The sequence below is a fragment of the Rhinoraja longicauda genome, chromosome 6 (genome assembly GCF_053455715.1).
Source record: "Rhinoraja longicauda isolate Sanriku21f chromosome 6, sRhiLon1.1, whole genome shotgun sequence".
Lineage (NCBI taxonomy): Eukaryota > Metazoa > Chordata > Chondrichthyes > Rajiformes > Arhynchobatidae > Rhinoraja > Rhinoraja longicauda.
Genome location: NC_135958.1, coordinates 42,191,442 through 42,335,620, shown reverse-complemented (window position 1 = coordinate 42,335,620; position 144,179 = coordinate 42,191,442). Strand labels below are relative to the sequence as shown.

General features: G+C 46.5%; 1 protein-coding gene across 1 annotated transcript; it reads right to left on the bottom strand.

Annotated features, from left to right (window-relative positions):
- Positions 1-69,410: 69,410 nt before the first annotated feature.
- On the bottom strand, positions 69,411-143,770 carry slc7a5 (solute carrier family 7 member 5). Its single transcript, XM_078400880.1, has 10 exons — positions 142,717-143,770; positions 129,393-129,518; positions 100,668-100,773; positions 99,080-99,124; positions 91,545-91,668; positions 89,872-89,975; positions 88,215-88,311; positions 82,599-82,748; positions 79,925-80,102; positions 69,411-77,512 (listed from the first exon to the last, which is right to left on the bottom strand). The coding sequence occupies exons 1-10, from the start codon at positions 143,282-143,284 to the stop codon at positions 77,454-77,456; spliced, it is 1,557 nt and encodes a 518-aa protein (XP_078257006.1). The 5' UTR covers positions 143,285-143,770; the 3' UTR covers positions 69,411-77,453.
- Between the last annotated feature and the right edge of the window lie 409 nt (positions 143,771-144,179).

Below are 144,179 nucleotides of genomic sequence, written 5' to 3'. Positions count from 1 at the left end.
TTCAACTGCAATACTAACACTTCTGATTTTACCTTCTCCTTCTCAAATTGCAGATTAAAACTTATCATATTATGGTCACTACCTTCTAATGGTTCCTTTACTTTGAGTTCCCTTATCAAATCCGTTTCTTTGCACAACACTAAATCCAGAATTGCCTTCTGTCTGGTAGGCTCAACAAGTACAAGCTGCTCTAAGAATGGAGGCACTCCACAAACTCCCTTTCTTGGGGTCCAATACCAACCTGATTTTCCCAGTCTACCTGCATGTTGAAATCTCCCATAACCACCGTAGCATTACCTTTGCGACATGCCAATTTTAACTCCTGATGCAACTGACACCTTATATCCAGGCTACTGTTTGGGGGCCTGTAGATAACTCGCATTAGAGTCTTTGCCCTTACAATTTGTCAGTCCTATCCACAATGACTCTACATCTTCTGATTCTATGTCAACCCTCGCAAAGGACTGAATTTCATTCCTTGCCAACAGTGCTACCCCACCCCCTCTGCCCACCTGTCTGTCTTTTCGATAGGACGTATAACCCTGAATATTCAGTTCCCAGCTCCGAAACTCTTGCAGCCATGTCTCTGTAATTCCCACATCATTCCTACCAATCTCTAACTAAGCCCAAGCTCATCCACTCTGTCCCTAGTGTGTGTTGGACAGTGTTAATTGCAGGAATCGCTGGTCAGTGCAGACTCGGTGGGCGGAAGGGCCTGTTTCCGCGCTGTATCTCTAAACTAAACTAAGTGGGTGCTAATTGTAAAAGCCCAGCTCTTCTGTTCCTGTTTTCAATTACTCTGAAAATTACCTTCTGACCTTTAAATATTCTGACCTTCTACTTTCAGTTTCAAAATCTATAAAACTGCTATTTACCGTACATGTTCTGTTTGTATTTGACATCCGAAAACAGATGATCTCACATTTGTCTATATTAAATTCCATCTGTCGCTGCTCCTCCCAACTCCAACTATGTTCCTCAATGTACTTTCACAACCTTCTTCATTTATCTACTACGACACCACTATTTGTGCTGTCAGCAAATGTATTAATCAGTCTCGGCACTTTCAGCACCAATCTAGCAATGTACCACTGGGTTAGGGTTGCCAACTGTCCCGTATTAGCCGGGACATCCCGTATTTTGGGCTAAATTAGGTTGTCCCATATGGGACCGCCCTTGGCCCGTATTAGTAGGTTTGCCAACTTCCTCACTCCCAAATAAGGGACGTCACCGCCCCGCGCCCCACGTGACCTCACCCAGCCAGCGGCCACGTGCTCCCGCTCCACCAATGGTGGCCGCTTGGGCCGGGAGGCGGGTTGCGTGGCAACCACTGGTGGAGTGGGAGCACGTGGCCACTGGCTGGGTCAGGTCACGTGGGGCGCGGGGCGGTGACGTCTCCTTGTCCCATATTTGGGAGTGAGGAAGTTGGCTACCCTACACTGGGTAGAAACTTCTAGTCAGCAAAACCACTCCTTGATGGCTACCTTCTGCCTCCTATGACCCAGACAATTTTGGATCCTGATTGCCATTACACCTTGGAGCCCATTGGATTATACCTTATGGCCCAACCCAGCATACGTGACTATATGATAAGCTTTGCTAAAGCCCATCTAAACCACGTCCACCACCTTGCCTATCGCAGCCTGGTTTGGGAACAACCCAATCCAAGACCACAAGAAATTGCAGCGAATTGTGAATGCAGCCCAGACCATCAAGTCAAGTCAAGGCAAGTCAAGTTTATTTGTCACATACACGTACACGATGTGCAGTAAAATGAAAGTGGCAATGCCTGCGGATTGTGCACAAAAAAGAATTACAGTTACAGCATATAAATAAAGTTAATATAGTGTAGACAAAATGTAGTCCCTGGAGTTATAAAAGTTGACAGTCCTGATGGCCTGTGGGAAGAAACTCTGTCTCATCCTCTCCGTTTTCACAGCGTGACAGCGGAGGCGTTTGCCTGACTGTAGCAGCTGGAACAGTCCGTTACTGGGGTGGCAGGGGTCCCTCATAATCTTGCTTGCTCTGGATCTGCACCTCCTGATGTATAGGTCCTGCAGGGGGGCGAGTGTAGTTCCCATGGTGCGTTCTGCCGAATGCACTACCCTCTGCAGGGCCATCCTGTCCTGGGCAGAGCTGTTCCCAAACCAGATTGTAATGTTGCCGGACAGGATGCTCTCTACAGCCCCAGAGTAGAAGCAATGAAGGATCCTCAGAGACACTCTGAATTTCCTCAGCTGTCTAAGGTGGTAAAGGCGCTGCTTTGCCTTACCCACCAGTGCGGCAATGTGCGTTGCCCATGTCAGATCCTCTGTGATGTGGACTCCCAAGTATTTAAAACTGCTCACCCTATCCACAGTAGACCCATTTATCTCCAGTGGCGTGTACGTCCTTGGATGTACCAACCAACCTCCCTTCCATTGACTCCATGTATACCTCATGCTGCCTCGGCAAGGCCAGCAGCATAATGAAGGATGAGATGCACCCTGGCCACTCCCGCTTCTCCCATCAGGCAAGATGTACCAGAGGTGTGAAACCACACACCTCCAGATTCAGGGACAGTTTCATCCCAGCTGTTATCAGGCAACTGAACCATCCTCTCACAACTAGAGGGCAGTCCTCAACTACTATCTGCCTCATTGGTGACCCTCGGACTACCTTTCATTGGACATTACTGCCTTTACCTTGCACTAAACTTTATTCCCTTATCATGTATCTATACACTGTAAATAGCTCAATTGTAATCATGTTTTGTCTTTCCTCTGACTGGTTAGCATACAACTAAAACTTTTCACTCTACTCCACTACATGTGACAATAAATTAAACTAAACCTCATTAATTTTCTCTCAGATCTGTGGGATGGGATTTTACATGCATAAACCATGTTGACTGCTCCAAATCAGTCCATGTCTTTGCAAGTGAACATAAATCCTGTGCCTTAGATTTTTTTCCAATCATTTCCCTAACTCTATTATAAGGCTCACCAATTTATTTTCTACATTATCCCTACTGCCTTTTTGAATAATCAAACAACATTACCTATCCTCCTTTCCTCTGGTACCTTACCCACGGCTAACAAAGATGTACGAATCTCCATTAGAGACCCAGCAATCTTCTCCCTTGCTTCCCATTGCATGCTGGGCTATATCCACTCAGGTCCTGGGAGTTTATCTGCCTTAATTTAGTTTGGTTTAGTTTAGAGATACAGCGTGAAACAGGCCCTTCGGCCCATCCGGTCCGCACCGACCAGTGATCCCCGCATATTAACACGATCCTACATCTTTTTTACATTTACCAAACCAATTAACCTACAAAGCTGTACATCTTTGGAGTGTGGAAGGAAACCAAAGATCTCGGAGAAAATCCACGCTGGTCACGGGGAGAACGTACAAACTCCGTACAGACAGCACCCCTAGTCGGGATTGAACTCGGGTCTCCGGTGCTGCATTTGCTGTAAAGCAGCAACTCTATCGCTGTGCCACCATACCACCCTATAATGTGTGCCAATATTTCAAAAACTTCCTCTTTCCCGATACAGATATGTTGAAGAATATCAGCGAACCACTTCAATTCCACATCCTTGGTGAATGCTGAAGAGAAATATTAATTTAAGATCCCACTCATATCCCTAGCTCCTCTTATAGTTTTCCCATTTGGTCCTGAAATCAACCTCTTTCCCTGACTAACCTCTTCTAATATGAAAAGTTTTGGGACTTTCCTTAATCCTACTTGCCAATGCCATTTAGACACAAAAAGCTGGAGTAACTCAGCAGGTCAGACAGCATTCTGGAGAAAATAAATAGTCGACGTTTTGGGTCGAGACCCTTCTTCCTCTGTGCCAATGCTATTTCATGTTCTAGAACAGCACAAGAATGAGCCCTTTGTCCCACACAGTTTGTACCCACAGACACTTCTGCCAGTTGCCCATCCTCATTCTCTAGGATAAGGTTGAGTACAGTCTCTTCCCTTGTAGAACTCTTTACATAATGCTTTAAAAGCCCTTGAATGCGTGTTGCAAATTCCATTCCATCCCATCCCTTTCAGTCGTGGGCCTCCTCCATTATCAGTGCGACGCCCAGGGCAAATTGAAGGAACAACACTTCATATTTCGCTTGGGCTGCTTACACCCCAGCTGTATGAATATTGACTTCTCTAACTTCAAGTAACATTTGCTTTCCTTCTCTGTCCATTCTTTCCGCCTTTCCCAGTTCTCCAACTAGTCTGACTGTCCTCGTTTATATTTTGTCTCTGTTTGCTTTGTTGTTACCCTCTCCTCACTGACAATGATCTATTCTACATTTCCACTACTATTCCCCATCCCCTTTGTTTCCTTTTCACACCTTGCATTTCCTTCTCTGTATCTCCCTTTCCCTTGATTCAGTCTGAAGAGGGGCCTCAACCCGAAATGTCACCCATTCCTTCTACCCAGAGATGCTGCCTGTCCCTCTGAACTACTCCAGCATTTTGTGTCTACCTTCCATCTAAACTACTCTCTGCTTATGTATGTTGTAAGTACCAACATAGACTGTTACCTGGGGCTGCTCCTCCTGTTTGCACATGTTTGCACCCGCTCCTAGAACCCTTAACCCTGGCACCAAAATGCACTTATATTTCTTCCCCATGATCCCCAATGTCATAAGGAATGTAATATAGGTATTGATTTTTATAGTTACGTGGGGTCTAATTTGAAGAGAAAATTAGTCTAAAATTAACTAAAAAAAACAGTTCAATCAGCTATGTTTTCTTCTTCCTCAATTTTAATATTTATTCCGATTTCTCTATTTTTTTCCATATTTTGCAACGTGACTTTTTTTCAGTTTCCCCTCGTTCTGCTCAAATGAGAATAGCTGATGAAGAAATTCATATAATGCGTAGCTGTTATGTAATGTTCCTTCACAAACAAGTTGTAGAATTGAATTTACAAACATGTGAATGCATAAATGAGGAGCACAGGTTGGCCACTCGTCCCCTCAGGCCTGCTGTAAAATTGAGTCAAATGTTAGTAATGTAATGGGTGAACTAATTTTAACCTTAACTCTGCATTGCAGTCGACCTGTCTAATCTTTGTTAATCAACCTTTGCTTTTAAAAAATAATCAAAGGCTCTGCTTGCTCCTCCCTTCGAGGAAGAGACTTTTAAAGGTTTATGATCCTGTTTTAAATTTAGTTTATCTTAGTTTAAGTATATAGGGTGGAAACATGCCTTTCGGCCAACCGAGTGCACCGACCAGCGATCCCCGCACCTGTACGTCTTTGGAGTGTAGGAGGAAACCGAAGATCTTGGAGAAAACCCACGCAGGTCACAGGGGGAACGTACAAACTCCGTACAGATAGCACCTGTAGTCAGGATCAAACCCGGATCTCGGCCTTGCAGGCTCCTTACAGTTTTCGCCTGGAAGGCAAAAACTTTTCTGCTGCGCTACCGTACCATCCATGGGCAAACCCATTTAAAAAAATCACATCCAGCTTTGGATTCGCCAACATTCTCCTTATAAAAAGAATATATACAGTGCATTCAGAAAGTATTCAGACCCCTTCACTTTTTTCACATTTTGCTATGTTACAGCCTTATTTAAAAATGGATTAAATTCATTTTTTATGTCATCAATCTACACACAATACCCCATAATAAAAAAAGCAAAAACAGGTGTTTAGAAATTTTTGCAAAGTAATTAGAAAGAAATAACTGAAATTTCACATTTACATAAGTATTCAGACCCTTTACTATGACACTCAAAATTGAGCTTATGTTCATCCTGTTTCCATTGATTATCCTTGAGATGTTTCTACAACTTGATTGGAGTCCACTAATGGTAAATTAAATTGATTGGACATGATTTGGAAAGGCACACACCTGTCTATATAAGGTCCCACAGTTGACAGTGCATGTCAGAGCAAAAACCAAGCCATGAAGACGAAGAAATTGTCCGTAGACAGGATTGTGTCGAGACACAGATCTGGGGAAGGGTATAAAACAATTTCTGCCGCATTGCAGGTCCCGAAGAGCACAGTGGCCTCTGACATTCTTAAATGGAAGAACTTTGGAACCAGCAGGACTCTTCATAGAGCTGGCCGCCCGGCCAAACTGAGCAATCGGGGGAGAAGTGCCTTGGCCAAGGAGGTGACCAAGAACCCGATGGTCACTCTGACAGAGCTCCAGAGTTCCTCTATGAAGATGGGAGAACTTTCCAGAAGGACAACTATATCTGCAGCACTCCACCAATCAGGCCTTTATGGTAGAATGGCCAGACGAAGCCACTCCTCAGTAAAAGGCACATGACAGCCCGCTTGGAATTTGCCCAAAAGCACCTAAAGGACTCTCAGACCATGAGAAACAAGATTCTCTGGTCTGATGAAACCAAGATTGAACTCTTTGGCCTGAATGCCAAGCGGCACCGCTCATCACCTGGTCAATACCATACCTACGGTGAAGCATGGTGGTGGCAGCATCATGCTGTGGGGATGTTTTTCAGCAGCAGGAACTGGGAGACTAGTCAAGATCGAGGGAAAAATGAAGAGAGCAAAGTAGAGGGATCCTTGATGAAAACCTGCTCCAGAGCGTTCTGGACCTCAGAATAGGGCGGAGGTTCACCTTCCAACAGGACAATGACCCTAAGCACACAGCCAGGACAACGCAGGAGTGGCTTCATGACAAGTTTGTGAATGTCCTTGAGTGGCCCAGCCAGAGCCCGGACTTGAACCCGATCGAATATCTCTGGAGGGACCTGAAAGTAGCTGTGCATCGACGCTCCCCATTCAACCTGACAGAGCTTGAGAGGATCTGCAGAGAAGAATGGGAGAAATGACCCAAATACAGGTGTGCCAAGCTTGTAGCGTCATACCCAAGAAGACTTGAGGCTGTAATCGCTGCCAAAGGTGCCTCAACAAAGTACTGAGTAAAGGGTCTGAATACTTATGTAAATGTGATATTTCAGTTATTTCTTTTTAATTAATTGCTAAAATTTCTAAACACCTGTTTTCACTTTTTTACTATGGGGTATTGTGTATAGATTGATGATAAAAATAAAAAAAACATATTAAAATAAGGCTGTAACGTAGCAAAATGTGGAAAAAGTGAAGGGGTCTGAATACTTTCTGAATGCACTGTAGTTCACACAGATACCTCTTTCCTGTCTTTGGTCCCAAATCTGCTCATAACAGCAAAACGTAGAACTCTTTTCAATAGCTTAATACTAAAGTAAATGACTATGAATAATATATTGCCAGAAACTATAGAAGCACCTGTGGTAATAGCATTGGAATAGGCCCAAAATTAAGCAGCCTGGAGGCCATAACCTCAGATTTTAAGGACATTCCTTTAGGAAGATGAGGAGGAATTTCTTTAGTCAGAGGGTGGTGAGTCTGTGGAATTCTTTGCCACAGAAGGCTGTGGAGGCCGAGTCAATGGATATTTTTAAGGCAGAGTTAGATAGATTGTTGATTAGTACGGGTATCAGAGGTTATGGGGAAAAGGCAGGAGAATGGGGTTAGGAGGGAGATCAGCTATGATTGAATGGCGGAGTAGACGATGGGCCGAATGGCCTAATTCTGCTCCTATCAGTTCGCCTACCACCAGAACAGGAGTACGGAGGATGCCATCTCCACGGCGCTTCACTCCGCCCTCTCCCACCTTGACAACAGAGACACCTACGTGAGAATGCTGTTTATCGATTTCAGCTCAGCATTCAACACCATCATCCCTTCCAAACTGATTGCCAAACTCAACGACCTGAGCATCAACCCCTCCCTCTGCAATTGGATATTGGACTTTCTAACCAACAGACCCCAGTCTGTTAGATTAGACAACGACACCTCCTCAACCATCACCCTGAACACCGGCGTTCCACAGGGCTGTGTGCTGAGCCCTCTCCTCCACTCCCTTTTCACCTACAACTGCACACCTGTACATGGTTCTAACACCATTATTAAGTTTGCAGATGATACAACGGTGATTGGCCTCATCAGCGACAACGATGAGTCGGCCTATAGGGAGGAGGTCCAGCTACTTAACACCAAGAAGACCAAGGAGCTCATTGTGGACTACAGAAGGACTAGGGATGGTACGCACACCCCCATCCATATTAACGGGACGGAGGTGGAGCGTGTTTCCAGTTTCAGGTTCTTGGGTGTCAACATTTCTGATGACCTCTCTTGGACCCACAATATCTCAACACTGATCAAGAAGGCTCACCAGCGTCTCTTCTTCCTGAGGAGACTAAAGAAGGTCCATCTGTCTCCTCAGATTCTGGTGAACTTCTACCGCTGCACTATCGAGAGCATCCTTACTAACTGTATCACAGTATGGTATGGCAACTGCTCTGTCTCCGACCGGAAAGCCCTGCAGAGGGTGGTGAAAACTGTCCAACGCATCACCGGTTCCTCACTCCCCTCCATTGAGTCTATCCATGGTAGGCGATGTCTGCGAAGGGCGCGCTGCATCGTCAAGGACAGCTCTCACCCCAACCACAGATTGTTTACCCTCCTCCCATCTGGGAGGCGCTACAGGTCTCTCCGTTCCCGGACCTGCAGGTTCAGGAACAGCTTCTTTCCTGCGGTCGTTACCTTACTTAACTCTGCGCTTCGGTGATTGCTGCCACCCCCAACCCCCCCTCTGGCACTCCTCCCATCAGTGACTGATCTCGCTCACCGGAATTTCCACTACCGCTACTGAATTACTGTATATATTATATGTTTTACTATTCCATCGCATGCACTCTGGTTAAGATGCTAACTGCATTTCGTTGTCTCTGTACTTGTACACTGCACAATGACAATAAAGTTTGTATTGTATTGTATTGTATCACATGACCTTATGAATAAGGACCATCCTGTGACCAAATGGAGACCACAGGCAGTTGGAAATGACATCTTGTTTCATAAAATGATGCAGGGCAGGACAGGCAACTGCTTGGAAAATTAGGATCAGATGCGGATTTCCACTACTTTTATAGATTACTAGTTAAAGCTGAAATAAAACAAGGTTCTTGGTACTGTAATTAGTATTGTTTAGTTAAGAGCAGTAACTAGGTATCTACCATTTAATTATTTTCTTAATTATTTAATTATTAAGGATTACTCATTAGGAGTAAGTTAAAGGTATTGGCAAGGGAGTTCAAGTATGTTTTATGGCATGCAACATGGGAGGTCACGGTGGCGCAGCGGTATAGTTGCCGCCTTACAGCGAATGCAGCGCTGGAGACCCGGGTTCGACCCTGACTACGGGTGGTGTCTGTACGGAGTTTGTACGTTCTCCCCATGACCTGCATGGGTTTTCTCCGAGATCTTCGGTTTCCTCCCACACTCTAAAGACGTACAGGTTTGTAGGTTAATTGGCTTGGTAAATGTAAAAATTGTCCCTAGTGGGTGTAGGATAGTGTTAATGTGCGGGGATCGCTGGGCGGCACGGACTCGGTGGGCCGAAGGGCCTGTTTCCGCGCTGTATTTCTAAACTAAACTAAACTAAACTAAAAAAACGTAGGAATTCTCAAACGAGTTTGACCAGTTTGAGGACTGTGATTAAGAGCTCAAATGGCAGCTGGAGGCACCTTGGACCTTGGTGCAAGTGTAACATTGAGAGTTATGTGGACAGCACATGTTTACAGCTGACTATTCTGCAGCACAACGAAATGCTGTTAGAAAGGAAACAAGCAACCACAAGGAAAAGGACGACAGTGAAACTGGTCGATTAATCCAACTGGCTTCATCGTCCTCATGATTAATTTTACTGTGTGAATGCCTCATTGTCACCTTTCCCTCAGCCATCAATGAACCATTCTACATTTCCCTGATCAGCATCTGCTTTGATCTGTCGTTTTCACAACTTACCCTTCCATATCTTGAGTTTCCATGACTCTCAGTCCAAAGAAGGGTCTCGACCCGAAACGTTACTAATGCGTTCTTTTCCCGAGATGCTGCCTTCCCGCTGAGTTACTCCAGCTTTTTGAGTATCTTAGATGTAAATGTAGATGAATTGGTGAATAAGACAGCCGGAAGCTTTGTCCCTGCGTGGAAATGTCCAACATCAGAAAGTATAACTGTGGGGTAAGAGGGGGAAGGTTAATGGAAATGTATCTGGCAAGTTTTAGTTTACACAGGGTGGTGGGGGCTTGGGCCAGGGATGCTGGTGGAGGCTGAAACCACAGTGGTGTTTGAGAGGCTTTTAGATAGGCACATGGAAGTGCCGCGAATAGAGGGAAATGGATCATATGCAGGCTGATGAGATCAATTCAGCTTGGCATCATGTTCGGCACAAACATTATACAGAGATACAGCGCGGAAACAGGCCCTTCGGCCTACCGAATCCGCACCAACCAGCAATCCCCACACATTCCTCTACCTGTTCCCCCTTGGTCAATTAATCCGCCGTCATGGTCTCAACTTCCACTGCTTCGCCGATGATATCCAGCTCCTCATCTCCACCAAGTCAATCTCCCCCACCACACACTCTACACTGACAAACTGCATCACTGAAATAAAATCTTGGCTTCAATCAAATTTCCTCAAACTCAATTGCAACAAATCTGAAATCATCATCATTGGTCCAAAAACGCTCACCAAATCTACCCAAAACTTCATCCTCAACATTGATGGTCTCCCAGTATCCACCTCACCTCACATCCGGAATCTTGGAATCATCTTTGATCAAGCCCTCTCCTTCGACAAACACATCAAACACATCACAAAGACAGCCTTCTTCCACCTCAAAAACATTGCCCGTCTCCGTCCATCCCTCTCCTTCACAGCTGCAGAAACCCTCATCCACGCCTTCATCACCTCCCGTCTGGACTACTGCAATAGCCTCCTCTATGGCGCACCCTCAAAAATCATCAGTAAACTTCAATACATTCAAAACTCTGCTGCCCGTCTACTCACCCACACCCCGATCCGTGACCATATCACCCCCGTCCTTTATAAACTCCACTGGCTCCCCATCCCCCAGAGAATCCAGTACAAAATCCTCCTCATAACCTACAAAGCCCTCCATAACCTGGCCCCATCCTACCTGACTGACCTCCTCCACAGGCACACTCCCACCTGCACCCTCCGCTCTGCTACTGCCAATCTCCTATCCCCCCACATCCGGACCAAACTCAGATCCTGGGGGGACAGGGCTTTCTCCATCGCTGCTCCCACCCTATGGAACTCACTACCCCAAAACGTTAGAGACTCCTCCACACTCACCACATTCAAAACATCGCTGAAGTCTCACCTGTTCAGTACTGCCTTCAACCACTGAAGGTCACCTCACTTTCTGTCTCCTTTCTCTGTTCGTTTATTTATTTACTTATTTATCTATTTATTAATTTCCCTATGTTCTCTAAATCTCTGTAAAGCGTCTTTGAGTATATGAAAAGCGCTATATAAATAAAATACATTATTATTATTATTATTATTATTATTAACACTAGGGACAATTTATATTGATACCAAACCATTTAACCTACAAACCTGTACGTCTTTGGAGTGTGGGAAAAAACCGAAGATATTGAAGAAAGCCCACGCGGTCACGGGGAGAACGTGCAAACTCCGTACAGACAAGCACCCGTAGTCGGGATTGAACCCGGGTCCCTGGCGCTATAAGTGCTGTAAGGCAGCAAATCCACCGCTGCGCCACCATGCTGCCCTTGTGGGCCAAAGTGCCCGTTCCTGTGCAGTACTGTTCTTTGTTCTATGTTCTAAGGGAGAATAACTGAATTAACATTATAGACGGATAAATTTGCAGCAGAACTGGCCATTTCTATATGAACAAGAAAACAGTCTTGGACCACAAGCTCCCTCTGTACATCAATGCTGTTAAGGGTCATGCCATTAATTGTATATTTTCCCTTGCATTTCATCTCCCAAAGTGCAACACCTCACACTTGCTCAGGTTAAACTCCATCTGCCATTCCTCCACCCATTCCTGTAGCTGATCTATATCCTGCTGTATAACTTTGACTTCCTTCCTCATAGTCCATGCCCCATCTTCGTGTCATCTGTAAAATTACTAACCAACCAGTCATTATTTAGGTCCCAGTCATTTATATATATATCACAAACAGCAGAGGTCCCAGCACAGATCCCTGTGGAACTCCACAGGTCACAGCCCTCTAGCAACAATATTGTCCTTCCACCACAACCCTCTGTCATCTATCAGCAAGCCAGTTCTAAATCCATACGATCAAGTTAATGTTAATCCTGTGCATCTTAATCTTCTGGATCAACCTACCATGGGGGACTTCATCAAATGCCTTACTAAAATTCATGTAGAATTATCCATCACCATACCCTCATCGATCACCATCGTCACCTCCTCAAAAAACCCCATCAAGTTGGTAGGACATGACCTTGGCGTACACAAAGCCATGCTGACTTTCCCTCATTTACCCATTCTCTTCCAAATGGGAGTAAATCCTATCCCGAAGAATCTACTCCAGTTATTTTTCCATCACTGCCTTGAGGCACATTGTCCTATAATTCCCTGGATTCTCTCCACTTCCCTTCTTAAATAAAGGAATAGTTTATTATTAAACATAATTCATCATAATAATATAAATTAATACAGATATCAATTTATTTTATACTTCTGCTGATACTACATTCACCACAGACAGTGTCAGATATTTTGATGAGTGTAGCACACAATACATGCAATCCCTTCAAAACTTTGGAACCATTCACTGCCGTCAGTCTATAATGGATTTAGACAAAGAATGCCAGCTTAATGGTTTAGTCAAAATGGCAGAACTGCTGGTTCTACAGCCCCATGTGAAGTCTATTTGTTAAAACTGTGATTCCAACAGTTAGTTGAACTCAATTGTAATTCAGAAAAAGCACGAGGGCCCATCAGTTCTCAATCAGTTGCTGAATGAAGTCTTTGTTAGTAAGAATGCTTCAGGAAGAAGTGAAGGCAGCTTTGCTGCCAACTTCTGCTTTCCAATTACACAACAACATTCCATGCAATGCAGATAACCCTGCCCCTCTGATGGGGGAATTGTAAATGAGAGAAGCTTGTCAAATATTCTCACCTTTACTATAAATGGGTACGCTTTCAGCTTTCTGCCCAATATAAAAGAGCTGTTGGCGGGCCACATTTTGTTGTTGTCGTTGTTTTTAAAAAGCATGGTAAAACTGGATTCCAATGACCTTAGAAAATAAACACTTTAAATATTCGTGAGCTTATGCAAATAGATTGATAAGGATAGTTAAAGCTGTGCACATAAAGTTCCAATGTAACAGGGAACATGATTCATTTCTTGAAAGGATATTACTGTACTTCTGATATCTGATTTAATAAAACTCAGACCATCAGTCCCAATTAATGCAGGCATTATATTTTATTGTTGAATATACCAGCAGCATACACTTTGGAAATTAAAGATGAACATGTTTCAAAACAAAAGAAGCCTAAGTATATAAAACTTTCTTCTGTTCTAAATGATAGTCACGGACTCTGTAAGTATGTTAAAATGGTAGTTGGCAGCTTCCACCCACTTTCTGGCACAGTTCTGCCCATCGGCCTGTTAGCACCACTGATTCCCATGCTTGGAAATGCACCCACCTCAGACAGATTGGGGATTGGGGCTTCTCTAAAATGTGATGATTTTTTTATTAATAACATAATTTAGACCCTGTCTCTATCTTAGATCACACAAGTTGTGCATTGCATCTGAGGTGTTGGTGGAAACCATCAACAAGAATCATGGTGGCCAGTTGAATTTTAATTTGTTTTCAATGAGTGCTCTTTGGAATCTCATTAGGAAACCTTTGTCCAGCGCTAGACTTGGCTTCCTTTCCCCAACAACAGTCATCCTGGAAACTCTCTTTGACAACCTTGTGTGGGAGACAGTTATCTTGAGCTACTTGACTAGCCTATTAAATTGGCATTCTATGTCTCAATCCATTATGCATTAAAGGCCGTGAATAGTTCCAAAGTTTTGAGATGGTGACCCCCCAGCTTTGAACATTTCAGTCAAGTGAAACATCATTTGTAAATCTATCCCAAAAAATCTCATACAAACTTTGTATGTTTTGATATACACCGATCAGCCAAAACATTATGACCACTGACAGATAACATTAGTGATCTTGTTACAATGGCACCTGTCAAGGGGTGGGATATATTAGGCAGCAAGTGAACAGTCAGTTCTTGAAGTTGATGTGTTGGATGCAGGAGAAATGGGCAGGAGTAAATACCTGAGCGACTTTGACAAGGGCCAAATTGTTATGGCCAGACGACTGGGTCAGAGCATCTCTGAAACGGCAAGGCTTGTGGGGTGCCCCCGGTCAGCAGTGGTGAGTACCTACCGACAGTGGTCCGAGGAGGGACAAACCACAAACCAGCGACAGACAGGGTGTTGGGTGCCCAAGGCTCATCGATGCACGAGGGCAACGAAGTCTATCCCATCTGGTGCGAACCAACTGTGGGAAGACGACAAGCCAGTGGAGGGAGTGTGATGCTCTGGACAATGTTCTGCTGGGAAACCCTGGGTCCGGCCATTCATGTGGACGTCAATGTGACCCGTGTCACCTACCTAAACATCGTTGCAGACCAGGTACACCACTTCATGGTAATGGTATTCCCTGATGGCAGTGGCCTCTTTCAGCAGGATAATGCGCCCTGCCACACTGCACACATTGTTCAGGAATGGTTTGAGGAACACGATGAAGTGTTCACGGTGTTGCCCTGGCCTCCAAATTCTCCAGATCTCAATCCGATTGAGCATCTGTGGGATGTGCTGGATCGACAAGTCCGATCCACGGCGGCTCCACCTCGCAACTTACAGGACTTGCAGGATCTGCTGCTAATGATTTGGTGCCGGATACCACAGGACACCTTCAGGGGTCTTGTAGAGTCCATGCCTCGGCGGGTCGGCGCTGTTTTGGTGGCACACGGAGGACCAACAGCATATTCGGCAGGTGGTCATAATGTTTTGGCTGATCGGTGTAATCATGCCTCATCCAACCTGCTCCTCATACAACAAACCTGATGTCCCAGGACTTGGTCCCGTAAAACTATGATCCCTCAATTACAAGCAAGTCCATCCTTAGATTGGGAGACCAGACCTGTAAACAGTCTTCAAAATACAGCTCTGTATAATTGGAATAAATTAGGGAGTTATGCTACAAGGTTGAAAAGCACGACCTCAAAGACAAGAATCAGGATTACACCCAATGCCACATGCTAGAGAGGGTAGGAATACAACAATATGACAGGTGACTGCACCACATAAAGAGTTGGTGCAGGGTGTAGGGATTCAGATTTTTGGACCATTAGGAACTCCTCTTGGCCACGTGATATGAGGAAGAAGGCAATCTCCACACAGTATGTACCATAAGTCTGGATCAAAACCAGGTTAGTAGAACCGTGAGGCACTGGCTCTACTATTTTCACAGCAGTAATACCCTAATGTCTAGATGGTCACACTTATCTAGATTGTACTTCATCCTCTTCCATATTGTTGATGAAGATAGATAGCACCCCACCAGCAAAACCAACAGTGTTCTGAGTCAAGCTGAAAGTAACTTGCTCATTCCTGTTTTCTGCTCATGAACTGATTTGTTTTTAGATTTAGAGATACAGCGCGGAAACAGGCCCTTCGACCCACCGAGTCCGCACCGCCCAGCGATCCCCGCACATTAACACTATCCTACACACACTAGGGACAATTTTTACATTTACCCAGTCAATTAACCTACATACCTGTACGTCTTTGGAGTGTGGGAGGAAACCGAAGATCTCGGAGAAAACCCACGCAGGTCACGGGGAGAACGTACAAACCCCGTACAGACGGCGCCCGTAGTCAGGATCGAACCTGAGTCTCCGGCGCTGCATTCGCTGTAAGGCAGCAACTCTACCGCTGCACCACCGTGCCGCCCGGTGGGATCCTCTGCCCAAGGCAATAAATTAGCCCCAATATTGTGTAGGAAAGTAACTGCAGATGCTGGTACAAATCGAAGGTATCACAAAATGCTGGAGTAACTCAGCAGGTCAGGCAGCATCTAGGATTCCCTCTCTCCTAGATGCTGCCTGACCTGCTGAGTTACTCCAGCATTTTGTGATAGCCCCAATATTGTATGCATTATTTTGGTTAAAAACCTTCTATGTGACACAAAATTATGGAATACAAATGGCATAATATCTGTTTTACTTCTTTTCTTACAAATGTAAGAATGTGAGAAGTCGGTAGATTTTTTTTGTGCTTATATATGTATGCATTAAAAAACAATTGAGAGATTTAATATGATTTTAAGTGGATAACCTACATTTTCATCTAACATTGGCCAGATGGTCTTGGTCCACAGGGCATCTAATTAATATTAGTTTCCACCAACAACCATAAATGTATCATACATCTTTCAATTTCCTGATGTTCCAGCCAGGATATTACTATTGCAACAAATTTCCTTTATCAGATTTCTAATAGATAATAGACAATAGACAATAAGTGCAGGAGGAGGCCATTCGGCCCTTCGAGCCAGCACCACCATTCAATGTGATCATGGCTGATCATTCTCAATCCGTATCCCGTTCCTGCCTTCTCCCCATACCCCCTGACTCCGCTATCCTTAAGAGCTCTATCTAGCTCTCTCTTGAATGGATTCAGAGAATTGGCCTCCACTGCCTTCTGAGGCAGTGAATTCCACAGATTTACAACTCTCTGACTGAAAAAGGTTTTCCTCATCTCCGCTCTAAATGTTCGAACCCCTTATTCTTAAACTGTGGCCCCTTGTTCTGGACTCCCCCAACATTGGGAACATGTTTCCTGCCTCTAACGTGTCCAACCCCTTAATAATCTTATATGTTTTGATAAGATCCCCTCTCATCCTAAATTCCAGTGTATACAAGCCTAGCCGCTCCAGTCCTTCAACATATGACAATCCCGCCATTCCGGGAATTAACCTAGTAAACCTATGCTGCATGCCCGTAATAGCAAGAATATCCTTCCTCAAATTTGGATTGTTTACACCCCAGCGGTATCAACATTGACTTCTCTAACTTCAGGTACTCCCTGCTTCCCCTCTCTATCCCCTCCCCCTTCCCAGATCTCCCACTAGTCTTCCTGTCTCCAACTACATCCTATCTTTGTCCCGCCCCTTCCCCTGACATCAGTTTGAAGAAGGGTCTCTACCTGAAACGTCACCCATGCCTTCTCTCCAGAGATGCTGCCTGACCCGCTGAGTTACTCCAGCATCTTGTGTCTACCTTTGAGGTAAATGAGTTGTGCTGTCATAGACTACATACTAATTACCAAAGATATTATTGGCAGTTTTAAAGCAAATTAAGGTGGATAAATCCCCAGGGCATAACCAAGCAAAACTGTGGAAGCCCTTGTGGAGATATTTGCTTCATCCTGACACACAAAAGAAGCTTTGGAAGACTGGAAGGTAGCTAAAGGTGTATGGTTATGTCAGAAGGGTAGCAAAGATGAGCCAGGGAACTACAGGCTGGTGAACCTAACATCAGTGGTGGCTGATCTGGGGGACTGGACCTCTCATATTTGGAGGGATTTAGACCTGGGGTGGGCAAATTAGGTTGGCATCTTGTTTGGCATGGACGTGTTTGGCCAAAGGGTCTATTTCCGAACTGCATGACTCTATGACCATTACACTCTACAAGGGGAGGCTGGGCAGCCAGAAGTCTTTATGCACATTGGCACTAATAACATAGGCAGGAAAACGGATGAGATCCTGCAGAGTGAGTAGAAGGGGTTACATAAAAGGTTACAAAGCACAACCTTCAGGGCAACAATATCCATCGTGACCCGAAATGTTGACTTACACCTTTGGCCAGTTAATTCTCGGGTACTTTTGCTGACATTAGTCACATTAGGCCATCTACAGTATGAAGGAATCCAAAGCAAATGACTTGCATCATATCTCAAGCAATAAATCTAGGGTGGTGCAGCGGTAGAGTTGCTGCCTTACAGCACTTGCAGCGCCGAAGATCCGGGTTCCATCCCGACTACGTGTGCTGTCTGTACGGAGTTTGTACGTTCTCCCATTGACCTGCGTGGGCTTTCTCCAAGATCTTTGGTTTCCTCCCACACTCCAAAGAAATATAGGTTTGTTGGTTAATTGGCTTGGTAAATGTAAAAATTGTTCCTTGTGGGTGTAGGATAGTGTTAATGTGCAGGGATCGCTGGTCGGCGCGGACCCGGTGGGCCGAAAGGGCCTTTTTCCGCGCTGCATCTCTAAACTAAAATTCTAGCTGTATATACTATAGGCAATTGGAGATGGCTGAGCGGTTTTAGTGAGTAGAAGAATTCCTAAAATGCGCAAGGATTAAAGATTTTTCCTGTTATATTTTGTGTACTCTACTCAACCATACTACAATCTATAAGAATTAAAATGTGTCACATTCTGTAAACTCAATCGGTTTGGAAAGATGCAGCTACTGGATTAAGAGATGACCAAATTTGAAGAGATGTCAGGATCCATTGACAAGTTCTCTCAGGTTAGTGTTGGACAGGACATGGTCTGGGCCTGACACACAGATGTAATCACAAAAAATAAATTACGGGTGTTGTCTGTACGGAGTTTGTACGTTCTCCCTGTGAATGCATGGGTATTCTCAGAGAACTTCAGTTTCCTCCCACACTCCAAAGACGTACAGATTTGTAGGTTAATTGGCTAGGTGTAAATATTAAAAAATTGTCCCTATTGTAGAATAGTGTTAATGTGCGGGGATCGCTGGTCGGTGCGGACTTGGAAGGGCGAAGGGGCCTGTTTCCGCACTGCATCTCTAAACAAAATTAAACTAAACTAAGTTTAAAGAGATACAGTATGTCACTGAATACTCTAATAATTTTTTGCAGATGCACTACAGAATTCATCCTGATTGTTATATCATGTCCTGGTTTGATAATTCCATTGCACAGGAATGCAGGAGGTGCAGAGTGATGGACTCAGTCCGGTCTATCACAGGCACAGCCCTCCCTTTCACTGAAAGCATCTGCATGATGTGCCATCTCAAGAGGCGGCGTCTGTCATAAAGAATCCTTATCATCCAGGCTATGCCCTTTTCCCACTGCGAACCTTGGGAAGGGGGTACAATACAATACAATACAATACAATACAATACAATACAATACAATATATCTTTATTGTCATTGTACAGGGGTACAACGAGATTGGGAATGCCCCTCCAATAAGATGCAATTAATTAGCTAGTCAGTATTAATTTAAACAACAACCCAACGAAACAAATTGTAACAGTTTTAAGACAGAATAAAGTGCAAGACATGTGAGGCATCGTGTGTTGTAGATGCCCTCCAAGGCTGGTAGCTGTGTTCCGATGGTCCTCTGAGCTCTATTTCCTTTCTGCCTCCGTGCAGCTGAGGTACCACACAGGGATGCCATGTGTTAGGATGGTCTCTATAGTGCAGCGGTAGAAGGTCGTCAGCAGCTGTTGGGGTAGACCAGACTTCTTCAGTGTTCTTAGGTAGAACAGTCGTTGCTGTGTCATCTTGACCAGCGCAGCAGTGTTATTGGACCATGTTAGGTGCTCCGAAATGTAAGTGCCCAGAAACTTGAAGCTGGACAGTCTCTCCACACTGTCCCCGTTGATAAAGATCGGGGCGTATTCCCCGTTATGTGACCTACGGAAGTTGATGATCAGCTCCTTGGTCTTGGTGGTATTTAGGGACAGGTTGTTATCAGAGCACCAGTCCGCCAGGTTCTGCACCTCCACTCTGTATTTTGTTTCATCACCGTTGGTGATCAGCCCGATCACCGTTGTGTCGTCTGCAAACTTGACAATGGTGTTGGTGTCAAATGCAGGAACACAGTCGTGTGTGAAGAGGGAATAGAGCATGGGGCTCAGAACACAGCCCTGTGGTGTGCCGGTACTCAGGGTGATAGTGGAGGACAGGTGCGGGCCCATTCTCACTGCCTGCGGTCGCTCCAGCAGGAAGTCCAGGATCCCGTCACATAATGACGAGCTGAGGCCTAGCTGGTGGAGTTTGGTGATGAGCTTGGTGGGGATGACCGTGTTGAAGGCAGAGCTATAGTCAATGAATAGCATCCTCACGTACGTGCCCTGTCTCTCCAGGTGAGTCAGGACAGTGTGAAGAGCCAGAGAGATGGCGTCCACTGTGGATCTGTTTGCCCTGTATGCAAATTGATGTGGGTCCAGTGAGTCAGGAATGCTGGATTTGATATGTGAGAGGACCAGCCTTTCAAAGCACTTCTACAGAAGCCCGAGTCCCGACACCACCTGATTCAGAAAGAATAATGTCCTACAACTACGCGCAGCACAGTGGTGTAACCGTAGAGCTAACACCGCTGCGCTGGTCAAGAAGGCACAGCGACGACTGTTCTACTTGAGAACACTGAAAAAGTCTGGTCTGCCCCAACAGCTGCTGACGACCTTCTACCGCTGCACCATAGAGATCATCCTAACACATGGCATCCCTGTGTGGTATCTCAGCTGCACGGAGGCAGAGAGGAAAGCTCTTCAGCGGGTAGTCCATAGAGTTCAGAAGACTATCGGAACACAGCTACCAGCCTTGGAGGGCATCTACAACACACGATGCCTCAGAAAAGCCACCAGCATCCACAAAGAATCCTCACACCCCTGCAATAGTCTGTTCGAAATTCTACCATCGGGCAGACGCTACAAGGCCTTCTACGCCTGCACCTCCAGACTCAGGAACAGCTTCACCCCCAGGGCCATAGCTGCTATTGTGGAGATCTGTCCTTTTTCTTTGCTTCAGCCACTAGACTCCGCATGGGCTTTGCAGCATTGTGTGCTAGGTTAAAGTCTGTGCCGTCTCTGATTATTGTCATCCAACTGACTGCGAACGCGAAGTCGAACTCGACATTATGAACCGGTCCTGCACAGTGGTCAAAACGCAGTGGTAAGTTGCGAAATTGGCCCTAGTATGTGTAGGTTAGTGCACAAGGTGATTGCAGGTCGGCGTGACCTCGGTGGGTCACAGGGCCTCAATCTGAGCTGGATCTCAAAAATCTATAAACTATTAGGTTTTTGAACCAACCAGCACAATACTAATCCAATCTCAAAGTGGAGCACTATGATCCACTTCTTGCTCTGTCACCGACTTGTTATCTAAATATCTTTTTTCTTTTTCACTCTCTTATAGAATTTGTGTAATTGATGTATAAGTTACATTTCTCTGTGTTGTCTGTCTCTGTGCCTGCAATGCTGCTGCCAGCAAATTTATCACCATACTTATACATATGGCAATAAACTAGATTTGTTATTAATAGTCCTGCCAATGATTTCCCACTCGATCCATATTATGGTTTTAATTCTTAGACTCATAGAAAAGTAGAGTCATGTAGCATGGAAACAGGCCCTTTGGCCCGACTTGCCCACACCGACCAACATATCCCATCTATACTAGCCTGTGTTTGGCCCATACCCCTATAAACCTGTCCTATCCATGCACCTGTCCAAAGGTTTCTGAACCGTTGCGATAGTACCTGCCTCAACTACCTCCTCCGGCAGCTCATTACATATACCTGTACCAACCATGCTCTGTACCTACCATTCCCCCCCCCCTCACATTAAACCTATGTCCTCTGGTTCTTGATTCCCCTACTCTAGGCAACAGACTCTGTGCGTCTACCTGATCTATTCCTCTCATGATTTTCTTTTATACAGATAAATTCTGCATTCGCAATATCAAAAAATATTCCCAAGATAATTTTCACAGTTCCGTTTTCTTTTTAAATTATATAATCCAATATGGTAGTGGCAAGATCTCAAGGCATGTGTTTTTTAAAAGGGTGTTTAAAGAAGGAGTTTCATTGGGGAATGACTGTTACCTACATGTCAATTCCTCTCTACCTCCATCCTACCCCAACTCCTGTACATTAAGTCTGTCTCAGTGCCATCTCATTCTCAGATTTGTGATCTAAAGCCACATCCTTTATGCCTTAATCTGACTCCAAGATAGTGTGTAGAGCCCCTGCGTCCTCCTAGAACAGAGCCTCAACTTGTTCCCTTCCACTATCACTCTCCTTCATCGAGTTGAATTTGTTCTCACATTGAGTACCTTCTTCAGCCTCACTAACTTTCTCTGGATCAAAGGTATAGGAACTGGCATTAGCCCAACCTATGCCTGCCTTTTCATGGCATGCAAAGGACAGTCCCTGTTTTGGTTGTATTCAGACCTCTGTCCTCAACTCCTTTTCCAGTACATGAAACACTGCTAGTTCTTGCTCTCACACAGAACTCAAAAATGTCATTACTTTGATTGCCAGTTTCCATCCTCTTCCACGCAGTTCATCTCTGAATTGTTCATCATCATCAGGACTTCTTTGTCTCCATCTAAGGGAAAGCCAGCTTCAAGTTCCTGGGCACTCACATTTCGGAGGACCTAACATGGTCCAATAATACTGCTGCGCTGGTCAAGAAGGCGCAGCAACGTCTTTTCTACCTAAGAACACTGAAGAAGTCTGGTCTACCCCAACAGCTGCTGACGACCTTCTACCGCTGCACCATAGAGAGCATTCTAACACATGGCATCCCTGTGTGGTACCTCAGCTGCACGGAGGCAGAGAGGAAAGCTCTTCAGCGGGTAGTCCATAAAGCTCAGAGGACCATCGGAACACAGCTACCAGCCTTGGAGGGCATCTACAACACACAATGCCTCAGAAAAGCCACCAGCATCCACAAAGACTCTTCACACCCCTGCAACAGTCTGTTCGAACTTCTACCATCGGGCAGATGATACAAGGCCTTCTTGGCCCGCACCTCCAGACTCAGGAACAGCTTCATCCCCAGGGCCATAGCTGCTATGAACCGGTCCAGCTGAGCTGGATGGTCACATCACACAGTGAACCGGCACAGATCTACTTGCACTTTATTCTGTTTTAAAACTGTTACAATTTGTTTCATTGGGTTGTTTAAATTAATACTGACTAGCTAATTAATTTATTGCATCGTATGGGAGGCACATTCCCAATCTCGTTGTACCCCTGTACAATGACAATAAAGATATATTGTATTGTATTGTATTGTTTGCAGCTAAAATCTATTACAAGTCCATGAACGTCCAAAGCTATCTTGACTAACTATCCACTTTGTTTCATATTGCCAGCTGTCGTTCTATCTGCTCTGATGATAAGACTTTCCTCACGGGTGCCTCTGTGATGTCTTGCTCCTATCCTTGACAGTGGCTGTTCCATTAACTGACAAAGCTCTTGGATATGTCTCATTTATCTCACCACTTCTTCTAGTCAGAGCAACAATAGAAACTCCCAGTCCTCATCTCCCACCCTAACCACCTGCACATTCAATCCAACACATCCATTGCAATTTCCAATTTCAGAGCACTTCCACAACCAGACACATCTTCCACCACAATCCTTTCAGTATTCCAAAGTTCAGTGCATGGTGGTGCAGCGGTAGAGTTGCTGCCTTACTGCGCCAGAGACCCGGGTTCCATCCTGACAACAGGAGTTTGGACGTTCTCTATCTAATTGTTTTATCTAAAATATTTAACTTTGTTCTCGAGTTGTAAAGTGAATGTAATTGATAGAAATAGTTATTACATTAAGCTCTAGGAATAGGGCTGAAATGATTGACAAAATCAGAATTAAATGATCGGCAAGGACCTAAGTACTGAGTAAGAATGTGATGAAGAGAATTAAACTGTAATAGTAACCAATCAGTTGACAGGAGACTAACTATTTGGTTTAATTCACCTCAAAGACAGTGATTATTAATTAATTAAATGACAAATCAGTAAAAATATTTAGAGATACTTTGATTATTACTGTTGGAAGAGAGAGCAAATGTTCTGTGCTGATTCGGTAACATAAGTACTGTACAATATAAAACAATCCCTTAGTTATAAATGCTTCCTTTCCAAAGCCAATAAAATGTGCAGTTCAACTACAAGTATTTTTGTGTCTGAGTTAAAGCCAGACAAGACCTAGACATGGTCAATCAAAAATGAACCAAGAGTGTGGGAAAACAGTCCACTGTTAGGCGTGCCTACAATTTGGATTGAACTAATAACAAAAGAAGAAAAAAAACTGAAGAGCAGACAGTTTCACCAGTCTTCCTCAATATTCTTGTTAGAATGGGTAGGAGAAAAACTGGCAGTGTACATTGGGAACTCTGAGCAAATACACAGATATCTGGCAGCACCACTTGGCAAAAACCACTACTTGGAAACGTTTACAAGGCCATGTACAATGACTAAGCTGTTCAAGTATCAAATGGCAGGGTTTAAAATTCTAAATTTGTTAGAATATCTGAAATGTTCAGCATAATTACTAATAATTTAGAGTAGAGTATATTTTTGGCATTCGCAGTGATTTGGCTTACTCTAATCAAGCAATGAGCAGCAAACGTCAAATTTATTGAGATTTTAAGAGATTTTCAACCAATATTATGTGAAAGTAGTGCACATGTCTTAGGACATAGTACAGCACAAAAACAGGCCCTTTGGCCCACAATATCTGTGTTGAGCATGATGCCTGCACATAATCCATATCCTCTCACTATCTGCATATCCATATACCTATCCAAAAGCCTCTTAAATGCCACTATTGTATCTGCCTCGACCACCAATCCTGGCAGCACCTTCCAGCACTCACCACCCAAAAGTTGCCCTGCAGATCTCCTTTACACTTTGCCCCACATCGTAAACCTATCCCCTTTATTATCTGATTTTTTTTTCCCATCCCATGATTGTTGATTGGGATTGTCTTCTCAGTTAATGCACCATTTAATTGCGCCACAGAACATTTCGGGATTCAATTCTTCAAAATTAGTTCAAGAGTATGAACAGTCACACAGTTCACTTTGAATTAGCTACGGTCTGTGTGTTTCTTTTCTGGATTAAATAGGGTGAAGGAATTGAATTGATAGCTCATTTCACAAGTTCAGTGCGTCTTTAGAGATACAGCATGGAAAAAGGCCCTCCCCAGTCCGCGTTGATCAACAATCACCTCGTAGACTAGTTCTATCCTCGTTCTGGGGACAATTTACAGAAGTCAATTAACCTACAAACCCTCACGTCCCTGAAAGGTTGGAGAAACCCAGAGCACAGGGAAGAAACCCACGCGGACACAGAGCGAACTTGCAATCTCCATGCAGGGAGCAGTAGTCAGGATCGATCCCGGATCTTTGGCGCTGTAATGCAGCAACTACCGGAGCACCACCGGGTCCTGAAGCAGCTTCCATTCAATACATTTCAAGTGAATAAACCATAGTGTCCTTCTGAAAATTGATGATATTAGAAAGGATTGTAGTATGGCGAGTCTGGAGGCTTGTTCTTTGTTAAAGAAGTTTATTGCGGCAACAATATTCGATTACAAAGTATAACAAACGAAATTACAGACAACCATTAAATCAAACTGTTCGCTTCGAAGTTCTCTTCCCACTGACTTAGCTGGCCAATCCGAGGGTTCGACTCTCAGGACCAATCCCTATGGTCGCTACATGACTCCCCCCAGAACCCGAGGTACGGAATCTAGCAGGGAGCCGGATTTCGCGACCAGAACGAGTAAGGAGAGGGGCTGCAGGAACCACAGGAGCAGGGGGTCCCGGATCAGGTGGAATTGCAGGAGGACGGCCCCGCCGAGGCGGCTGACCAACCAAGTGTGCAGGTTTAAGCCTGGACACAGAGACGAGCTCACTCCTGCCCCCAACATCTAAGGTGAAGGTGACCGTCCCTTTACGCAACACTCGGAACGGTCCTTCATAGACCCTCTGCAACGGGGAACGATGGGCATCTCTACGCAGAAACACAAATTCACAGTCCTTCAAGGCAGGCGGTTCATGCACCATGGGAGACCCGTGACGTGAAGTAGGAACCGGAGCCAGGGAACCCAATCGCGCCCGGAGGGATGCTAAAACCGACGGAACCGAGGGCTGCTGACCAGAGGACTCCGGAAGGAAGTCCCCGGGCACTCTGAGTGGCGAGCCACATACCAGTTCCACGGACGAAGTTCCGAGGTCCTGCTTAGGAGCAGTCCGGATGCCCAAAAGGACCCAGGGGAGCTGGTCTACCCAGTCAGGGCCATCCAGCCGCGCACTGAGGGCCGCCTTAAGTTGCCGGTGAAACCTTTCCACGAGCCCATTAGCCTGTGGGTGGCACGCCGTGGTCTGCTGCAACCGGGAACCGTACAGCTCTGCTAGTGTAGCCCAAAGGGTAGAGGTTAACTGGGAACCCCGGTCGGTGGTAATGACGGATGGAACACCGAAATGGGCCACCCAATGGAGGGCCAGGACCCGGGCACAAGAGGCGGCGGAGGTGTCGGACAACGGGAAAGACTCCGGCCAACGGGTAAATCAGTCAACCACCGTGAGTAGGTGAGTGTAGCCCCTGGAGGAAAGCAAGGGCCCAACTAAATCAACGTGAATATGGAAAAAACGGACCGCAGGGACCGCAAACTCCTGCACCGGAGGTTGGACATGCCGGTGAACTTTAGCGGTCTGGCAGGGAACACAGGATCGGGCCCAAGCGGCTACTTGCTTCTGCAGGCCATGCCACACAAACCGAGCGGCCACTAAGGCAGAGGTGGAGCGAATGGACGGGTGCGCCAGCCCATGAATGGCATCAAACACCCGGCGGTGAAGGGCGGCCGGCACCACCGGCCTGGGGCGGGGAAGGGAAACATCACACCAGACTTTTGTACCCGCAGGCCCACAGGCCACTTGGGCCAACTTCAACCCCAAAGTGGTGGACTGGTATGCTGAGGCAGTGTCTGCCAGGTGCTGTGCCTCTGCAAGCTCCTGGAAATCCACCTCGCATTCCACCGCTGAAATTGGGGAAATGGCTGGCCTGGACAGGGCGTCAGCAACGGCATTAAGCTTACCCTCGACGTGGCGAACATTGGTGGTAAACTCTGAGATGGCAGTCAGGTGCCGCTGCTGGCGGGCCGACCATGGGTCGGACACTTTCGAAAAAGCAAAGGTTAACGGTTTGTGGTCAGTAAAGGCCACAAATGGGCGGCCTTCTAGAAAATACCTAAAGTGGCGGACAGCTAAATAGAGAGCCAGAAGCTCTCGGTCAAAGGCGCTATACTTCAGCTCAGCCGGATTAAGCTGTCAGCTGAAAAACGCCAAGGGCTGCCAACTGCCATCAACATGCTGTTCCAAAACCCCTCCCACCGCCACGTCCGACGCATCGACCGTCAGGGTCGTGGGGGCGGTGGTGCTTGGGTGGACGAGCATGGTGGCGTCTGCCAGAGCCACTTTAGCTGCCTCAAAGGCCGTCTCAGCGGCCGCGGACCACTCCAACTCGACAGGTTTGCCTGCGAGACACTGGAAGAGCGGACGCATGACCCGTGCCGCTGCCGGCATGAACCTATGGTAGAAATTCACCATCCCCACGAACTCCTGCAAACCCCTTTACTGTGGTGGGTCGCGGGAAGGCACGAACAGCCTCCACTTTATCAGGCAACGGAGTGGCGCCGGTTGAGGTGATCCGGTGTCCTAAGAAATCAATAGAGAGGAGGCCAAATTGACACTTGGAGGGGTGGATGATGAGCCCATGGTCTTGAAGCCGCCGGAACACAGTCCGCAAATGGACCAGGTGTTCCTGCTCCGAGCGACTGGCGACCAGGATATCATCCAAATAAATGAAGACAAAAGACAAATCCCAACCAACATGGTCCATAAGCGGCTGGAAGGTCTGTGCCGCGTTTTTCAAACTGAAAGGCATACGCAACCATTCGAACAACCCGAACGGAGTGATCGTGGCAGTCTTTGGTATGTCTCCCGGATGCACAGGAATCTGGTGGTAGCCCTGCACCAAATCAATTTTGGAGAATACTATGGCACCTTCCAGCCCAGACGAGAAATCCTGGATGTGCGGTATGGGGTAGCGGTCTGTCGTGGTGACGGCGTTAAGGCGCTGGTAATCTCCACATGGTCTCCATCCCCCAGATGCTTTGGAGACCATATGCAACGGAGAGGCCCACGGGCTGTCGGACTGACGGACAATGCCCATTTGTTCCATCTTCTGAAATTCTTCACGTGCTACCCTGAGTTTGTCCGGCGGCAACCTCCGGGCCCGAGCGAAAACGGGGGGGCCCTCGGTGGGAATGTGATGGACAACGCCGTGCCTTGCAGAAGGGGCGTCGAAACGCTGAACGAGCAGCTAGATGATCGGCTAGATCACGTCGGGGTCACCAATATGGCGAGTCTGGAGGCTTGTTCTTTGTTAAAGAAGTTTATTGCGGCAGCAATATTCGATTACAAAGTATAACAAACAAAATTACAGACAACCATTAAATCAAACTGTTCGCTTCGAAGTTCTCTTCCCACTGACTGGTTTTGGGCGCCAAAACCACCACCTGACCTAGCTGGCCAATCCGAGGGTTCGACTCTCAGGACCAATCCCTATGGTCGCTACAGTACCAAGAATTATAGATCTCTAGCTGCCTGTGCTGTTTTTTTGTCCTTCCTAAACATAGGCATCTCTGATTCAATGGAGGTATAAAATACCCAGCAGGTCCGGCATCAAAGAACATAGAACAGTACAGTACAGGAACAGGCCCTTTGGCCTACAATGACTGTGCTGAACATGATACCAAGTTAAGCTCTCATCCAATTTATTTATTTATTTATTCCTCTGGTGATTTTGTACACCTCTATAATATCACCTCTCAGCTTCCTGCAATGTAAGGAATAAAGTCCTAGCCTGCCCAACCTCTCCCTATGGCTCATGCACTCAAGTCCTGCCAATATCCCAGTGAATCTCTCTACACTATTTCCAACTTTCCTCTCGCAGGGTGCCTACCACTGAACACAATGTTCCAAGTGCGCCCTCACCAATATCTTGTTCCAACTTCTACACTCAATTCCCTGACTGAGTGAATGATTGAAGAAGGGTCTCAACCCAAAACGTCACCCATTCCTTCTCTCCAGAGATGCTGCCTGTCCCTCTGAGCAGCTGGGCCTGTTCCTGTACTGTACTGTTCCATGTTCTTTGATGCCTGACCTGCTGAGTATTTTATACCTCCATTGAATCTGAGATGCTCTATCTTTTGGTATAAACCAGCATCTGCAGTTCATTTTCATTACAGTATCGAACTAGTCTGAATGGATTTCCTTGCTGTACCTTTCAATCACTCAAGATAGACAAAAAATCCTGGAGTAACTCAGCGGGAAATAATGTAGAGAAGATTCACTGGGATATTGGCAGGACTTGAGTGCTTGAGCCACAGGGCGAGGCTGGGCAGGGTAGGACTTTATTCCTTAAAGTGCAATAGACAATAGACAATAGGTGCAGGAGGAGGCCATTCGGCCCTTCGAGCCAGCACCACCATTCAATGTGATCATGGCTGATCATTCTCAATCAGTACCCCGTTCCTGCCTTCTCCCCATACCCCCTGACTCTGTTATCCTTAAGAGCTCTATCCAGCTCTCTCTTGAATGCATTCAGAGAATTGGCCTCCACTGCCTTCTGAGGCAGAGAATTCCACAGATTCACAACTCTCTGACTGAAAAAGTTTTTCCTCATCTCAGTTCTAAATGGCCTACCCCTTATTCTTAAACTGTGGCCCCTTGTTCTGGACTCCCCCAACATTGGGAACATGTTTCCTGTCTCTAACGTGTCCAACCCCTTAATAATCTTATAAGTTTCGATAAGATCTCCTCTCATCCTTCTAAATTCCAGTGTGTACAAGCCTAGTCGCTCCAGTCTTTCAACATATGATAGTCCCGCCATTCCGGGAATTAACCTAGTAAACCTACGTTGCTCGCCCTCAATAGCAAGAATATCCTTCCTCAAATTTGGAGACCAAAACTGCACACAGTACTCCAGGTGCGGTCTCACTAGGGCCCTGTACAACTGTAGAAGGACCTCTTTGCTCCTATACTCAACTCCTCTTGTTATGAAGGCCAACATTCCATTGGCTTTCTTCACTGCCTGCTGTACCTGCATGCTTCCTTGCAGTAACTGATGCACTAGGACACCCAGATCTCATTGTACGTCCCCTGTTCCTAACTTGACACCATTCAGATAATACTCTGCCTTCCTATTCTTACCACCAAAGTGGATAACCTCACACTTATCCACATTAAACTGCATCTGCCATGCATCCGCCCACTCACACAACCTGTCCGAGTCACCCTGCAACCTCATAGCATCTTCCTCACAGTTCACACTACCACCCAGCTTTGTATCATCTGCAAATTTGCAGGAAGCTGAGAGGTGATATTATAGTCAAGTCAAGTCAAGTCAATTTTATTTGTATAGCACATTTAAAAACATCCCACGTTGACCAAAGTGCTGTACATCTGATTGGGTACTAAGGAAAAAATGAAACATACAGTAGCACGCAAACATAACAGCACATACAAAACAGTTCACAGCGCCTCCTCAATGGGCCTCAAACGCTAGGGAGTAGAAATAGGTTTTGAGCCTGGACTTAAAGGAGTCGATGGAGGGGGCAGTTCTGATGGGGAGAGGGATGCTGTTCCACAGTCTAGGAGCTGCAACCGCAAAAGCGCGGTCACCCCTGAGCTTAAACCTAGACCGCGGGATAGTGAGTAGCCCCAAGTCGGCCGACCTGAGGGACCTGGAGTTAGAGAGGAAGTTAGAAGATTTTTGATGTAGGGGGGGGAATGTCCATTTAGGGCTTTATTTGTGAATAGGAGGAGCTTGAAGTTGATTCTGTACCATACAGGGAGCCAGTGGAGAGAGGCCAGAATTGGCGTGATGTGGTCCCTTTTACGGGTACCCGTCAGGAGTCTCGCTGCGGCGTTTTGGACCAGTTGCAGGCGGGACAGGGAAGATTGGCTGATCCCAGTGTATAGGGAGTTGCAGTAGTCTAGGCGGGAGGAAATGAAAGCGTGAATGATTTTTTCAGTGTCGTCGAATTGGAGGAAAGGTTTGATTTTAGCTATGGTACGAAGTTGGAAGAAGCTGGCTTTTACCACAGTGTTGACTTGCTTGTCAAATTTTAATGCAGAGTCAAATATCACGCCTGCATATCAAGAATGCATTCAGAGAATTGGCCTCCACTGCCTTCTGAGGCAGAGAATTCCACAGATTCACAACTCTCTGACTGAAAAAGTTTTTCCTCATCTCAGTTCTAAATGGCCTACCCCTTATTCTTAAACGGTGGCCCCTTGTTCTGGACTCCCCCAACATTGGGAACATGTTTCCTGCCTCTAACGTGTCCAACCCCTTAATAATCTTATACGTTTCGATAAGATCTCCTCCCATCCTTCTAAATTCCAGTGTATACAGTGATGGGAGGGGATTGGAGGGTTATGGACTGAGAGCAGGCAGATGAGACTAGGTCAGAGAAAGTGGTCGGCGTGGACTGGTAGGGCCGAACGGGCCTGTTTCTGTGCTGTAATTGTTATATGGTTATACAAGCCTAGTCGCTCCAGTCTTTCAACATATGATAGTCCCGCCATTCCGGGAATTAACGTAGTAAACCTACGCTGCACGCCCTCAATAACAAGAATATCCTTCCTCAAATTTGGAGACCAAAACTGCACACAGTACTCCAGGTGTAGTCTCACTAGGGCCCTGTACAACTGCAGAAGGACCTCTTTGCTCCTATACTCAACTCCTCTTGTTATGCAGGCCAACATTCCATTGGCTTTCTTCACTGCCTGCTGTACCTGCATGCTTCCTTTCAGTGACTGATGCACTAGGACACCCAGATCTCGTTTTACGTCCCCTGTTCCTAACTTGACACCATTCAGATAATACTCTGCCTTCCTATTCTTTCCACCAAAGTGGATAACCTCACACTTATCCACATTAAACTGCATCTGCCATGCATCCGCCCACTCACACAACCTGCCCAAGTCACCCTGCAACCTCATAGCATCTTCCTCACAGTTCACACTACCACCCAGCTAGTTACTGCCTGCCATTCTGAAAGGGACCCATTTATTCCCACTCTTTGTTTCTTGTCTGTCAACACAATTTTCTATCCATGTCAGTACTCTACCTCCAATACCATGTGCTCTAATTTTGCCCACTAATCTCCTATGTGAAATCATCATCATTGGTCCAAAAATGCTCACCAAATCCACCCAAAACTTCATCCTCAACATTGATGGTCTCCCAGTATCCACCTCACCTCACATCCGGAATCTTGGAATCATCCTTGATCAAACCCTCTCCTTCGACAAACACATCAAACACATCACAAAAACAGCCTTCTTCCACCTCAAAAACATTGCCCGTCTCCGTCCATCCCTCTCCTCCACAGCTGCAGAAACCCTCATCCACGCCTTCATCACCTCCCGTCTGGACTACTGCAACAGCCTCCTCTATGGCGCACCCTCAAAAATCATCAATAAACTTCAATACATTCAAAACTCCGCTGCCCGTCTACTCACACACACCTCGATCCGTGACCATATCACCCCCGTCCTTTATAAACTCCACTGGCTCCCCATCCCCCAGAGAATCCAGTACAAAATCCTCCTCATAACCTACAAAGCCCTCCATAACCTGGCCCCATCCTACCTGACCGACCTCCTCCACAGGCACACTCCCACCTGCACCCTCCGCTCTGCCGCTGCCAATCTCCTATCCCCCCACATCCGGACTAAACTCAGATCCTGGGGGGACAGGGCTTTCTCCATCGCTGCTCCCACCCTATGGAACTCACTACCCCAAACCGTTAGAGACTCCCCCACACTCACCACATTCAAAACATCGCTGAAGTCTCACCTGTTCAGTACTGCCTTCAACCACTGAAGGTCACCTCACCTACTGTCTCCTTTCTCTGTTCATTTATTTATTTACTTATTTATCTATTTATTAATTTCCCTATGTTCTCAAAATCTCTGTAAAGCGTCTTTGAGTATATGAAAAGCGCTATATAAATAAAATGTATTATTATTATTATTATTATGTGGAACCTTGTCAAAGGCTTTCTGAAAGTCAAGGTACACCACATCCACTGGCTCTCCCCTGTCAATTTTCCTGGTTACATCCTCAAAGAATTCCAGAAGATTAGTCAAGCATGATTTCCCCTTCGTAAATCCATGCTGACTCGGAACAATCCTGTTACTACTATCCAAATGCTCCGCAATTTCGTCTTTTATGATTGACTCCAGCATCTTCCCCACCACTGATGTCAGACTAACTGGTCTATAATTTCCCGTTTTCTCTCACCCTCCTTCTTAAAAAGTGGGACAACATTAGCTACCCTCCAATCCACAGGAACTGATCCTGAATCTATAGAACATTGGAAAATGATCACTAATGCGTCCATAATTTCTAGTGCCATCTCCTTAAGTACTCTGGGATGCAGACCATCAGGCCCTGGGGATTTATCAGCCTTCAGTCCCATCAGTCTACCCAACACCATTTCCTGCCTAATGTGGATTTCCTTCAGTTCCTCCGTCACCCTAGGATCTCTGGCCACTAGAACATCTGGGAGATTGCTTGTATCTTCCTTAGTGAAGACAGATCCAAAGTACCGGTTCAACTCGTCTGCCATTTCCTTGTTTCCCATAATAAATTCCCCCGCTTCTGTCTTCAAGGGACCCACATTTGCCTTGACTATTTTTTGCCTCTTTACATACCTAAAAAAACTTTTGCTATCCTCCTTTATATTATTGGCTAGTTTACCCTCGTACCTTATCGTTTCTCCCCATATTGCCTTTTTAGTCATCTTCTGTTGCTCTTTAAAAGAGTCCCAATCCTCTGGCTTCCCACTCTTCTTTGCTTTGTTGTACTTCTGCTCTTTTATTTTTATGCTGTCCTTGACTTCCCTTGTCAGCCACGGGTGCCTCTTACTCCCCTTGGAACCTTTCCTCCTCTTTGGGATAAATTGATCCTGCAACTTCTGCATTATTCCCAGGAATACCTGCCATTGCTGTTCCACCGTCTTCCCTGCGAGGGCCTCCTTCCAGTCAATTCTGGCCAGCTCCTGCCTCATGCCTCTGTAATCCCCTTTGCTATACTGTAATACTGACACTTCCGATTTTCCTATCTCCCTCTCAATTTGTAGAGTAAAACTTAGTGGACAGAAGAGGCAGGTGAAAGGCAGAGAGTGCGAGGAAGGAGGGTTAATTTAACTGCACGTATTTTAATGCAAGGGGCCTGACGGGTAAGGCAGATGAGCTGAGGGCATGCATAGGTAGGTGTGACTGGGACGTTGTAGCCGTGACTGAAACCTGCTTACAAGAGGGCTTCAGGAGAGACAGGGGTGAGGGAAAAAGAGGAGGGGGTTTGGTTAAGGAGGATGTCACGGCAGTGTACAGAGGTGATATTACGGATGGTTCGTCTAGTGAGGCTATATGGGTGGAGCTGAGGAACAAGAAAGGGATGATCACCTTGTTGGGGGTGTACTACAGACCCCCGAATAGTCAACGGGAATTAGAAGAACAAATGTGCCAGGACATTGCCGACAGATGCAGGTCAAATAAGGGGATTTTAACTTTCCCGATATAGACCGGGAAAATCATAGTGTGAGGGGTTTAAATGGGGTGCAATTCCTCAAAAGTGTTCAGGAGAGTTTTCTTAAGCAGTATGTGGAGGCCCCCACAGGTGAGAGGACAACGCTGGATCTAGTATTGGGAAATTGGGAAGGGCCAGTTAATGAAGTGTGTGTGGAGTTGCCTTTTGGGACCAGTGACCACAGTTTGAGTAGGTTTAAGATAGTTATGGATAGGGAACGGAGAGGGTCCACGTGTTAAAATGCTCAACTGGGGTAAGGCCAACTTTGAGGGTATGAGAGAAAGTTGACAGGAACAGGTTATTTGAGGGGAAAGAAACATCGGCCAAGTGGGATATTTTTAAAAGTGTGCTGAAGAAAGCTCAGGATCTGTATGTCCCCGTTAGAGTGAAGGGCAAAGCAGGCAAACGTAAGGAAGCTTGGCTGACGAGGGAAATTCAGGCGTTGGTCAAAAACCAGGATGCATGGGACAGGTATAGGCAGCTGGGATCAAGTGCATCCCTGGAGGAGTTTCGGGAACTCAGGAGTAAACTGAAAAAGGAAATCGGAAGGGCAAAAAGGGGTCAGGAGATGGCTCTGGCGGGTAGCATTAAGGACAATCTCAATAGATTTTATAAATACACTAGACCAAGTGGACCCATTGGGCCCACAACTCATTGGGTTGCCATTGTGATGTGGGGAAAATCGTGCTTTTTCCTTTAAAATAAATGGCTTTTTAAAAAGAATTAAATAAATCTCAATGAAAATCGCGATTTTTCTTTAAAATGGTAGTTTTTTTCTGCATTGGTCTAGCACCCTCCCCTCCACTCCCTCACTCCATCCTCTCAACCCCCCTTCTTGCCCACACACTCCACCTTTCCCCTCCCACCCCCCCAGTCACCCACTCCATCCCCCCTTATCTCCCCCCACTCCATTCTTAGGGGCTCTCCGGTGGCGCCACCATTCCCGCCCGTCGGGTTTCCATGGTGACGTGGAACATGGAGGTATTACTGCACATGGGCGGCTGACAGGCACAGCAAGTGGAAAAGGGATTTATTAAAGTTTAAAATGTGAATAACAAAATATAACAATTTGAACGTTAATAGGATTTCTTGATGCAGGAATTTTCAACATCAGCATCATTTCCCCTTTTTACAACAGGAAGGAGGTCGAAAATCACCACAACAAAAGGTAAGAATGGCGCCAAAAGGCTCATCGTTCTTTTTGTATAGATCTCAAAGAGTTCTGTCCACCTCTTAATCATCGGGCACTCATCCCAAACAATCAGTCTCATACTCCTGATCAAATGAACCATGTTGGAGTTCTTCTCAATGTTGCACATTGTATTATCGGTCACTTCGATGGGTATCTTGAATCGAGAATGTGCAGTTCTTCCACCAGGCATCAATGTGGCTGCTATACCAGAGGATGCTACAGCAAAAGCAACATCAACTTGACCTCGAACTTTGGAGAGGATCAAATTGGTGAGAATTGTTTTGCCCATTCTTGCTGGTGTATCAATGAAAAACATTGAAGGAACATTCCTTTCCAAGCAGCTGCACACATGGTCATACACTGCTCTTTGCTCAGCATTCAGCAGAGGCTCCTTCTCTTCAAAAAATCACTGTTGTTCAGGTCTATTGTACTGCAATTCACTCAGCAATTCTGGATTGTCACCATCAAGGTTCATTCTTCCATGTCTTGGTAGTGGCACATGAAAGTATCCCAGTGTCTTGTTGTAATTCCCAAGCTTGTCTTGCATATACAACGGAGCCTGATCATGATGCCTCTCATCAATCATGATATTTGGATCGTCGATTGTTCTCCGTTGTCTTTGAAGGTAATCTTCAGACATTGAATTCTTGAAGCGATCCCATAATTGTCGAGAAGTGTTGATCTCAGCAATCGTCAGCAAAACAAACAAATCTCTCATTGCTTCGGGGAGTCTTGTCTGCTCGCATTCTTCCATCGTCTGTTGCCAATGGTCGTCAGTTTGGCAACAAACCGGCGATCGCTTCGCTCAACACCTGCGTTCAGTCCGCATTAACCAGTTAAAGTCGTTCTCGTGATATCCTCATTTCTCACCAGCCGACCAGCATCGACTCTGATGACGACTCGTTGTTCTTGTGGTAGATGTACCTGGAGTCGAATGACAGCGGGGCGTCTCTCATGAGTTGGAAATCCAAGGATTGATCCCACTGCTTCCGACAGACCAATGTATCTGCCAGTAAATTACTGTGCAATTTCGTCATCCCTGTTAACTCCAAAAACTGCTTGATCTCTCCCCTTCAAGGTGTACTTGAACACGTATTTGACCGACTTTACAGAGGAGCATATCTCAACATTGATGTGACATTTGAACAACTTCAAAGTAGCGTTGCGCTATATTCATGTGTGAAAAACGACTATTATTTCCAACAGTCTGTAGTTCTTGGACTACATGTACAATGTCAGGCCTATCATGAGTATATCCTGGTATTTATAGAAAGGTTAGTGAACAGAAATACTTTTTACAACAAAGAAAAAACTGTTTTGTTCTGTTTTTTCTATTTTGCTTTTTCCGTACACATCCCAATTCCCTTGGTATTGAATAAAAGAACAATGGTCATAAAATGTATGACTAAGTTATGAAGAAAGAGTTTCATTTAAAACTGCACATACCTAATTTCATTGAAGACATACTTGTTCCAGTGGTCTTCAACAGCAAATCACAACAGCTCCCCCCGCCCGCCCCTCCCTCTCTCCCTCCACAGCTCCCCCCTCCACAGCGAGGTGAGGACCGGTGGGCGGTGAGGCGAGGCGAGGCGAGGCCCGGGGAGCGGCGAGGCGAGGACCGGCGAGTGTTGAGGCCCGGCGGGTGGTGTATCGAGTCCCGCCGAGTGGCGAGGTGAGGCCCGGCGAGCCGAGGTGAGGCCCGCTGAGCGGCGAGGCCTGGTGGGTGGCGAGGCGAGGACCGGTGGGCGGTGAGGCGAGGCGAGGCGAGGCCCGGGGACCGGCGAGTGTTGAGGCCCGGCGGGTGGTGTATCGAGTCCCGCTGAGTGGCGAGGTGAGGCCCGGCGAGCCGAGGTGAGGCCCGCTGAGCGGCGAGGCCTGGCGGGTGGCGAGGCGAGGCGAGCAGAGAGGCCTGGCGGACGGCAAGGCAAGGCCCAGCGAGGCGAGGCCCTGCGGGCGGCAAGGCAAGGCCCGGCGAGCGGCGAGGTACGGCGAGCGGCGAGGTGAGTCGAGGCCCGGTGACTCCACACCTCCTCCCTCCCTGCACAGCCCCCCACCACAGCTCCCCCCCTCCACAGCCCCCCCTCCCTCCCTCCCTCCACAGCCCCTCCTCCACAGCCAGCCATGCCTCGTCTGCCCCCTCCCTGCACACCCCCCTCCACAGCCCCCCCTCCACAGCCCCTCTCCACACCCCCTCCCTCCCTGCAAAGCCCCCCTCCACAGCTCCCCCCCTCCACAGCCCCCCCCTCCCTCCACAGCCAGCCAGGCCTCGCCTGCCCCCTCCCTGCACACCCCCCTCCACAGCCCCCCTCCATCCACAGCCCCCCTCCATCCACAGCCCCCCTCCCTCCATAGCCCTCCTCCCTGCACACCCCCCTCCACAGCTCCCCCCGCCCGCCCCTCCCTCTCTCCCTCCACAGCTCCCCCCTCCACAGCCAGCCATGCCTCACCTGCCCGCTCCCTCCACAGCCCCCACTCCCTCCCTCCACAGCCCTCCCCCTTCCACAGTCTCTCCCTCCCTCCACACCCCCCCTCCACAGCTCCCCCGCCCGCCCCTCCCTCTCTCCTTCCCTCCATAGCCCCCCTCCCTCCCTCCATAGCCCCCCACCCCTCCCTCCATAGCCCCCCACCCCTCCCTCCATAGCCCCCCCTTCCTCTACAGCCCCCCCCCCCCCTCCATCAACAGAATGACAAAGACCGTGCATTTGCTGTCAATAGTGAGCGGCCCACTTCATATTCTGCTTCATAAAAGAACACCATTTTCAATCTGTGGAAAGGAAATTACTTTACAGTTAAATACTGACTAAATCTATTGTGACGTTGTTTAATATCAACAGATAAGAGAAAGAGAGGGTTGTGTTGTCATGGTTCCAAGTGAATGTGCCAGAACTAACATCAGCAGATATATGTAACCATTTCAGATTAGACCACAACCAGCTGTAAAGAATAAATCTCTTAGAATTGATATTCTCATGATCGTTGTAATAGTCAAAGCAGAAATGTCATCCTCACTAAATACGTAGCCTTCTGCTTATTTCCTAATTGTAAAACCAATGGCAACAATCTGCTCGACAATAGATTTGCTGGCAGTCTCTGTCTTTGTAGAGAGCACTGCGCGCATGACTGGGTTTTTGACGAAATACAGAATCCATTTCTGGAGGAACTAATCCTGCTTGCAAAGGAGGCAGCCTGTTGGGAAGAAAAAAGGCAGCATGAATCGCAACTGCATGCAGATCCAATGCAATGCCCTGACTATGATCTAAAATAAGATGCACAAAATGCTGGAGTAACTCAGCAGGTCAGGCAGCATCTCAGGAGAGAAGGAATGGGCGACGTTTTGGGTCGAGACCCTTCTTCAGTCTGAAGAAGGGTCTCGACCCGAAACGTCGCCCATTTCTTCTCTCCTGAGATGCTGCCTGACCTGCTGAGTTACTCCAGCATTTTGTGAATAAATACCTTTGATTTGTACCAGCATCTGCAGTTATTTTCTTAAAATAAGATGCATGTCCATTAAGATGCAAGCAGATGTCAGACTGGTGATGGGGAGTACACACGACTACTTGGGCACTTTGGATACAAAACAAAACCTTATGCTTTCTCTTTTTCCCTTCTGTGTCCATCCTGCCAAAAGCCCCCTCTTCACTCTGCATCACAGGTCGCCCAACGTTGCTGATGCCACCTGCTGCAAAGTGGAATAACAACATGACGTGCTTGTTCTGTTTGCTGGCCCTGTTCTGCAGCGACCGCCTTCTCAGTGAACTGCTGCTGACTGTGCCACTCGCTTGGTAATAGGTAGACTTAGTTTAGATGTTCCAGCTTTACAGTTCTACAGAAGTACCCTATTGTGGAAACCCATTGAAGAATTCACGAGGAGACACGCAGCTGTTGAAATTTGAAGCAATAACCAAAGTGGATAGGATGGACACATGGACTGGAAAGGTTTAGAGGAATGTGTAAGAAAGAACTGCAGATGCTGGTTTAAATTGGTAGACACAAAATGCTGGAGTAACTCAGCGGGTCAGGCAGCATCTCTGGAGAGAAGGAACGGGTGATGTTTTGGGTAGAGACCCTTCTTCAGACTGAGACTCAGGGGAGAGGAGACAGAGAGATATGGAAGGGTAAGGTGTGAAAACACAGATCAAAGTGGACTATGCCCATGGACCTCAGGCAAGGTTTCCTACTGTGTAGATCCTGCCCTTGTTCGATGTCCCAAAATGCAACACCTCACACTTTTCCGTATAACATTTCCCTTTTCCCTGAATCTCAGTCTGAAGAAGGATCTCGACCCCAAACGTCACCCATTCCTTCTCTCCAGAGATGCTGCCTGACCCGCTGAGTTACTCCAGCATTTTGTGTCTACCTAAGGTTTAGAGGAATGTGGGCCAACACAGGTAAATGGGAAAATTACTTGGTTGGGGCATCTTGGTTGGTAAGGGCAAGTTGTGCCCAAGGACATGTTTCTGTCCAGTGTGGCTTCATGACGACGTTGTGATATTCAGTATTGAGACGTGAGTTTAGTTTTAGTTCAGTTTAGAGATACAGCGCGGAAACAGGCCCTTTCGGCCCACCAGGTCCGTGCCAACCAGCAATCCCCACACATTAACACTATCCTACACCCACAAGGGACAATTTATTTTTAACATTTACCAAGCCAATTAACGTACACCCTGTGCGTCTTTGGAGTGTGGGAGGAAACCGAAGATCTCGGAGAAAACTCACGGGGAGAACGTACAAACTCCGTGCAGACGGCACCCGTAGTCGGGATGGAACCCGGGTCTCCGGCGCTGCATTCGCTGTTAGGCCGCTGCCCAACCGTGCCGCCATGAGAGTAACAGCATACAACACAATACAATACAATACAATATATCTTTATTGTCATTGTACAGGGGTACAACGAGATTGGGAATGTGCCTCCCATACGATGCAATAAATTAATTAGCTAGTCAGTATTAATTTAAACAACCCAATGAAACAAATTAGAACAGTTTTAAAACAGAATAAAGTGCAAGTAGATCTGTGCTGGTTCACTGTGCGATATGACCATCCGGCTCAGCAGGTCCGGTTCATAGCAGCTATGGCCCTGGGGATGAAGCTGTTCCTGAGTCTGGAGGTGCGGGCGTAGAAGGCCTTGTATCGTCTGCCCGATGGTAGAAGTTCGAACAGACTGTTGCAGGGGTGTGAGGAGTCTTTTGGATGCTGGTGGCTTTTCTGAGGCATCGTGTGTTGTAGATGCCCTCCAAGGCTGGTAGCTGTGTTCCGATGGCCCTCTGAGCTCTATGGACTACCCGCTGTAGAGCTTTCCTCTCTCCCTCCGTGCAGCTGAGGTACCACACAGGGATGCCATGTGCCGCTATTACTGGAGCTGACAGTTGACACTGCAGACGATCGGAAGGTGGGGAGTAGGATGAGAGTATTCAGGCGGCCGACTGGAAGTGTAGTTGTCACTTTGGAATGAATGGAGGCTCTGCAGGATGGTTACCCAATCTGCGTTTGTTTCTCTTTTGTGGAGGATTCCACAATGACACCACCAGATGCAATACACTAACGCTAAGTTAGAAGTACAAGTGAATTTCATCCAGAAGAACCCTTTGCAGTCCTGGATGGTGGAAAAAAAAAGGAAAAGAAAACAAGTCAAGTGCTACATCTCCTGCATAGAGTTACAGAGTCATACAGCACAGAAGCAGGCCCTTCGGCACAACTTGCCCATGCCAACCAATATGCCTCATCTACACTCGCCCATGTTTGGCCCATATCATAGTGTCATAGAGTGATACTAGAGTGGAAACAGGCCCTTCGGTCCAACTTGCCCGCACCGGCCAACATGTCCCAGCTACACTAGTCCCACCTACCTGCGTTTGGTCCATATCCCTCCAAACCTGTCCTATCCATGTACCAGTCTTAACTATTTCTTGAACAGTGGGATAGTCCCTGCCTCAACTACCTCCTCTGGCAGCTTGTTCCATACACCCACCACCCTCTGTGTGAAAAATGTACCCTTCAGATTCCTATCAAACCTTTTCCCCTTCACCTTGTCCTCTGGTCCTCGATTCCCCTACTCTGGCCATGAGCCTCTGTGCATACCACCCACTTTCGTATCATCTGCAAACCCACTGATCATGCCATCTACATCGCCATCCAAATCATTGACATAAACCACAAACAGCAATGGACCAGGCACCAATCTCTGAGGCCCACCATGAGTCACAGCCAATTCCCGATCCAGCCGGCTAACTTTCCTTGGATTCCATGCGATCTGCAACTCTGCAGCTAGTATACAAAGGGAGATAGATTCAGGAATGTGCCAGTATGCTGAATGGAGGATTTGGTGGGTGGCAATGGGGGGGTGGGTGGCAATGGGGGGTGGGTGGCAATGGGGGGGGTGGGTGGCAATGGGGGGGGGGGGTGGCAATGGGGGGGGTGGGTGGCAATGGGGGGGTGGGTGGCAATGGGGGGGTGGGTGGCAATGGGGGGGTGGGTGGCAATGGGGGGGTGGGTGGGTGGCAATGGGGGGGTGGGTGGCAATGGGGGGGTGGGTGGCAATGGGGGGGTGGGTGGCAATGGGGGGGTGGGTGGGAGGGTAGCAGTGGAAGAGAGATGTGAAAGATGATGGAATCCCATTGAAAGTGGCTGGGATTATGGGGCGCTATGGAGAAGTCTTTGGTGGAATGTGAGGGCAGGTAGATCTCTATCCTTGTTCTGGATTGGAGAACAGGGGGTGGTTGAGGGCCCTGCCGACCATGGTAGTGGAGGGGAAGCTACATTTAAGGAAAAATGACCGGACCAGATTTGTAAGACACAATCTCCCACGTATAAAACCAGACTGATTATCCCAAATCAACCCCAAAATGCATATATATCTTACAGTGGTGGTACAATGGTGTTGTGGTAGAGTTGCTGCCTTACAGAACCAGAGGCCCGGGTCCGCTCCTGATTAGGGGTGCTGTCTGTCTGGGGTTTGTACGTTCACCCTGTGACCATGCCACATGGTCTGGGTTCCCTGGTTTCGGCATTCCGCAGATTTGTTGGTTAATTGGCATCTGTACATTGCTCCTAGTGTGTAGGAGAGTAGTGTAAGAGTGATTGTTGGTCGGTGAGGATTCAGTGGCTGCACTGCTTGCACGCTGCGTCTCTAAACTAAACTAACTTCCCCACCACAGACATCAGTCACCGAGAGGAAACCTGATAGATGTGCATAAAATGATGAGAGACGGAGATATGGGAGGCAGTCAAACCTTTTTCTCAGAGTGGAAATGTCAAGGACTAGAGGGTGTAGCTTTAAGGTGAGAGGGACCAAAGTTTAAAGATGTGCGTGGTACCTTTTTTACATAGAGAGTGGTGGGTGGCTTGAATGTAAGATTGCCAACTGTCCCATATTAGCCGGGACATCCCATATTTTGGGCTAAATTGGTTTGTCCCGTACGGGACCGCCCTTGTCCCGTATTAGGCCCAGACAGCGCTGTAGGCCTGGACACTGTGGGCCTGGACACTGTAGACCCAGACACTGTAGGCCTGGACACTGTAGGCCCAGACACTGTAGGCCTGGACACTGTAGGCCTGGACACTGTAGGCCCGGACACTGTAGGCCTGGACACTGTAGGCCTGGACACTAGGCCCGGACACTGTAGGCCTGGACAGTGTAGGCCTGGACACTGTAGCCCGGGGGCCGCAGCAGTCCCAGACAGTGTAGGCCCGGGCGCCGCCTAACAGAGGTTGCGTGGCAACCCGCCTCTCGGCCCAGGCGGCCGCCATTTGTGGAGCGGGACAATGTGGCCGCTGGCTGGGTGAGGTCACGTGGGGCACGGGGCGGTGATGTCACCTTGTCCTATATTTGGGAGTGAGATAGCTGGCAACCCTGGTGGTGGGTGGGTGGAATGTGGTGCCAGGAGTGGGAGTGGAGGCTGACAGGAATATGGGATTTATGAGGCTTTCAGACGGCATGTCGGTATGCTGGCTTCTTCTTCTTCTTCTTGCGTTTGAGGCAGCAGAAGTTATGAAGCTGCTTCTACTTCTGCTGTCTCTGTTTGTTGTCGTTCGCCTGACTGAGGTCAGTTGACAGGGCTCACCACGGGAAGGTCGACAACGTGAGCCCCGGTATGCTGGCAATGGAAGTGTACGGATCATGTGCAGGCAGAGGAGATTAGTTTCATGGCACGTTTGCCTCGGACTTTGTGGGTTGAGGGGCTTGTTCCTAAGCCGTGCCGCTCCGTGCTTATGTTCCATGTAAGCAGGTCAGCCCCATTGCTGAAGGAATTGAATCTAATTTGCACTTGTTCCTGTAATGGTTATAATGAACAGACAGCATGGGTCTGTCGTGCTTCACTCCCAGGGTCACATGAACATTTGCTGACGGCACCACAATCTTTGTTCCTTCTTTGATGTTTATGTAATGGAGACCTCTGGCACAGAAGTGGGCAGCTCCAATCTTCTCAATTTAGTTTCATGCTCAGAAAGGTCCTGTGACTCTTTGGGTTCAATGTGAGAGTGAGATTAACTAGTTTGGCCGATACTATGGTAATGCAATACCTTGTTTAATTTGTCTCTGAGGAAGTATTTTAAGTAGTTAGGGTTCATGTAAAGGGGGGTTATGTCGCCCTGCATTTTACTATGTAAATAATGTGCACACAGAACTGATCTGTTTTAATTTGCAAGGTCATTCCATTTAAATACGTTTCAAATGTTGATTGCAAAAACATCCCTCAGCACATGATACATCTGCGTGTAGGAGTACCATTCAGCCAGTGCCTTAAAGAGTTAGCTGTTCGCGTTTAAAGGAGAAAGGAATGGAATATAAATAACTCCAAGTCATACCAGCTTCAAAGTAATCTTGTTGAGTCTCATTGTCTGTACTCGTTCTCACCGAGCGCACAACTAACAATGCCCTGTTTCCTTTATCATCCTTACTTTTTTGCATATCTTTCATTTATTTGTTCTGCATCTCTCTACATCACCGTCTGTATCTCTCACAGAGTCATAGTCACAGAGTGATACAGTGTGGAAACAGGCCCTTCGGCCCAACTCGCCCACACACAGCCAACAATGTCCCAGCTACCCATGTCCCACTTGCCTGCGTTTGGTCCATATCCCTCCAAACGTGTAAAGCCAGTAAAGTCTGATCAAGGATAGTCCGAGGGTCGCCAGTGAGGGAAATAGCAGTTCAGGACTGCTCTCTGGTTGTGGTAGCATGGTTCAGTTGTCTGATAACAGTTGGGAAGAGCCTGTCCCTGAATCTGAAGTCATGCGTTTTCATGCTTCCATACCTTTTGCCTGGTGGTCGAGGGGAGAAGTGGGAGTGGCCGGGATGCAGGATACAAGGGCAGATTTGTCAGCATTAATACCAGCAAATCTCAGCATGTTTCCATTGTTAAACTCCAGGCAGAGTCCAAACGCACCACGCAGATTGGGCAGTAAATTAGGGGTTTCCGTATCCTGAAATGGCCATCACTGATACTGAGAGTGGAAGAGAAAACAGCAGCCGGTATTCATCAAGTACCCTTACACTTGTTTCTCTGAAATCAGTGGAATTAGGTACTGGCAATCAGCACTAGTGCCATTCTGATCATCTCTGATCATCTCTGTCTGCGGTTCCAGTTGTGCTTCTATTACTTGGAATGGCAACATTAATGCTCAATGCACTACTCTGCTGCTTGTGATCTCAAGACAGCTTCCTCATGACTACTGCCTTACCAGGTGTCAACTTATCTACATCGGCGAGACCACGCGCAGGCTCGCCGATCGTTTCGCTGAACACCTCCGCTCAGTCCGTCTTAACCTACCTGATCTCCCGGTGGCTCAGCACTTAAACTCCCCCTCCCATTCCCAATCTGACCTTTCTGTCCTGGACCGCCTCCATTGTCAGAGTGAGGTCCAGCGCAAATTGGAGGAACAGCACCTCATATTTTGCTTGGGCAGCTTACAGTCCAGCGGTATGAACATTGACTTCTTTAACTTCAGATAGTCCCTGCTTTCCCTCTCTATCCCCTCCCCTTCCCAGTTCTCCCACTAGTCTTCCTGTCTCCGACTACATTCTATCTTTGTCCCGCCCCCTCCCCTGACATCAGTCTGAAGAAGGGTCTCGACCCGAAATGTCACCCATTACTTCTCTCCAGAGATGCTGCCTGACCCGCTGAGTTACTCCAGCATTTTGTGTCTACTGCCTTAACAACATCTGTATTAATATATGCATCCAAAACCCTGTGCACTCTGACAAGTGCAGTTTCATGGACAGATGCTGTGAGATCTTCTTCTTATCGTGTCCACAACATGCTAGATATTATGCTTCAGTCAAAACTGAACACAACTCTTAGCAGTATCATTGTTCTCTGTGATTATTCACAAAATGCTGGAGTAACTCAGCAGGTCAGGCAGCATCTCGGGAGAGAAGGAATGGGTGACGTTTCGGGTCGAGACCCTTCTTCAGACTGATGTCAGGGGGGCGGGACAAAGATAGAATGGAGTCAGAGTTCTCTGTGAGGTCCTCAGCTTTGCATTCGTGCTCCAATAGAGGACGTCTCACAGGTGCTCCATAGTTTGTGGTTCAGTGCCACGTATGCAGATGACATCTTCAGTGTCTATATAACCCCACTTCTTGAGAGTGGCTTTACAACGACCAGTACCAGCTCTCAGTCTGTTGAGGCATTTCCATTCAGCCCAGCTTGATTCGGCCCCAGGACGAAGTTCTTCTTCGGCACTGATGGACATGGATGTCGTTGATGGGAGATTGGCTCATCTCTCTTCCCATAATGCAACTCTGGTACCTTCAGCTTCAGCATTTGGTTCAACTTCATTGAGGAAGTTTTTCCTGCACTTTAGCCGACTCTTTGCGGGTTCATGGCCGAATAGGGGATGTGGTACATCTGCGGTTTGGTGATGGCGTTGTCTACTGCTCGCTGTACTGCGATGAAGATAGTATGCGGGACTTAACACCGCCCGGGGCAACTCGGCTGCGGGGCTTAACACCGCCCGGTGCAGCTCGGCTGCGGGGCTTAACACCGCCCGGTGCAACTCGGCTGCGGGACTTAACACCGCCCGGTGCGGCTCGGCTGCGGGACTTAACACCGCTCGGTGCGGCTCGGCTGCGGGACTTTTCACCGCTGGTGCAGCTCGGCTGCGGGACTTAGCTGCGCAAGGCTTGGTCGCGGGCCTTTCATCGCCCGGTTCGGCCGCGAGACGTTTCAGCGCCCGGTGCGGGGACTGTGCGGGTCGGTCGGGGACGAGCTGTCTGTCCGTGGGCGTGGGGAAGAGAGGGGAAGTTTTGTTGCCTCCATCACAGTGAGGGGGTGTTTGGAGTCACTGTGATGGACGTTTGTGTTGGGGCTATGTGTCTTGTGTTCTTTTTTTTTTTTTCTATGACTGCTATGTAGTTTCGTTCGGTACTTCGGTACCGAACGACAAATAAAGCTCTGTTATACCTGTTATACCTGTTATGTATAGGCTATCAGTTGATGTTGGTCTAAGACAGGGGCCTCCAAACTTTTCAGTATGAGGCCCACAATGTTGCGAGGGCCGTCACGGTCAGACACACCGACCTCACGCCAGTGTTCTTCTCTGACCACTGCCTCCTTCAGGCCACCTGTCACCTACAGGAGGACCGGAAGGCGGGCAGAGGGACGTGGAAGTTAAATGTGGAGCTGTTGACCCCGGAGAACGTCGAGGAGCTAAAGAGGGACTACGCATGTTGGAGAACTGTGGGGCCCCTCTTTGACTCCCCGACACTCTGGTGGGAGGCAACAAAGGAGAACATCAAGAAGTTCTTCATCTCCAAAGGTGTTCAGAGAGCAAGACAGAGTAAGAGGGAATTGTGTCAACTCCAGACAGATTTGCAGCAACTGCTCCTTCTGCAGAGGAGAGGGGTGGATGTGAGGGAGGAACTGAGAGAGTTGAAGGGCCGGCAAGCTCGGCTCTTTACCTCTGAATCCTCCAAGATCATCTTCCGGTCCAGGGTCCGCCATGTTGAGCAGGATGAGACGTGCTCACGTTTCTTCTTCCATAAGGTTCCCAGGGGGAGCTCTGTGATCAAAAGCCTTAGGGAGGAGGACGGCTCGGTAACATCCTTGCAGACAGACATGCTCAAGGTCTGCAGATCCTTTTATAAGGATCTGTACGATAAAAAGACCACAGACAGCACCGCCTCCCAGAACTTCCTGTCCTCCATCACGGAAGTCTTGGACGACAGCAAGCGGGAGAGTCTGGACCAACCACTGACCTTGGAGGAGCTGACTGGCTCCATCCGTTCCTTTGACTCGAGTAAAACTCCCGGAGGCGATGGCTTACCGGCAGAGTTGTACTCGGCTCTGTGGGACTGGGTGGGCCCGGACCTGCTGGAAGTGTACAACGATATACTTCTAGCCGGCAGCATATCAGACTCTATGAGGAAGGGCAGCATCACCCTGATCTACAAGCAGAAGGGGGAGATGAATGACTTAAGGAATTGGAGACCCATCACATTGTTGAATGTAGACTACAAGATCCTGTCTAAGGCCATCGCCAACCGGGTCAAGTCTGCTCTGGGACAGGTGATCCACCCGGACCAAACCTGTGCTGTACCTGGCAGGAAAATCTCAGACAGCCTGGTGCTGCTGAGAGATACCATTGCCTACGTGCAGGACAGACGGGTGGATGCCTGCATGGTCAGCTTGGACCAGGAGAAGGCCTTCGACAGGATATCGCACACATACATGAGGGACGTGCTCTCCAAAATGGGCTTTGGGGAGGGAATCAGGAAGTGGATACAACTGCTCTACACCGATATCTGTAGTGCAGTCCAAATTAATGGGTGGGAATCAGACAGCTTCCCCGTCAGGTCTGGAGTCAGGCAGGGTTGCCCTCTCTCCCCTGTCTTGTTCGTCTGTTGCATTGAACCCTTTGCCAAATCCATCAGGAAGGATGCGAGCATAAGAGGAGTGACATTACCAGGCAGTGGGGGCACTCAGGTCAAGGCCTCCCTATACATGGACGATGTCGCCGTCTTCTGCTCGGATCCAGGGTCGGTCCGCAGACTGATCAGCGTCTGCGACCAGTTTGAGTTTGCCACGGGGGCCAGGGTAAACCGCAGGAAGAGCGAGGCCATGCTCTTTGGCAACTGGCCCGACCGATCTTCCATCCCCTTCACCATCAAGCCTGACTTCCTGAAGGTGCTGGGGATCTGGTTCGGGAAGGCTGAGGCGTGTAACAAGAATTGGCTGGAGCGGATAGCCAGGGTGGGGAAGAAGCTGGAGCTGTGGAAGCAGCGCTCCCTCTCCATCACAGGGAAACATCTGGTCATCAGGTGTGAGGTGCTCTCGGGGCTGCTGTACTTGGCGCAAGTGTGGCCCGTCCCTCCCTCCCACGCCAAGGAGATCACCCGGGCTGTCTTCCGCTTCATCTGGGGGTCGGCGATGGACCGGGTGCGACGAGCCACAATGCACAAGTCGGCAGACAACGGGGGTAAAGGCGTGCCCAACGTCGCCCTCATTCTGATGGCCACCTTCGTGTGTGGCTGCATCAGGCGGAGCATAGAGCCAAGGCACGTGGGCACCAAATGCCACTACCTGCTGAGGTTCTACCTGTCCCCGGTGTTGCGAAGGATGGGCCTGGCGAAGATGCCACGCAATGTGCCAGTCAGCTGGACATTGCCGAACCATCTGTCGTTTGTGGAAAGGTTCTTCCGGACCAACACCTTTGACCACAAGTCCATCGGGCAGTGGTCAGCACGGAACGTCCTGCAGGTACTGCAGGGGAATAACTCCATGGATCCTGTGGCGTGGTTCCCAGAGCAGACTGCCCAGCTTGTCTGGCAAAATGCCTCATCGCCAGAACTAACCAACAAGCACCAAGACCTGGCTTGGCTGGCGGTGAGGAGAGCCCTCCCAGTCAGATCCTTCCTGCACCGCCGGAACCTCACTACCGGCGCACGCTGCCTCCGGGACGGCTGCTACGGAGAGGAGACGGTGGCCCACCTCTTCACAGAGTGTGGATTTGCAAAGAGAGTCTGGAGAGGTCTGCAGGGGTCCCTGTCACAATTCATTCCGAGCAGCTCCGTCACAGAGGACTCTGTGATCTACAGACTGTTCCCAGGGACGCATTCGGAGACTGACATCGAGTGCTGCTGGAAGGTCATCAACTCGGTGAAAGACGCTCTTTGGTCTGCCCGATCCTTGTTGGCCTCCCAGCGGAGCGAGCTGTCCGTCAAGGAATGTTGCCGACTGGCCCACTGCAGACTGCAGGAGTACGTGCTGGGGGATGCACTGAAGCTCGGTGCAGCCAACGCTAAGGCTCTGTGGGGGAGGACCACAGTCTAGGGTCCTTCCGCTGCTGGACATGGGGGGGGGGGGGGGGGGGGGGGCAGGGTGTGGTGGAGAGAGACGCCCCTCCAAATAAGGGATACTGTGTAAAATTGGAAATGAATATCTGCATTGAATGTGTAACCTCCGGAAATGTTGGATGGAGTTGTTGAAAAGAAGATGTTTTGTAAATATTTATTACTTGAATAAAGTATTTTTTGATATTAAAAAAACATTATATAGATTATCACATTTTTGGAAAATGTGAAATGTAGGAAAAAATAAAGAAATATCAGTTTCATAAATTTAATGAGGTTTATATGGCAACAAATAAATAATATTCAAAATTTTAAAAGAGCTTGAAATATTGGAATATATATATATACCGTAGGTATACAATATTTATAAACCAGAAACAATACAGTGCCCACCAGTGGACATGCAGACGGTGTAGAAATATCACCTGCTATAATGGCGGACTGACCACGTGTGTGTGACCGTCGCAGTGACTCACGGTGGGATCTCCGCTAAGAAATCATTCAAATGTTAAATGATTATTAAGTCGGCAGCTGCAGACATGCCCTCAACGTGACCGCCTACCTGACGTGCAAGATCGCAAACTGCCGCCGAGACCGGGCCTGAAGGCCGGAGAACTGAGGAGGAGGGAGCTGCTGGTGACGACGGACAGGATGAGTGGGCCGGTAGGAGTGGGGTAACGCCCCCAGCGCCTGCAAGGCGTTTCGCCCGGGACACGGAGGCGGTCGGTCGGTCGGGCGAGGAGAGGGACGCTGATCGACGGGCCGAGCCAGTCGAGAGCGATGGAGGAGGCCCTGCAGCAGCCTGGGGCTCGCCTGGATCGGCAGCCGCTCCAGTACATCCAGTGGCGGACCCGACTTTGGACTTTTTGTAAACGGTGCCAAAATATGGGGGTGACTCGTGCACGTGTGATCTATGCTAAAATAATTCCACTGTGCAGTGCACACGTGACAATAAACCACCATTCATATAGGCCCCTAAAAAAAAGTTCCCACGCTACCACAGAACCCACAGCATGGAACGTGCTTGCTGCGGGCCGGATAAAATCTCGTGGCAGGCCGGATGTGGCCCACGGGCCGCAGTTTGGAGACTGCTGGTCTAAGACATCCAGTGAGAAGGCGGCAGGTTGTATTGATGGATGGATCAATCTTCTTAGCATGGGCTGATCTTTCCCAGACTGGGCATGCATGCTCTGCTGTCGAGTAGCAAAGGGCCAAGGCAGTGGGATGGCAGGTGCTTAAGTCATTGTGTCACAACATCAGCATTCAGTCTAACGGAGCTCCGAAGTCTCCAGTATTCAAGAAGGAGCCTTTCCTCAGGCCAGTTTTAACACCAGATGAGTGGTTCACACAATGTCTTGAAATGAAGATCAGGGACAAAAGGAAGCCTGTGGGTTTGTGCCAGTCTGGCCAGTGGTAGCGGCAAAATGGGAGAGATTGCAAAGTTGGGTTGGCAGCAGACGCATGTTGGCAGAGAGGGGCAAGGTGTGGGCAGGGGTTACGGAGACACATTCATTGCTGAAGGGGTGCCCCAAGGTCAGCATGGTGTAGCTGCATCCCCCCTGTTCAACACCATGGGAGCAGGACATCATTATCCAGGACGTGCCCAATGACAAGAGTCCCAGCGTCGAAATTCTCCTACAACGGTTTAATAAAGATTTTGCATCATCCTGCCTCATCCTGAGATAGGGTTTCCAACTGGCCCGTATTAGCTGGGACATCCCGTTTATTAGTTTGTCCCATACGGGACCGCCCTTGTCCCATATTAGTAGGGTAGCCAACTTCCTCACTCCCAAATAAGGGGCAAAGGGTGACGTCACCGCCCCGCGCCCCACGTGACCTCACCCAGCCAGCGGTCACGTGCTCCCGCTCCACCAATGGCAACGTGGCCGCTGGCTGGGTGAGGTCACGTGCGGCGCGGGGCGGTGACGTCACCTTGTCACGTATTTGGGAGTGAGGAAGTTGGCAACCAAGTCCTGAGATGTAATGTCCCATACCAGGAAGTGCTTGATCAAATTTCCTAATGAGCTTTGTTCAAGTCTGAAATAATCACAAATAGGATTTACTGCATCTTAAAGTGATTATCATTTGTGGACTGCTGAAAGAAACAGTATTTGTCCAAACTAACTTACAGCCAATAATGCTTTCAATACAGCACCATAATCCCACTGGTTGCGTGTGTCTGGTATGTGTTACCCTTCATTTAATTTACAAAACCTCTCAATTGGAACTAAATTGATAATCCCCAAGGAGCAATTATGTGCTGTGACAATAATGAATGCTTTATCCCCGACATATTCCTTTTTTTTCAGTACTTCTGAGTTTAAAAGTATAATAAAATGCCATACAATCCCATACTCAATTTATTAAATACTAAAAAATGCCATCCTGTACTCAATTAAACTCCAAATGACAAAGATTTTTAAAGGGTCTTTTTCTGTTCATCTTCTAATTAAAAAATATATATTGTAAGAAAATAACTGCAGATGCTGGTACAAATCGAAGGTATTTATTTCACAAAATGCTGGAGTAACTCAGCAGGTCAGGCAGCATCATAGATCATAGTTCATGAAAAATATGCCCATCGTTTTCAGACCAATAAAATGAAAGACCGGAAAATCAAGGCAAGGACTGGTCTTCTTTCCTGGTAAGCATCATATTCTGCTATAAATACAACTATATCCCTACATTTTATACTCCTTTTTCATTGAAAACCATAATTACTGTACTATTTTCTGAAGGGAATACAAAGACCTCACAAATAAAAAGTCACACATGCCTCAGAAACCGGTTACAGACACAAAATGCTGGAGTAACTCAGTGGGACAGGCAGTATCTTTCGAGAGAAGGGATGGGTGACGTTTCGGGTCAAAAAACCCTTCTTCAGACCCGCTGAGTTACTCCAGCATTTTAGAACATAGAACATAGAACATTTTGTGTCTATCTTCGGTGCATCATTCCTATGCTCACCTGGATAAGCCGGGAAGCATTGTGTGAGTCATGTTCTTTTACTTCTCTGCTGCTAGGGAGAAGCACTGCTAGAGAGCAAACTACCAAAGATGCAGGTGGATGCCTCATTGGTGTCCTGGATCACCAACTAACTACCTGACTGGATGACCTCAGTATGTCAGGCTACAGAACTGTGTCTCGGACATGGTGGTGAGCAACACAGGGGCCCCACAGGGGACTGTCCTCTCTCCCTTCCTGTTCACAATCTACACCTCCGACTTCAGATATAACTCCGTCTCCTGCCACCTGCAGAAGTTTTCAGACGACTCTGCAATTGTGGGCTGCATCAGTGAGGAAGCTGAATGCAAAGGTGTAGTCAACGACTTTGTTGAGTGGTGTGGGCTGAATCACCTGCACCTCAACACCGACAAGACTAAGGAGTTGGTGGTGGACTTTAGGAGAGGAACACCCCTGTCCCCTGTCTTCATCAATGGTGTGGATGTGCAGTTTATCAGGAAGTACTAATACCTTGGAGTGTACCTGGACAGTAAACTGGACTGGTCCAGGAACGCTGAGGCCCTGCACAAGAAGGGACAGAGCCGGCTGTACTGTTAGAGAAGGCTCCGCTCCTTCAACGTCTGCAGTGAGATGCTGCAGATGTTCTACCAATCGGTGGTGGCCAGTGCCATCTTCTTCGCTGCCGTGTGCTGGGGCAGCACGGCGAAGGCCGTGGACACCAAGAGGATCAACAAACTCATCAGGAAGGCTGGCTCCGTCCTGGGCGCGGAGTTGGATTCATGGGAGGGGGTCTTGGAGGGGAGGATGCTCCTCAAACTGTGGAGCATCCTGGACAATACAGCTCACCCCCTCCATGACACACTGGTCAACCTGAGGAGCACCTTCAGTAACGGCCTGGTCCCACCAAGATGCAGCACAGAACGCCACAGGAGATCCTTCTTCCCTGTGGCTATCAAACTGTACAACTCCTCCCCCTTCTGTCGTGGGGTAGACTGAGACTGACTCCCCTTCCCCCCCCTCCCCAATCGTTTCTACTCATCACTTTGATTTCATGTTTCATGCATTTTGTGTTTTATGACAGTTGACAGATCAATTTCCCTCCTGGGATGAATAAAGTTCTATCATATCGTATCGTAAACCAGCATCTGCAGTTCCTTCCTCCATTTCCACAGAAACCAGTATTTATTTTCAGCCATTGTCAATGTGTTCAGATGACATGATATGCATTTCAATAGAGGTAAGACTACACTTCAATGGAAGCACGAGGCACTATTATCAACAGACAATAGTGCCGCATTCAACATTCATTTATCTAGCACAGGGGTGTCAAACTCATTTTCACCTCGGGCCACATCAGCATTATGGTTGCCCTCAAAGGGCCGGCTGTAACTGTAAGACTGTATAAATGTAACTAATCTTTAACATATTGTTAAATAACTGTCTGCATTTGATTATTATTTATTGAAATGAACAAATATTGTACATGCATTAACATAAATGTAAAAATATATGTAAGCACATTGACAAGTTCCTCGTAGGGTTTCCATTGCGACCTGGGGAAATCGCGTTTTTTCTTTAAAATAAATTGTCTCTTAAAAAAAAAAGAATCTCAATGGGGGGGGGGGAGGAGGGGAGGTGGAGAGGGGAGGGGTGGGTGAGGAAGGGAAAGGGGAGAGGGGAGGGGTGGGTGAGGAAGGGAAAGGGGAGAGGGAGCCTCTGACACCGTCCTGCCAGTGGCCATCTTCTTTCTCCTTCACTGTGGTGCCGTGCTCCTCCAGGGGAGGGGGAGCGCAATTAAAGGCGGTCCAGGGAAGGGGAGAGGGTGTGACCGAGGAGCCTTGGACCCAAAGCCTCTCCTGTATTGGTGTAGCATCCTCAACCCCCTACTCAATCCTCCTTATCCCTCCTCTCCCTACCCCCCACTCTCCCATCTTCCCTGACCCCCACTGTCCCCTTTCTCCCCAACCCCCACTCTCATCTCCCACCAACACCCCCTCCTCCCCCCAACCCCTGCTGTCCCCTTCCCCCCACCCCTCCTTCCCACCTGCACTCTTCCCTCCTCCCCACCCCACCCTCCTCCCCAGTAGCACTCTCCCTCCCACCTCCACTCGCACTCTCCTCCACCCCCCATTTCACCTCTCTCCTCCCCAGCCCCTCTCCCGCCCCACTCTCTCCTCCACCCCTCCTCACCCACCCCCGCCTCCCCCACTCTCTCCTCACCCCCTCCCACCCCTACCCTCCCCTCCACCCACTCGCCCCACCTGCATTCTCACCGTCCCCCTCCCCCCACCCCCACTGTCCCCCTTCCCCCCTACTCTCTTCCCCCCACCACCACCCCCCTTCCCCCACCCTCCCCCTCCTTTCACTCTCACTGTCCCCTTCCCCATCACCCACCTTTCCCTCCCTCCCCCACTCCCTCCCCCCACTCTCCCCTTTTCCCTGACCCTCAGTCCCCCTTCCCTCCCACCCCCATTCTCTCTTCCCCATCACCACCACCCACACCCCCTCACCTCCTCCCTCCTCCCTCACCCCCTCCCTCACCCCCTCCTCCACCACCCCCTCCCCCACCACCCCCTCCCCCACCACCCCCTCCTCCACCACCCCCTCCTCCCCATTTCACTCTCACTGTCCCCTTCCCCACCCACCTTCCCCCCCACTCTTCCCTGACCCCCACTGTCCCCCCCCCACCCCCACTCTCTGCTCCTCCCACCCCCTCTCTTCCCCCCCACCACAGTCCCACTCTCCCCCCACTCTCTGCTCCTCCCACCCCCCCCCTCTTCCCTGACCCCCACTGTTCCCCTTCCCCCCACCCCCTCTCTTCCCCCAACCACCCCCGCTGTCCCCCTCCCCAGTCCCACTCTCCCCCCACTCTCTCCTCACCCACTCTCCCCCTCCCCCTTTCCCCACCACCCCCTTTCCCCCACTCTCTCCTCCCCCCCCCCCCCCATAATCCCATTCTCTCCTCCACCCACCCCTCCCCTCCCCTCCCCTCCGTGGAGCCGTTGGCGGCGAAAGGCACTTACCGAGCGTGCAGGGAGGAGGGAGCCCCGGACTACTGGAGTCGGGACTACTCGAGGCGGGCCCGGTATGGGAGCGTCGTGAGGGGAGAGAGGCGCTGCGGGAGGCGCGCAGTCTGAAGTCGCGATGGGCCGTCGGTGGCAGCGGCCCTCGTCGACGCCGCCATCGGTGGAAGGGGGGACTCGAGGACGCCGTGCGTGGGTTGAAGGGACGGAAGGGAAGGATGAGGACCATTAGTCCGACCATCCTGCTCCCTCCTGCTCGGGAGACAGTGTCCCCCCCCCCCCCCCGGGTGTGTGCGAGTGAGGAGAGGGGAGGCGGTGATTGCGGGCGGGGGCGTCCATCTTGTGTGTGCGAGTGAGGAGAGGCCTGTGGTGACGTCAGACGCGCAGCAACTTGGAAAAATGTGTTGAGAAATGAAAGTTTAAAATGTCTGTAACTTAAAAGATATACGACCAATGACAATTAAGCTCTCGCGGGCCACATACAATGACGTGGCGGGCCACATACAATGACGTGGCGGGCCACATACAATGACGTGGCGGGCCATATACAATGACGTGGCGGGCCGCATTCGGCCCGCGGGCCTTGTGTTTGACACCTGTGATCTAGCACATAACAATAAAGCAATTTAATTTTTCACTGGTAAAGTTAATCATTTGCAAAGCTTGAGAAATAGACCAGGTTGTTTAAATGTATACCTTCAGATTTCTTTATTTGGATGTATGCATAGCTTGTAGAATATAATGACAATTTAAAAACAGTGAAACAGTGAAAACCAAGCATTCGTGTACTTTAGAAATCTGTCTTTGTACGTTCTCCCCGTGACCTGCGTGGGTTTATCTCCGAGATCTTCGGTTTCCTCCCACACTCCAAAGACGTACTGGTTTGTAGGTAAATTGGCTGGGTACAAGCGTAAATTGTCTCTAGTGTGTGTAGGATAGTGTTAGTGCGGGGATCGCTGGTCAGTGCAGACTCGATGGGCCGAAGGGCTTGTTTCTGCGCTGTATCTCCAAATAAACTAAACTAAACTAATAACATGGTGTTAAAAGAATGAGATGTTTGGGTATTCACTTGATAATGACGGTGGAATAGAGGAGGTATTTGATAAATCAGATAAAATATTTGTGAGTACCTTACCACAAGGTGGCGCAGCAGTAGAGTTGCTGCCTTACAGCGAATGCAGCGCTGGAGACCCGGGTTCCATCCCGACTACTGTCGGGTGCTGTCTGTACGGAGTTTGTACGTTCTCCCCGTGACCTGCGTGGGTTTTCTCCGAGATCTTCACTTTCCTCCCACACTCCAAAGATGTACAGGTTTGTAGGTTAATTGGCTTGGTAAATGTAAACATTGTCCCTAGTGGGTGTAGGATAGTGTTAATGTGCGGGGATCGTTGGTCGGCACGGACCCGGTGGGCCGAAAGGGCCTGTTTCCACGCTGTATCTCTAAACTAAACTAAACTAAAGAACGTATCGTTTTGCTTTTAGATTAAATAAAGGGGAGATGGGCGGGGTGTTTGAAGTATTGAAGAGAGTACTGCTCCCGAAAATCTTTTGGTTCACCAATTAATTTAGGTTGTCTGAATATCATCATGACAGAGAGAGAGTAAAGAAACAAACATCTCATGTCTTCACCATTAGAGCCCTGAGTGAACATTCCATTACATTTTTACATTCCACGTTTTGGTAATATCATTCATCAGAAGGACCTTGATAGTGGATTTTGTTCAACAATGGATGCGAATAAACAGAATAGATTTGCAGAGTGCCGGGAGTTTTGTCAGATTTAATCCCTCAAGAGAATTTTCCTATTAGGAGGAACATGGTCAACAATTTGGTCTGCTGCTGTAATCATGTTTAAATCATGGATATTCTTTATCCATGGCTAACATCTGTTTAATATAAAATTAACATTTGATGTAACAATAACTTACACTCAAGATAGACACAAAAAGCTGGAGTAACTCAGCTGGTCAGACAGCATCTCTGGAAAAAGGGAATAGGTGACGTTTCGGGTCAAGACCCTTCTTCAGATCTGAAGACGGGTCTTGACATTGCCCAGCCTTTGCCAATAGTTCAGGCACTTGAGTCCTGGCAACATCCCCATAAATCTTCTCTGCACTCCTTCCAATATAATGACATCCGTCCTATTGCAGGGTGACCAACACTGAACACAAATGCGTCCTCGCCAACGTCTTGTACAACTGTGACATGTCCCAACTTCTATACTCAATACCCTGACTGATGAAGACCAATGTACCAAAGGCCTTCTTGATCACCCTATCGACCTCTGATGCCATTTTCCGGTAACAATGTAGCTGTTAGATGGCTCTGCTCTACAACACTCCCCAGGGCCCTACCTTTCACTGTGAAGGTCCTGCCCGAGTTTGACTTCCCAATAAGCACCACCTTACACTTATCCTCATTAAACTAAAGGGGGGGCTTAACCTAGATTGGCTCTAATGAAGGACTGAGGCAGGTGAGTCCGTTGGAAGTCGCTGTGCATTGTGATGGAAGAAAGTCCAGTAGACATAATAGGCAGGAGCATGACAGGGAGCAAGAAAGGACCGTTGGAATGAATTGCACTTATTTTTATGCCAGAGGCCTGAAGGGTAAGGTGGATGAACTCAGGGCATGGATACGTATGTGCGACTGGGATGTTGTAGCCAAACCTGTCTAAGAGAGGGACAGGACTGGCAGCTTAATGTTCCAGGTGCTACAGGAGAGACAGAGGCTGAGGTAAAAGAGGAGGGGATGTTGCTTTATTTTAGTTTAGTTTAGAGATACAGCGCAGAAACAGGCTCTTCAGCCCACCAGGTCCGCGCCGACCAGCGATCCCAGCACATTAACGCTATCCTACACACACTAGGGACAATCTTTACATTTACCAAGCCAAATTACCTACAAACTTGTATGTCCTTGGAGTGCGGGAGGAAACCGAAGATCTCGGAGAAAAGCCACGCAGGTCACGGGGAGAACGTACAAACTCCGTACAGACAGCGCCCGTAGTCGGGATCGAACCCGAGTCTCCGGCGCTGCAAGTGCTGTAAAGCAGCAACTCTACCACTGCCCATATTGAATAAGTAGTCTGTCATGGCAATAGTCCGAGATGACAATGCTGATGGTTTGTCCAGTGAGTCTGTAGGTGTGGAGCCAGAAATAGAAAAGGGATGTGCAGCTTATTGGGTGTGTAACTCAGGCCCCAAAATAGTCAGAGGGAATTGGTGGAGCAAATATGTCCAAAAATTGTCAGGAGAATGAAGTAGTCATTGTGGTGGATTTTAACTATTCCAATATAGACTGGGACTGTTACAGAAACAAAGAAAATAGGTGCAGGAGTGATATAAAAATTCATTCCTATAGTTATCGGGGACTGTACCTTTAAGAATAATGTATGGGCAAACAGATGCTTGCTTGTAGACTTTGCTCACTGCTATTATGTGCTGACTGGTTTTGTACTTTGCACACCTGTGTGATGAGATTAAGTTGTGGTCCTGCGTGATGAGATTAAGTTGTGTTCGATACGTCCTTGTTTACTCCATTGTATAAAGGAATGAGTGGGGTGCTGCTGCGACAGAGAGACTCGTTCAGACTCCTGTACTCTGTGCGATCCTCTCTCATGTATTAAACATTCAGTTGGATCTAAATTGCTGTGACTGTCGTTTGTTGGGAAAATATTTCTAACAAGGAGGAGGCCATTTGGCCCTTCAAGCCAGCACCGCCATTAATTGTGATCATGGCTGATCATTCACAATCAGTAACCCTTGCCTGCCTTCTCCCCATATCTCTTGATTCCACTAGCCCCTACAGCTCTATCTAACTCTCTTTTAAATTCATCCAGTGAATCGGCCTCCACTGCCCTCTGTGGCAGAGAATTCCACAAATTCACAACACTCTGGGTGAAAAAGTTTTTCCTCATCTCAGTTTTAAATGGCCTCCCCTTTATTCTTACACTGTGCCCCCTGGCCTATATGCCAAGGGCTTGGATGGGGTGGAATTTGGGAAATGTGTTCAGGAAAGTTTCCTCAGGGTATATGCAGAGGGGTCTATATGGGTCATGGCAAAGTTCGATCTACTCTGAGGATGTTGGGGGTGGGCAAGTGATTGAAGAGTTCGCAAGTGAGCCTTTTGGAACCAGCAACCACTCTTCAATTATCATCAAGATAATTATGGATAAAGGCAGGGTGGGCCCACAAGTTAAAATTGTAAATTGAGGCAAGGCCAACTTTGATGGTATTAGACAGGAACATGTTCCAGTTAATTGGAGCAGGCTGTTTGCCAGCAAAGGTATGTCTGGGAATCGGGATGCGTTTAAGAGTGTGTTGCCAAGAGTTTAGAACGTGCATGTTCCTGTTAGAGTGAAGGGAGGAAGGAAGCTTGGATGACAAGAAAAAATGAAGCTCGAGTCAGGAAAAAGGAGGCCATAGACAATAGACAAGAGGCCGCCTGGGACAGGTACAGGCATCTGGGATTAGGGTCGCCAACTTCCTCACTCCCAAATACGGGACAAGGTAACGTCACCTCCCCGTGCCCCACGTGACCTCACCCAGCCAGCGGCCACGTGCTCCCGCTCCACCAATGGCGGCCGCCTGGGTCGGGGGGCGGGTTGCATAGCAACCTCCATTAAGAGGCCCGGGGGGCTGCCATTGGTGGAGCGGGAGCATGTGGTCGCTGGCTGGGTGAGGTCACGTGGGGCGCAGGGCGGTGACATTACCCTTTGTCCCTTATTTGGGAGTGAGGAAGTTGGCAACCCTACTAATACGGGACAAGGGCAGTCCTGTACGGGACAAACGAATTTAGCCCAAAATACGGGATGTCCCGGCTAATACGGGACAGTTGGCAACCCTATCTGGGATCAAGTATATCCCTGGAGGAGTTTCGGGAACTGAGGAATATGCTTAAGAAGGAAACCAGAAGGGCAAAAAGAGGGCAAGGAGATCGCTCTGGCAGATAGAGAATTTATAAGTACACTTAGGGAAAGCAGGTGACTCCATAGAGAATGGGGCCCCTTAGAAATCCAAATTGGTCATTTTTGTGTGGAGTCGCAGGAGATGGGCAAGGTCCTAAGTGAGTATTTCTCCTCTGTGTTTACTGTGGAGAAAGATGTGAAGACTGAGAAACTTGGGACAGTTAATGGAAGTGTCGTGAGGACTGTCAGTATTATAGTCGAGGGGGTGCCGAACATCTTAAGGCATATGAAGGTGAATAAATCCCAGGAGTCTGATTAGATATATCTGTGGGAAGTTAGAGAAGCAATTTTAAGGTACCCTGGCTGTGATATCCGATCATACAATACAATACAATATATCTTTATTGTCATTGTGCAGGAGTACAACGAGATTGGGAATGAGCCTCCCATACGATGCAATAAATTAATTAGCTAGCCAGTATTAATTTAAACAACCCAATGAAACAAATTAGAACAGTTTTAAAACAGAATAAAGTGCAAGTAGATCTGTGCGATGTGACCATCCGGCTCAGCAGGACCGGTTCATAGCAGCTATGGCCCTGGGAATGAAGCTTTTCCTGAGTCTGGAGGTGCGGGCGTAGAAGGCCTTGTATCGTCTGCCCGATGGTAGAAGTTCGAACAGACTGTTGCAGGGGTATGAGGAGTGTTTGTGGATGCTGGTGTCTTTTCTGAGGTATCTTGTGTTATAGATGCCCTCCAAGGCTGGTAGCTGTGTTCCGATGGTCCTCTGAGCTCTATGGACTACCCGCTGAAGAGCTCTCCTCTCTGCCTCCGTGCAGCTGAGGTACAGCATCCACAAAGACTCCTCAAACCCCTGCAACAGTCTGTTCGAACTTCTACCATCGGGCAGACGCTACAAGGCCTTCTACGCCCGCACCTCCAGACTCAGGAACAGCTTCATCCCCAGGGCCATAGCTGCTATGAACCGGTCCTGCCGAGCCGGATGGTCACATCGCACAGTGAAACTGTTCTAATTTGTTTCATTGGGTTGTTTAAATTAATACTGACTAGCTAATTAATTTATTGCATCGTATGGGAGGCGCATTCCCAATCTCGTTGTGCCCCTGTACAATGACAATAAAGATATATTGTATTGTATTGTAAATGTAAAAATTGTCCGTGGTGTGCGTAGGATTGTGTTAATGTGTGGGGATCAGTGTGGGCTTGGCGGGCTCAAGGCCTGTTTCCGCGCTGTATCTCTAAACCAAACTAAAACATAGACATAATACTTGTATAAAACAGGTGTGATTTGCTGAAATGGAAGAGTGGCACTGGAAACATTGTTCAGCAGAGCAGAGACCTGGAAATAAAATGTTAGCGATAACAATGAGTGCAGCTGTTTACCGATTGTACCAACACCCAAGTGAAAACAAACAGATCGGGTTAAATAGGTCAAGGGAGTGTCTCTCATAAGTGTCTCTCAGCATTCCCATGGTGATAAGCTCCTAAATGCCATCTGTTTGACAACTTAACGAGGGCAGTTAGAAAGAACAGAAAACAAAGGAGCATTGACAAGTTATGTAAATAAGAACAGATCAGTGGGGAGCAAAACTGGGAATCAGTATTACAGATGTGTAGGAAGGGACTTCAGATACATCGAAGATAGACACAAAATGCTGGAGTGACCCAGCCTGTCCTCAGCTCAGTAATTGCCTGACCCGCTGAGTTACTCCAGCATTTTGTGTCTATCTTCAGTATTACAGATGGATTAGCTGCTGCAGAACTGAGTGGCCTTGACACAGAGACAGCAAATTACTTGAAATGGTTGAATTTGATATTAAGTCTCAAACTGCAATATTCCCTGGTTGAAAACGTACTGCGGGCTCATTTGGAACAGCGCAAACACCACAGACAGGTTTGTGAGCGAATGAGTGGTATGCAGCTAGACGCTCAGGAATACCCCTGCACACGGAACAAGCATGTTGTAGGATGAAACGGCAGATGCCGGTACAGACCGAACATAGACTCAACATGCTGGAGTAACTCAGCGGGTCAGGCAGCATCTCTGGAGAGAAGGAATGGGTGACGTTTCAGGTTGAGACCCTTCTTCAGACGAGCATGTTCAGTAAAGCACTCACACATTTTGCATTGGTCTTTTCCAGTGCAAAGGAGATTTCATCTTAAGCACCAAATGCAGTACATAAGCGTACAAGAGAATCACGGCTTCACTTGAATGGACTGTTTGGATCCTTGGAGGGCAGAAGGTAATAAGTTAGACCAGGTGTTAGCCGGGACATCCCGTATATTGGGCTAAATTGGTTTGTCCCGTATGGGACCGCCCTTGTCCTGTATTAGGTCTGAGGGGCGCTGTAGGGCGAGGGGGCGCTGTAGGCTAACGGAGTGTGTTCAGGGAGCGGGGCCGAGGGTGTTTGCCGAATGGAGGTTGCGTAGCAACCCGCCTCGAGGCCCGGGCGGCCACCATTGCTGGAGCAGGAGCACGTGGCCGCTGGCTGGGTGAGGTCACGTGGAGTGTGGGGGTCACGTGGGCCACACCTTGGGCGGTGCCAAGGAATAAGGCACCTTTTATCCCTTATTTGGGAGTGAGGAAGTTGGCAACCCTAGGTGTCACACCCAGTCCAGTTCAACAGGAAAGTAATGAGTGGAACAGTTGGTGGATGTGCATCTGAAACATTAACTGGTTCCTTTCCACAGACGTGCCTGACCTGCTGAGTGTTCTCTGCATTTTGTCTAAATTACATCAAAAGGGGCTGTGTAAAGGAAATATTACATGGAAAAGAAAACTGAGAACGGTTCATTACGGAAACAGGCCCTTCAGTCCACAATGTCTGTACCAAACATGGTCAAGTTAAACTATTTCCTCTGTCTGCACGTGATCCTCCATCCCTCCATCCTCTGTAGATCCAAGCGCCTATCTAAAAGCCTCTAGAATATCACCATTATGTTTGCCTCCACCACCACTTGAAGTCCCCACCAATCTGTGTTGAAAACACTTGGACCGCACTTCTCCTTTAAACTTTACCCCTCTCATCTTAAAGCTATGCACCCTGGTCTGGAAACATAGAAACATAGAACATAGGTGCAGCAGGAGGCCATTCGGCCCTTCGAGCCAGCACCGCCATTCACTGTGATCATGGCTGATCATCCACAATCAGTAACCCGTGCCTGCCTTCTCCCCATATCCCTTGATTCCACTAGCCCCGAGAGCTCGATTAAACTCTCTTAAATCCATCCAGTGATTTGGCCTCCATTGCCCTCTGTGGCAGAGAATTCCACAAATTCACAACTCTCTGGGTGAAAAAGTTCCTTCTCACCTCAGTTTTAAATGGCCTCCCCTTTATTCTAAGACTGTGGCTCCTAGTTCTGGACTCCCCCAACATTGGGAACATTTTTTCTGCATCTAGCTTGTCCAGTCCTTTTATAATTTTATGTGTTTCTAGAAGATCCCCTCTCATCCTTCAAAACTCCAGTGAACACAAGCCTAGTCTTTTCAATCTTTCCTCATATGACAGTCCCGCCATCCCAGGGATCAATCTCGTGAACCTACGCTGCACTGCCTCAATTACAAGGATGTCCTTCCTCAAATTAGGAGACCAAAACTGTACACAATACTCCAGATGTGGTCTTACCAGGGCCCTATACAACTGCAGACGAACCTCTTTACTCCTATACTGAAATCCTCTCATTATGAAGGCCAACATGCCATTAGCTTTCTTCACTGCCTGCTGTACCTGCACGCCAACTTTCAGTGACTGGTGTACAAGGACACCCAGGTCTCGCTGCACTTCCCCCTTACCTAACCTAACACCATTGAGATAATAATCTGCCTCCTTGTTTTTGCCGCCAAAGTGGATAACCTCACGTTTATCTATATTATACTGCATCTGCCACGCATCTGCCCACTCACTCAACCTGTTCAGGTCACACTGGAACCTAACATCCTCTTCGCAGTTCACTCTGCCACCAGGCTTTGTGTAATCTGCAAACTTGCTAGTGTTACTTCTAATTCCTTCATCCAAAGCATTAATAAATATGGTGAATAGTTGCGGCCCCAACACCGAGCCTTGCGGCACTCCACTCGCCACTGCCTGCCATTCTGAAAAGGACCCGTTTACTCCTACTCTTTGCTTCCTGTCTGCCAAGCAATTCTCTATCCATGTCAACACCCTACCCCCAATACCATGTGCTCTAATTTTGCTCACCAATCTCCCGTGTGGGACCTTATCAAAGGCTTTCTGAAAGTCTAGATACACTACATCCACTGGCTCCCCATCATCCATTTTACTTGTCACATCCTCAAAAAATTCCAGAAGATTAGTCAAGCATGATTTCCCTTTCATAAATCCATGCTGACTTGGACATCCTTTTACTGTTATCCAAATGCACCGTTATTACCTCTTTAATAATTGACTCCAGCATCTTCCCCACCAACGATGTCAGGCTAACTGGTCTATAATTCCCCATTTTCTCTCTCGCTCCTTTCTTGAAAAGTGGGATAACATTAGCTATCCTCCAATCCACAGGAACTGATCCTGAATCTATTGGACATTGGAAAATGATCACCAATGCTTCCACTATTTCTAGAGCCACCTCCCTGAGGACCCTGGCCCTGGGGATTTATCAACCTTCAGTCCCATCAGTCTACCCAATACTATTTCTCGCCTAATGCAAATTTCTTTCAGTTCCTCTATCCCCCTAGATCCTCTGTCCTCTAGTACATCTGGGAGATTGTTTGTGTCTTCCTTAGTGAAGACAGATCCAAAGTACCTGTTCAACTCTTCTGCCATTTCCTTGTTATCTATAATAATTTCACCCGTGTCTGCCTTCAAGGGACCCACATTTGTCTTTGCTAATCTGTTTCTCTTAAAACATTTCTAAAGAAGCTTTTACTGTCCTTCTTTATATTCTTGGCCAGCTTCCCCTCGTACTTCATCTTTTCAGCCCGTTTTGCCTGTTTTGGTACCTTCTGTTGTCCTTTGAACGTTTCCCAATCCTCTGGCTTCCTGCTACTCTTTGCTGTGTGATACATCTTTTCTTTTCCACCCTGAAAAAGGTTCATCTACCCTATCTGTGCGTCTCATAATCTTATATGCCTCTGTCAGGTCAACCCTCAGCCTTCAATGTTCTCGAGAAAATAATCCAGGTTTGTCCAACCTCTCCTTACAGCTAATAGTACTCCAGAACCAGGGGCCACCGCCTAAGAATAAAGGGGAGGCCATTTAAAACTGAGATGAGAAAAAAAAATCACCCAGCTAGTGGAATCAAGGGATATGGGGAGAAGGCAGGCACAGGTTACTGATTGTGGATGATCAGCCAGGATCACAATGAATGGCGGTGCTGGCTCGAAGGGCCAAATGGCCTCCTCCTGCACCTATTTTCTATGTTTCTATGTTTCTAGTATTCTGGTAAACATCTTCTGTACCCTCTCCATATCGTCCACATGCTTCCTGTAATGGGGCAAACAGAATGGCTCCAAATACAGCAAAACCAAAGTCCTATCAAGCTGCAACATGACTTCCTGACTCTATACGACTCAATGCCTGTCCAAATAAGGCAAGCATACCATGTGCCATCTTTACCACCATCTACCTGTGTTGCCATTTTCAGGGAACTATGGACTTGGACTCCAAGATTCCTCTGTTCATCAATACTGCTAAGGGCCTTGCCATTATAAATTCACCTTCTATTTGACCTCGCTGTGAATGGTTGAGGATGAATATGAAGGATGTGCAGTGAATTTAAGAAAGGAATCAGAAGGGTAAAAAGGGTTCATGAGATACCCCTGGCAGATAAAGTAAAGGCGAATTCTCAAAGATTTATAGTTGCTCAGATTAAACTCCATTTCCCATCTCTCCACTAATTTCTATATCCCGCTGTATATTTTGACAGCCATCCTCACTGCCCACAACTCCACTAATTTTGGTGTTGTCTGTAGGGTTGCCAACTTCCTCACTCCCAAACGCGGGACAAGGTGACGTCACTGCCCCACGCCCCACGTGACCTCACCCAGCCAGTGGCCATGTGCTCCCGCTCCACCACTGGCGGCCGCCCGGGCCGGGATACGTAGCAATCATTGGTGGAGCGGGTGCACGTGGCCGCTGGCTGGGTGAGGTCATGTGGGACGCGGGGCAGTGACATCAGCTTTGTCCCTTATTCGAGAGTGAGAAAGTTGGCAACCCTACTAACGTCCAACTAGTTTATGTCCATATCACAAACAGTAGAGGTCCGAGCACAGATCCCTGCGGAACTGGGCTGTGCAGCAGCGCTTAAAAGGGAAGCAGTTTGTGTCCTTCTCCTTTCCGTTTGAAAAGAGTAGGAGAGGTTGAACAGAGTGCAATTGGCCAGGACAGCTGGAGGCAGTGAAGACGCAGGCCAATGTAAAGGTAATAAAGGCAATGTAAAAGTGACCATTGGACTGGTTGCAGCATCAAATTGGTTAATTGAGTAGTAAATAAAAATAAGGCAAGGTGAAGGGGGGCAGCCATGTTGAGAGAAAGGCTGTGTGTAGGTGAGGTGCAGTGGGGATAGGGTTGCCGAATGTCCCGTATTAGCTGGAACAGCCTGTGTTTTGGGCTAAATTGGTGTCCTGTATGGGACCGCCCTTGTCCAGTATTAGGCCCGAGGGCTGCTGTACACTAGGTGCCGCCTACGGAGGTTGCACACCCAGGCAGCCGCCATTGGTTGAGCAGGAGCACGTGGCCGCTGGCTGGGTGAGGTCACGTGGGGCGCCGGGCGGTGACGTCACCATGTCCCTTATTTGGGAGTGAGATAGTTGGCAACCCTAAAGGGCCTGTCCCACTTTAGGCGATTTTAAGACGACTGCTGGCGACTAGGCTGTCGCCGACAGTTCGCCGAGGTGTCGCGGGCAGCACTAGGAGTCTTCCAAGAATCGTAGTGGATCTCGGCGCGTCGCTGAAAAGTCAACCGGATTAAAATTACTTGGCAACAGCTGGCTTGTCGCCAGGTATCGTTGCTTATTGCGGGCGCTGTCGCATGCTGTCCTCAGGTTTGCTAGGTTCTCTTAGATGCATTTAGAAGCACGTAATATTAAATTAAGTAAAGTTATTTGAAGATACCATAAAATACTTGTGTTTAACCAATTTATTTACCGTCAGGACATTTGACAGGTAGATTGGAGGTGACAGTTTGACGGTCAGGTAAGCGTGGGAATTTTCGCGATGTTTATGGCCATCAGCGATTACATTTAAAGTAGGCTCCCAACCCAGATATGCAACCCAGAAACCAGATATGCATCTCCCGTACATTTTCAAAGAATGCCGACACTCATCACAAAAATCCATTTAACCACGTTTAAAATTAAATTTCTTAATACTGCTATTAGTAAACTGGAAGTCAATCCAGTTTATGCCTTGTTACCGTGAAGCTTGGTTTTCAAGTAACCCAGGTGAGATGTTATATTTCAAAACTCTCAAGTAATTACCGACTTGTCAGGGATTTCAGCAAAAATTAGGACGCCGGAGAAGCATTGACAGCGTGGGAATTTTGTGATGTTTCTGAAGACGGTGTAATCTCGACCTGACTCGGCATTGTTGTGGTCATTGTCGTCGGGTAAAAGAAAAGTTCGGCGATCTGCTACGACTTTGACAGTCGCCGGCAGTCGCCTTAAAAATCGCCTGCGTGTGACAGACCCTTAAGTGCAGTGGAGATGTAAAAGTCGAGTCTTTAGCTCAAGTGTCTTCGGTAAGGAGGCTACCAGCAGCAGATAGCAGAATAAGGTTCAATCAACTCTGTGAATGTGTCCCATTATTTGATTAGGGATGTGGCTGCAGTAGTAATGGTGGGCAAGTTCCTGGAGGGTGTCTCCTGCAGTGTGTGGGAAGTCAGGGGCACAGCTGGTGCCTCTGACCACTACACCTGTGGGAGCTGTGTCCAGGTGCAGCTCCTGAATGACCGTGTTAGGAAACTGGAGCAGCAGCTGGATGACCTCAGGACCATCCGGGAAAACGAGTGCTTCTTGGACAGGACCTAGTGAGGTTGTCACACCCAGGGTACAGGAAGAGAAGGTGGGTGACGACGAGGAAGGGAATTAAACATGGTGCAGGAGACCCCGTGGCAGTACCTCCTCAAAACAGGTGCATCCTCTTGGGATGGACAAAGCAGCCTGGGCTGTGACACCAACCCTGGTGCTGAGGCTCCACAGGGGCGTCAGGCAGAGACATCGTGGTGGGTGACTCAATAGTTGGGGGTGCGGACAGGAGACTCTGCAGCAGCAGTCGAGACTCCAGGATGGTTGCTGCCTCCCTGGAGCCCGGGTCCAGGATCAGCCATGATCACAATGAATGGCCGTGCTGGCTCGAAGGGCCAAATGGCCTCCTCCTGCACCTATTTTCTATGTTTTTATACACCTAACAAATTCTGCCCCCATCTAAGCCTTTTGCACCAAATGAAGTCCGATCAATATCGGAGAAGTTAAAGTTGCCCACAATGTCAACTCTGTTGCTTTTGCATCTTTCTGTCATTTGTCTATATGTCTGTTCCTGTATCTCCTTTAATTACGGTTACTGTGTTGTAATTAATGGACAGGTAATCAACTATAAGTCTATATTGACCCATCCCACTATTGGACAACTAGTTCCACCCCACCCCACCAAAAAACCCACCCAAATGTCCATTTTCACACACCACACATGAATGTATACAGAAAAATGCTGTTTATTTTCCATGGGAGGCTATAGCAGTGAATTGTACATTTTCCAAACAACTTGGCTATGTTGCCAATATCGGCTGAGCCATAATAGTCTGATGGAAATCGAAGGTAGACACAAAATGCTGGAGCAACTCAGCAGGACAAGCAGCATCTCTGGAGAAGGAATGGGTGACTTCACCCACTCCTTCTCTCCTGAGATGTTGCCTGTCCCGCTGAGTTACTCCAGCATTTTGTGTCTACCTTCGATTTAAACCAGCGTCTGCAGTTCTTTCCTACAGTCTGAAGGAAATGTTGGGAAACCACATGAGATAATTAATCCTCAGACATTCTTCTGTCTTTTCCTGTAAGCATTTTGTTTGTTTAATACTCTAATAATTAAGATCAGCAGAAATAAAAATGTTATGATGAGAGAAAGCCCACCAGTGTTAGAATAAAGATCTTCAAATGCAAAAGAATGTAAGCAGCAGCAACAGAAGCCCTCTCATTCCCTCGAGACTGCTCTGCTTTTTAGCAAGCCCACGGTTGATTTTGTTCATTTCCCAGCATTTCCCTGCCTTTCTTTAATATTCAGAAAACTATCCACTGACCTGTCTTGACCAGGGATCGGTGAATCTGATGTCAATGGTGGGAAGGTTTGAGGGTATTCTTAGAGTGAGGATCTAGCAGCTTTTGGACAGGCTTTGTACATGGGAACTCGTGTCTCATCAATCGGAGTTTTTAAAGAGGTCTCCAAGGGGATTGATCAGGGCAGGCCAGTGGACATTGCCCCTGTGGTCTTTAGCACATGGTAGGTGGTCAGGAAGGTTAGATCACATGGAATCCACAGTGAGCTGGCCAAATGGATTCAAAATTGGCTTAGAGGAAGGAGGCAAAGCATAATTGTGGAGGCTTGGTTTTCTGATTGGTGCCCTGTGACCAGTGATGTAGAGGTCTCCTGCTGTTTGTCATCCAAATCGTTAATTTATATATAACCAATGTAGTTAGCATCGTTAGTGAATTTGCAGATGATATCAAAATTGGTGGTATAATTGATCGTGAGTTGGGAAATCTAAGTTTACAACAGGCTCTCGATCTGTTGGGAAGATGGGCCAAAGAATGACAAGTGGAATTTAACTCTGATGAGTTCAAGGTGTAACACCTGCTCTGTCAAACCCGGGCAGGACTTGCACAGTAAATGACAGAGCCCTGAAGAGTATTGTGGAACAGTTAGATCCAGGAGTACAGGCGCATGGTTCCCTGACAGTGGCATATCAGGTGTTTGGAGTCTTGAAAACAGCGATAGGAAGGGTATCCAGTACAAGCGTTGGGACATCACGCTGCAAGTTGTTGGTGAGATTACACTTGGAGTATTGTGCACAGTTTTTGTCGCCCATCTATAGAAAATATGTCATTAAATTGAAAAATGTGCGGAAGTGATTCATGAGGATGTTACCGGGAGTTGTGCGAATGGGTTGTAGGGAGTGTCTGGGAACTTGTCTTTGGACTACAGTAGGCTGAATAGTGGCCTTATTGAAATATAGAAAATCATGAGGGGATAGACACAAATTGCTGGAGTAACTCAATGGGACAGGCAGCATTTCTGGAGAGAAGCAATGGATGACGTTTCAGGTCGAGACCATTCTTCAGACTGAGAGTTGAGGGAGAGGGAGTCTAGAGATATGGAAGGGTAAGGTGTGAATACAACAAATCAAAGCAGATGCTAAGGAAATGTGGAAAAGTTCATTGTTAACTATGGGGAAAGAGATAACGTAGCATACAATCGGTAATATTTAATCAGGACAGTGAGACTGGTTGGAGAACTGGGATGGAGGGAGAGGGAAAGCAAGGGTTACTTAAGTTGGAGAAATCAACATTGGGGTGTAAACTGCCCAAGCAAAATATGAGATGCTGTTCCTCCAATTTGCATTGGGCCTCACTCTGACAGTGGAGGAGGCCCAGGACAGAAAGGTCAGTGTGGGAATGGATGATGTGAACATTCAGTCGTTTTCCACAGAAGAAGATTTCCATTCTGGAGAGCTCTATGACTCCATAACAAAATCAACGAACAAGTCTCCACAACTTATGTGAGATTATTTTGAGATTTTTACTTTCTAGATGCAAATTGGGGATGAAATAGTTACTCAACTCCAGCCATTTCTTGATGGAGAAAAAGGCAGATCTAAAAGACACAATTTGAACAATTTTGTATACATTTCAAGCATTGAAGCAACATAAAAGTGAGTATTAAACATAACTTTATATTGACAAACACCCAAAACAGACACATAATGACACACAGAAATATTTAGGCTTCACACTGTCTCATAGGGCCAAATGTACTCAAATTCAAAACTGATGAAATGTTACTTCTGTACAGATGTTATTGTGGTACAGTGGGTATTTTGTGTTCTTTTGTACATTTCCCTTCCTGCATAACTTTTAGTGATTGTTTTATCGGGAGATGCCATAATTGCCCCTGTCTTAACTCGCAGAAAAGAAAAAATTATATTTATCCGAACACGAAGCTGTAAAGTCAGGGGACTATGTTGCCTCTGAAACCAATATTCATTTTGTAGGTAGATTTTTTTCTTTCCCCCCATAAAATCTGTCCTTTCTTTAAAATTATTTCCTTCACTTGATGTTCTTCCTGGAAGCACCATTTAAAAATAATTTAACTCTATGAACAAAAAAAGCGTTTAAATTATGCAATCTAAAAACAGTATTTTTTTCCCAGTGGTACGACAATATCACACATGGATAGTTCACTAGCTGGACTTCATCAGTAAATGACTTAATCCATTAATGGCAAACTAAGTTGATAATTTCTAGAAATTAATTTAGATTATCCTTCAATATTGTGCATTTACATGTGTTCACATCACTTTCAATACAGCAAACATCATTTCTAGGTATATAAACAATTTCACTGTACAAATATCAAAAACTGCTTCTGGATGTACACAAGGATTGAATGATTGCTTTCTTAATTTGTGTACACCTTGCATTTATTTTTACCAAATTGAAAGCTTATTCTGGCATCATTTTGTTGGTCAAGTGGTTTTTCAGCCTTCCAGACAACTCCTTTTAAGAAACACAACATTTTAAATTGCTAAATTATTGTACAGAATGAAATACAAGAAATAATCACCAGAATACTCTTCTGAGAGTAAGACCAAAACACAAACTGCTGGAGGAACTGAGGGAGTCGGGCAACATCTGTGGAGGCAAAGGTACAGCTGATGTTTTCGGACAGCTGGGTAGCTGGAGAAACGCAACGGTACAGACAGCATCTCTGGAGAAAAGGAATAGGCGGCCTTTTGGGTCGAGACCCTTCTTCATGACTTTAAAGCTGGTACAATGACTTCTTCAGATTGAGAGTCAGGGAAAAGGGAAACGAGAGATATAGACGGCGATGTAGAGAGATATAGAACGAACTAGGCCAAGTGGACACGTTGGGCCTAAATCTCTCCTGCATTTGTGCAGCACCCTCTCCTCCCCCCCCTCTCCCATTCCCTCTCCCCCCTCCCCATCTCTCTCCCCTCCCCCCCTCCTCAACCCCCCTTATCCTCCCTCCTCCTCCCCCTCCCTCCCTAGATCAATTTAAACTTTAAAATGTGAATAACTTAAAATATATAACACCAATATCAATGAAACTTCTTCCATTAGCACCAAAGGGATGACGGTGAGTAAGGTGGGCCTGAAATTATCTCGCTATCGTGTACCGTTTTAGCTGTAGTTCAGGAACAAACAAATGAGAGTTTTAGTATGTAGATGAATGAAAGATATGCAAAGTAACGATGATAAAGGAAACAGGCCATTGTTAGCTAGGGACCAGGTGAAAACGAGTTACAGCCAATGAGAATGAACAAGATGACTCAGTGTAGGAAGGAACTGCAGATGCTGGTTGAAACTGAAGATAGACACAAAAAGCTGGAGTAACTCAGCAGGACAGGCAGTATCTCTGGAGAGAAGGAATAGGTGATGTTTCAGGTTGAGACCCTTCTTCATGACTTTGAAGCTGGTACTCAATGACTTGGGTGGGGGGGGGGGGGGGTGGAGAGGTGGGGATGCAAGGGTTACTTGAAGTTGTTAAATGAATATTCCTACCACTGGGCTGTATGCTGCCCAAGACAGGTCTGGACAGTATGGGGAGGGAACACAATGTGGGCGTTAGGCAGCTTGAACCAGGTGGGGGGTGGTAAAGGAACTGGGTAATGGGCTGTCAGGGATAGCTTAGAAAAAGGGGTAGAGGATCTGAGTGGATCAGGAGAGATAAGAGAAGAGGGGTGTTGGTTATCTGGAAATGAAAAATTCAAGGTAATGTAATGAATTCTAATGGTAACATGGACCCCTCTGTTCCTTCCTCTCTCCCCCTGATCCAACCAGTTCCTCTTCTTTTCAAATCTTCCCTCCACCAGCCCCATGTTACTCAGTTTCTTTTCCCTCTGCACCTAATTCCATCTGGCCACACCCGTGCACTCTACCACAGCCTCCCTCTCACATCTTTACACTGGCACCCCTTTACATTCTCAATCCTGATCTTTGGTGTTTTTGGGTCACCCCTCGGTAATCAGCTTCTTTTCTTATCCATCTGCCTCCACAGATCCTCCAGCAATTTGTATTTTCCTTCAGATCCCAGCGTTTGCCATGTCCTGTCTTGGTCTTCCGAGGTCAAGTTGCTGCACTTAACTATTCCTTTGCCCAATAGAGTCAAGGTCAGCTAAATAATATCAGAACACATTATCAGAACCACACTGAGAAAACTCTCGGATTTTACAACCATATTTGGGTCTTAAATGTAGAGTTATTTCCAGCCATATTACACATTGTAGTAAACTAGATGCATGCAGGTTTCATTGTTGTATTTCCTTACACTTCTCTTACAGAACCACGTTTAAAGTCCCCAAATGTACAGAAAATCAACCAAAGTAGAACTGAGAAGCCAAGAATGCTATTTGACCTTATTATTGCTCTTTACACTGTTACATTAAAAATTGTGAAACATTGTTGTGATCCAAAGTAACTCTGGTTTATTATTGTGATATTTAACTTGTGTTTGAGACCATTCCCACAAAACTAGAAATAAGAAAATACAACTTAAAGGAAAAATATTCTCACTCTTGACACCACTGAAAAATTCATAAAGACTTTACCATCCTATCTTCAGAAAAATATTGTTGATCTTCAAAGAACAGCAACAATGATTTAAGGACATGGATGCCATAAGGGGAAAATCCTCTTTAAGAATTATGTCGTAAGAAATCCTTTAATTGAATTTTTATAAATAATAGGTGCTTATATATATATATTTCTTTTACTGAAGCAATGCAAAAGATAATTTTAATAAATAAGTTAAATACTAAATAGTTCCTTTGATGGATTGTAACTCTGCATTTTGTCTTATTATCTATGGGAGCTAAACTCGCACAAAGATTCTATGTTGCCATTTGCCTTGGCTGGGGTAGCATGTGCAACCAGAAATAAATAATAACTAGGTAGCAATTAGATAGTCTTCCTACGTTTGGATACTGATTTCTGAAAATGTGGTATGAGCCCCTTCATTAAAAAAATCTCCATTTACTTAAGAAATAGAAACTTGTGTCTGTTTCCCCATTGCCAATAAAATTGGTTGCCACTAATTCTCACAGGATAACATAAAGTATGGGCCTCCTCCAGTGCCATAGTGAGGCCCACCGGAAATTGGAGGAACAGTACCTCATATTTCGCCTGGGCAGCTAGCAGCCCAGCGGTATGAACATCGACTTCTCCCACTTTAGATAGTTCCTCTGTCCCTCCCTTCCCCTCCTCCTTCCCAGATCTCCCTCTATCTCCTGACTCCAGCATTTTGTGAATAAATACCTTCGATTTGTACCAGCATCTGCAGTTATTGTCTTATAAAGTATTTCAGAGGTGATTACATAATATAAAGTATTCTTCCAGATTGGGATTTGAATCCACAACCGATGGATACGTGCCATTATCTACTACAGATACAGTTTTGGTCTCCTAATTTGAGGAAGGACATCCTTGTAATTGAGGCAGTGCAGCGTTAGTTCACGAGACTGATCCCTGGGATGGCGGGACTGTCATATGAGGAAAGATTGACAAGACTAGGCTTGTATTCACTGGAGTTTAGAAGGATGAGAGGGGATCTTATAGAGACATATAAAAATTATAAAAGCTAGATGCAGGAAAAATGTTCCCAATGTTGGGCGGGTCCAGAACCAGGGGCCACAGTCTTAGAATAAAGGGGAGGCCATTTAAAACTGAGGTGAAAAGGACCTTTTTCACACAGAGTTGTGAATTTGTGGAGGCCAAATCACTGGATGGATTTAAGAGAGAGTTATATAGGGCTCTAGTGGCTAGTGAAATCAAGGGATATGGGGAGAAGGCAGGCACGGGTTACTGATTGTGGATGATCAGCCACGATCACAATGAATGGCGGTGCTGGTTCGAAGGGCCGAATGGCCTCCTCCTGCACCTATTTTCTATGTTTCTATGCTCCTCAGCTTATGATGGGGTTACGTTCCAAGAAACCCATCGGAAACCGAAAATATCATAAGTCGAAATGCAATGAGTACACGTGATCGCGTTTGCGGAAGCGAGCTGCGGCTCACTACCGTTTGCATCATCGCAAAGTTGAACTATCGCAAGTCGAAGCATCACAAGGCGGGGAACACCTGTGCACTCGATGCATGAATAAGACATGACTGGGAGCGGACTGGGAGTGCAGCAAGTGAGTTAATTGTGGAGTCATAACCAACACGATACAGCAATCAGCTAAAATCTAGCACCACCCCAACTTAGGTAGAAAGTGAGAAAGAACCTTGACCAATCTGCCTTTCCAAAGCTTGGAATACTGAGAAAACTGTATAGGTAGTTCTGCTATAACACTTGTTTCCCTACTACAAATTGGGTATAACATAATTGATGAATTAGAAACATTATTTTGTATTGTGTAGGTAGAATTGGTTATCATGTGATTTTGACCAGGAACAGGAACTGAAGAAGCACTTAAAAGTTACTTTGAAAATTGACAAGCAGAAAAAAATCTGTCCTGCTAAAAAAACAGAGAGGGAATAAAAAACTGTTTCCATATAACCCCCCCCCCCCCCCCCCCACAGTAATCATATATCATTGTTTCTTAAAATCAGAATCTGTCAGTTTCATTGCAGGTGACCATAGAAATTGACAAGCGTCTGCTCCTTGTGGCACTGGTGCAAAGATACTCTGTTAAATAAAGCAGCCTTTCATATTTTTAGCCTGTGGTAACAACACTAAACACCTTTAAAAAAAAAAATGTTAAAGACTCTGAAACTATCCCAATCCCCCCCCCCCCCCCCCCCCCCGTCACCAATGACAATTTGTTTCTTATAAAGCAATTTTTACAATGCTGTTTCTTAAGAATGTAACTATCATGCTATATATCAGAACTCCCTGCCATGCTGGTCCTTGCTGTTCAACATGTTCCCATAATAAACTATTCAATAACCTCCTGGATAAGACAATTGCTTACTGTGATCATACTCTGAGCACATTTACCCACTGAACATCATCAACCAAAATGAATTACATGAAGGATTGCAATAGACGAGAAGCGATAAGAAGCTCAAAATGCAGTTTTGACAAAGAAGCACATGTTCTATCTTGGAAGCACTCCCATTTCGAAGAGTGCCCAACTAAAAAGTCAATCTTTCTCATGTCATTTTTAGATTTTAGTCCCATTTACATGTAAATTGTACAGCAGGCACATGGTTTTTAGAATTGCATTAATTAACAAATGTAAGAAAAGGTAAAGAGAGCAGCAAGCATTACTATTGAACTAACATGAGAAATCTACTTGAGCATATACTGTATGTAAAAACTTTAAACCGCTAAGGTACAACTGAGTCGCTTTCTAATAAAAGGATCGAATGACGAATTCTCAACAAATTTTGAAATGATTGAACAATCTTCACCTTGAAGGTAAACAATAATTCCAAGGGAAAAAAAGACTGAACCATGTAACAATGCCTCCTTTCCTTGATTCTTTGTGCGTGTTTCTCCAGCAACTTCACTTTCTCACTGTGAAGACTGAGGTACCACTTCCAGAATCTTTTGACTGAAGATTGTAGTGGAATCTATAAAGAAAGATGAAAATACTGTTGGTGAAAAATGAACCATATGCTGGCGATGAGCATGCTTTCAGCCATTCACGTGAATGAGCAATATCACCCACAGAGGATTGCTGAGGCTCGAGGACCCAATAATCAGCCACCTTCTAGTCCCTGCTAACTTCAGGGAGCTGAATGCAAGCTTGTTGGTAAATGGGACTATATTTTTAGGACAGAATGGTTCAACTGGTGATAGTTGACAGACTATTGACAAACTGTTTACAGACCAGTTTCATTGGTAATACAGCCGAAAAATCATCGATTAAAAAAAAAAATGTCATTTTTCCTGGAGTTGGGTGTAAATGGAGAAATTCTTCTGTTGCATTCATGTTAATTCTTAAACAAAGTTGCCCTGGACTTCACCCTTCATCTCAGCACCATCACATTCTCTGTCTAACCCTGTCTCCCCCACCCCTGCCCATGGTCATTCTCCTGGGCAGGAGTTATCTTCCTGCTGACCAGAGTCCAGACACTGCTGAATTAGGTGAACTCAGACATCTTTTGAGATGTTTCTTTTGAGACATCTTAAAATAAATGTTTTTTTTAAGTCTGAATTTTTTAAAAACTATTCTCTGTTGAGGGATCCATAAATCAGAGGATGTCTTAGATGGAACAGTTGACATTGATCAAAATGCACTCTGACTAATAAAGTTCAGAAAATTAGAACAGTAACTGCTGCTGTCAAAATAACATTTAAAATACATTGAAGATGCCTTATTTTTCCGCTGAATACAATATCGATACCACCTTTGGGTAGCACAATCTTTACTTTCTGTCTGTAATAGGACTGGCCATTTCACCAGCTATCATTTTGGCTCAGTATTTGTGTATCATCCGGCCTACTGTGTCCCACAGCCTTACTATTCGCACCATATTAACAAAGACAATAGGTGCAGGAGGAGGCCATTTGGCCCTTCGAGCCAGCACCGCCATTCATTGTGATCATGGCTGATCATCCACAATCAGTAACCCGTGCCTGCCTTCTCCCCATATCCCTTGATTCCAATAACCCCTAGAGCTCTATCTAACTCTCTTTTAAATTCATCTAGTGAATTGGCCTCCACTGCCTTCTGTGGCAGAGAATTCCACAAATTCACAACTCTCTGGGTGAAAAGGATTTTTCACCTCAGTTTTAAAGGGCCTCCCCTTTATTCTTAGAATGTGGCCCCTGGTTCTGGACTCGCCCAACATTGGGACCATTTTTCCTGCATCTAGCTTGTCCATATTGTGGAGGCAAAGCACCTCAATTTGGTTTTAACAGCAACTTTACTGTCAAATTAAGTCATCTGCTCTAACCCTATCAGACATAGTCTCTTTATTCTACTCATTCCTCCCACACCCAGAACCAAATTGTTTCTCTCTTTCCCAGTCTGCTGAACTGTGCATTCCGTCTGAGAATCACTGAATTCTTGGCAGAAATTTAATTTTGCTTTTTTAACACTGAAGAATTGGGGACAGATGATGAAAGCAAACTTATACAAAGAAATTGATGTTCTAACATGTAGCCCATATAGTTTCCTCAAGCTTTCATCAAACTTGATAGTTATGTTCCATAAACATTTCATGACCCGAAACGTTAACTGCTTCTCTTTTCTACTGATGCTGCCTGATGTGTCGAGCATTACCAGTACTTTCCTTTTTTTATTTCAGAATCTAGCATTCTGTATCCAAAATTCATGAGTGAAAATACAAGAAGCTCATATTACAAATCAATATGCTTAGCACCATGAATCAGTAATAAAGTTCTGGGTGATATGAAATAATGGATGACACATTTGAGCCTGAAAATCAATGTATGGGTGATCACAAAATGCTGGATTAACTCAGCAGGTCAGGCAGCATCTAGGAGAGAAAGAATGGGTGACATTTCGGGTCGAGACCCCTCTTCAGCCTGATGTCAGGGGGGCGGGATGTCGAATCGTGACTCGAATCGTCACCCATTCCTTCTCTCCTAGATGCTGCCTGACCCGCTGAGTTACTCCAGCATTTTGTGATACCTTCGATTTGTAGCAGCATCTGCAGTTATTTTCCTACACAATGTATGGGTGATCGTTGTTCGGCATGGACTCAGCGGGCTGAAGGGCATGTTTCCACACTGTATCACTGAACTACTGTCTGTACGGAGTTTGTACGTTCTCCCCGTGACCTGTGTGGGTTTCCTCCCACACTCCAAAGACGTACAGGTATATAATTGACTTGGTAAATGTAAACATTGTCCCTAGTGGATGTAGGATAGTGTGTTAATGTGTGGGGATCGCTGGTTGGCATGGACCCGGTGGACCGAAAGGGCCTGTTTCTGCGCTGTATCTCTCAACTAAACTAAACCAAAATGTACATCGAAAGTTACTAATCACAATTTTTTAGCGTAAATATGCTTACTGATTGTATTCAAGAGCCACGTCGGTTTGTTTTTCCAGCGAACTCCAATATAATAGACGGGAATTCCAGAGAGGATAATGGCAAAACCAATGACACATTCCATGGGTGTCATCCATATGGATACAACAATCAAAAAAAAACAGGCGAGCACAAACGTGATCGGGAGGATGATGTTAAACTGTAAACCATAAGAAAATACCATATTAGTTTTTAAATTTCACATAATTGACCTTTTATTTGCCTTTAATTGCTGCTTCATCCTCAGTTATCTTCTGGTACACAGAAATCAGGGAGTAGATCAGCTTATTCAGTCTGTGAATCACTGAATTCACACCATCCAAGCCAGATAATCAACTTTGCATTCTTAACACAAATGATGAAAACTAACATACACAAATGTAGCTGTATTGTTTCCACAAGCTTTCATCAAACTTGATAGTTATGTTCCATAAATTAAAGGAAGTTCTGACATTTCATGAAAAATGTCACTTCAAGCCACACAACCTGCATCAGTGCTGAACACAAGATGCATGGGATTCACGATGACCCGGTCGTATGGATTCAGCATTGGCTTTTTCCTAGAAGACAGAGGGTTGTGGTGGAAGGAAGATATTCTGGCTGGAGGTCTATGCTCAGTGGAGTTCCGCAGGGATCTGTGCTGGGACCTCTGCTGTTTGTGATATATTTGGAAGCCTAGACAAGGATCTTTGTTTCTTCTCCAGCTACAGGCACGGCCCTGGAGGTCTGGAGAGTGGCCAATGTTATCCCTTTGTTTAAGAATGGAAATAGAGATAATCCAGGGAACGATAGCCTCACGTCAGTGGTAGGAAAACAATTGGAGAGAATTCTTCAAGATAGGGTTTACTCCCATTTGAAAGAGAATGGAGCAACTAGGGATAGCCAGCACGGCTTGTACACGGCAGGTCATGCCTCACTAACTTGATTGAATGTTTGGGAAAGTGACGGAGATTGATGAAGGTAGGGTGGTGGATGTTGTTTACATGGATATTAGTAAAGCTTTTGATAATGTCCCCCATGATAGTCTGATCCAGAAGATTAAGATGTACACGATTCACAATGACTTAAGTCATCTGGATTCTGAACTGGCTTATTAAGACAGGGGTTATGACGGATGGTGGATGTTCTGACTGGAGGTCTGTGACCAGTGGAGTTCCACAGGGATCTGTGCTGGGACCTCTGCTGTTTGTGATATATATAAATGACCTAGACATGAATGTAAATGGGTCGATGAATAAGTTTGTTGACAACACCAACACTGGAGGAGTTGCCGAAAGTGAGGAAGGCTGTCAGAAGACACAGCGGGACATAGATCAGCTGGTGAAATGGTCAGAGAAATGGGAGATGGTTTAACCCGAGCAAGTGTGAAGTGTTGTGCTTTGGGAGGTTGACCCACAAGGAGATAATATACACTTAATAGCAGGGCCCTTAATAGCATTGATGTGGAGAGGGCAGCACAAGTAGATAGGATGGTCAAGGAGTCGTATGGTATGCTTGTCTTCCTCACTAGTCAGGAAGTCATGATGCAGCTCTCCAAGACTTTGGTTACTCTGCATTTAGAGTGTTGCCGTTTTGCTCTCTCCATTACGGGAAGGATGTGGTGGCTTTGGTACAGAGTAGGTTTACCAAAATGTTGGCTGGATTTGAGGGATTCAGCCACCAGGTTGGATAAACTTGGATTGCTTTCTCTGGAATGTCAGAGGTTGAAGGGACACTTGATAGGATATACAATTATGAGACGAATAGATAGGGTAGAGAGTCAGAATCTTTTTCCCAGGGTGGAAATATCCAACGCGAGGATATTGCTATAAGGTGAGAGGGGGAAGGATTAATGGAGTTGTGTGGGGAAAGATTTATTTTTACACAGAGTGGTGGGGGGCCAGAAATGCATTGGCTGGGGTGGTGGTGGAGGCAGATACATCAGTGTCATTTAAGAGGCTTTTAGATAGGCACATAGAAGTGCAAGGGGTGGGAGGATATGGGTTATGTACATCCAGATGAGATCAGTTTAAATTGGCATCAAGGGTTGAAGGGCACACTGCTGTGTTGTGTTGTTCTGGGTTCTATAGACGGTCTTGATCTTTAAATATGCCTCAGCTTATCTCACCTTTGCTTTGCATTAGTCCCTGGCTGGAGACAAGATGACTTATTCCCAAGTTTTTTTTCCAAAGTAGCTCAAGAACTAATTATCAGGACCTGTGGTAAGATTGTGGCACTGTGGTAACATTGTGGCAGAGCAATTAGGTGTTTAGATCAGTCTGTTTCTTTCACACTTGTGGGAAATGCCTTCGCTGTCACCCAGGACCGCCACTGTAATGGCTGAATAATGCACATTGCTGTGGTCACTGTCATTGGGCAGCTAATGCTTTGAAACAAAAAAGACACAAAATGCTAGAGTAACTCAGCGGGTCAGGTAGCATCTCTGGAGAACATGTTAAGGTGAGGTTTTACCTGAATGCTACCCGACGTGCTGAGTTACTCCAGCACCTTTTTGTCTTGTTTTGTCTATCAGATTCTGCAGTTCCTTGTTTCTAAATGTGTTTAAGGGAAAAAAAGTCATTCAAATTTATGAATTCGGCTGTCAGGGTGAATGTGATTGAATATTGGTGTCTCTATACTTGTGTGGAACGAATCACGAGTGCAGAAACCCATTTACCTTTATTGGCCGTTCCATTTCTGGTTTCTTGTAACGTAGCCACATCATACCAATAATAGCTAGTGCTATGCACAGCCAGTTAAAGAAACTGAAGAAGTTAATGACTGAGTATATGTCGACAGAGAATGCATACAACAAAGTCATCGCGCACTGTAAAACAGGAAGAAGACATTATCAGCAAAGGAGAATGCAGCTTTCAATATTTATCTATATATAATTACTAAAAATCTCATCATGTTTGTCCCCCAGTCCCTGTATGTTTGTTCCCCTGTATGTTTGTTCCCCTGTATGTTTGTTCCCCAGTATGTGGACGTGGGGGCGTGGCTGTGTTCTGCAGCTGCGGCTCACCGGCAGTCTCTCCGTTTTTTTTTTGTGTTTTTTTTTGTCATTGTCGTTCTTAAATGTACGTTTTGTTTTATTATTAATTCTGTGTATGTGGGGGGGTGGTGGGGGGGTTGGGGGAAACCTTTTTTTCAATCTCCTCCTCAACGGAGATGCAACCTTTACCGTGTCGTATCTCCGTTCGCGCTACGGCCTAACATCGTGGAGTCGGCGGCCTCCAGCTGGGATCGACCTCAAAGACTCCGGTCGCAGGGCCTGGACTTACCATCTCGGAGGCTTCGGCCGTGGGCCCTGCAGACCGCAACATCGGGAGTTCGCAGGTCCCTGGCTGGCGACCGGCTTTTGGGAGCTCCAGCCGTAGCAGCTTCGACCGCCCCGAAGCGCGAGGTACAATCAACCCGCCCGCAGGCCCTTCATCGCCCTGCGTGGCTCGGCCGCAGCACTTTACATCGCCCGGTGGGGGCTCAGGACTCTCATCGCCCTGCGTGGCTCGGCCCTGGGACTTTACATCGCCCGGTGGGGGCTTCAAGGGGTTGGGAGCCTCGACTGCCTCGTGGCGCCACGGGAGAAGAATGAGGAGGAGATAAGACTTTGCCTTCCATCACAGTGAGGGTATGCCTAGAGCAATCACTGTGATGGCTGTTTTGTGTAAAAAATTGTATCTGTGTGTCTTGTGCTTTTTGATGTCTGCTGCCGGACCCTGACGTGAGAGGACGCTGGCGTTGAGTATTCGCCGCTTTTCCGTCAGGATAGTTTGTCTGTTTGTCTTTATGTTAAATGTATTTGTAAAGCGCTTTGAGCATGTGATAAGGCGCTATATAAAATAAATATATTATTATTATTATTATTATTATGTTTGTTCCCCAGTATGTTTGTTCCCCAGTATGTTTGTTCCCCTGTATGTTTGTTCCCCTGTATGTTTGTCCCCTGTATGTTTGTTCCCCTGTATGTTTGTCCCCCTGTATGTTTGTCCCCCTGTATGTTTGTCCCCCTGTATGTTTGTTCCCCTGTATGTTTGTCCCCCTGTATGTTTGTTCCCCCGTTTGTTCCCCTGTATGTTTGTCCCCCTGTATGTTTGTCCCCCTGTATGTTTGTCCCCCTGTGTTTGTTCCCCTGTATGTTTGTCCCCCTGTATGTTTGTTCCCCTGTATGTTTGTTCCCCTGTATGTTTGTTCCCCTGTATGTTTGTCCCCCTGTATGTTTGTTCCCCTATATGTTTGTTCCCCTGTATGTTTGTCCCCCTGTATGTTTGTTCCCCTGTTTGTTCCCCTGTATGTTTGTTCCCCTGTATGTTTATTCCCCTTTATGTTTGTTTGTGCTGTTTTCACCCAGAAAAAAACAGTACACGATAGCATCACAATTTTAGGCCCACCCTACTCACCAATTCCCCCACGGTCTCAATAAATCGACATTTGTTACTTTAAAAATATAATTTACCTAATAAACTTTAATAAATGCGCTCCCCCCCCCCCCAGTGAGATGTCCAGTGGGAGGACCGGCGCCTGTCCCGGCATACCCCGCGCCCGACCTTCCTCCCATGGTGCAGTGCGGTGGCGTCAGAGGGTCCAAGAAGATGGCCGTCGCCGCCATGCTGCAGGAGAGGCTTCAGCTCCACGGCTCGCTCTGGCTGCAGCGCTGGAAGCACGGGGCCGAGGTCAGTGGCTCCCTCTCCCCTTCTCTGTCCCCTTTCGCCCACCCACGGCCCCGGGGGCCCTCCATGCCTGGCCACGACTCCATGGATAAGGCTTGCTGGGCCCACAGGATCGGCAGTTGTGGGAGGGTTGTCCAGCCCGCAGGAGAGATTTGGACCCAATGGGTTCACGTCAGTCTAGTCTTTTATAAAATTCTCCTTTTAAAGAACATTTTAAAATTTGATTTAGAAGTAGTGATGGTAAATTGATGGTCTACCTGAAAATTGGTTATGAAATATAAATTTAAAAAAAGAGATTGCTGGAAATATGCAACAAATCAGGCAGCTTTTGTGGAGTGAATAACACTTTAGGTCATTGATCTTTCATTTGTAGTAAAGAAAGTTTAAAATCAAACACGTTTCCAGTTGCAGGAAGAGGGGCAGGTGGAGCAAGCACATGGACTAGCTGTGATAAGATGGAAGTGTTTGAAAGACACCCCACACATTCCCTTCATTTTGACTGCCTCTCCCCCTTTGTAATTCAACATTTGTTTGATTGCTTTCATGTTAGGAAGGAACTGCAGACGCTGGTTTAAACTGAGGATAGACACAAAATGTTGGAGTAACTCAGTGGGTCAGGCGGCATCTCATGAGAAAAGGAATGGGTAACGTTTTGGCTGGAGACCCTTCTTCAGACTGAGAGTCAGGGGAGATGGAAACAAGAGATATAGACAGTGATGTAGAACAATGAATGAAAGATATGCAAAAAAGTAACGATGATCAAGGAAACAGTCCAATGTTAGCTGTGGGCTAGGTGAAAATTAGTTACAGTCAATGAAACTCAACAAGACGACTTTGAAGCTGGTACGACTTGGGTGGAGGAGGGATGGAGGGAGGGGGGAATGCAAGGGTTACTTGAAGTTAGCGAAATCAATATTCATGCTGCTGGGTTGCTGGCTGCCCAAGCAAGATTGCTATCATTCTGATGAAAGGTCATTGATCTGAAATGTTGACCCTGTTACTCTCTCTCATCCCATGCTTCCTGACCATCCCCATCCTCCGTTTTGGCTTCAGATTTATGGTTTCCGCTGTTTTTTGCTGAATGAAATGTCATGTTTCACTGCAACAGCAAACTTTAATTTAACAACTGAAGAGTTTCAGTAAAAATTCAATAATACTTTTCAATTAAAAAAAATATATTGAACTTAGATAGTGCAGCCAAGAGCTAAATTTAAATGAGTAGCAGGCCAAGTGAGTAGCCGGCCTCACTGTCCAGGCTGTGCGACACAGAGAAGGGCAACCTTTGTCCCCAAGGCTGTTCAGCTCTTCAACTACCAACCCCCCCTGTCCTCTGCTCACCCTGCTAATCCCCCCCCCCCCACCCAATAGTTTTTGTACTACTCTATGTGCCTTTGTAAATTGCCCCACGGGGACAAATAAAGTGTTTATGAACTTTGTTCGAAGCTGCATGAAGCTGCATGAAGCTCACATATTTAGTTGGGGTGGGAGCTACTTTATGTCCTCATCGTCCACCCTGGGGAGTTCTACAGAACTGGCAAAATTTGAAGCAAAGTGTCAACTACGATACTCTGAAGCACCAATTGCCACTTTTGACTTGTAGTTGACATACGAAAGAAGAAGACATATTTAGTTTAGTTTAGAGATACAGCGCAGAAACAGGCCCTTCGGCCTATTGTGTCCACGCCGCCCAGCGATCCCCGCACATTAACACTATCCTACACACACTAGGGACAATGTTTTACATTTATACCAAGCCAATTAACCGACATTCCTGTACGTCTTTGGAGTGTGGGAGGAAACCGACGAAGATCTCGGAGAAAACCTTTTCAGTCAGAAAGTTGTGAATCTGTGGAATTCTCTGCCTCAGAAGGCAGTGGAGGCCAATTCTCTGAATGCATTCAAGAGAGCTAGATAGAGCTCTTAAGGATAGCGGAGTCAGGGGGTATGGGGAGAAGGCAGGAACGGGGTACTGATTGAGAATGATCAGTCATGATCACATTGAATGGCAGTGCTGGCTCGAAGGGCCGAATGGCCTCCTCCTGCACCTATTGTCTATTAAATATTCAGTCAATATTACATTGCGGGTTACGAGATCATGCTGTGCACAAGTTGCCTTGATACATTTCCAGCTTTGCTGCATTTCAAAGCAGTGTTCCCCTGTTAAACACTTGGGAATTTTGCAGAAGACACAAAAACACTTTGGAAATGTAAGTATTTTTGTTTCTTACACAATTCACCCTCTTACACGATCTCAAGTTGTTCTTTTTCTACAAGCATGTCCAAATGTAGTTAATCAATGCGCATGCCTACCATGTGAAAGGATAGACAGGATTTTGGGAGATGTGGAAATGGGACTAGTTTGGATGGGTGTCTGGGTTGGCATGGACGCGTTGTGCTGAAGGGCTCATTTCTCTGCTGGATGACTTTATTAAAAATTCCAAATTGGCAAGTAGGATTTGACAGACACCAGTATAGCCATTTTGCAGATTGAAACAAGAACAGGGGCAGCACAGTGGCGTAGCGGTGCGGTGCTGGCTCGAAGGGCCAAATGGCCTCCTCCTGCACCTATTTTCTATGTTGCGGTAAATCTACCGCCTCACAGGGCCAGAGACCCGGGATCGATCCTGACTACGGGTGCTGTCTGTACGGTGTTCGTACATTTTTCCAGTGTCCTGCGTGGGTTTTCTGCGGGATCTTCGGTTTCTTCCCACACTCCAAAGAAGTGCAGGTTTGTAGGTTAATTGGCTTGATATAAATATAAATTGTCCCTTGTGTGTGTAGAATAGTGTTAGTGTGCGGGGATCGCTGGTCGGTGCGGACTTGGTGGGCCGCAGGGCCTGTTCCTGTGCTGTCTACTGTGTGTAGAATAGTGTTAGTGTGCGGGGATCGCTGGTCGGTGATGACTTGGTGGGCCGCAGGGCCGGTTCCTGTGCTGTCTACTGTGTGTAGAATAGTGTTAGTGTGCGGGGATCGCTGGTCGGTGCAGACTTGGTGGGCCGCAGGGCCTGTTCCTGTGCTGTCTACTGTGTGTAGAATAGTGTTAGTGTGCGGGGATCGCTGGTCGGTGTGGACTTGGTGGGCCGCAGGGCCTGTTCCTGTGCTGTCTACTGTGTGTAGAATAGTGTTAGTGTGCGGGGATCGCTGGTCGGTGTGGACTTGGTGGGCCGCAGGGCCGGTTCCTGTGCTGTCTACTTTGTGTAGAATAGTGTTAGTGTGCGGGGATCGCTGGTCGGTGTGGACTTGGTGGGCCGCAGGGCCTGTTCCTGTGCTGTCTACTGTGCGTAGAATAGTGTTAGTGTGCGGGGATCGCTGGTCGGTGATGACTTGGTGGGCCGCAGGGCCTGTTTCGGAGCTGTATCTCTAAACTAAACTAAAATAAAACAACAGAAGTAGTAATGAATTCACAAACCCATGCTCTACCATTTGTATACACTGCTTTTCTGTATTTACAATTTATACTTAAAGTCATACATATTACTGCACAAGTTTTAAATAACCACATCACCCTCAGCGAAGTATTTGTTCCCTGAAAGCATATTTAAAGAGCAGTATTCCAGCATTTGCTCTGTGCTGTATAGTTTTCTGACTCTATGACAATACAATAACAAATTGGAGATACTCACAGTGAATACTAACGACGGTACTGGCGTATAATGTCTGGGGTGAATCATTGCTAGGAGATTGGGCAAGTGGCCCTCCCTTGCTCCCACAAAGAACAATCTGAAACAAAAGAAAGAACTGTTGAAGACTTAAGAAACAAATTGTAAAAGCATTTACTTTCACCAACAGTTGATTTTAGTTTCTTCTGCAGTTGTATATAGCCCTGATGAGACCACATTTGGAGTATTGTGTGCAGTTTTGGTCTCCTAATTTGAGGAAGTACATCCTTGCTATTGAGGAAGTGCAGCGTAGGTTCACGAGGTTCATCCCCGGGATGGCGGGACTGTCATATGAGGAAAGAATGGAAAGACTGGGCTTGTACTCACTGGAGTTTAGAAGGATGAGAGGGGATCTTATAGAGACATATAAAATTATAAAAGGACTAGACAAGCTAGATGCAGGAAAAATGTTCCAAATGTTGGGGTTGTCCAGAACCAGGGGACACAGTCTAAGAATAAAGGGGTGGCCATTTAAAACTGAGGTGAGAAGAAACTTTTTCACCCAGAGAGTTGTGAATTTGTGGAATTCTCTGCCACAGAGGGCAGTGGAGGCCAATTCACTGGATGGATTTAAAAGAGAGTTAGATAGAGCTCTAGGGGCTAGTGGAATCAAGGGATATGGGGAGAAGGCAGGCACAGGTTACTGATCGTGGATGATCAGCCATGATCACAATGAATGGTGGTGCTGGCTCAAAGGGCCGAATGGCCCCCTCCTGCACCTATTTTCTATGTTTCTATTTTTCTGTTTCCTGCATCAGACCAATAAATCTTATGTCGCTGTGTGTCACAGCCACATTGGGTGCCACAGACCTGACTGCAGTGCTCAGAGCAGTCATCACTCTAACATATTCAACAAGGTGTTTTTGAGGGGACTTGCCCCTGTGGATTCCTGCACTCCCTGCCTGCTCCCTTTCTTGGTGGTTACCCATCTACTTTCTAGCTGGGAACAACCAGCTTGAAGAAGGGTCTTGACCCAAAAAGTCACCCATTCCTTCTCCCCAGAGATGCTGCCTGAGCACACTGAGTTACTCCAGCATTTTGCTGCTCCTATCTGTGAAGTCTCCTGGTTGATTCTGAGGTTGTCCAGCTGCAGCTCCAGTTTCCTCACTTCACGGTGGCGCAGCGGTAGAGTTGCTGCTTTACAGCGAATGCAGCGCCAGAGACCCGGGTTCCATCCCGACTACGGGTGCTGTCTGTACGGAGTTTGTACGTTCTCCCCATGACCTGCGTGGGTTTTCTCCGAAATCTTCAGTTTCCTCCCACACTCCAAAGAAGCGCAGGTTTGTAGGTTAATTGCCTTGGTAAATGTAAAAATTGTCCTTAGTGGGTATAGGATCGTATTAATGTGCGGGGATCGCTGGTCGGCGCGGACCCGGTGGGCCGAAGGGCCTGTTTCCGCGCTGTATTTCTAAACAAAACTCCAATCATCTGGCCAGTCTCATTTTCCAAGTACAATAGCTGGTACATTGTCTGCGTTGCTGTTTTTTGTTAAAGAGCAACTACATTGACGTTTTGGTTTTGTGATGTATATGAAACAAATTTGCAAAGGAAATCAAAAAGCTTGTCAAGAAAGATGTTTGGTAATGTTAAAAATAAAATTACGACACTTTCAATAGTTTACCTTGATGAAGTGAAGAGAGATCCATTGACAGACCCAAAACAGGAGAGGCCTACAAACACTGGGACAATCCAGGCCATTACTCCCAGATGGATATTACCAAAGTCCTGCACAAGGAAGAAGAAAAAAGAGAGAAATTAAACACTTAAGTTTGGAAAAAATGCAACCTAAACAAATGAATAAATATCGTTTTTGTGGATCTGTCCAACTGTTTACTTCTCAGGGATTCTTACTTGAATCAAAAATCTTTACCCCATTCTTTAAATATTAAAATCATTTTTTAAAACAGTATTCTATCCTTAGTGTGGGAAAGGCTAGAGAAAAGTGTAGTTCCCCATCTAACTGGCAGGCATTGTCTTACACGCTTACAATATTACTCCTTGAATCACACAAAAATTCTGAAGACGTACCGGTTATGTAGGTTAATTGTCTTGGTAAATGTTAAAAAAATTGTCCCTAGTGGGTATAGGATAGTGTTAATGTGCGGGGATTGCTGGTCGGCGCGGACCCGGTGGGCCGAAAGGGCCTGTTTCCGCGCTGCATTTCTAAACTAAAAGTGCAAGGGGAGTTTGCAAACGCAATAGGATCAGGAACTGAATCCCAGTTAACACCAAGCCCTGAAGGATAGTGCCAGGCATTAGAAAATGAAAACAGATTTGCAGTTAAATGCCCCAAAGTAAAATCTGACCGTGATCAGTGATCACACAATCCAATCAGTTATTAACATTTATAAAATCCAGATTATGTCATTCTTTTCAAAATGCTGATTTAAATACGTGGCTAGTCTGGAATAAATGGCACAAATGGTTTGTTTTGTAACCAGTATCAGTTGGATGTTAAATCTTTATTTGCTTATGCTGACACTTCTAAATTTCTGGGACACCTACATAACACTCAAACAACCTTAGGAAGTGAGCATTCATTTTGGTATTATATAGTGTCGTACAGCATTGAAACAGGCCCTTGGACCTGACTTACCCGCGCTGACCAACATGACCCATCTACACTAGTCCTGCCTGCGTTTACATGCAAATACAACAAACAGGAAAGCAAATGGTGCATTGACCGTTACAATGAAAGAATTTGAAAATGTCAGTGCTGGAGTAGATCATCCATAATTCTGCTTAACTACACAACAGGCTTGAAGGGCCAAACAGGCCACACTTACTCCTAATGTTTGGTTCTCATCACACTTCATGGTGGAACAACATCAATGAATGTAACGTGTATCTCTGATAATAGATACATTTCATTTAACAGATATTTGACCATTCATTTTGTTTGGAAACAATTTTACTGTAAACACCAATATATGCCACTATCAGGGTTGCCAACTGTCCCGTATTAGCCGGGACATCCCGTATTTTAGGCCATATTGGTTTGTCCCGTAGGGGACCGCCCTTGTCCTGTATTAGTAGGGTTGCCAACTTCCTCACTCCCAAAGAAGGGACAAAGGGTGACGTCACCGCCCCGCTCCCCACGTGACCTCACCCAGCCAGTGGCCCGAGCGGCCGCCATTGGTGGAGCGGGAGCACGTGGCCTCTGGCTGGGTGAGATCACGTGGGGCGCGGGGCGGTGACGCCACTCTTTGTCCCTTCTTTGGGAGTGAGGAAGTTGGCAACCCTAGCCACTATAATGATGATGATGAAGTAATGGAATGCTTCCTGCCCACTCACCACAGCCACTGCTTCTGAATGCAGCATTAACTCAGGCGATAGTGTCGTGAAATAAGCCAGATTGGTCAACACATACACAACCGTCACAACTGGCATGGAGATCATAATAGCACGAGGCAGATTCCTGCAAAATACAATTATAAAGATTGCTACAGGTCAAAGTCCTCTTGCAAATCATTTCACATTTTCATGAAAAAAATATCGCATTTAAGAACTCTCGTTTAAAATCACCGTTGAAGAGGTTTTTTTTACTTAGTAATTAGCAATACTAATTATATACAGTGCAAAGTTCCAAATGTTTAACAATCAGGATTTAACATTGGACTCGAATACAATACTGAAGAAGTCTGAAGAAGGGTCTCGACCCGAAACGTCACCCATTCCTTCTCTCCTAGATGCTGCCTGACCTGCTGAGTTACTCCAGCATTGTGTGATAAACTCAAATACAATGCTCGATTGAGTTTGTTAGAAAACAAGAATGTTAAGCCCCTTATGTAAGAGGAATGTTATTTCCTTGAAGATTTCAGGTGAAGCAAAGCTAGTCGATTTTTCTTAGTAGTTTTCAGCCAATTAACATTTTTGGAAGCTAGCCTTGTATTAAAACTGAAAAAGCAGCAAAGCACCAAGGATTAGCTGGGGTTCTTAATAACCCTGCTCATTATCTGGAAATGTCACTCATTTTGAACTGCAATTTTACCAAAGCTTTGTGCACAAGGCCATTAAACAAACTAAACCTTTAAAATCTGGAACACATTATTTGATGGAATTAGAATCTGTAGAATCTACAAAATAATAAATTGAGTATGTAGCGGGAAAAGCGTTTTTACAATTATGGGACAAACAGCTGGGATATGGGAATTGTGTAGGAAGGAACTACAGATGCTGGGTTACACCAACGATAGACACAAAATGCTGGAGTATCTCAGCGGGACAGGCAGCATCTCTGGAGAGAAGGAATAGGTGACGTTTTGGGTCGAGACCTTTCTTCAGACTCTGAAGAAGGGTCTCAACCCAAATGTCACCCATTCTTTCTCTTCTGCCCAGCCGGCCAAGTTGCTCCAGCCTTTTGTGTCTATCTTTAGGATATAGGAATTGTTGAGCTCTTTCAAATGAGCTGGGATGAGCACAATGACTCCTTGCTCATAATTGAACAATATTGCCTTGAATCATGAAGGTGGGGAGGCAATGCAGTGAACCCTCGTTATAACAGACCATGGGGGGAATGGTCCATTCTTGCAGACTATCCCTTGCCGAGTAAGGTATTATCATTGTTTGTAGTTGAAATAAAGAACTGCAGATGATAGCTAATGCACAACAGGACACAAAATGCTGGAGTAACTCAGCGGCTGAGGCAGTATCGCTGAAGAACATGGATAGGTGACGTCGGGACCCTTCTCGAGACTGATTCAGTGTGCTGAGTTACTCCAACACTTTGTGTCGTTTCACCTTAAAACTCGGCGCCGATACCACTAGTGTGCACAAGCAAAGCCTTCTTCACCGGCTACTGCAGGGTGCGGGTCAAGAGAGAGCTGGATAGAGCTCTTAACGATAGCGGAGTCAGGGGGTATGGGGAGAAGGCAGGAACGGGGTACTGATTGAGAATGATCAGCCATGATCACATTGAATGGCGGTGCTGGCTCGAAGGGCCGAATGGCCTCCTCCTGCACCTATTGTCTATTGTCTATTGACTCGCGCTGTACCCCCCAGGAACAGCACCGTCTTCAGGCCGCTGCCAACGACAAGACACGCTCGGTCACTGTGGGGCTCCCTCCCCTCTCCCCGGCTACTGCAGCTTCTGCCGGCCATCATCGACACCTTCCATGTTGGGGGAGTCCAGAACCAGGGGCCACAGTTTAAGAATAAGGGGTAGGCCATTTAGATCAGAGACGAGGAAGAAGCTTTTCACCCAGAGAGTTGCGAATCTGTGGAATTCTCTGCCTCTTTGCGTTTACATAATTTCATACACATCAATAGACAATAGGTGCAGGAGGAGGCCATTCGGCCCTTCGAGCCAGCACCGCCATTCAATGTGATCATGGCTGATCATTCTCAATCAGTACCCCGTTCCTGCCTTCTCCCCATACCCCCTGACTCCGCTATCCTTAAGAGCTCTATCTAGCTCTCTCTTGAATGCATTCAGAGAATTGGCCTCCACTGTCTTCTGAGGCAGAGAATTCCACAGATTCACAACTCTCTGACAGAAAACGTTTTTCCTCATCTCAGTTCTAAATGGCCTACCCCTTATTCTTAAACTGTGGCCCCTTGTTCTGGAAACATTGGGAACATGTTTCCTGCCTCCAACGTGTCCAACCCCTTAATAATCTTATACGTTTCGATAAGATCCCCTCTCATCCTTCTAAACTCCAGTGTTTCAGATTTCCCTCCAACCTTCGGCTTTCCAGAGGAAACAATCCAAGTAAGTCCAACCTCTCCCTAGTACACCCTAAACCAGACATCATTCCAGTCTGAAGAAGGGTCTCGACCCCAAATGTCACCCCTTCCGTCTCTCCAGAGATGCTACCTGTCCCGCTGAGTTACTCCAGCTTTTTGTGTCTAGCATTCTAGTAAAGATAGACACAAAATGCTGGAGTAACTCAGCGGCACAAGCAGCATCTCTGGATAGAAGGAATGGGTGACGTTTCGGGACGAGACCCATCTTCAGACTCATCGACTTCATTCTAGTAAACCTCCTCTTCATCCTTTCCAAAAACGCATCCTGTATTCGGTGAACGGAAGTTCTATAAAGCTGCAAATGGACACAAAAAGCTGGAGTAACTCAGCGGGTCAGACAGCATTCCAGACATGCCATCCGAGATGTCCTCATTCTTTAGGGAACGGGGGTTCCCCTCACATCATAGACGAGGCCCTGACTCATGTCTCCTCAGTATCCCGCAGCTACGCCCTTGCTCCCCCTCCCCCTAGTCGCAACAGAGACAGAGTCCCCCTAGTCCTCACCTTCCACCCCATCAGCCATCGCATACAACACATCATCCTCCGAACTTTCTGCCACCTCCAACGGGATCCCACCACTACCCACATTTTCCCATCTCCACCCCTTTCCGGCTTCCGCAGAGACTGTTCCCTCTGCAACCCCCTGGTTAACTCATCCCTTCCCACCCAAACCACCCCCTCCCCAGGTACCTTCCCCTGCAACCACAGAAGATGCAACACCTGTCCCTACACCTCCTCCCTCAACTCTGTCCAGGGACCCTGACAGTCCTTTCAGGTTAGGCAGAGGTTCACTTGCACCTCCTCCAACCTCATCTACTGTGTCCGTTGTTCAAGATGTGGACTCGTACACATCGGCGTGACAAATGTGGATAAATGTGAGGTTATCCACTTTGGTGGCAAGAACAGGAAAGCAGACTATTACCTGAATGGTGGCTGATTAGGAGAAGGGGAGATGCAACGAGACCTGGGTGTCGTGGTACACCAGTCATTGAAAGTAGGCATGCAGGTGCAGCAGGCAGTGAAGAAAGCGAATGGTATGTTGGCATTCATAGCGAGGGGATTTGAGTATAGGAGCAGGGAGGTTCTGCTGCAGTTGTACAGGGCATTGGTGAGACTACACCTGGAGTATTGCGTACAGTTTTGGTCTCCTAATCTGAGGAAAGACATTCTTGCCATAGAGGGAGTACAGAGAAGGTTCACCAGATTGATTCCTGGGATGGCAGGACTTTCATATGAAGAAAGACTGGATAGACTCGGCTTGTACTCGCTGGAATTTAGTAGATTGAGGGGGGGATCTTATAGACACTTACAAAATTCTTAAGGGGTTGGACAGGCTAGATGCAGGAAGATTGTTCCCGATGTTGGGGAAGTCCAGAACAAGGGGTCACAGTTTAAGGATAAGGGGGGAAGTCTTTTAGGACCGAGATGAGAACATTTTTTTCACACAGAGAGTGGTGAATCTGTGGAATTCTCTGCCACAGAAGGTAGTTGAGGCCAGTTCATTGGCTATATTTAAGAGGGAGTTAGATGTGGCCCTTGTGGCTAAAGGGATCAGGGGGTATGGAGAGAAGGCAGGTACGGGATACTGAGTTGGATGATCAGCCGATCATATTGAATGGCGGTGCAGGCTCGAAGGGCCGAATGGCCTACTCCTGCACCTATTTTCTATGTTTCTATGTTTTTAAAACGCAGACTGGGCGATCGTTTTGCAGAACACCTTCACTCAGCCCGCCTGAACCTACGTGATCTCCCGGTTGCTGGATACTTTAATTCTCCTTCCCATTCCCACACTGACCTTTCTGTCCTCGGTCTCCTCCATTGTCATAGTGAGGCTAAACGCAAATTGGAGGAACAGCATCTCATATTTCGCTTTGGCAGCTTACAGCCCAGTGGGATGAATATTGATTTCTCTCACTTCATGTAGCCCCGGCATTCCCTCTCTCTCTATCCCTCCCCCACCCAAGTCACACTAGCCTCTCGTTTTCACCCTGCTAACAGCTTACAATGGCCTGTTTCCTTTATCGTCATTACTTTTTTGCATATCTTTCATTCATTGATCTTTATCTCTCTACATCACTGTCTATGTCTCTCGTTTCCCTTATCCTTAACCAGTCTGAAGAAGGGCCTCGACCCGAAACGTCACCCATTTCTTCTCTCCAGAGATGCTGCCTGTCTCACTGAGTTACTCCAGTTTTCTATGTCTATCTTCAGTTTAAACCACTATATAAAGCAGTTCCTTTCTGCCTATAAAACTGCATCACGACTTCCTGGCTCATACACTCAATGCCCCTGGTAACAAAGACAAGCATACCAATTATCTACTCCTGTTGCCACTTTCAGGAAGCAATGGACTTGGATGCCAAGATCCATGAGTTAGCAAAGAATAAGGGGTAGGCCATTTAGAACCGTGATGAGGAAGAACCTTTTCACTCAGAGAGTTGTAAATCTGTGGAATTCTCTGCCTCAGAAGGCAGTGGAGGCCAATTCTCTGGATGCTTTCAAGATAGAGTTAGATAGAGAATGATAGCGGAGTCAGGGGGTAGGGGGAGAAGGCAGGAACGGGGTACCGATTGTGCATGATCAGCCATGATCACGGTGAATGGCGGTGCTGGCTCGAAGGGCCGAATGGCCTACTCCTGCACCTATTGTCAAATGTGATGGAAAATAACCACACAATTAAGTTTTACATTTGTTTCCAGAATTATGAATAAAACTATCCATGGTAATGGCAAGTATTGAAATATTTTAGCTGATTGGAATACCCTCAGGATTTATCAAGGGAAATGCACACCTAATTTTTTGAGGAAATAAAGCATTTTGGACTGTGGAATATCCATAGAAGGCATGTTACGTTGACATCTTAACAACATTTGATAAACGTTTCTCATAATAAATATTTGCTCCTGGTTAAGAGCTGAGAAACACTTTGGCTCTTGGAAAGCTGTCTAAACATCCAGTGGCAGGCAGACAAAGGAATGTCCGTAGTTAAGGATTTGCTTAGGGTGGCCAACTTTCTCACTCCCAAATGACCATTGTGACCTCACCCCGCCCGGCCCGGGCGGCCGCCATTGGTGGAGTGGGAGCACATGGCCGCTGGCTGGGTGAGGTCAGGTGAGGAAGTTGGCAACCCTACTAATACTGGACAAGGGCGGTCCCGTACGGGACAAACCAATTTATTTAGATTTAGATTTAGAAATACAGTGCGGAAACAGGCCCTTCGGCCCACCGAGTCCGCACCGTCCAGCGATCCCCGCACATTAACACTATTCTACACACACTAGGGACAATTAGTTGTGGTGTAAAGGGACTGGCCATCTGTGGTGTAGACGAGACAATGAACGAGGAATTGAAGGTTGAAGGGTGGGTGAGGTGTCTCAGATGTGGGTCAGAAGGACTGGAGAAGGGAGGGAGGGGGGCCATAAGATGGAATCAAGGTATTTGGAGATGGAGTTCTGTGGGGCAGGAGCTGGCAGGAACAATGGATGTGGCAGCACAGTCCTGTTGGTGGACTTTGTGACGGTGATAGAAATGGACAGGGGCGGGGAGGGAGCTGGACGCTGCAGAGGGGAGATCTCCAGATGTAATCAGATTGATAATGGTCTGGCAAATGGTGGCTTGTGGGGTCTGAGGGGTCATGTCAATGGGTAAGTATGAGGAGGTGTCCAGAGAACTGCCGTCTGGTTTCGGCACGGTAGCAGCCAGCCTGCCAGACTACAAGGCAACTTCCCTTGTTGGCAGGTATTAGTTTAGAGATACAACGCGGAAACAGGACCTTCGGCCCATCGGGTCCATGCCGACACGCGATCCCCGCACATTAACACTATCCCACACCCACTAGGGACAATTAAAAAAAACATTTATACCAAGCCAATTAACCTACAAACCTGTACATCTTTAGAGTGTGAGAGGAAACTGAAGATCTCGGCGAAAACGCACACAGGTCACGGGGAGAACGTACAAACTCCGCACAGACAGCACCCGTAGTCAGGATCGAACCCGGGTCTCCGGCACTGCATTCGCTGTAAGGCAGCAACTCTACCGCTGCACCACTGTGATCGTTATCGTTTGATAACGATAGATGGATTGTTGCTGAGTGAGGGGAGGGCAGTGCGTTCAGAGCGGGTGAGATTGGAGTGGATAAGGGAAGTGGAGAAGTCATGTAGGTTGACGTCACGCCAGCAATATAAAGGGTAGATGACCAGCAGGGGGAGTCCACGCGGTAGAGAAGTGTTGTGTACGAGAGAAGGGGGGATCACTGGAGGCAAGGACACCTTGACAGAGAAAAAGGTCCAGAGGCAGAATCGACACAAGATGAACTCAACGTCATTGCAGGCTTGGAACTTGACGATTTGTGGGCGATCCTGACTACGGGTGCTGTCTGTATGGAGTGTGTACGTTCTCCCCGTGACCTGCATGGGTTTTTCTCCGAGATCTTCGGTTTCTTCCCACACTCCAAAGAAGTACGGGTTTGTAAGTTTTGTAAGGCTTGGTGTGAATGTAAAATTGTCCCTCGTGTGTGTAGGATAGTGTTAGTGTGTGGGGAGCGCTGGTCGGCACGGACCCAGTGGGCCGAAGGGCCTGTTTCTGTGCTGTATCTCTAAACTAAAGTTGTAGAATATGTAGGAAGGAACTGCAGATGTTGGTTTAAACTGAAGATAGACACAAAATGCTGGAGTAACTCAGTGGGATAGGCAGCATCTCTGGAGAGAAGGAATGGGTGACGTTTCGGGTCGAGACCCTTCTTCAGACTGACCCAAAATGTAACCCATTCCTTCTCCCCAGAGTTGCTGCCTGTCCTGCTGAGTTAGCCCAGCATTTTGTGTCTAATGTTGTAATATGTCAGGACACGATTGCCTCAACTAAAGATTTTAGTTTATTATTATTATTGTCACATGTACCGAGGTGCAGTGAAAAGTTATTTTACTCTGCCTTTTTGTTTCTAATTGGACTGTGAAGAAAAGCTCAGATGCAGATGAGCACAGGTCCATTTTAGCCGCATAATATGTGCGGGATGACGATCAAAGGCAGCCTATGGCTTCTTCCAAATGACACAAAAATGATTTTTAAAACAAGTCCGTACTCACTTATAAGGCTCAATCATTTCTTCTGTGACAAAATTCAGGTAATTCCTGCAATTGATAGAAAAGTAGCATTAAAATCCATCAAATAAAATGTTGCAAAATTAGGACCAAAACTGTGAGCGCAATGGGGTATAAATTTGTCCTTCCAAGGTTCATTAACACCTCCCACTGTGACATCTATCCGGACAACAAAGTTGTAACACCTTCACTACAAAACTAAAATGAGTCTCGAGAGTGAATTGTACTTAATGGATGGAATTTTAATCTAACGCAAGGAAACAGAGGGTGATGGTGGCAGGTTGTTTTTTCGGACTGGGGACCAGTGACTAGTGGCGAGCCTCAGGGATCAGTGCTGGGCCCAGTGCTGTTTGTGGTTTATATCAACGATTTGGAATGTGCAAGGCATGATTCATACATTTGCAGATGACACAAAAGTGGGTGGTAATCACAGTGAGGATGGTTATCAAAAATTACAGCAGGATCTTGATCAGTTGGGCAGGTGGGCTGAGGAATGTTCAAGGGAGTTTAATGCAGATCGTGGCAAGGTGTTGTACTTCGGGTGGTCAAATCAGGGCAGGACCCCGCAAGGTGGAAGATTTCAGCAACTCTGGGGTGGAAGGGGGGGATGGACAATGCGATGGCCAACAGGAAGAAGAGGAGAGGGAGCCCCCACAGTGTTGGTGCCGCCAGCCTGAAGAATGCACTGTCAGCCAGGGCCGCAACAACAGCTGGGTCCACCAGAGGGTACCACAGCTGGTGAGGAAGGGCTTGTCGGTCGGTGCACCCTGTGCAAGATGTCGGCACCTCAGCTACACGTGGCTCTCCCGCCTCCCTCGTTCTCGCTCGCTTCCCAGTGTCGCACTTACAGTGGCCGACACTGGAGGAGCAGCAAGCCTGGGCGATGATGTCTTTGTATCTATGAAGTGGACGGGAAGCCCCTGCCACTTTCTCAGTGTTATCTTCTCAATAACATGGTGTGTTATTGCAATAACAATGGGCGGCGAAGCGGTAGAAACCCAGCCGACCGGCACGGCCTGGAACGTGGCAACGACACCAGCCTGACCGCGAGAGAAGACGGCAGGGGAAGAGAAAAGACATTGTGGCCTTCCATCACAGTGAGGAGGGGACTGGAGGAGACTCACTGTGATGGGTGTTTCTTTTTTTGTGCGTTGGGTGGGGTTGTGTAATTTGCTTGTTTTATTACTTTTATTATTGGACTGTGGGTGACTAAATTTCGTCAAAAAAACTTGTTTTTTGGATGACAAATAAAGATATCTTGAATCTTACAGCGAATGCAGCGCCGGAGACCCGGGTTCCATCCCGACTACGGGTGCTGTCTGTTTGTACGTTCTCCCCGTGACCTGCGTGGGTTTTCTCCGAGATTTTCGGTTTCCTCCCACACTCCAAGGACGTACAGGTTTGTAGGTTAATTGTCTTGGTACAATTGTATAAATGTAAAATTGTCCCTAGTGGGTGTAGGATAGTGTTAATGTGCGGGGATCGCTGGTCGGCGCGGACCCGGTGGGCCGAAGGGCCTGTTTCCGTGCTGTATCTCTAAACTAAACTAAACACAAGTCATTGTTTGGCTCACCAGCCACCAAATGCGAAGAGGCCACTATACACGGCCAGCACAGCTTTCCCCACATCTGTTGTTGTTCCTTCAAAGGCTCGTTTCGGGTCTAAATAAGGAGTATCACCTGTGCAGAAGAAAAAAAAACAAATTATTTTCGAACCACAGTTAAAAATAAATGAAACTATTTAAGAAACAACGGTCACATATTTTCCACACAAATTCTTCTTTTTTTTCCATGAGGAATCTGCCTAAAATAAATCATTCCAACTGCTAAATTAGCTGTGAGTGCTGAATGATCATATTAACAATATTGTGGCAATACACTGCCTCAGAAAATATGCAAAAAAGGACGGGAACAATATTTATTCAGAAAAGATCATTGCTGCAATGTTGCAACTGTTATTTGCTGATTGGTGTCGTGTCCACTTGACTGTGTCAATAGACAATAGGTGCAGGAGTAGGCCATTCAGCCCTTCGAGCCAGCACCGCCATTCAATGCGATCATGGCTGATCACTCTCAATCAGTACCCCGTTCCTGCCTTCTCCCCATACCCCCTCACTCTGCTATCCTTAAGAGCTCTATCCAGCTCTCTCTTGAAAGCATCCAACGAACTTGGGCGGCACGGTAGCGCAGCGGTAGAGTTGCTGCTTTACAGCGAATGCAGCGCCGGAGACTCAGGTTCGATCCTGACTACGGGTGCTGCACTGTAAGGAGTTTGTACGTTCTCCCCGTGACCTGCGTGGGTTTTCTCCGAGATCTTCGGTTTCCTCCCACACGCCAAAGACGTACAGGTATGTAGGTTAATTGACTGGGTAAATGTAAAAAATTGTCCCTAGTGGGTGTAGGATAGTGTTAATGTACGGGGATCGCTGGGCGGCGCGGACTTGGTGGGCCGAAAAGGCGTGTTTCCGCGCTGTATATATATGATATGATATGATATGAACTGGCCTCCACTGCCTTCTGAGGCAGAGAATTCCACACCTTCACCACTCTCTGACTGCAAAAGTTCTTCCTCATCTCCGTTCTAAATGGCCTACCCCTTATTCTTAAACTGTGGCCCCTTGTTCTGGACTCCCCCAACATTGGGAACATGTTTCCTGCCTCTAATGTGTCCAATCCCCTAATTATCTTATATGTTTCAATAAGATCCCCCCTCATCCTTCTAAATTCCAGTGTATACAAGCCTAATTGCTCCAGCCTTTCAACATACGACAGTCCCGCCATTCCGGGAATCAACCTAGTGAACCTACGCTGCACGTCCTTGCAGTGGCATTCCACAATGGGCCTCCTCTTGTCACCTGTTACTGACAGCATGCATTCCAGTGCAGCATGGCAAACATTGCACACCAACACAGGCACCTTGTTATCTTCAGAATTGGATGGAATCACATTCACAATCAATGAGAGTTGCAATGAGAAGTTGGGCACAGGTTACTGATTGTGGAAGATCAGCCATGATCACAATGAATGGTGGTGCTGGCTCGAAGGGCCAAATGGCCTCCTCCTGCACATATTTTCTATGTTTCTATGTAATCACAATCAAACTTTATTAGCCAAGTATGTTTTGCAACATACGAGGAACTTCATTTGCCGTACAGTCATCCCAATAAAAAGCAACAGGACACACTAAATACATTTTAACATGAACATCCACCACAGTGACTCCTCCACATTCCTCACTGTGATGGAAGGCAAAATAAAGTTCAGTCTCTTCCCTTCTTTGTCCTCCAGCGGTCGAGGGCCTCTAACCTTCGGTTGACTGGACGATCTTGACTCCCGTAGCCGGCGGTGGGCCTTCCTCATCGGGGCGATCAAGCTCCTGCATCCGGGGGGGAATCTCAGCTCCCCCTCGCCGGGCGATCTACCCCGGGTCGGGGCTTGTCGAACGTCGTGCGGCCTTTGGAGCTTCCCGACATCGGTCTCAACCCGAGACAGCGAGCTGCGCGATGTTAAAGTCCGCAGGCCGCGGTTGGAGCGTCGATCCAGGGCAAGGGAACGTACGCTCTGATGGTACGTCCACGGCCCCGCGGTGGAGCTCAAAGTCAGTCCCGAGCCAGGCCTCCAGCTCCACGATGTTAGGCCGCAGAGCGACCGGAGATACGATCCGGAAAACAATCACATCTCCGGCAAGGTAAGAGATTGAAAACAAGTTTCCCCCGACGACCCCCTCTCCACCCTCCACTTTCTAATGTACTCATGACTCAGTGTGTCAAGAAAGAGGTGATGCTCTTCTCAACCTGACACTGAAAGTTGTCTATGCAGTGTATAGGAAACGGATGTCATATATTCCTGAAATTAATGTATTGTGATATAACTATTTTGTGGATTTCAATTTCTCTCATTTCATTTTGTAATCAAACAACATGGATCAGCATAAGTAAAAGATAAGTGCGTTTAATCTTTTAAGCTCAAGAAAGGGTGGCTTAGTGGTAAAGCGGCTGTCTTACAGCGCCAGGGACTGGAGTTCCATCCCAACTACGGGTGCTGTCTGTACGGAGTTTGTACGTTCTCCCCGTAACCTGCGTGGGTTTCCTCCGAGATCTTCGGTTTCCTCCCACACTCCAAAAACATACAGGTTTATAGGTGAATTGACTTGGTATCAATGTAAAAATTGTCCCTGGTGTGTGTGGGGTAGTGTTAATGTGCAGGGATCGCTGGTGTGTGTGGACTCGGTGGGCCGAAGCACCTGTTTCCACGCTGAATCTCTAAACTAAACTAAAGGTATTATTTTGAAGGACAAAAAGAAAATGTTTTTTTATTATGCTTCAGGTTTTAGTTTAACATCTGCTAACTTCCACAAACAGCATATGAATTAATGTTGTAGGAAGGAACTGCAGATGTTGGTTTACACCGAAGATAGACACAAAAAGCAGGAGTAACTCAGCGGGACAGGCAGCATCTCTGGAGAGAAGGAATGGGTGACGTTTTGGGTCGAGACCCTTCTTCAGCCACGGATCCCGTGATACGACAGTACAATGCTATTAAATCTGATGCCTCTTCCCTCCTGCTGACTGAGCTGTGCAGTCTCCTTCGTGATGGTGTGGATTATCATACAACTGACACTGCAACTGTTAAACTATTAAGCTGCAGCCACCAAAACCAATCTGCAGGCTCACCCAAAGGTCTGTGTTGTTGACCCATTAAATAGGATTTAACATTTTCACTTTCTTGGCTCCATTAAATGCAGAGTGCACATACATGGAGAATTAATTCTGTAATGTTTTAAACAAGTGACAGGTGTTTGAGCTACTATGTCTGCAATCCCACAGATCAGCTCCAGGCCTTAATCCCAAACACCATTACTGATTTCATCACTGGCTGCCTTCCACAGCCTCCAACCTTATCGTTTCCCAGCCCCGCACAACCCGTTTTCACCTTCTCCCCAAAATCCACAAACACAACTGTCATGGCAGACCCATTGTTTGTTGCCAGCTCCTGTCCCACCGAAATGATTTCCACATACCTCGACTCCATCCTATCCCCCCAGGTCCAATCTCTCCCGACCGATGTCCGAGATACCTCACATGCCCTTCGTCTCTTTAATGACTTCCACTTGCCGAGCCCCTACTCCCTCATCTTTACGATGGGTGTTCAGTCACTCTACACCTCCACCCCCCACCAGGAAGGCACGGTGGCGCAGCGGTAGAGTTGGTGCCTTACAGCGAATGCAGCACCGGAGACTCAGGTTCGGTCCTGACTACTGGCGCCATCTCTACGGAGTTTGGATGTTCTCCCCGTGACCTGCATGGGTTTTCTCCGAGATCTTCGGTTTCCTCCCACACTCCAAAGACGTACAGGTATGTAGGTTAATTGACTAGGTAAATGTCAAAATTGTCCCTAGTGTGTGTAGGATACTGTTAGGGATCGCTGGGCGGCGCGGACTCGGTGGGCTGAAGGGCCTGTTTCCGCACTGTATCTCTAAAAAAAACAATTCTGTCCTCGGTCTCCTCCATTGTCAGAGTGAGGCTAAACGCAAATTGGAGGAACAGCATCTCATATTTCACTTGGGCAGATTACAGCCCAGTGGGATGAATATTGATTTCTCTCACTTCAGGTAGCCCCGGCATTCCCTCTCTCTCTATCCCTCCCCCACCCAAGTCACACTAGCCTCTCGTTTTCACCCTGCTAACAGCTTACAATGGCCTGTTTCCTTTATCGTCGTTACTTTTTTGCATATCATTGATTCATTGTTCTTTATCTCTCCACATCACCGTCTATATCTCTCATTTCCCTTATCTCTAACCAGTCTGAAGAAGGGTCTCAACCTAAAACGTCACCCATTCCTTCTCTCCAGAGATGCTGCCTGTCCCGCTCAGTTACTCCAGTTTCTTGTGTCTATCTGCAATCTGACATCTTTGAGTGTTGGACGTGAAACTACAACATCATTTTAGAGTGATACAGTATGGAGACAAGCCCTTCGGCCCAACGTGCCCACACCGGCCAACATGTCCCGGCTACACTAGTCCCACCTGCCTGTGATTGGTCCATATCCCTCCAAACCTGTCCCATCCATGTACCTGTCCAACTGCTTCTTAAACGTTGGGATAGTCCCAGCCTCAACTACCTCCTCTGGCAGCTTGTTCCATACACCCACCACCCTCTGTGTGAAAAAGTTACCCCTCAGATTCCCATTCAATCTTTTACCCTTCACTTTAACCCTATGTCCTCTAGTCCTCGATTCACCTACTCTGGGCAAGAGACTCTGTGCATCTACCCGATCTATTCCTCTCATGATTTTGTACACACCTATAAGATCACCCCTCATCCTCCTGCGCTCCAAGGAATAGAGTCCCAGCCTACTCAACCTCTCCCTATAGCTCACACCCTCTAGTCCTGGCAACATCCTCGCAAATCTTTTCTCGCACTTTATTTCTGCTCATCTGGTGCTTCAGCTGCCACCACAAAAACAGGAAAAAATTGACCCCACACTGCCACGGAGTGCACCATCTACCATGCCGAGAAGGCTCAGTATTTCTACCAAGCAATACATTGCCAAATTCCAAGTATCCCAATCTCGTGCAGCCTCTTTAATGCCACCATCAGTTCCCACCTCCTTCTGACCCTGAACCACACAAATTAATCTTGTTGTTAAGGATTTTGTATTTTAAAATGGGATGATAAGAATTCAATGTATAACAAAAAAGAATCGACATTGTCCGGTTCACCATTAGAAATGGCTCAGGCTACAAACAAGATCATTCACTTGATATTTTGTAACCTGGACATCTGGTACACTGATTAGCTGACGGGGAGATTTCAGGACATTCAACAAACAATAAAACTACTGTTTAGCACAAACTAATCAATTTAAAATAGCATTTAACAAATGGAAAAGTTTCAATTTACTGGACTCTACGTTTACTGATAGAAGTAACAAGAAGGTTTTGATATAAACCCTTTGATAAAGCTCTGGGCCAGATCATGCTGGCCTTGGCCTGTTGCCTGGGTTCACCACCGACTGTGATCGCCCGCCTACACTTACACTCACCGTCTGCACAATGCCTGATCAGAAGGTGATAAATAGGCGGTCACGGTGGTGCAGCGGTAGAGTTGCTGCCTTACAGCGAATGCAGCGCCGGAGACCCGGGTTCCATCCTGACTACGGGTGCTGTCTGTACGGAGTTTGTACATTCTCCCCGTGACCTGCGTGGGTTTTCTCCGAGATCTTCGGTTTCCTCCCACACTCCAAAGACGTACAGGTTTGTAGGTTAACTGGCTTGGTAAATGTAAAAATTGTCCCTAGTGTGTGTAGGATTGTGTTAATGTGCGGGGATCGCTGGTTGTGTGGACCCAGTGGGCCGAAGGGCCTGTTTCCGTGCTGTATCTCTAAACTAAACTAAATGATAGGAGCAGAATCAGGCCATTTGGCCCAACAAGTCTACTCCGCCATTTAATTATGGATGATCTATCTCTCCCTCCTAACCGCATTCTCCTGCCTTCTCCTCATAACCCTTGACACCTGTACTAATCAAGAATCCCTGCCTGAAAAATATCTATTGACTTGGCCTCCACAGTCTTCTGCGGCAAAGAATTCCACAGAAGAAATTCCTCCTCATCTCCTTCCTAAAGGAACGCCCTTTAAATCTGAGGCTGTGACCTCTGGTCCTAGCCTCTCCCACTAGTGGAAATATCCTCTCCTCATCCACTCTATCCAAGATAAGCTTACACGCCCTACGCAAGAGGTATCTGGTGTTTGGGTCTCAGACCATCTATTCTGATGTGCCATCTGAAGGCCTTTAATCCATTTATAATCATCTGACAAAGACATGTAAAAAAAATGTAGATTTATAAAGTGAAAATTACTTTAACAATGTAAAGAATATGTATTGAATTAATATTGTATTGAATTAATAATACCTCAACAAATAACATTTAAAATAAAATAACTCCACCTACCTACATTTTTTCCAGCCTGTCCTTAACTGGTTTGAACAGGATGCACTATGAGCATCGCCCGAAGGTGTTACAATTGGTGGGATAACCAAGTTCTCAGACAGCTGGCATCAGTGGTGGAACAGAGGCGAACCACCACAAATGTTTCCCCCCAAAAAATCGTCAGGAATTGTCCACCACACCATTTGTTCCAGCAGGCCAACCTCCAGAGCACCAGGTAACATCAAAGGATGCAAGCATTCTGCAGCCTGCTCGGGATTGGAAAATGGACGTGGACTTGGGAAGGAAGCTTGTGTTTGCCCCAGACGTTGTGGCTACAACACTCCGGCCAGCATGGTCCTGTGGTCCACAACAACCATGCATTGTGGAACTGGCAGCACCATGGGAAGATGGTGTTGAAGAAGCTGATGAGAGGATAAAGACCAAGTACTCCTAACTGGCAACTGAAACTGCCCAGAATGGCTGGAAGACCAAGACTTTCCCTGTAGAAGTGGGATGCTACTGTAGAAGTGGGGTTCGTTGCTACATCCACCACCAGTCTAGTGAAGCAAATGGGGATGAGGGGTCACTCCCTCCAACAAGCAACAGGTCCTTGTCAAATGCAGCAGGAAAAAAAGCAGCATTTGGCTTTGGATTAAGTAAAATCCCAATCCCAGTCCAAACCCACTGCCAACATCAGGAGTGCCGATTTAGACAATAGACAATATGTGCAGGAGTAGGCCATTCGGCCCTTCGAGCCAGTGGGATTGAAACATCAAGTCCTATTAGCTCTACGTGAAGGTAACTTGTTCTTTAATTTAATTAACATTATTTTAATGTTCTTGTCAAATACACATTTTAAGCTATTTTATTATTTTTGAATAGGACTCACTTTTCAAAATATGTGTTTTTTAAAAACTATTTTTAAATGTTTCCATTGGAAAAGCCTTTGAAAGCACGAGATTCAAGCTTGATTCAGCTACAGTGCTGGAAAAGGTTAGTGAGCCTGGGCATCATGTAGATACCCTACATGTAGATACAGGGAATGTGAGATGTGGGGCAGATGATCCTGCTCATTCACTCTCTTCAACACAAGCACATCTTGAAATAGGTATGTACCATCTATAAATATGCTACATTAATTACCTCACCAAGGCTACTTCAACAGCACCACTCAGGCAAGTGGACAATGTTCAGAGTTTGGACACAAAATGGTGGAGTAACTCAGCGGGATGGGCAGCACATCTCGGGAGAGAAGGAATGGGTGACGTTTCGGGCCGAGACCCTTCTTCAGACCTGAAACGTCACCCATTCCTTCTCTCCAGAGATGCAGCCTGTCCCGCTGAGTTACTCCAGTATTTTGCGTCTATCTTGCGTGTAAACCAGCATCCGCAGATCCTTCCTATATGTGGTTGAGAGTTTGTTAGAGGTGCACGCATCCACTCGCCTTGTGTCATGGAAGTAGTGGATTTCTTTTAAGATCTTTTGGTTCCGTACTGCGAAACCTCGGCCTCCAACCTATCTATGCAACAATGGTAACTAACAGTCAGGCACTGGTCAGTTTTAGACAGAGGGTGATCCAGCAGATGTAGACGACCGGAGAATCAACTCTCGTAATGCAGATGGATTGCAATGGGAAATGGTTACACTTCCTCTTGAAGAGTGCCAATGCTTACCTTTAATGTTCTGCACATCCACTTTGTCACTGGTCAGCTGCTGTGAGCATTTAGTCCAGGCTTTACCGTACACAAGTACACAGTGTGTAGGGAGCAACTGTAGATGCTGGTTTACACCGACGATAGACACAAAATGCTGGAGTAACTCAGCGGGACAGGCAGCATCTCTGGGGAGAAGGAATGGGTGACGTTTCTGGTCAAGACCCTTCTTCGCACAGTGTCCTGGTTTCTGGGCTGTGATCCTCAACTGAAACGCGAGGCAATTAACCCTCGTCACAGGGTGATGATAGACACCCTGTCATTGTGTCTCACCTTCCCCTCACTCTCAGCTGACTTCATCCTCCTCCATGTTTGCCACCATGGACAAAGACAAAGTCAGCAGAATGAGCTGATTATGCCCAATACAGAACGTGATGGTGAATCAAGAAACCCTTGCTGGGTGTACTGTGCTTAAGTCAGTCCTGGCTTGTCAACTTGGATTTTGGCCACTGTTCACAGCCTCCACAATGCCCTTGTTTTCTCATGGGTCTCGTTATAACGGTGCCCAGCAGTGCTGGCTGCAGCCAAGACTGTTCTGAAGATGAGGAATTCAAAGGATAGCCTTTGTTCTCCCAAAACCCAGGCATTGCTCTAAAGCAGTAGCAGAATTATGGCCCTCACTATCAGCTCTGCATAGAAACAAGCTAGGGAACCTCCCCAGATACAACGCAGGCAACATTCATACTCTCTGCTGGAATATGTGGACCACTTATAACCGCTAATTAATTGTACATTCAGCGGTTGAAAGCCCTTTCCATTTTTCAACAGGTCAGGTGATTGGAAGTCATTATGGCATTTTTGTGGTTGTCCATTTTTCCCTATCATCAGAACTCCCAGTTGTGTTACCATAAGCAAAGGTCGGCATAATGACCTGATTTGGCAGGAAGCAGCAGGTTGCAGTTTGGAGTTTAGTGAAACAGCCCCTTCTGCCCACCACTTCCATGACGACCATCGATCACCGGTTCGCTCTAGTTCTAGTTTAACCCACTTTTGCATTTCACGCACGCGGGGCAATTTACAGAAGCCAATTCACCTACAACTCTGCACCCCTTTGGAACGTGCGAGGAAACTGGAGCACCCGGAGAAGACCCATGCAGTCGCAGGGAGAATGTGCACAGACAGCACCCATCGTCAGGATCCAACCTGGGTCTCTGGTGCAGTGAGGTAACAGCTCTATCGCCACCCAAAATAATGATGAAGCAAGCCCTTCCCTGGAGTGTAATCTGGAGATCCACTGTAATGAGGCCAAGGCAAACTGCAACCAACACAAGTAGATCAGTCCAGGCATTCGTCATGGCTGGAGCTCTTCCTGCAGTTGTCAGCAGAAGGGCAGCACAAAGGCGTAATGGTAGAGCTACTGCCTTACAGCGCCAGAGACCCAGGTTCAATCCTGACTATGGGCGCTTGTCTATACGGAGTTTGTACGTTCTCCCCGTGACCACTTGGGTTTTCTCCAAGATCTTCGGTTTCCTCACACACTCCTAAGACGTACCGGTTTATAGACTAACTGGCTTGATATAAATGTAAAAAAATTGGCCCCAGTGTGTGTATGATAGTGTTAATGTGCGGGGACCACTGGTCGGTGCGGACCCGGTGGGCTGAAAGGGCCTGTTTCCGCGCTGTATCTCTAAACTACAATTGATGTCATGATCGGTTGTACTGCACACTTCCAATGTGCACCTTGAAACGCAGAATTCAATTTGACAGGATCAGGGCAGGCTCCAATTACGTGCTATGTTCAATCTAATCAAAAGTTTTGAGCTGCACTCAATACAACTTTCACTTCAGCAAGGCAAGTACAGCCTTGTTCGCTGTCTGCAACTCCTCCAATTTTGGTGTGGTCCCAGCACAGATCCCTGTGGAACTCAACTGGTCACAGACCTCCAGCCAGAACATCTTCCTTCCACCACAACCCATCCTTCCACCATCATCCTCCGCCTTCTATGAATAATCCAGTTGTTAATCCAGATGACCAGGTCATCGAGAATCCTGTACACCTTAATCTTCTGGATCAGCTTAACATGAGGAACTTTATCAAAAGCCTTACCGGAATCCATGTATACAACATCTACCACCCTACCTTCATCAGTCTCCTTTGTCACGTCCTCAAAAAACTCAATCGTTAGTAAAACAACCTGCCATGTACAATCTGTCCCTGCCATGCACAACCTGCCATGTACAATCTGTCCCTGCCATGCACAACATGCCATGTACAAGCTGTCCTTAATTAGCCCATTCTCTTCCAAATGGGAGCAAATCCTATCTCGAAGAATTATCTCCAATAGTTTCCCCACCACTGATGTGAGACTGCCCTACCATTCCCTAGATTCTCTTTACTTACCTTCTGGAACAAATAAATAACTTTGGCCACTCTTCAGTCCTCTAGTACCTCACCTGTGGCTAGAGAACGTAGAACAATACAGGACAGGAATGGACCCTTTGGCCCACAATGTTTGCGCTGAACATGAGGCCTAGCTGAACTGATCTCATCTCCCTCTCAACTTATAACTTATAACACTTCCACCCTGGGAGAAAGGTTCTTACTGTCTCCGCCTCTCATAATCTCATATTCTTCCAGCAAGAATCCCCTCAAACTGTGATGCTCCAGAGAAAATAATCCAAGTCTATTCAACCCCCCCCCCCCCAATGGCTGCAGAGTCAGCCAGTCAAAACGCAGCTCTATAGGACCTTGGTTGGGCCGCATTTGGCATGCAGTTTAGTTCAATTTTTTTAGTTTAGAAATGCAGTCGCCTAAAAAGGTCCATTCGGCCCACCGTGTCCGCACCGACCAGTGATCCCCGCACGCTAACACTATCCTACACCCACTAGGAACAATTTTTACATTTACCAAACCAATACATAGCTGTACGTCTGTGGAGCGTGGGAGGAAACTGAAGATCTCGGAGAAAACCCACGCAGGTCACGGGGAGAACGTACAAACTCTGTACAGACAGCACCCGTAGTCGGGATGGAACCCGGGTCTCCGGCGCTGCATTCGCTGTAAGGCAGCAACTCTACCGCTGCGCCACCGTGCAGTTCTGTCGCCCTATTATAGGAACAATGCGGAAGCTTTGGAGAGGTTGCTGAGGAGAACGCTGCCCGATTTAGAGCGTTTCAGCTACAGGGAGAGGATGAATAGACTAATTTCTAAAATTTCAAATACTGTTGCAAATTGGCACATCCTATCTCAGATCTGGGCCAAAAGCATTTCAAGCTGAATTAAAGAATCTACTAGAGATACTGAATGACGGGATCAATTCAAACCTCTTTGATAAAGTACAAACATGTAGTGTTATGCTGTTGATGCTGAAAGTTTTCACTGTACAAAGTGGGTCACTTAACACTGGGTCCTTCAGCAAGCATTTCAAGCAGTTACGTAGACATGATTGCAGTAAGCACATTTTAAAAGAACTCATTAAAGCAGAGTTTGTATTTTCTTTTGAAAGCACCAGCAATTTACAAGTTCAACATAACAAACAAAAGATTTTGCCTCCCCCACCAATAAAGTTCACGATAGAGGTTATGAGAAAGCTTTGCTGGAACAATACCTGTGCTGTAATTTAATGGAATCTGTGCTTCTCACATTTCTTTGAGATTGCAAGCACTTTCTGATTGTCTTGTTATAAAAACTAATGAAATGAACAAATGGCGGCCTGGGACTATGTGACACCACTAAAGTCATAGTTACCCAGTACAGAAACAGAGCCTTCAGCCCACCACGTCCATGCCAACTACGATGCTCGATCCCCTTTGTCCGTGTTTGGCTGACATCCCTGGAGTCATAGTCATCCAGCATGGAAACAGGCCCTTCGGCCCAACGTCCACGCCAACACTAATTCCACCTGCCTGCGTTTGGCTCATCTATATAATAAAACTCTCGTTTGTTTGTTTGTTTGTTCCTGAACTACAGTCAAAACGGGACACGGCAGCACAACAATTCTAGGCCCACCTTACTCACCGCTAATGGAAGAAGGGGGGTTGAGGGGGATGGAGTTGGGGGGGGGGAGGGAATGGGGGGGAGGGGATGGGGTGGAGGGAGGGGGTGGAGGGAGGGGGAGGGGGAGAGGAGAGGGTGCTGCACCAATGCAGGAGAGGTTTGGGCCCAATGGGTCCACTTGGTCTAGTATTCATCTACACCTTTGCTATCCAAATACCTCTCCGAATGTCATATAAATGTTGTTGTTGTATCTGCCTCAACTACTTCCACTGGCAGCTTGTTCCATATACTCCCCACCCTCTGTGCGAAAGGTTGCCGATCAGATTCCTATTAAATCTTTCCCCACTTGCCTATGCCCTCCGGTTCGTGACTCCCATATTCTGGGTAAAAGACAGTGCATTCCCCTCATGATTTGTATCCGTCTTTGAGATCACCACATCCTCCTGAGCTTCAAGGAATAAAAGACCCAACCCTAACCCTACACAACCTCCTCCCCCTGTGGCTCAGGGCCTCGAGTCCTGGGAACATCCTCATAAATCTTCCCTGCTCTCTTTCCAGCTTAACATTATTTCAAAGTAGGGGGAACAAAACTGAACACGAAAATCCAAATGTGGCTCATCAATGTCTTGTGCAACTGTAACATTTTTTGCACTTTTGCACTCAATATCCTAACTGATGATGGCCAATATGCCAAACGCATTCTTGACTACCATATCTGTCTGTGATGACACTTTTAAAGTACAATGTGTCCTATGAAGGTCCTGCCCTGGTTTGACTTTGGAAATGCAACAACTCGCATTTATCTCCATTAACCATTACTCAGTGGACTTGCCCAACTGATCAAGATCCTGTTACAATATTTGATAACCATCTTTGCTATCTAAGATACCACCCGTTTTATTGTCATTTGCAAACTTACTAATCATGCCCTCTGCATTCATATCCAAATTGTTGATATAAACGACAATTGCAATGGACCCAGCACTGACCACTAGTCACACGCCACTAGTCCGAAAACAACTTTCCCACCCTCACCCCCTGCTTCCTTCCATGACGACAATGCTTCGTCCAGCCTGCTAGCTCTCCCTGGATCTCACGCGATGTCACCTTCCAGAGCAGTCTGCCATGCAGATCCTAATCAAATGCCATGCATTTGGATGAAGTCCGTATAGACTAGGTCTATAACTTTGCCCTCATCAACCTTTTTGGTAATTCCTTCAAAAAACCATCAGATTCATAAGACATCCTTCAGATTCTGACTTTTTTACCTATTCAGATTAAAGTTAAAACGTTATAAAAACACCAGAATTTCTCACTAAATTTAACAGTTCAGCGCGAATAGTTGAAAACAACAAGATTGTCACTCTCAAGTGAAGAAATACAATAAAATTGCAGTTGAACACGTCTAGTAAACGACTGTACTATGAGCCTCGACACAATAATGAAAATAAACAGACAATCATGGACAAAACTGTAAAAAAAGTTTGGTATGGAAAAGGCAGCCAGGAAATGTAAGTAGAAGGTGCTAAGTAGTCCTTTTGTTTCAAATATTCCACTGCAGGTTTGAACTTCAAGAATTAGAATAATTATAAGATTTGCTGAGTTTGAGTGCTCAGCCAAAACGCTCCTTTCACATAAGGAGGATACCTGGTCCTGTAGCTTTGCTGAAGGTTCTGCCCCCCAGCAGTTAAAGTAGTAGTGAATATATAGACCAATGGTAAAGGCAGACTGGAAGATTTCAATATCTCAATATATAGAGATGTATAAAGTTATGAAAGGGCTGGACAAGCTAGATGTAGGAAAAACGTTCCCAATGTTGGGGGAGTCCAGAACCAGGGGCCACAGTCTAAGAATAAAGGGGGGGGCATTTAAAACTGAGGTGAGAAAAATCTTTTTCACCCAGAGAGTTGTGAATTTGTGGAATTCTCTGCCACAGAGGGCAGTGGAGGCCAATTCACTGGATGAATTTAAAAGAGAGTTAGATAGAGCTCCAGGGGCTAGTGGGATCAAGGGATATGGGGAGAAGGCAGGCACGGGTTACTGATTGTGGATGATCAGCCATGATCACAATGAATGGCTGTGCTGGCTCAAAGGGCCAAATGGCCTCCTCCTGCACCTATTTTCTATGTTTCTATGCCTGCAGATGAGATTCATCCGAGAATATTACATTTCAAATTCTACCTTACACATTATTCAGGAAAATGCACTTAGTCCGATCCAAGTGGCGCATTAAACTTTGCAATACAAACACTATATAATGTACCTGTGGTGCACAGCAATCAGCTTTGGTGCATAATATTAACTAAGCAGCAGTTATTACGCGGTTTGTGCTCATCAATCAAGAAATTATTGGCTATGAATTAATTATTGGTTCAATATGGATAGTAAATAAAATCCACCTCCTTTTCAAAAAGACCTAAAGTGAGTCGTGAATGAAGGTCATTGGCCTTGAACCTGTTAACAAACCATAATTTAAATCTAAATGGGGAACAAATTAATGCAGTTTGCTCATGCCAGATCTGCTCAAACAAACGAGAGTGCTCAGCATTGTATTTATGATTATTTCTTAATAGAATGCAAGGAACAGACTTTAATATCCACGTGCAAAGCATTTGTCAATATTGTTGCTATGCATGAAAGTTATAAAACTGTTTTAGTGAGACCTGTTATTACATTCTAATTATTATCACAATTATCAATATATATTCTTTGCATTCCCCCAACAAAGTGTTTCCTATAAATCTGGTGCATAATTATAGAGGATCAAAATAGTAGGAGATAACCCCCCCACACTTTTTTCAATGGAGGCAAATGTGTACGCATGGTTCTCACAGAACATAGACCATTACAGCACAGGAATGGCCCTTCAGCCCACAATGTTTGTGGAAGCCAAGTTAAACATATGAAATTAGCTTACCTGGGCACCATGTGTAGGAAGGAGCTTCAGGAGCTGGTTTAATCCGAAGATGGACACAAAATGCTGGAGGAACTCAGAAGTACCTCAGAAGGCAGTGGAGGCCAATTCTCTGGAAGCTTTCAAGAGAGAGCTCTTAAAGATAGCGGAGTCAGGGGGTATGGGGAGAAGGCAGGAGCGGGGTACCAATTGTGGATGATCAGCCATGATCACATTGAATGGCGGTGCTGGCTCGAAGGGCCGAATGGCCTCCTCCTGCACCTATTGTCTATTGTCTATAACTCAGCATCTCTGGAGAGAAGTTTCGGGTCGAGACCCTTCTTCAGACTGAGAGTAAGGAGGAGGCATCATGTTCGGTACAAACATTGTTCCTGTCTGTGCTGTTCTAAGCACATTTTCAGAGGTGGATTTTTTATGGAGAAAAGAGGCGTTGGCTCAATCTTTGAGCCAATATTTATCCCTGTGTCAACATTACTAAACAAAGCTCACACTTACCACTACAATGCTGCTTGGGTTTGATGTCCACACGTTGTTTGCCACGTATTCTACGTCACAACTATGATTGGACTTCCAAAATGCTTCATTGGCCAATAGTGCTTTTAAATGCTCAAATATCTGTGCTTTTTCCTTTGGATTTCCTTCATCATTGCTCACTAACAATGGTAGGAACAAAATCTTTTTTTTTAAAAGACACAAAGTGCTGGAGTAACTTGGCAGGTCAGGCAATATTAGCAGGACAGGCAGCATCATCTACCTGACCTGCTGAGTTACTCCAGCAGTTTGCGTCATTTTTTGTAAACCAGCAATTACAGGAACTTAATACTATCTTGCGAGACTCAGGAATGTGGTGGGACTTGCTGGGCAGGATGGGTAACTCATTTTTGACTTTTTGTCAACTGAATAAAAGTGTATTTGTGCGAAAGAGCTGAACCAGATGAGAAATGCAAACACTTCACGGTGCTGACCTTCAGGCAACAGCGCTTAAATGCATGGATAAAACAGGGCAAATCCGCAGATACTATTCCTCCAATTTGAAGATCTAGAAAAAATCATCCACGCATTCATTTCCTCCCGCCTAGACTACTGCAATTCCCGATACACTGGGATCAGCCAATCATCCCTGTCCCGCCTGCAATTGGTCCAAAACACCGCAGCGAGACTCCTGACGGGTACCTGTAAAAGGACCACATCACCCCGATTCTGGCCTCTCTCCACTGGCTCCCTGTATGGTACAGAATCAACTTCAAGCTCCTCCTATTCATATACAAAGCCCTAAACGGGCTTGCCCCCCCATATCAAAAATCTTCTAACCCACCACTCTATCTCCAGGTCCCTCAGGTCCCTCAGGTCGGCCGACTTGGGGCTACTGACTATCCCGCGGTCTAGGCTTAAGCTCAGGGGTGACCGCGCTTTTGCGGTTGCAGCTCCTAGACTGTGGAACAGCATCCCTCTCCCCATCAGAACTGCCCCCTCCATCGACTCCTTTAAGTCCAGGCTCAAAACCTATTTCTACTCGCTAGCGTTTGAGGCTCTCTGAAGGGGCGCTGTGAACTGTTTATGTATGTGTTGTTAGGTTTGTGTGCTATTGTATGTTCTTTTTAGTACCTACACTGATGTACAGCACTTTGGTCAACGTGGGTTGCCTTTAATTGTGCTATACAAATAAAATTGACTTGACTTGACAAATCCCTCCAAACCTGTCCTATACACATACCAGTTGAATTGTTTCTTAAACCCTGCCTCGACTACCTCCTCTGGCAGCTCGTTCCGTACACCCACCACTGTTTGTATGAAAAAGTTACCCCTCAGATTCCTGTTAAATCTTTATACTATTCTTTATTAGAACCCCACATGACTAACAGTTAAGATTCCGGGCACACACAAAAGGTTTTTCTTTGCTCATGAAACTAGATGCAGTACAGCGGGTATGGAAAGTGCTTTTATGGTGAGGGGCTTGGTACTAGATGGACTTCTCCCAATCAAGTCACTTGGTTATTTAGCCGACCTGTCAAGCATCGTAGACACCAAAGGCAGTAGCTTCCCCAGAAATATTTTCAGATGATCACAGAACAGCCAGGCTCGTCATATGATTAGTGAGATGGTAGCACTCAGTCTTTGCTTTGCCAACAGTGGTTGCAAGTATCTCCTGACCACAGATAACCCAGATGTTCAACCCACAGCTTGAATATCATGACACCCACGAACAGCCAAACAACCGTTCCTCCTTCCACCTGCGAACCAGTCAGCTGCAGCCTTAGAGTGTGCAGCTAAAGAAGAAACTACTCGACGAACCGTTGGGTCCCGTTGATACTAAAGGTTCTTTAGTAACTCATAAGCCACTCACTCCGGTTCCGGGCGGCCAGCAGCAGGAGAGCGGCCTCATGATCGTCCTGCCGGCGGCCATCTTCTTTGACCTTCTCTCTGCCGCCGTGCTGCACCGGGGCATGTCGGGGCGGGCGTGGGGCATGCCGGGATGGGCGTTGGTCCTCCCGGTGCTGCTGGGCAGGCGCGCCACCGCCGGGCCCTGCAACCCTCCCCCAACTGCACACACGTGGATACCGGGCCCGGCAACCCTCCCCCAACTGCACACACGTGGATACTGGGCCCGGCAACCCTCCCCCAACTGCACACACGTGTATACCGGGCCCGGCAACCCTCTCCCAACTGCACAGGGGTGGCTGCCGGGAGCGCATTTACTGACTGGAATTTCAACACTTGCCAGATTAATAAATATGTATACCTTTATTACTGCTCAGTGCAGTTTGTTGCTGCTGAGGAGGGGCAAAGTTACCAATTGTTGGGACAGGGATACAGTGCTAAACATATTTCTTCAATAGACACAAAATGCTGGAGTAACTCAGCGGGGCAGGCAGCATCATTGGAGAGAAGGAATAGTTGACATTTTGGGTCGAGACCCTTCTTCAGACTGAATCAGGGGAGAGGGAGACACAGAGACAAGGAAGGGTAAGGTGTGACAACAAGACATCTTGAGAAGGAAGGAACTGAAGATTCTGGTTTAAACGGAAGATTGACCCTCAAAAAGCTGGAGTAACGCAGCGGGTCAGGCAACATCTCTGGAGACAAAGAGCAGATTAAATCTGCAGGAAGGAGTATCCTTTCTCCAAAGATGCTGTCTGACCCGTTGAGTTAATTCAGCTTTTTGTGTCATATTTCTTGAGGGCCCAGTTTCATCAACCACATCCTGGAAAAGCAATCAATGCTTTGACTCACTCGAATCTCACACACGACATCCACTCTGCACATTAGTGGTAATTCCCTCCTCCTTCTGTAGGTTGATAAGCCCATTAGTCTTATTGTCCTGCCACGCACAATTCCTTACCCAAGACAGATTTCCACAATACAGATCATGTTTGCTACTGCTGAGTTTCCAGGCCACTAGTCACAGCTCAGTCGAATATATATGTGTGTAGATGAGATAACGTTTGTGAATTAATTGATCTGTAGTGGAGAAGAGGAAGTGCATACTTTCTCCTTCTCGAACATGCAAGATTTAATTTGTGTTGTTTGATAATTTATTCATTGAGTTGTGTATAGTTTTATCGTTCATTTAATTTTATTGCTATTTTGTTTTAATCTTTTTTTTGTTTTACATGTTCGAAGTAAAATATGAACAAACCAAATGTTTCAGCAAAACTATTGTCAATTTTGCTTTAAAAAGTTGCAACCAACATTAGCTACAATTTTAGTATAATCTGCAATTTCCGAGTCAACCCTTGTGCTTTCTCATTCATATCGTTGACATCTAATCTGAAACTAATACATTGTCCATTAAACAACTGAAATTTGACCTTAAATTATATCCTTCATTATCTTTTATCTCTCCGGATTTCAAATAAAAGTTATAAAGTTGTAATGCTTTTAGAACAACAGAATTTTTCACAATATTCAATAGTTCAGGGCCAATTAGGGTTGCCAACTATCTCACTCCCAAATATGGGACAAGGTGATGTCACCGCCCCGCGCCCCATGTGACCTCACCCAACCAGTGGCCACGTGCTCCCGCTCCACTAATGGCGGTCGCCCGGGACGGGAGGCGGGTTGCTATGCAACCTCCGTTAGGTAAACACACTCCGCCCCGCTCCCCGAACACATTCTGTTACCCTACACTGTCCCGGCCTACAGCGACCCGCGGGCCTAATACTGGACAAGGGCGGTCCCGTACGGGACAAACCAATGGCGGCACGGTGGCGCAGCGGTAGAGTTGCTGCCTTACAGCGAATGCAGCACCGGGGACTCAGGTTCGATCCTGACTACGGGCGCCGTCTGTACGGAGTTTGTACGTTCTCCCCGTGACCTGTGTGGGTTTTCTCCAAGATCTTCGGTTTCCTCCCACACTCCAAAGACGTACAGGTATGTAGGTTAATTGGCTGGGTAAATGTAAAAATTGTCCCTAGTGTGTGTAGGATAGTGTTAGTGTGCGGGGATCGCTGGGCGGCGCGGACTCGGTGGGCCGAAGGGCCTGTTTCCTCGCTGTATCTCTAAATCTAAATCTAAATCTAATTTAGCCCAAAATACGGGGTGTCCCGGCTAATACGGGACAGTGGACAACCCTAGGGCCAACAGTGGGATTGCTATTCTCATTATTGAACTACAAAAAGAATCTCAGCGGAAAACAAGAAATGTTTTCTCAGTTACTCAAGTGTCCAAAGCTGGAAGAGGAAAAAAGGAGGACAATTCCTTGTCTGTTCTGAGTAAGACAGGGCAGTGAAGAAGGCATTTGGCACAATTGCCTTCATTGATCAGGGCACTGAGTACAGAACTTTACAACTGTACAAGTCATTAGCGAGACCCCATTTCTACTATTGTGTGCAGCTCCTGTCATCCAGCTTTCGGAAGGATGCTATTTATTATGCTGGAGAGGGTGCAGAAAAGAGACACAAGGATTTTACTGGGACCGGAGGGCTTCAGATACAAGAACAGGCCACATGGGTTAGGATTTTTTTCCAAGGAGTGAAGGAGGTCAAGGTATGACCTTAATTGTGTGACCAGAATCACGTGGGACATTGATAAAATGAATGGACAGGGGAGATTAATACTAGAGACCATAGCTTTAAACTGGGAAAGGAAAGATTTTAAAGGACTGAGAGGCAGAGGGTGGTGGATATACGGAATTAGCTGCCAGAGGAAACTGAAGATGTTGGTACAATTACACCATTTAAAAGACAATTAGGTAAATACATGGATAGTAAAATGTTTAGAGAGATTGGGCTGAACATAGGCAAATGGGATTAGCTCAGGTACACGATTAGGTGGTCATTAACGAGTTGGGCTGAGGCCCCGTTTCCACACAATATAACTCCACGACTCCATAAGTTGACTAACTAGTCTGACAGTGTTTGCGTTATTTGATTATAATGTTGCAAACAATATGGAAATGAAATTTACAAATGTGTCGTAAATGTTCATTTGAGCATGGAAATGAACTTACTGCACAAACTCAGTTCGTCACAGAAACTATAGCCGCTGTTGTCATTGAACCCCAGTACAAATAAATTATGACACCAGATAACATGGCGCCAAAGTTACCCGACAAGACAGCAGAAATCAGAAAATAAAAACAGACAATAATCAGGTAGCATCTGTATGGAGGGAAACAGAGTTAATCATATCATATCATATCATATCATATATATACAGCCGGAAACAGGCCTTTTTCGGCCCTCCAAGTCCGTGCCGCCCAGTGATCCCCGTACATTAACACTATCCTACACCCACTAGGGACAATTTTTACATTTTACCCAGCCAATTAACCTACATACCTGTACGTCTTTGGAGTTTACAAGTTAATAATTTTGCACCAGAACTCAAGATTTCCAAACTCTCAAATATTTCCATGTACATAAGTGATAGGAGCCGAATTAGGCCGTTCGGCCCGTCAAGTCTACTCTGCCATTCAATCATGGCTGATCTATCTCTCACTCCTAAACCCATTCTCCTGCCTTCTCCCCATAACCCATGACACCTTTGATGAAGGAAGATTTATGTTTGATTCAATGTCTGTGCTGAGCAAACAGTGAGAACATCATGGTGTTTCTCAAAGATCCGAATTTGATATTGGTATTTTTATACCTGTTGATTATTGTCAAGTGTGCCAAGAAATGATGAAAAACTTTGTTTTGCATGCTATCCAGGCTAATCATACACACGATTACAATTAAACCAAGCACAAGTACAACAGGCAATGCAAAGAGAAAATAAACAGACTGCCGAATATAGTGTAGATTTTTAAAAACTGCTAGGTTCCTAATGAATATAGTGTAGATTTTTAAAAACTGCTAGGTTCCTAATGTGACAGATTGGGAGATCAGCAACACACCCTTATTTATGAGAGGTTTGTTCAATAGTCTGATAACAGCAGGGAAATCGCTGATCCTAAATCTGGTGCTTTCAAGCTTTTGCATCTTCTGCCTGATGGGAGGAGAGAGAATGACAGGAGTGTAAATGGTCCTTGATTATATTGGATGCTTTCATGAGCCAGTGTGAAGTGTAGATGGAATCAATGTGGGTGGGGGTGGGGGTGGGGGAGGCTGGTTTGCAAGATGGATTGGGGAAGGAAAAAAAATCCATTGTTCTCACTCATCACAATAAGGGAGTTCGGTATCTCAACCGAGCAAACGCAGATCATAAGTCGCAAGGGCTAAACATTCCCCCTGGCTGATCCATTGCGTGCATACAAACCTGCATTTCATCCGTATTTTCCAGGTAAGTTACCCCAGCATTTTGTGTCTACCGGAGTACATATTAACCATAAATACACCTAATTAATATTTTTAAAGCAGTATTTTCTTACCTCTACAAAGCAAAACTGGGAAGTACAGATGAAACGCAGGTCTGCATACACGCAGCAGATCAACCGGTGGGAATGGTTAGCCCTTGCAACCTATGACCTACGCAGGTCAGTCGAGATACCAAACTCACTTATTATCTGCTAACCGTTGTAAAAAGGATATGTATATGTGTGTATATCATGCAGTTAAAGGAGTGACTTGAAAATCACCACACAATTTTCTCAATTAAAAATCTCACTCCTAAACGTATGCTTTCATCATTACCAAACCACTGAAAGATTGTAATGGCAAAGCACTTAGTATCCTGCAACAGCACAATATCTAGGTGGAACACACATTTGAAGGACTGCTTGTGCCAGTAGCTCGAAGGTTGCATTTCAAAATGAAACAGGTAGAAAGGAGGTCCCGGCAAGCACTGTGCAGCCGTGCGTGACTGGGCCTGGCCACTGGCAGAGACATCGGGGAGAGAGAGAGAGAGAGAGAGGGTGGTGAAATCATTGGACAAAGTCAGCATGGATTTGTGAAAGGTAAATCATGTCTGACGAATCTTATAGAATTTTTCGAGGATGTAACTAGTAGAGTGGATAAGAGAGAACCAGTGGATGTTATATCTGGACTTCCTGAAGGCTTTTGACATGGTCCCACATAAGAGATTAGTATGCAAACTTAAAGCACACGGTATTGTGGGTTCAGTATTGACGTGGATAGAGAACTGGCTGGCAGACAGGAAGCAGAGTAGGAATAAACGGGTCCTTTTCAGAATGGCACACAGTGACTAGTGGGGTACCGCAAGGCTCAGTGCTGGGACCCCAGCTATTTACAATATATATTAATGATTTGGACGAGGGAATTGAATGCAACATCTCCAAGTTTGCGGATGACACGAAGCCGGGGGGCAGTGTTAGCTGTGAGGAGGATGCTAGGAGGTTGCAACGTGACTTGGATAGGTTAGGTGAGTGGGCAAATGCATGGCAGATGCAGTATAATGTGGATAAATGTGAGGTTAGCCACTTTGGTGGCAAGAACAGGAAAGCAGACTATTATCTGAATGGTGGCCGATTAGGAGAAGGGGAGATGCAATGAGACCTGGGTGTCGTGGTACACCAGTCATTGAAAGTAGGCATGCAGGTGCAGCAGGCAGTGAAGAAAGCGAATGGTATGTTGGCATTCATAGCGAGGGGATTTGAGTATAGGAGCAGGGAGGTTCTGCTGCAGTTGTACAGGGCATTGGTGACACCACACCTGGAGTATTGCGCACAGTTTTGGTCTCCTAATCTGAGGAAAGACATTCTTGCCATAGAGGGAGTACAGAGAAGGTTCACCAGGTTGATTCCTGGGATGGCAGGACTTTCATATGAAGAAAGACTGGATAGACTTGGCTTGTTCTCGCTGGAATTTAGAAGATTGAGGGGGGATCTTATAGAAACGTACAAAATTCTTAAGGGGTTGGACAGGCTAGATGCAGGTAGATTGTTCCCGATGTTAGGGAAGTCCAGAACAAGTGGTCACAGTTTAAGGATAAGGGGGAAGTCTTTTAGGACCGAGATGAGAAAGGTTTTTTTCACACAGAGTGGTGAATCTGTGGAATTCTCTGCCACAGAAGGTAGTTGAGGCCAGTTCATTGGCTATATTTAAGAGGGAGTTAGATGTGGCCCTTGTGGCTAAAGGGATCAGGGGGTATGGAGAGAAGGCAGGCACAGGTTACTGAGTTGGATGATCAGCCATGATCATATTGAATGGCGGTGCAGGCTCGAAGGGCCGAATGGCCTACTCCTGCACCTATTTTCTATGTTTCTATGAGAGAGGGGGGGCGTCAGGGAGAGAGAGAGAGGGGCGTTGTAGAGAGAGAGAGAGAGGAGCGACAGAGAGAGAGATAGGAGCATCGGAGAGTGAGAGGGGCGGCGTGCACCATCACCTGAGTGAGACCTGGCTCGGGGGTGGGGGCGCTGAGAACAAGGAGGGGTGGGGGGAGGGGGCAGGGGAGGGAGCAGGAAGAGGGACTATATTGAATACTTTTGTAACTATGTCAGCTTTTTTAATGCTTTTTGTAACCATTTACGTGGCAACTCTTTCATATTTGTACTGTTTGCAAACAAAGAATCTCACTGTACCAGGTTCACGTGACAATAATGTATCAATCAATATCTACACCAGAAATACTAGTATCCTTCTTTATGGGCTTTGTATCATGACATTTTTCAGGGACCTTTTTCATTTGCCTGGTGTTCCATATGCTGAGATTTTACATTACTGCATTGCATTGCTCTGTGTTCGATCTCTCTATCTCGATATAGATAGGGGGTTGCCGTGCCCACAGCAGAGTAATATATATATATATATTACTAAAACTCTCATCTTGTATATTTGTGGATATATTTGTTCTCGAAAGACAGCCAAAATGGTGCACGACAGCGCAACAATTTTAGGCTCACCCTACTCATCATTCCCCCGCGGTCTGAATAAATCAAGTTCTGTTACTTTTTAAAAACAATTTACTTAGTAAACTTTAATAAATGCGCTCCCCGGGAGGACCGGGGCCTATCCTGAGCTTGACCTTCCTCCCATGGTGCAGTGCAGGGCAGAGGGTCCAGCAAGATGGCCGTCACCGAGCTGCAGGAGAGGTTTCAGGGCCACGGCTCGCTCTGGCAGCAATGCTGGCCACACGGGGCCGAGGTGAGTGGCTCCCTCTCCCCTTCCCTGTCTCCTCTTGCCTTCCCACGGCCCCGGGGGACACTCCCCGCCCGGCAACGGGTCCATGGATCGTCAGTTGGGGGAGGGTAGCCGGAAAGGCCCGCAGGAGAGGTTTGGACCCAACGCGGGTTGTCTCGCACGCTGCAGAGATTTGGGCCCAACGGGTCCATGTCAGTCTAGAGTTCTTTACAAGCGATGCAAGTCTTGCTTGACTAAAACCAGAAATACTGGAAGTACTTGACAGATCAAATAGCATCCGTGGAGAAGTAAACAGAGGTGACATTGCAGGTCAAGGATTTTTTAAACAGATCGTGAAGCATGAAAATAGGCAGGAGCAAGTCGGTAGAGAGAACACAGGGTGCAAACGATTCTCACTCATTTGTTTTTTTGACTGTCCTAATACAACTAACAATTGGATTCACCTTAAATTACTGGATGTTCCATGGATTGGAGGATTACATCATCTTTTTGCATTTGAGGCAGCGGAAATTATGTAACGCCCTCCAGGCGCTGTAGCCAGAGGGTTACATGATTTGATTCTTCAGGATAATATCTACTTTCCACCAAGCTATAATGAATTTACAGACACTGCTCTTACATTTCTTCAAAATGACTCATTTTCTTCTCACATGTTCAACATGCAACCCAACTACTATATTGCCATCCCACACCGTGAACTAGGATGACGTACTACCAACACTGACACTAATGTCTTTTACTATTTCTATTGTAGAAGAATGGCTATACATCTACTTAAATAATAAAACATCTTTAGTTTAAAAGGCAAAAGAGATGAGCGGAGTAATGTTCTAATACAGAACAGTGAAACATAAGGTTTTGTTTAACCTGGGTATTTCAATTTTATTGTGATTATTGTGTTGAAAACATTGACTGCCACAGTAATTCACATAGCATCTCAACCGCTTCTTGATCTCACCATCTCCATCACAGGAGATAGACTATCGACTGACATCTGTATACTAAAACTCTCGTTTGTTATCTTGTTTGTGACTGAACTTCAGCCAAAACGGTACACGATAGCACGACAATTTTAGGCCCACCTTACTCACCATTGTCACTTTAGTGATAATGCAAATAGTTTTATTGAAATCGGTCTTATATTTTTAAAGTTATTCACATTTTAAAGTTCAAAAGGAGGGGAGGGGGAGGGGAGGGGGGCGGGTTGAGGAGAGAGAGGGGGAGGGGAGGACAGGGTGCTGCACCAATGCAGGAGAGGTTTGGGCCCAACGGGTCCACTTTGTCTAGTTTATTATAAACCCACTGACTCCCACAGCTATCTAGGCTACACTTCTTCCCACCCTGCTTCCTGTAGAGACTCTATCCCCTATTCCCAATTCCTCCGTCTACGCCGCATCTGCGCCCAAGAAGATGTGTTCCATACCAGGACATCTGAGATGTCCTCATTCTTTTGAGGACGGGGGGGGTTCCCCTCTTCCATCATAGATGAGGCTCCCCCACAGCTCCGCTCTTGCCCCCCCTCCCCCCCAGTCTCAACAGGCACAGAGCCTCCCTAGTCCTCACCTTCCACCCCATCAACCGCATACAGCACATAATCCTCCAGCATTTTCGTCCTCTCAAACAGGATCCCACCATTAGCCACATTTTCCCATCTCCATCTCTTTCCGATTTCAGTAGAAACCATTCCCTCCACAACACCCTGGACTTTAGGAAGAGAGGAACACCCCTGTCCCCCTGTCTCCATCCCCTGTGTGGATGTGCAGTTTACCAGGGAGTACAAGTACCTTGGAGTGTACCTGGACAGTAAACTGGACTGGTCCAGGAACGCTGAGGCCCTGTACAAGAAGGGACAGAGCCGGCTGTACTGTTTGAGAAGGCTCCGCTCCTTCAACGTCTGCAGTAAGATGCTGCAGATGTTCTACCAATCGGTGGCAGCCAGTGCCATCTTCTTCGCTGCCGTGTGCTGGGGCAGCAGGGCGAAGGCCACGGACGCCAACAGGATTAACAAACCCATCAGGAAGGCTGGCTCCGTCCTGGGGGCGGAGTTGGATTCATGGGAGGTGGTCTTGGAGGGGAGGATGCTCCTCAAACTGCAGAGCATCCTGGACAATACAGCTCACCCCCTCCATGACACACTGGTCAACCTGAGGAGCACCTTCAGTAACGGACTGGTCCCACCAAGATGCAGCACAGAACGCCACAGGAGATCCTTCTTCCCTGTGGCTATCAAACTGTACAACCCCTCTTCCCCCATCTGTTGTGAGGTAGACTTTCCCCAGCAACCGCAGGAGATGAAACACCTGACCCTATACCTCTCCACTCAACTCCATCCAAGGACCACCACAGACTTTTCAGATTAGACAAAGGTTCATTTTTTACCACCTCCAACCTCATGTACTGTATCCACTGTTCCAGGTGCAGACTCCTATATATCAGCGAGACCAAGCGCAGGCTCGGCAATCATTTCGCTGAACACCTCCGCTCAGTCCGCCTAAAACTACCTGATCTGCCGATTGCTAAACACTTTAACTCCCCCTCCCATGCTGACCTTTCTATCCTGGGCCTCCTCCATTGTCAGAGACCCAAAGCAAATTGAACAGCACCTCATGGTTTGCTTGGGCAGCTTACACCCCAACGGTATAAACATTGACTTCTCTAACTTCAAGTAACCTTTGCTTTCCCTCTCTCTCCATCCCTCCATCTTACCCAGTTCTCCAACCAGTCTAACTGTCCTCGTTTACATTTTATCTCTGTTTGCTTTGCTGTTACCTTCTCCTAGCTAGCAATGATCTATGTTTTCATTGAACTGCAGCCCATTTGTCTCGTTTTCACACCTTACACTTCCATATCTGTGTATCTCGCTCTCCCCTGACTCAGTCTGAAGAAGGGTCACGACCCGAAACGTCACCCATTCCTTCTCTCCAGGGATGCTGCCTGACCAACTGAGTTACTCCAGCATTTTGTGTCTATCTACGCTTTAAACCAGCATCTGCAGTTCCTTCCTAAAACATTAATTCACATGCTGTTTGTAGAAGTTAGCTGATGTTAAACTAAAACCCAAAGCAAAATTTAAAAAATTGTCTTTCAAAATAATACCTTTAGTTTAGTTTATAGATACAGCGCGGAAACAGGTGCATCGGCCCACGAAATCCACACCGACCAGAGTTCCCAACCAGAGTATTAACACTACCCTACACACACTGGGGGCAATTGTACATTGATACCCAAGTCAATTAATCTACAAACCTGTACGTCTTTGGAGTGTGTGAGAAAACCGGACCGCCCGTGGAAAATCCACGCAGGTCATGGGGAGAACGTACAAACTCATTACAGTCAGCACCCAGAGTCAGGATCATACCAGAGTCTGTGGTGCTGTAGGCAGTAGCTTTACCACTGTGATTAAAAGCATTTTTTAAATTAACTTTCCTTGTGCCGATACATGTTGTTTTATTACAAAATGAAATGAGAGAAATTGAAATCCCAAAAATAGTTATATCAGAGTGCATTAATTTCAGGAAAATGTGACCCTTTGTCCAAGAAGTCTACATTCACACAGCAGAGTTCTGTTCATCCATCATATAAACTCATTTTCAAAATATCCGTGTGGCGATGATTCCCTACAATGGAATGGAAGTTACAATCTCATTTTTAAGGTGGACAATGGTCAGTTTCTAACCTAATGAGTGCTGATTCAAACACAGATAATGAAAGTCAGCTACTTAAATGTTAATAGTTTTTAGTTTGGAGGATATTAAAACAAGTATAGAGTTAAATAACTCAAGAAACTTTTAAAACTAAACATCCTCCTGACTGTGGCTGAAGTGTGAATGATTTTATGTTTCATCTAGTGTTAAGTTTCACTGACGATTGTGATTCAATGTTACTTCAGATAGATAGCATGAATTTAGTTTAGTTTAGGCCCTTCGGCCCACCCAGTCCACGCTGACCAGCAATCCCTGTACACTAACGCTATCCTACACACTAGGGACAATTTACAATTTTTACCGAAGCCAATTAACTTGCAAACCTGCACGTCTTTGGAGTGTGGGAAGAAACCGGAGATCTCGGGGAAAACCCACGCGGTCACGGGGAGAACGTACAAACTCAGTACAGACAGCACCCGTAGTCGGGATTGAACCCGGGTCTCTGGCGCTGCAAAGCAGTAACTCTACCGCTGCGCCACCGTGCCGCCCCAAAGCAGGGGTTTGGATATCCACTTTGGAAAGTGACCAACATTTAATGCCATTCACACGTCACTGCTGTCTTTGCGAGAATATTTAGTAGCAACAGACTGATTGTACAATTAAACTTTATCTCACACTTACCTTTAAAAATCTGCACAAAGCCCAGAATGATGATCATAAATAATGCCAGCAATTTTGCTGCAGCAAAGATATCTTGCACTCTTGTGGCTGCCTTTACACTGTAACAGTTCACTGCCGTCAGAAACACTGAAAGAAAAAAAAAACACATTGCATTTCATTTTAATACTTTTGCAATTTTTAAAAATTTAAATGAACTAAATATTTGACGACAGGATAAATATTTGTCATCACTAGGCAGCTTCACATTTGAAAGCTCAGATAAGCTCAGCTATCCATGTTGTGCTTTCAGCATGCCCTCAAATATAGGCACTTGAAAGCAGGTTTGGTCAACTGACTGATCACAGCTGGTGTTGAGGAACTTATCAGTAGTACGCCTCAGGACCTCACTCGCTAGATAACAAATGATGACACAAAAGGTCCTTTTTGACAGTGCATTCCAGAATCTAACCGCTTTTAGCAGCCATGTGAGTGAGGTGAAAAAAAAAGAGGAAAAGAGCTGAGCACTTGCGCGGGATCAAAGAATTGGAAAATGTACACACAAAATACCCGTTTCAAGCCTCTTTTAGTGCATTTCAATGTAAAAACGGACATTACAAAAAATAATGTGAATATGTCACTGTATACTAATAACATTTTTTATTATTTTAATTAATCTAGTTATATAATCTTGCACTTAAATTTAATATTTACTCATTACAGTTCCACCACTGATTTTCTGGCACTCTTGGTTCCAGAGCCTTGCTGGTTTATCCAGCCGGCCAAGGAAGTCGGCGATGGGGATAGATGTGCCGGCTCCAGCCGGGCTGGAGTTCCAGAGCCCCGGCTGCAGGTGGCAACTTCAACCCACTGATTGGCCGTGGAAGTCCCGATGAGGTCGAGATTGGCTGCCTTGCCCTGCCTAGGTGCCACATTTTCGGGGAGACTTCGAGGGCGGGGGGGGGGCATTTCAAGTGGGCTCTCGTAATTTTGTCTGGATTTCAATGATTAGCAGCTATTTCTCGCGGAACCCCGAGCGACCTCTAGCGGAACCCTAGTGTTCCGGGCGGGGCGCTCCGGTTGAGAAACGCTGCTATACATCGTTTATTTTCTTTTTTTTTTCTTTCTTTTTTTCGATCCGATTTCTCCGCTGGTAAATATTGATTTTGGCAAAGTGAAAAAGTGGAAATCATGCAAAAAGCGCGGAAAATTGATTAAAAAAATGCGGAAATCTGCGGAATATTCACATGCCTGTTCTAGTTTAGTTTAGAGATACAGCGTGGAAACAGGCCCTTCGGCCCACCGAGTCCGCGCCGACCAGCGATCCCCACACATTAACACTATCCTACACAGACTAGGGACAATTTAATATTTTATAGCCAGCCAGTTAACCTACAAACCTGCACGTCTTTTGAGTGTACGAGGAAACCGAAGATCTCGGAGAAATCCCATGCAGGTCACGGGAAGAACGTACAGACAGCGCCCGTAGTCGGGATGGAACCCGGGATCTGGCTCTGTAAGGCTCTACCGCCGCGCCACCTTACCGCCTACTGCATAAAATGCTTTTCCTCATGTTCACAACTTTAAAACAGCAATTTATGCAAGATGAAATTTTGATTTCTAGTCTCATTATCTTGTGGGAAACATCACCCCAAAAAATCATGAAGAGAAAAATTTAAGTAACTTCTAATGGCCCAGTAGCATTTTCTGAATGTATTGTCCAACAACTCAAGTTAATTGAAACAAACGGGGATAAAATAACTACACCTCAGTCATAGAGCATGGAAACAAGACCTTCGGCCCAACTTCCCCATCTTCACTGGTCCCAACTTCCTGGGTTAGGCCCGTATCCCTCCATGGGCCTGTCCAAATGTCTTTAAAATGCTGTTATAGTACCTGCCCCCGCTACCTCCTCCGGCAGCTCGATCCATACACCTACCATCCTCTGTGTGCAAAAGTTACCCCACAGGTTTCTCTTAATTGTTTCTCCTCAGCTTAAATCTATGTCCCCTGGTTCTTGATTCCCTTACTCTGGGTGAAAGAATCTGTGCATTTGCTATCTATTTCCCTCATGATCTTATACTCCTCTACAAGATCTCCCCTCATCCTCCTGTGCTCCAGTGAATAAAGTCCTAGCCTGCTCAACCTCTCCCTATAGTTCAGGCCCTGAAGTCCTAGCAACATCATCGCAAATCTTCTCTGCACTCTTGTGTAGGAAAGAACTGCAGATGCTGGTTTAAATCGAAGCTAGTCACAAAATGCTGGAGTAACTCAGCGGGTCAGGCAGCATCTCTGGAGAGAAGGAATGGGTGACGTTTTGGGTGGAGACCCTTCACCAGAAATAGTTCTCTGCACTCTTTCCAGCATAACAACAACCTTCCTATAGCAGGGTGACCAAAAGTGAACACAATACGAATTCCAGATCATTTTGCTCACTGGATTTATGGAGCTGTAACCAAACAAGACCGAGAAGTAATCATGGAAAATAAACCAAGAACTGGTTTGAATGAATGAATACCTTATTGTCACACCAACAACAACAAAAAGGCTCTTCAGCCCTATTACTCAACAGACAGAAATTGTTGGGCCCACTCAGCAGATGGGGCGGCAAGTGTAGCAAGGGAAATAAAGTTAATGTTTCAAATCTACCCTTTGTCTTTGACCTGAAATGTTAACTGTTTCTCTTTCCACAGATGATGCCCAAACTACTGAGTGTTTTTATTTCAGATTTCCAGCATCTGCAGTTTGGTTTTCAAGCCGAGCTGCACTTGGAGTTTCGTGTTTAATTTCGTGTAGGAAATATGCCATTAAGGTGGAAAGAATGCAAAGAAGATTAACAAGTTCTCGAGGTCTTGAGCTATAGGGAGAGGTTGGGCAGGCTAGATTATACATTGCAGGAGATCTTATAGGGGAACAGATAGGATGAATGCAGAATCTTGTTTCCATACTATGGGATGCAAGAACTAGAGGGCATAGATTTAATATGAGAGGGGAGAGATTTAATTAGAACTCGAGGGGCAACCTTTTCACACAGATATATGGAACGAGCTGCCAGAGGAAGTAGTTGAGGCAGGAAATAACAACATTTAACAGACGTTTGGACAGGTACCTGGATAGAAAAGGTCTGAAGGGATGTGGGGGCAAACGCAAATAAATGGGACTAGCTTAGATGGGGCATCTTGGTCAGCATGGTTGAGTTGGACTGAAGGATCTGTTTCAGTGCTTCATGACTCTATAAACATTAACATTGCATTTTTAAAAATCTGGGCTATTATTATTATCACCACCATTTAAGCTAAAAGCAACCAGCTTTCATTAACCAGTGGACCTGACCTCGGTAATTCCCAATACATTATAGGGTTCAGCCTCAGAAAGACTAAACTGTTATCATTAAGCTTAGTATTTATTCCTTAAAGAGGAATGCATGGTGTCCTTAAGAAGAAGGAATTGAACTTAATTTGACAGTGCCTGCAAAATGTGAAATAATGTTGATGATGATGCATAATTGGACCAGAGTATCTACATGTAATTAAGTTCCTATATTATTTTTTAACTCTTTCAAATGAACTAACCACATTTAAAATCTATCATGCGGTAATTGTGGACGGTCAAAATTGATGTTCCAATGCCACCACTGGAAGAAGACCAATTTCTGCTCTAAAGAAGTCTCTATAAAACACAAGAAGCTATAAAACAAAATACTGACAGAATGAATATGTGTTTTATACAGAATTGCTGAGAAAATCATGAGAGGAATAGATTGGGTAGATGCAGTCTCTTGCCCAGAGTAGGTGAATCGAGGACAAGAGGACCTAGGTTTAAGGTGAAGGGGAAAAGATCTAATACAAATCTGAGGGGGTAACTTTTTCACACAAAGGGTGGTGGGTGTATGGAACAAACTTCCAGAGGAGGTAATTGAGGCAGGGACTATCCCAACATTTAAGAAACAGTTGGACAGGTACATGGATGGGACAAGTTTGGAGGGATATGGGCCAAACGCGGGCAGGTGGGACTAGTGTAGCTGGGACATGTTGGCTGGTGTGGGCAAGTTGGGCTAAAGGGCCTGTTTCTACGCTGTATCACTCTACAACTCTATGAATCTAATGATCTCATTTAACATAAACTGCAAATTGACCCATAATATAAATATTGAATTACATTTATTTACCTTGTAAGGTCCTTCCTTGCTCTTTCAAATCAAAAGACTACACATGGGATTGTTCCACCATTGTGTAACAACTTAATAATATGCACGCGATTAATTTCCATTCAATGGTAATCGTCAGCAGTTATAAAAGAAACTATATACAACTGTATACAAAATGAATGCAAATTAATCAGTCAAGTAGGTTAGCTGCAAGGTCACACTTAATACTTAGCAAGGGGTCAGTCAGACGTAGTACAAAAGAAAAGTGACAAAGATGTAAGGAATAAATTAAAATTTTAAAAAGTTGACCTGAAAATATGCAAGATAAAATTGTTCTGTGTTGCCTTCAAAATTTGAGAGATCAGCCAAAAAATGGTCGGCGCAGATTTCATGCTTTGAAGGCTGCTCTGAACTTTCGCTCCACCCATGTAGACTGAATGAACTAACCCGCCCACATGTAATACAGGATGTTTCTTGCATCAGCAAAGCAGGCAGCCACCACCTGCGACATACTGACTGATGGCAATTTAACAACCTCTGTTTTACAAATAGCTTATAGCTTATATATAACTACACTCTATAGTTGTATAGGGCCCTGGTGAGACCACATCTGGAGTATTGTGTACAGTTTTGGTTTCCTAATTTGAGGAAGGACATCCTTGTAATTGAGGCAGTGCATCGTAGGTTCACGAAATTGATCCCTGGGATGGCGGGACTGTCATATGAGGAAAGGTTGAAAAGACTATGCTTGTATTCGCTGGAGTTTAGAAGGATGAGAGGGGATCTTATAGACATGTAAAATTATAAAAGGACTGGACAAGCTAGATGCAGGAAAAATGTCCAGAACCAGGGGCCACAGTCTTAGAATAAAGGGGAGGCCATTTAAAACTGAGGTGAGAAGGAACTTTTTCACCCAGAGAGTTGTGAATTTGTGGAATTCTCTGCCACAGAGGGCAGTGGAGGTCAAATCACTGGATGAATTTAAGAGAGTTAGATAGAGCTCTAGGGGCTTGTGGAATCAAGGGATATGGGAGAAGGCAGGCACGGGTTACTGATTGTGGATGATTAGCCATGATCACAATGAATGTCGGTGCTGGCTTGAAGGGCCGAATGGCCTCCTCCTGCACGTATTTTCTATGTTTCTATGAAATCCGTAAGAGCGACTGGACTAAGTCTAAACAAGTACTAATGCTCTAAACAAGAATATCTATACTTTGTCTAAAAATCCTTATATTTTAGATTGCAAGGGATCCAGAGAGAACTATTTAAATTGATGCATAATTAGCTTCATGGCAGGAAGCAGTGGTGGTGGAAAGGTTGTTTTTTACAGACTGAGGACCTGTGACTAAAGAGCTTCAGGAATCGGTGCTGTGGCCTCTGCTGTCTGCCATCAATATTAATGATTTGGGTGAGAATGCAAACTAGGAAATTTGCAGAATTTGCCATAGGAAACATGTCTTTAAGCTGGGAAGAGTTCAGCCATGTTGCCAGGAATCGAGAGCCTGACCTAAAGGGGGAGGTGCTCGGACTTTATTCCTTGGAGTGCATGAACTTCTTATGGAGCTGTATAAAATCATGAGAGAAATAGATGGGGAGAATGCAGTCTATAAGATCACCCCTTATCCTCCTGCACGCCAAGGAATAAAGTCCTAGCCTATTCAAGAATCAGAGGACATAGGTTAAAGGTGAGATTTAATAGGAGCCTAAGGGACAACGTTTTTCGCACGAGGGTGGTGGGTATATGGAGCAAGCTGCCAGAGGAGGTAGGTGAGGCAGGTACTATCACAGCATCTAACTGCAAAGGTGGGCTAAACATGGACAAGTTGGGTGGAAGTGCCTGTATCCATGCTGTATGATTCTATGATACTCTGGAGCAGCCAGTTATGGCTCATGTTTAATTCAGCAAAGTGAGAGCCGTTGCATTTTGGGGATGTCAAACCAGGGCAGGACCTTCTGGGTGAACAGTAGAGCCCTGGAGAGTTTGTAGAGCATGGGAATCGAGAAGTCCAAGTGCATATTTCCCTGAAGGTCCTGCACCTATTGTCTATTGTCTATCTATCTTAATGCTCTGAACTCAAATTTCACTGTACCTTAAATGGTACATGTGACAATAAACTGACCTTGAAACCTTTACGGGTCCCACATGTCCTACTCCTTAATCTCAAACTATTATTCTCCACACTAATCTCATGTCCTTGTCCTTGGTGAAATCGGATGCAAAGTACTCGTTTAGTACCTCGCCTGCATCCACAGACAAATTCCCTCCTTTATCCTTGAGCCGGTTACCCTCTTGTTTTTAACGTAAGTATTAAACTGAGGTGAGAAAATACTTTTTCACCCAGAGAGTTGTGAATTTGTGGAATTCTCTGCCACAGAAGGCAGTGGAGGCCAATTCACTGGATGGATTTAAGAGAGAGCTAGATAGAGCTCTAGGGGCCCGTGGAATCAATGGATATGGGGAGAAGGCAGGCACGGGTTACTGACTGTGGATGATCAGCCATGATCACAATGAATGGCGGTGCTGGCTCGAAGGGTCAAATGGCCTCCTCCTGCACCTATTTTCTAAGTTTCTATGTAAAAAGCTTTTGTATTTTGTTCAATCCGACATACTTTTCCACAATACAATACACTTTACATGATGCCTCAAATATAAATGCTGTATCTTCTAGAAGTAATACTAACAAAGATACTTTCCTCAGAAAAACCTAATTCAAATTTTGCATTCCATCGTGGGAGGAACTTTGGGTGAAAGTTACATTCAAAGCTTAGTTGAAGAACCCCCAGGTTATGGAGGGAAAGGAAATGTCACCCATGACCAAACTACAGCAAGTCTCCTGAAAACCACGTGTCATGAATGAACAGCAAAGAAATAATAATAACTTGCAATAATAACTTTATTTGTATAGCACTTTTCATGCAATTGAATGCAACCCAAAGTGCTTATCACGAAAACCCAGGTCTAAACAAAAATACAATTTAAAAGAGTCAGGCCAGAGACAGTTAATAACATAAAAAGCACAGATTTATATAAAAATATAATTTAAAAAAAAATTGAGTGTAAAAGAACAAAAACCAAAAACACTGAGGTCAAATACAGAGTCCCATGTACTATATGAGCACACAAGCAGCTGAAGGATATGCTGAGATAAATACAGGAGATTAAAGGTGATTTCCGCACTGTCATCAGAAGAAGTAAAATCAGTTAAAAGCTTGAGTGAATAGATCAGTTTTAGCTGCCGTTTAAAATTGTCAACTGAGTGTATGTGCGTCTCTCATGGCCCAGGGTGGGGTATTCCACAACTGAGTGGGCATCTCTCATGGCCCAGGGTGGGGTATTCCACAACTGAGTGGGCATCTCTCATGGCCCAGGGTGGGGTATTCCACAACTGAGTGGGCATCTCTCATGGCCCAGGGTGGGGTATTCCACAGCTGAATGTACGTGCGTCTCTCATGGCCCAGGATGGGGTATTCCACAGCTTGGGGGCGTAGTTGTAAACGGCTGCTCCACCAATGTTCTTATTGCTGTGGCGTTGAGAGGCCAACAGGCCGGCATCAGCAGACCTGAGCGCTGGAGTTGGGGCAGAGGGAAGGAGGGACTCTGTACAATATGCTGCTCCCAAGCCATTTAGGGCTTTGTAGACAAGAAGGAGACCTTTATAGTCTATCCTGGATCTCACAGGGAGCCAATGAAGGGAGTGTAATACTGGGGTGATATGTTCCCTTTTCTTGGTGTTTGTTAAAAGCCGGGCCGCGGCATTTTGAATGAGCTGTAACTTGTTGGTAGATTTTGAAGGCAGACCGGCAAATAAGGTATTACAGTAATCAAGCCTGCTCTATATGAAAGCATGTATGAGTGTTTCACAGTCATGTTGAGTTAAGGCCGTACTTTAGCGATATTTCTGAGGTGATGAAAGCACACTTTGTTACCTTATTTATGTGAGATTTAAAATGAAGACCATTATCAATTATTACTCCAGGCTTGTGACGTCTTGTTTGACATAGGCCGTCAAATCTCCCAGTTTACCAAGTAACATCTCTCTCTTGGGATTTGATCGAATAGTGCTGTTGTTTATTATCTATGGTTTAAAAGCTCAATATACTTATCTATGCGCACCTTTGACATGCTCACAGCCACATGAGAAGCCCACGGATAACTTTCTATTCTGAGCAATGAACACAAATTCTGTAAACAGTTAGACCACTTCAGAGATCCTCACAAGGCATTGCGCGTGATGATAGACACAAAATGCTGGAGTAACTCAGCGGGTCAGGCAGCATCTCGGGAGAGAAGGAATGGGTGACATTTTGGGTCGAGACCCGTCTTCAGACTGCCCACGCATTGCACACGATGATCTTGGGCGTGTGGATTATTCCCACATCCAAAGGACAAATCTTTTGCTGCAAGAAAAATCACTGCCCTGGGCCCCAACCTGCCCTGGGCCGCAGGGCCCCAGCCTGCCCTGGGCCCCAGGACCCCAGCCTGCCCTAGGCCCCAACCTGCCCAGGGCCCCAGGACCCCAGCCTGCCCTGGGCCCCAGGACCTCAGGCTGCCCTGGGCCCCAGCCTGCCCTGGGCCCCAGGCTGCCCTAGGCCGCAGCCTGCCCAGGGCCCCAGGACCCCAGCCTGCCCAGAGCCCCAGCCTGCCCCAGGATCCCAGGCTGCCCAGGATAGGCTTTTGCGGGTTGGGCGGGGGGTGCTAATGGAGTGTCTGGGATAGATTCATGCGTCACTTCCACTGAGACTGAGGGGATCCACACTGAAGAGGATGGGGAGAGGGGATCAGAGTGGGGGGGGGGGGGGGGGTAGAACAGAGTGGGAGGGAAAATCATGAGGTGAGTGAGAGGCAAAAAGGTTGCAATTAAAGAAAGAGGGAGAGAGAGCAAAGGTTGGTTGAAGGAAGGAGATCTGGGTGGGGTGAAACATAGAAAATAGGTGGAGGAGGCCATTCAGCCCTTTGAGCCCTGATCATCCACAATCAGTAACCCATGCCTGCCTTCTCCCTATACCCCTTGATTCCGCTAGCCCCTAGAGCTCAATCTAACTCTCTTTTAAATTCATCCAGTGATTTGGCCTCCACTGCCCTCTGTGGCAGAGAATTCCACAAATTCACAACTCTCTGGGTGAAAAAAGTTTTTTTCTCATCTCAGTTTTAAATGGCCTCCCCTTTATTCTTAGATTGTGGCCCCTGGTTCTGGACTCCCCCAACATTGGGAACATTTTTCCAACATCTAGCTTGTCCTTTTATAATTTTATACGTTTCTATGAGAAGGAGGAAGGCAGAGGATGGGTGTGGGTTAGATCACGGACGTGTGAGTGCATGTGGTTGGTGTGTGCTCTGGTATGTGTGTATGTACGTACGTGTGTATGCGTGTGTGCAGTGGCTCAGGTTTTGCCCTATTTTCATTTTAATTTGAGTGTAAATTACATCTTTAAACAGAGGTTTTTACTTGTCTATATTTATTCTGATATTGCATTGAAGCATGATGGTGAAGCTCAATAGGTCCCCCTGACAACTATAATCTTTATCAACACACAGAACATTTATTACCATTGACCTGATGAGCCAAAGTTATGGTTGACTGGCTGGCGAGAGATCAAAGCCTATATTTAGCTGACGGCATAGCACAGCCGTGACAACAGTCTACAATGCCATGCCTTCTTAATATCAGAGCACAACACAATTAGCCAACCTCACCATGAATCAGAAATGGAAGGACATTTCCTATGTTGCTCAAGGAAATGTAAGTGGTGGAAGAAATTAAATACAGCTGAAGAAATTTCCCACAACTTGTTTTGTTTAATTAAATGAACTTCATCAACCGATTCGTAATAATTTGGGTTTTCAATGCTTTTTTTAAGTATCAGGACTGCAGACAGCAACAGGTCTCCAAATTCATTTTTCAAAGAGAGTACTTTCAAGTAAATTAGAAACAGCAGGCTACCTGCAAGATTGTAAGAATAACTAGGATAGCAATTAAAATGTGTTGCATTTCATTAGAGCATCTTAACATTATGTGTAGATATGGGTGGAATAATTTTTCAAATTTTACAAAGTAATAGAAACCACAATTGCTATGCCTCATGCTAAATTAGATCATTAACATAGAAACATAGAAAATCGGTGCAGGAGGCCATTTGGCCCTTCGAGCCAGCACCGCCATTCATTGTGATCATGGCTAAAGAATATTTCTGAACAGATTGTCAGCTCCTGCAGTGCGAGGTTCCTCAAAGTGAGCCGTGAATCAAAGCACAACAGAGCATTACAGGAAAAGGGAGCTAACACTCAGCCCAGGAGTGGAGCAGAGAATTTCTGCCAGAAAACTCCAGCGGACATTTGGACAAGCCGCCAGTACATGCCCAATGACAGTGGAACTGTATAACACCTCCCCTGACTCTCTCCCGAAACGTCACCCATTCCTTCTCTCCGATGCACTTTGTGTCTATCCTTTGTGTAAACATTACCCTCCTTATGCATGACTCGCACACTTGCCCACTTGTACACTGCAAGGACCAGGAAGCGAGCGGGCAAGATCATCTCTAACCCCTCTCACCCTGGCCACAAACTCTTTGAAGCACTTCCCTCTGGAAGGCGACTCCGGACTGTCAAAGCAGCCACAGCCAGACATCAAAACAGCTTTTTTCCCCGTGTGTAGTAGCTCTACTCAACAACCAAAAGTCTGTTGCCTCCTTTTGCTCTGGTTTATTTCATTCACACGTTTAAACTACAATGTTTTATTCTTAATATTTTATGCTTTATTCTTAATTGTTTACTGCATGTCGTGTTGTTGCTTGTGAGCGGAGCACCAAGGCACATTCCTTGCATGTGTACATACTTGGCCAATAAACTTATTCAAATCAAGTCAACTGATTTTGACATCATCATGGATCCCCTCTGGCCCAAATACCTTGTTACGACTGAGCCCCATTTAACCTCTTAATTTGAATTAGTTTTCCCTGAAGGTTTAGTGGATTAGACTTCTGTTGATAACTTTAACAATGTTTTTGGAGAATATTATCAAAATCAGTCACCCATGATATACTGCGCGCTGCCCAACGGTGGCAAAGGACAAAGACTGGACAGACTTTCTGACTGGGTCACCCTGCAAAACTACCAGTATTTGGAGAAGACCAGGGGAAAAGTTAGGAGATCTGGGTGTCCTAGTGCATCAGTCACTGAAAGGAAGCATGCAGGTACAGCAGGCAGTGAAGAAAGCCAATGGAATGTTGGCCTTCATAACAAGAGGAGTTGAGTATAGGAGCAAAGAGGTCCTTCTGCAGTTGTACAGGGCCCTAGTGAGACTGCACCTGGAGTACTGTGTACAGTTTTGGTCTCCAAATTTGAGGAAGGATATTCTTGCTATTGAGGGCGTGCAGCGTAGGTTTACTAGGTTAATTCCCGGAATGGCGGGACTGTCATATGTTGAAAGACTGGAGCGGCTAGGCTTGTATACACTGGAATTTAGAAGGATGAGAGGGGATCTTATCGAAACGTATAAGATTATTAAGGGGTTGGACACGTTAGAGGCAGGAAACATATTCCCAATGTTGGGGGAGTCCAGAACAAGGGGCCACAGTTTAAGAATAAGGGGTAGGCCATTTAGAACAGAGATGAGGAAAAACTTTTTCAGTCAGAGAGTTGTGAATCTGTGGAATTCTCTGCCTCAGAAGGCAGTGGAGGCCAATTCTCTGAATGCATTCAAGAGAGAGCTAGATAGAGCTCTTAAGGATAGCGGAGTCAGGGGGTATGGGGAGAAGGCAGGAACGGGGTACTGATTGAGAATGATCAGCCATGATCACATTGAATGGCGGTGCTGGCTCGAAGGGCCGAATGGCCTACTCCTACTACTTCAATTGTCTATTGAAACCAGTGGGAGACAAGATAAAACAAAGAGGGAGAGGGAGGAGAATTGTTCCAACTACTCACTCAAAAGCAACCTATAATATACAACATTAGAAAACTGGACATAGAAGACCAACGGGAAAGTATGTTTGATGACCGCCAAGCCGGTCCACCACGCATTCTGTAGTGTAGGACAACAACTGCAGATACTGGTACAAATCTAAGGCAAGAGTAACTCAGCAGCGGGTTAGGCAGCATCTCAGGAGAGAATTCAGTTGCTGCACGTAAGAATTTCATTGTCCTGTCTGGGACACGTGTCAATAAAACCCGCTCCACTCTTGCCTCCCTCCCCGCCAATTAAAGAAAGGAAGAGTGGAACATGAAGAAAGCCGGTAGAGGGGAAGTGAAACAGGAAGAGGTTGGTTGGAGCTACACGTGTTTACTGCCTGCCTGGTCTAGCTCGTCGCTCACAAGTGTCAAGTACTCAAGCGTGTTTAAGTGCGGAGCGCCAATGTTTGCTTTACAACAACTAATGATTAAAAAATATACACGATACCAATAAGTGCTGGGCAGAAGGGGAAGGTTAGAGTGGGGAGGGAGAGTGGGGAGGGAGGGAGAGGGGGTGATGGAGGTACTTGTACTCACACACACACATGCAGGCCACCAGCTTGGCCCCATCCTCAGGCACTGGGCATGAGGGGAAGGTTTGAGTGGGGAGGGTGGGTTGTGTGGGTGGTTGGGGAGGGAGGTGGGGTAGGGAGGGATGGAGGGTGATGGAGATACTTGTACTCACTCACACACATGCAGGCCACCAGCTTGGCCCCATCCTCAGGCACTGGGCATGAGGGGAAGGTTAGAGTGGGGAGGGTGGGAGAGTGAGGGGGGAGGGAGGGAGGGTGGGTTGTGTGGGTGGTTGGGGAGGGAGGTGGGGTAGGGAGGGATGGAGGGTGATGGAGATACTTGTACTCACTCACACACATGCAGGCCACCAGCTTGGCTCCATCCTCAGGCACTGGGCATGAGGGGAAGGTTAGAGTGGGGAGGGTGGGAGAGTGAGGGGGGAGGGAGGGAGGGTGGGAGAGTGAGGGGGGTGGGAGAGTGAGGGGGGTGGGAGGGTGGGAGAGGGGGAGGGTGGGAGAGTGAGGGGGGAGGGAGGTGGGGTGGGGAGTTGGGGTTGGAGGGTGATGGAGATACTTGTACTCACTCACACACATGCAGGCCACCAGCTTGGCTCCATCCTCAGGCACTGGGCATGAGGGGAAGGTTAGAGTGGGGAGGGTGGGAGAGTGAGGGGGAGGGTGGGAGAGTGAGGGTGGGGTGGGGAGTTGGGGTTGGAGGGTGATGGAGATAGTTGTACTCACTCACACACATGCAGGCCACCAGCTTGGCTCCATCCTCAGGCACTGGGCATGAGGGGAAGGCAGGCTTGATGATGTAGGTGGCGAAGACGAACGCCACGATATACTGCGAGCTGGGCCGGATGATAAGCAGCTCGATCCAGAGTTTGAGGAAGGCGACGAGGGAGCCGTACACCTCCAGGATGTAGGCGTAGTCGCCGCCAGACTTCATGATGGTGGTGCCCAGCTCAGCGTAGCACAAGGCGCCGATGGTGGAGAAGATGCCGCACAGGGTCCAGATGATGAGGGAGAAGCCGACCGAGCCCGCCTCCCGCACCACCCCGGTGGGTGTGATGAAGATGCCTGAGCCGATGATGGTGCCCACGATGATGGCCACGCCGTTCCTCAGAGTGATGGTCCGCTTCAGCGCCACGTCTGGCGGCCGCTCGGCCCCAGCCTGCGGGCTATCCCGGCCCCCCTGGCACACGCCCGGCTCCCCGTTCACCGTCGCCTCCAGCATCCTCTCGTCCTCCCCTTGGACTTGCTCCCTCACCAAGCCCGAGCCTGAACCCCTCTTCTTCAAATTGGACATGATGTTCCACAACTCAGCCCCACAGAGCAGGGCAGGGCAGAGTAGAGTAGAGCAGAGCAGAGTAGAGTAGAGCAGAAAGAGCAGTCACAGTTAGTGCCTTTGTGGACAAAGCCTCTGTCTCTGTCTCTGCTACTGCTGCCCGGACTCGACACGACCTGCTGTCTCTCCCTCTGTCTCTCGCTCTCCCTCTGTCTCTCCCTCTCCCTCTCCCTCTCCCTCTGTCTCTCCCTCTCCCTCTCCCTCTCCCTCTGTCTCACGCTCTCCCTCTGTCTCTCCCTCTCCCTCTCCCTCTGTCTCTCCCTCTCCCTCTGTCTCTCCCTCTGTCCCGGCTGCTGGTTACTTCTCCCCGGTGCCGTCCGTCCCCTCAGTCATTCATGCCATGCCCACGTTGAATGATGCAAGACTGAGACGGGTCGCTATGACCGCCCCTTCTCCGCCTCCTCTCACGTTTTGCGTTGCACTGGTCGCCAGGAGTCATTCAGTCAGAGAGCGCAGTCTGCCAATTAATCGTTACTCTGAAATGTTTCATATTTGTGCTTAAAACGGTGAAATTACATCCAATCAAACCAGTTTATATTTTAAAAACCCATCAGAAAAGGCGTGATAATGATGGTGGTATATTCTGCAGGAACCTGCCTTTCAGATCCCACCAATCATCCTCTGTAAACGAGAACATTGGGAACACAGCAAGACGGGACCAGTGATGGAAATGGGTTTTTGGAACTAGGGGTACTCTCAGGTCCATGAAGCTAAGGTTGGGGAGGAGGGGAGGGGTTATGTGTGGTCATACCCATGTAAGAGTACAAGAATGCATAACTTGTTTATTGTGTATTTATAATATAGTTATTGTGTATTATATGTCATAGCTGCTTTCTGGCATCTCCCTCTCTCTCTG

What these genes read in the sequence shown, in the direction of transcription:
- slc7a5 (XM_078400880.1), bottom strand. Translation starts at nt 143,284, where the DNA reads ATGTCCAATTTGAAGAAGAGGGGTTCAGGCTCGGGCTTGGTGAGGGAG. An exon ending in ATTCAGAAGCAGTGGCTGTG is followed by an intron (nt 89,976 to 91,544) that starts GTGAGTGGGCAG and finishes TTCCTTGTGCAG; the next exon opens with GACTTTGGTAATATCCATCT. An exon ending in AAATGGAACGGCCAATAAAG is followed by an intron (nt 80,103 to 82,598) that starts GTAAATGGGTTT and finishes TATGGTTTACAG; the next exon opens with TTTAACATCATCCTCCCGAT.